At 43.4% G+C, this 123769-nt stretch overlaps 2 protein-coding genes across 5 annotated transcripts; both read right to left on the reverse strand.

The window, feature by feature from the left end:
* Positions 1–495: 495 nt before the first annotated feature.
* LOC145361316 (transmembrane emp24 domain-containing protein 4-like) lies at positions 496–17674 on the reverse strand. Its single transcript, XM_080216972.1, has 5 exons — positions 17484–17674; positions 11394–11494; positions 8690–8815; positions 3995–4141; positions 496–2503 (listed from the first exon to the last, which is right to left on the reverse strand). Exons 1-5 carry the CDS (start codon positions 17620–17622, stop codon positions 2354–2356), a joined length of 663 nt encoding a protein of 220 aa, XP_080073098.1. The 5' UTR covers positions 17623–17674; the 3' UTR covers positions 496–2353.
* A 3300-nt stretch (positions 17675–20974) lies between these two features.
* On the reverse strand, positions 20975–89284 carry LOC145361285 (cytosolic purine 5'-nucleotidase-like). 4 transcript variants are annotated; one of them, XM_080216927.1, is made up of 18 exons: positions 88958–89284; positions 82536–82609; positions 81833–81950; positions 62186–62281; positions 56982–57073; positions 52206–52263; positions 49453–49546; positions 47869–47922; positions 45625–45708; positions 41573–41614; positions 39703–39795; positions 38841–38907; positions 37103–37273; positions 35025–35076; positions 31212–31272; positions 28422–28598; positions 23843–23950; positions 20975–22444 (listed from the first exon to the last, which is right to left on the reverse strand). In XM_080216927.1, the coding sequence occupies exons 1-18, from the start codon at positions 89089–89091 to the stop codon at positions 22391–22393; spliced, it is 1629 nt and encodes a 542-aa protein (XP_080073053.1). In that variant the 5' UTR covers positions 89092–89284; the 3' UTR covers positions 20975–22390. The 4 variants fall into 4 exon arrangements, with proteins under 4 accessions (XP_080073053.1, XP_080073052.1, XP_080073054.1 ...); XM_080216926.1 differs by having other exon boundaries at positions 39703–39798; XM_080216928.1 differs by lacking the exon at positions 88958–89284 and adding an exon at positions 82778–82829 and having other exon boundaries at positions 39703–39798.
* Positions 89285–123769: the final 34485 nt, after the last annotated feature.

The following is a 123769-nucleotide window of genomic DNA, read 5'->3' on the forward strand; positions in this document are numbered from 1 at the left end:
TCACACAACCCCACGTATTTACCCCGCCAATCAACCTAACCTGCACATCTTTGGACTGTGGGAGGAAACCGGAGCAACTGGAGGAAACCCACACAGACACGGGGAGAACATGCAAACTCCACATAGACAATGACCCGAGGCTGGAATCGAACCCAAGTTCCTGACTGTGAAGCAGCAATGCTAACGACTGTGCCAGAGTAAAATCAAACTATAATTTTAAAATATTTCCTCAATCTAACTCAGCATGAAAAAATCAGATGGCTTTTTCTCAGTCCTGACTTCTCTGATGAACCTTGAACACACTTTGTTGGTTATATGAGCAGATGGCCACATAACGTGTTTGTAGATATTCCTGCAACAGATTAGTATCTTCAGTAAAATTGCAGATCAAAAAAATGCATGGCTGCATTACATTTCTGTTAATATCGACCACAGTAATTTTGAGGCTTGTAATTTTGTCTTTGGTATGATCAGTCAAGGAATGTCACACAGGCGTATGTTTGAAAACAATATTGTTGAAGAAATTTATTTAAAATTTGGATAACTTTCCCTGTTCCAACAATGTAACAAATTCTGCCAAAAGGGCCATATAGTGTGTGGGAACAATAGGATGGGACAAACCAAGGCTGACTAAAACTAGCAGCAAGTTCTCAGGGTACAAGACACCCAAATGCATCTCCAATGCAGCAGCTTCCTCTCTCCATTCATGAACAATCACATTTAACACCACTTGTTCTTAACATAGTGCATCACAGAACAGCAAAATCAGAGATCCATATAATACAATCTGCAACAAGACATGTGACTGTTGGGAAGGAGTTCTTGGCAAACTGCACTATTTACTGAATGGCTGATATATACTATTCACAAATTAAGTTAAATCACAGGGTTGAACTCATGATAGCAATAAGATAACAGCGAAGAGCTAATTTTAAATGCTGTCTGCCCGGTGGAAACCGAATCAGTGAGCAGATAAAATCGGAGAGTACGACTTATGTGCACAGGTCCCATGGCCTATCCTGTGGTCTGAACACTCAACAGAAAGTCATGGAACCACCTTCTTTGAATGGACAGATCTGGTATGCACCAGGGTCTGGTAGCTACTCCGACTCAAAGTCTGGGTGAAGGAAGCTGTGGGAAGGTCAAGTGAGAAAAGGAGTCAGGGCAGAAGAGGCGCACAAAAATTCCTGTTTCTTTCAGGAACAAGAAAAAGATGAGGTGTTCCCTCTGGGTACAAGAAGGAAACCTCCTGCCAGACAGCCACTTTGTGCTCCTACCTGGTGCAGGCATGAGACTTTTGGGACTCTCCTGGAATTCTGGCTATGAAGATCTGGGTGATTAATCATTTGCTACACATACATGCACATATGTTCGCGCACCACTTGCACAGAAGTTTAAAATCAAACTCTTTAAATTTTCCTTTTGAATCCTCAAATAAATTAAACAGGCCCTTCGGACAACAAAAGAAAGATCGCTCACAAGTGTCAGAAGATGCACCAGATTATGGATTATTTTCCATTTCCTTCACCATTCGGTACACACACAAAGTTAACAGTTTCCAAAGCCGATCACAAACATTCACCATGCAATTCTTCTCAGATATAGAAAGAAGGAATCATCAGCAGAGGAGGAGTACGGTTCTCCTGTTGAGTAAACAAATCCAGGTTCAAAGCTTTCCTTTTACTCAGTGGCATGTATGAAGTGCTTCCTTCAAAACCCTTTCATCAATTTGCTTAAAATAAGATGAAGACATGTTTGCGCTTCTCATTTTGTTTTCAATTATGAGAATTTAGCCAGAATCCGAAGAAATTAAATTTAAGGGCTGAAGGGAGTAATATTATCGGGGTTCAGACTGTTGGAGTGAAGGAAGAAAGGAGGATGGTCTGGTCAAAAATCTGACTAACTCAGGACTCTGAAACATGATGCCAGTGATGCTGCAATTTTGAGCCTTCCTAATTAGGCAGTTTTCCGAAAATAAAACACAAAGAACTCTGAGATCGTCACATCTGACAAGCAGACTTGCCGTCAATTTTCACAGACCTGAAATACATGATTATCAGGGAATAAAAATCTCTTTAGGAGTAACCTCCCACCTTCAACCAACAATCACAGGTTAATTATGAAGGAACTTCTTTTTTTGCAGATATACCAGGGATCCCTGCACTAACTGTTTCACGACAGTCTCACTCACCCGACCGTTATTATAAGATATGTAACCAAACATTGCTCCTTTCAATTTCTAGAAGAGCTTCAAGTATCACATGTACGAAGTCATATTAAATAGCGAGTCAGTGAGCATGGAGGGTTGACTTCTCATTGCCATGTGCTAGCAATGATGGCAGGTGACAGACCTCTATACCAGTTTCTTAGCCTCAAAGAAGCTTTTCAGATGCTTCATTTGCCAGATTCCGGTTAGGATCAGGATAATTGTCTGTGCGATCGACCACCACAGCACGCGTTGATTTGTGCTTTCGCTCGTCTGACGAAATCGCTCTTCCCTAAACTGTATGAAGCAATGAAAGCAAGACCAAAGAAATTAAAATCAGCCACAAACTTTCACTGCAGAAGTGCAAACAATTAGACAAGCAAAAGCAGGCACCCAGAAGGCTCAAGGTCGTTGAGTGCTTGTCCCACATACAACTGCTAGGCTGTGCTGAATTGGCTGATCTTAATGGGGGCAGCAGGGAATATAATAATAGCGGTGGAAGAAAAAATAACCCTGGCTGAGCCGAATAGCACAATTCCTTGTTATACTTTCACAGTAAATGTAAACCTACTCGTGACTACTAAATAAACTTTAAATTCTATGTATACGTTTCTAAATGTTGGGGACTACAATAGGCCTCTGCATTGCTGGGCCAGGAAGGAAGACAATCTGCCAGGGTTCCCATTCTTGAATGCAATCCAATTAGGCCACTGCGAGGGTCTGTCAGATTGAAAGATGATGATGATGATGATGACGAATGCTTGCTGACATATATGTTTGGGCTCACACTTGCAGGATGGCCAGCTGGGCAAGATACTGGAGGCTGCCATTGCTTACAGAACCCAGGTCTCAGCAACAGTCAGTGCAAATGCTGGGAAGCACAATGGCTGGCTATTCATACAAATGGCACGATGGCACAGTGGTTAGCACTGCTGCCTCACAGCACCAGAGACCCGGGTTTGATTCCCAGCTTGGGTCACTGTCTGTGTGGAGTCTGCATTTTTTCCCCATGTCTGCATGGGTTTCCTCCGGGTGCTCTGGTTTCCTCCCATAGTCTGAAAGGCGTGCTGGTTAGGTGCTTTGGCCACGCTAAATTTATCTTCAGTGTACCCGAACAGGGGCCAGAGTGTGGCCAGATTGTCACAGTAGCTTCATTGTGGTGTTAATGTAAGCCTACTTAAGACACTAATAAATAAACTTTAAACTATGAGTTTAAAAATCCTGAACATATTAGCAATCTAAAAAATAACTGGTAGCTGCAATAATTCAGACCTAGATGTTCACAACAATCGCAACAAAGTGGGATGCATATTGTTGCACTGAATGTGGAAACTCCGCATGCAAAGAGCTTTTAAGTTTGGTGGAATTACCAGACAAAAACAGGTGTTTAAATTCAGTTACACTACTACACATCAAATGTGTTGTGAAAGAACTCACCAAGGCATCCCGCAGCAGTTAGAAATAGTGTTGAACATGCTCAATTAATCTCAGCACGAGCGTTACATTTAAAAAAGGCTGAAAAGCTGCCTCAATACACGTTTCCATCTGCAGTCCGCTTCTGAACAAAATTCAATAATTCTCAGTCGTTGCGTGCCAAAGGCTGCTAAGCTCAAGTTCCCTGTCTCTCAGTCCTGCCGCAGCACATTACCAGATGCAACTGAAGTATTATCACACAGCATTGTTGGACATTCGATTTCACACTACTCTATTCCTGAAAATTAACCCTATGTATTCCCAAAGGGGCTGTTGCAGTTTGAGATTCTGGGGCACCACTTTCTGTTCACTCACCCTCTGGTAGTTCTGCTCTTTTTGAATTTGTTCAACTTGGTCCAGCAGTTGCCTCACTCGCAGCTGCAGTTCTGTCAGCTTATCCTTTGCAGCGATTTCTGGGTAGTTGTTGGCATGTTCCCCCACTTGAATGTCGAGGTGCACTCGCTAAACCAGAGAAAAGAGGGGGAAAGAGAGAAAGGAAATAGTTCACAGGAGATTTATAGTGAATGTTATACATGAATAATGTTGCACCTGAAGACACTCGCTCAGTAATGAGGTACATGTGTATTTTACCCGAAAGAACCCCCCCCCAAACACATGCGTATTGGCACATTCGCTGATGTCTCAAGTGTCAATCATCAAATTATGAGGCCAGCCAATGCACTGTTTGCATGGTATTCAACCATGGAAGTATCACAGCAGAGCCCATTCCTGTCTTCACAAATGCATGGTTTCCTTTTATTCATTAACGGAAGTGGATCCTGTCAGAAAGGCCTATACTCACCTCTCAGCTTCACCTGATGCCTAGCTTGCTTGGTTATTTCAGGGGCATGAAAGAGTCAACCACATTGCTATGGCTATGGAGTCAAAGCTAAACCAGACCAGGTAACGAGAGCAGATTTCATTCCTGTTTCGCGGCCACCATGACTGACACCAGTTTTTTATTCCAGACGTATTTAATTGACTGGAATTAACTCCTCCAGCTGCTGCGGTGGGATTTGGCTTCATGAGTCTTGGCCTCTGGATTACTTGTCCAGTGACATCTCGTGAGGGGGAGCAGAGAATTCCTCTCCCTAACCTGTGGCAATTGTGACATTTCAAAGAAGTCTTGCATTTACTCATTTTCACAATCACCAGACATTTTTAAGTGTTTTACAGCCACTAAAATACTTTTTGTGTAGGCACTATTGAAACGAAGGAAGCATGGCAGCCAATTTACGCTGAACAAATTGCCACAACGTGATAAGGACCAGTTCATGTTTTTTGATATTAATTGAGGGAGTCTCCAGGGAATTCCCTATTGGAGGTTCCTCTATGAAGGGATCTTTCCCATTACCTGGGACCTGTAGTGGAGGATAGTGCACGCAGAAGTGTCATACAATCCAAAAAAACCTGCCCTTTTTGTGATCTTGCGGAGTCCACGGACCATGTCTATGTTGGATAGCAGAGGGTAGCAGCAGAAGGGTGCATTTCTGAATGGAGGGCTGTGACTAGTAGCATTCCTCAGGGATCAGTGCTGGGACCATTGCTGTTTGTAATATGCATAGACAAGGGTCATGGGTGGAGGGGGGACTCAATGTTAAAATGGCGGCACGGGCTCGCCGGGCCAAAGGGCCTGTGTCCCGGACTGTTTTGTTCTTTGAATGTTATAGACTGCACTCCCTTCTTAATTAACTCAAAAACCTCTTATCGATGTTTTGTTTACACTTCAGTTCCACGCTCCTGCTCTATGGGCACCTGGTGCAGATGGGGGTAAGTGAAGGTGGAGGACCTTCTTGTGAACCTGCTCCAAGGCCTGGATAAATTGCCATAGTAAAAAGTCTGACAACACCAGGTTTAAGTCCAACCGATTTATTTGATAGTAAACTCACAAGCTTTCGGGGTTTGTCCCTTTGTCAGGTGAATGGAGAGTTCTGGCCTCAGACAGAGCATATAAAGCACAGACAGTTTACAGTTTACTGATTGGAATGCGAATCTTTACACCTAACCTGCTGTTCAAGCCCTAAAGTGACCGACAATGTGAGTGGAAAGAGCGCTGATCACAGGTTAAAGAGATGTGTATTGTCTCCAGACAGTACAGTAAGTGAGATTTTGCAAACCCAGGCAAGTCACAGGGGTTACAGATAGTGCAACATGAACCCAAGATCCCTGTTGAGACCGTCCTCATGTGTGCGGAACTTGGCTATCCTGGAGAGGGAACATGTGGTGTCCGAGGGCACTGTCGAGGCATCCCGTGCTGGTTGGGCACCGGAGGAACTGGGGTGTATTATCAACATCTTTAATCACATTTTAGTTTGACGTTTTAAGTTTTCTTTCTGCTTTGTGTTTTTCTGTTTCGGGCTGTTTCCTTTTTTTTGGAGGCTTTTCCTTTGAATTTGTCACTCAGTTAATTTGATTTAGTTTATATGTTTGGTCAAAAGGATTGAGTCCAGTGATAACTCCCCTGTTTTAAGAACATAAGAAATAGGAGCAGGAGTAGGCCATCTAGCCCTTCGAGCCTGCCCCGCCACTCAATAAGATCATGGCTGATCTGAAGTGGATCAGTTCTACTTTCCCGCCTTCTCCCCATAACCCTTAATCCCCTTGCCTACCAAAAACTTACCTATTCGCGTCTTAAATATATTTAGCGACGCAGCCTCCACCACTTCAACGGGCAGAGAATTCCAGAGATTCACCACCCTTTGAGTGAAGAAGTTACTCCTCAACTCCGTTCTAAACTGCCCCCCCCTCCCCCTTATCTTGAGGCTGTGCCCTCTAGTCCTGCTGTCCTTTCTGAGCAGGAAGAACCTCTCCACCTCTACCCTATCCATCCCCTTCATCATCTTATACGTCTCAATAAGATCCCCCCTCATCCTTCTAAACTCCAACGAGTACAAGCCCAGTCTATTCAGCCTATCTTCATAGTTCAACCCCCTCAACTCCGGTATCAGCCTAGCGAACCTCCTCTGCACTCCCTCCAAGGCCAAAATATCCTTGCGCAAGTGCAGCGACCAAAACTGCACACAGTACTCGAGCTGCAGCCTCACCAGTGCCCTGTACAGTTGCAGCAAGACCTCCCTACTTTTATATTCAATCCCCCTCGCTATGAAGGCCAGCATCCCATTTGCCTTCTTGATCACCTGCTGCACCTGTAGGCTGGGTTTTTGCAACTCATGCACAAGGACCCCCAGGTCCCTCTGCACCGTAGCATGCTGCAGCTTTTCGCTCTTTAAGCAGTAGTCCTTCCTACTATTATTCCTGCCAAAGTGGATAACTTCACACTTGCTAACATTGTATTCCATCTGCCAGGTCCTCGCCCACTCGCTCAGCCTACCTCGATTCCTCTGCAGACTTTCTACACCCTCCGCACAATTTGCTTTTCCACTTATCTTGGTGTCATCAGCAAATTTCGACACCTTACACTCAGCTCCCTACTCCAGATCATCTATATAAATGGTAAACAGCTGAGGCCCCAGCACTGATCCCTGGGGCACTCCACTAGTCACCAACCGCCAATCCGCATAGCACCCATTGACACCTACTCTCTGCCTCCTATTTGACAGCCAATCCTCTATCCACGTTAACACCTTACCCCCAACTCCATGCCCCCTAACCTTCTGTAACAACCTTTTGCTTCAAAATATTGCTCCGCATGGATCTGTTACATGCTTCCAAGCAGGCAGATGTGTCATCTGAAAGGCAGCACTTCCAACAGTACACTTGCCCTCAGCACTGTACTTAGGTGTAAGTCTTGACTTTTGTGCCCAAACTTTTGGTGAGACTCAAAACCTGAGCTTTGTTTGAGTCTGTTCCCCAGTCAGCGCCTGCTGACTGCAGTAGTTTAGTGCTCAGACAGACAGACCAGAGATCAGTTCATTCCTGTCTCTATGACTCAGTGCCACACCACCCAGTGCAGAGCAGAGAGACATGGGTTGCCAAAATCTTGAAGGATGTGATGTCTCCCTTGGAAAAATGTGAGCATCGACGAACAAACATCAAGTTTGAGAAAGAAAGAAAACTACAAGAATCAAAACAGAACATCAAAATATGTATTTATGCTGAAAATACTTTGTAAAAAGTTTGGAGCTTGCTGTTTATAAGAGTGTCAAGAGAGCATGTAAATCCTGATATCAGTTCTGTTCCCACATTCAGTGAGTTGAACAGTGCTCATAATGTCCCCAAATTTGGATGGCCTTTGTAGCAGTGTTTTTCAAACCATTTTTCCCGGCGACCTACTTTTACCAAATGTCCTTCCCTTGTGACCCAAGCCATGTTCACTTACTATTCATCTCTGGCCCACTCTTTCGTGTATGTCTACAATCAGCTTAGGAGAAAGGGGAAGAAAATTGCTGCCAGGTGTACAGGATACTTGGTGCCAAATGCACATACAGGGTGCACTGACCTGTTTATTCTTGCTTCATATGGTCATACACTGTACTGCTGAGAGAATGATAGGGAGTGGGATGGCTTGATCTTGGGTTTGGACATAGCTCAGCACAACACTGAGGACCGAAGGGCCTGGACTGTTCTATGTTATTTGAGAATTGGGCTAAAAAGGGTGAGAACATCTTTGGGGATCATTTTTTGACATTGAGCCTCCCGTGAATCACGACTCCCACTTGGAAAAACACTGCTTTAGTGTTGCTATCAGTGCACATACTGAACATATCACTACGTACATATGTATAGGGGCTCTTACAGACGTTATGTAAAGGACACGGTGGTGAATGTTTCAAGTGGGTCGAGGTGAAAAAACAAAATGCAAAACAGCAGAAAAACATGAACTCAAGAATCATTGCAGCCTCAAGGAGGAACACAGCATGAGAACAGGACGCAAATGTTAAATTGTTCTGTCGTTAAACATATGCCACACATTCCATTCAGTATAACACAACATTTTCAGTTTCACATTGAGATAAATGCAACACAGCACAAACACCAGCGGCTGAATTACTTTTAAATGGAGTGCCCTAAAGGTAAATTGCACCAATGTATCCAACGCCCAACCCTTACCAGCTTTCCAGCTGCAAACAGAACCATCTTTGTGGAGTTGGAGTGTAGGCAGATCTGATGCTCACCCGGAGTGTGTGACGTGAAGGTAAAGCGTCCCTCCGAGCCGTACTGTCTGGAGAGGATAACCTGGGGGAAAAAAAGGCAGCCAGTCTACAGTGGAGAAGTTAAAAACACGCTTAAAGTCCCAATTCCGTCTGACGCTAAACATAATCGAGTAAGCAACTGTCGATGAGAAGAGATATGAGCTCAGGTGCTCTTGTGTTTTTAAACCTGAGAAAAACTTTCCACACCTTGAGCACATCCAGGTCTCATTCTGCTTCTCTAAAGCGACTGACACTTTCTTGGGTGCGGCTGTAAACGTAGGAGGCTAATTTCTGTGACACTCTACCTTATCTGCTCACATTCACTTTTCACCACAGGTCCTTGGAGAGAGGTTAGATCCTTGACTGGCTTTCTTTACCTGAAAGCAAGTGCATTGAGGCCACTTGCAATCCTTCCACTGCTGTTTCATCAGAGATCAGTCAGCTCAAAGCACAATATCCTGATCTGCCTTTTTTTTTAAATCTTTCATTTAATACGGGCATCGATGACATGATCAACATTTGCAGCTCTTGGGGAGGTGATGGCAAGTTAGCTTCTTGAACTGCTACAGTTTAATTGCTGCAGTCACAATGCCATTAGTAGCTTGACCCAACAGGAAAGAAATGGTGAAAAACTTCCAAATCAGGATCATGTGTGGCTTGGAAAGGAACTTAGAGCTTGTGACGGTCCCATGGGTGGCACGGTGGCACTGTGCTTAGCACTGCTGCCTCACAGCGCCAGGGACTCGGGTTAAATTGCAGGCTTGGGTAACTGACATATTCTCTCCATGTCTGTGTGGGTTTCCTCCGTGTGCTCCAGTTTCTCCCACATTCCAAAAACGTGTAGGTTAGGTGGATTTGCCATGGTAGATTGCCCCTTAGTGTCAGGAGGATGAGCAAGATATAGAGGGGTATGGGCCAAGTGCGGGCAATTGGGACAAGCTTAGTGATTAAAAGAAAAGGTGGCATGGACAAGTTGGGCCGAAGGATCTATTTCCATACTGTAAACCTCTATTACTCTGGATAAATATGTGGGTTTACAGGCCAAGGCCTAGGAGGAATTGTTGTCTGTGCGGGCTTGATGGGCCAAATAGCCTCCTTCTGCATGGTAGAGATTCTTTGCGTCTGCTACCCTGTTTTTACGTGGTAGAGATTGTGGGTTTGGAAGCATCTGTCAAAGGAGGTTGCTGCAGTGCACCTGCTGCATCGTGGAGGAGGGCGTAAATGTGGTGGATGATGTGCCCGTCAATCAGGGTGCTTAGTCCTGGATGGTGTTAAGCTACTGAATGTTGTTGGGGCTGTAATCATCAAGACAAGTGGAGAGTATTCCATCACACTCCTGACTTGTAGCTGATGGACACGCTTTGGGGGAATCAGGAGCTGAGTTACTCGTTGCAGAATTCCCAGCCTCTGAATGGCTCTTGTTGCCACAGTATTTATATGGCTAGTCCAGTTACGTTTCTGGTCAATGATAAACCTCAGGATGCTGACAGCAGAGAATTCAATGACGGTAATTGTTGAGAGGCAACTGTCAGATTCTTTTCAGTTGGAAATAGTCATTGCTTGGAATTTGTGTGGCGTGAAAGTTACTTGTCACTTTTCAGCCCAAGCCTGTCAAGACACATGACAATGCAGAATCACCAAGCAGAAACTACTAGCCAAGTTCTGCACGCATGAGGATGGCCTCAACTGGGATCTTGGGTTCATGTCACACTATCTGTAACCGCCACGACTTACCTGGGCTTGCAAAATCTCACTAACTGTCTTGACTTGAGGCCTCTTTAACCTATGATTATCTCTCTCTCCACAAGAGCTATGTGTACCTGTATAGACTCGCATTCCAACTATTCTAATCTGCAGTTATCTTGCAATTGTGACTTTGCTGATATATGCCATGTTTGTGAACTAACCTCCATTCACCTGATAAAGGTGCAGTGCTCCGAAAGCTCGTGATTCCAAATAAACCTGCTGGACTTTAACCTGCTGTTGTGAAACTTCTTATTGTAAGGAAGTTGGCACTTACACTTCTAACACAGAAGTCTGTGCTCCTGCACTGGAGTCCATCGGAGAGGAGAAAGACAATTTCCTATTGAAGTTCCATGACCAGTAAATGACATCTTAACACTTCAACTTCCTGTCACATGACAATATGTAATTTTATGTCGTGAACAACTGGACAAAGTCGAGGTAAATACCATGCAACCTCTGACCAAAGTGGATGGCAAGGTGGCACAGCAGTTGGCATTGCTGCCTCATAGTGCCAGGGACCCGGGTTCGATTCCCAGCTTGGGTCACTGTCTGTGTGAAGTCTGCATGTTCTCCCCATGGGTGCTCCGGTTTCCTCCCACAGTACTAAAGACTTGCTGGTTAGGTGCACTGGCTATGCCAAATTCTCCCTCAGTGTACCCAAGCAGGTGCCAGAGTGTGGCAACTAGGGGATTTTCACAGTAACTTCATTGCAGTGTTAATGTAAGCCTACTTGAGACTAATAAATAAACTTTAAACCCTTAAACAAAGTACATTCTGCAAATCATTTGAACAGATTTCCTCCAACAAGGACAACAGTTCTACGGTATAACCAAATTCTCCTTGTATACGTACTCTAGTTGCAGCTTGCACCCTACCTTGGAGTCCGGATCCCGCACTTCCACGTGCATTCCCAATCCTGGAGTAGAGGGCAGAAAAGATTCTGACTGCTTATCCCACAGTTGAGTCCGGTAATTACCTGGATTAAACATTTGAAGAGGAATAACAAAGAACCTTCGGCACAGAAACAGGAATTTCAGCAAAACAGTTCATACCAGTGTTGATGTTACTTATACTGCTTCATTTTACCCCATCAGCATCACCTCCTATTCCTTTCTCGCCCACTTTAAGTTTCTTTATTATTGTCACAAGTAGGCTCACACCAATACTGCAATTAAGTTGTTGGCAAAATTCCCTCTGGATCCCATTTATGCTTTTTGCTTCTGCCATTCTTTTTGGTAGCACATTTGGTCCTAGCCATTTTCTAGGTAATAAAGTTTCTCCTGCATTCCTAATTGGATTTATTAGTAACTAAGTTTTAGTTATGGTGCCTAGTTGTCTGCTCCACAAATTACTTTCACTGGTTCCAGGAGACTGTTAAAGAGATACTTGCCCATGAAAGGCTGGGCACATGGGATGCACAGGAGCAGCGATTACAATTTAGGATTACAATTCTGTTTTTACACAATGGTCAATAATCCATAACTGCAAAAAAAATTCAGCCACTGGCGTGTGATACAGGATAGACTCGTTACTTGTCTGCATTAAAGATATAAATAGACTATTATTAATCAGCCATGAATTGGTTTCTGTTATACATCTCTGCAAATTGCTGATGTGGATAATAAGTTGGGTATTACTGTCATAAAGCTGATATTTATATTGGCTGGTATTTATATTGAAAAGAACCATTACGGTGCGATTGTAGACTAGAGCCCTTTCCTGCTAATATTTTCCTGTATTTGAATGATCACCCACTGTTTAAGTCAGTTGTCATATTCTTATAGGTCAGAAAAATACAGATTCAATACATAATTCATCTATTACCTTGAACATTAACCCTCTGCAGCAATAATGCAACTTGGTTACCATTTCTATCATCTTCAAGGTGCACTGTTGCAACTCACCTTCAACAGCATCTCTCAAACCCACAACCTTCATCACCTTGAGGGATGAAAGCAGGCACATGAGAACACCACCACCTCCAAGCTTCCTTCCGAGGGACACATCATTCTAAATTGGAAATGTATCACTATTCTCTCATCTTCACTGGGTTACAGTCCTGCAACCCCTGATGTCAGACACTTGTAGAGGTACCTCAACCAAAACAAATAAAAACCTCACCACCAGCACCCTCTCAAGCGCAGTTGAAGATGGAGCAGCACAAGTTGCTCTCACCATAGGAAAGCAGACATGTGAATGAAAAAAACTGCAGCACCTGAGTATGTAAATCCAGCAAACACTTTAGTGCTGTCTTAAAGATTTCTGTACAGTCTTACAAAGACTAGGCCCATTGCAGTGGCTGTAAAAGATATGAAGGGGAGCATGTGGCAAATTTTCATCCCTCAACAACATCACCAGAATTCAGTGGCCATGCAACTCAACTCAATACAACTCAAGAACAACTTCTTCCCTGCTGCCATCAGACTTTTGAATGGACCTACCATTTTAAAGCTGATCTTTCTCTGCATTCAAGCTTTGATTGTAACACTACATTCTGCACCCTCTCCTTCCCTAATGTACTCCATGAATGGAATGTTGACTGTATCGTGCACAAAAAAAAACTTTCACTGTGTTCCAATACATGTGACAATAATAAATCAAATCAATGCATCATGTGGTTCATTTTGGCGGGTCAAATAGGATGGCAGAATATAACATTAATGGTAGGACTCTTGGCAGTGTGGAAGTTCAGAAGGATCTTGGGGTCCGAGTTCATAGGACGCTCAAAGCAGCTGCGCAGGTTGAAGCTGTGGTTAAGAAGGCATATGGTGTACTGGCCTTCATCAATCAAGGAATCGAGTTCAGGTGTTGAGAGATAATGTTGCAGCTATATAGGACCCTGGTCAGAACCCACTTGCAGTACTGTGCTCAGTTCTGGTCGCCTAAATATGGGAAAGATGTGGAAGCCATAGAAAGGGGGCAGAGGAGATTTACAAGAATGTTGCTTGGATTGGGGAGCATGCCTTATGAGGATAGGTTGAGAGAGCTCAACCTTTTCTCCTTGGCCTCTTTTAAGGTCAAACCAAACAATCAAAACTCAAATTAAATCAGGACAAAGTAAAAGGGGCAGCTCCCCAAAAGGAAGGGGAGCAGCCTGAACAAAATCAAAGTAAAAGGAAACTTAAAAACATCAAATTAAAATGTGATTATTATGGTCAATAAGGCACCCCAAGAGACGAAGGATGAGGGGTGACCTGATAGAGGTGTATAAGATGTTGAGAGGTATTGGTCGAGTGGGTAGTCAGAGGCTTTTTCCCAGGGCTGAAATGGTTGCCACAAGAGGACACAGGTTTAAGGTGCTGGGGAGTATTTACCATTTATATAGATGATCCGGAGGAGGGAACCGAGTGTATGGTGTCAAAATTTGCTGATGACACCAAGATTGGTGGAACGGCAAATTGCGCGGAGGGTGTGGAGAGTCTGCAGAAGGATCTAGATAGGCTGGGCGAATGGGCCAGGAAATGGCAAATGGAATTTAATGTTGGCAAGTGCGAGGTGGTCCACTTTGGTAGGAATAATGGTAGGAAGGACTATTACTTACTTGGCGAAAAACTGCAGCAGGCGACGGTGCAGAGGGACCTCGGGGTCCTTGTGCATGAGTCGCAAAAACCCAGCCTGCAGGTGCAGCAGGTGGTCAGGAAGGCTAATGGAATGCTGGCCTTCATAGCGGGGGGGATTGAATATAAAAGTAGGGAGGTCTTGCTGCAGCTGTATAGGGCATTGGTGAGGCCGCAGCTGGAGTACCGTGTGCAGTTTTGGTCGCCACACTTACGCAAGGATATTTTGGCCCTGGAGGGAGTGCAGAGGAGGTTTACTCGGCTGATACCGGAGTTGAGGGGGTTCAGCTATGAGGAGAGGCTGAATAAACTAGGCTTGTACTCGTTAGAGTTTAGAAGAATGAGGGGAGACCTCATTGAGACTTATAAGATGATGAATGGGACGGATAGGATAGAGGTGGAGAAACTCTTCCTGCTCAGAAAGGACAGTAGGACTAGGGGGCACAGCCTCAAGATAAAGGGGGGTGCGGTTTAGAACGGAGTTGAGGAGGAACTTCTTCACTCAAAGGGTGGTGAATCTCTGGAATTCTCTGCTCATTGAAGTGGCGGAGGCTGCCTCGCTAAATATTTTTAAGACACGGGTTGATGGGTTTTTGATAAGCAAGGGGATTAAGGGTTATGGGGAGAGGGCGGGAATGTGGAACTGAACCACGACAGATCAGCCATGCTCTTATTGAATGGCGGGGCAGGCTCGAAGGGCTAGATGGCCTCCTGTTCCTATTTCTTATGTTCTTATGAGTAGGTACAGAGTTTTTCACTCAGAGTGATGGGTGCGTGAAATGGGCTGCTGGCAACAGTGGTGGAGGTGGACTCGATAGGGTCTTTTAAGAGACTTTCAGATAAGTACATGGAACTTAGTAAGATACAGGGTTATAGGTAAGCCTAGTAATCTCTAAGGTAGAGACACGTTCAGCACAACTTTGTGAGCTGAACGGCCTGTATTATGCTGTAGTTTTTTTTCTATGTTTCTTTGCGTAAGCAAAGATCAGTTTTTTTACAAATAGAAGTCTGTGTTCTTTCCATTTATTTATGGAATTTAGATAACTGGCAACCACTCTGAATTGGTTATTGTTTGAGTGCATTAATTGAGGACTGAATGGTGCTAGCTATTTGCTCAGTAAATGAACGGTGAAGTATGTTCACTTCACTCTGTATTGTGTATGCAAATACAAGGCATTTTCAAATAAAAACAAGAGTCTGTGGCTGAAACACTTGTAACAGCCACATTTGTGGCTGTAAAACATGGATATCAACGTTCAAACAGATTGGCACAAAATTATGCTCTTGTGCCAATGAGCTTGAAGAAGTTTCCTTGGGCTAAATTTGTTTACAATAACCCGTGGCAGAAAAGTATGTCATGTGCAAGACACAGGCTGCATATACTACATCAAAATTGACCAGAAATTGCAAAAGAAAATCAAGTGACTTGGCTAAACATTGAAACATCGTGAATTTGTACCAAGGGTATCAATAAAATGCCTGTGGAGAAGAAGGATGGGACATCCTGTGGTCCTCTTCCTTTTTTCCTAATTTACTGGAATATTGCTTGTTGCAACAAATAATGCCTTATGAATCTTTTAATAAACAAAATGATCAGATGGAAAAGGTCAATTACAGATGAGAAGTGAAGTCCATGTGCTTAATGACAAAATTAAAAATTCACACTGTTCAAACTGCACAAAAATATCTGCCATTTGCTGAAGTTACTGTCTTTAACTGACAGCCCAAGGCACTGGCTGCATATTCCTCACATTCACTGCATCAGACAGTAAAGTCTGAATTTGGTGATTTGTCACCCAGTGCCTCAATTGCAATTCCAATGTATATCAATTTAGGTGGGATTTATAAATCTGGATATTTGGTTTTGAACTGTGAAAAGCTTTCTCTTATCCAATTCACTCAGCTCACAGATCTAGTGCTTTCTGAAAATGTGTTAAAACTGCAAACCTCACCTCAATGGGTTTCTGTTTCAGAATCTAACACCGTAGCAATCTGATCACATGGGTATCTCTCCGATCTGAGGCATTTATCTGGGATTCTCCCTTTTATTTGAAATTAAAGGGACATTTCAAATCAAAATATGTGATAAACGTTAACATTTATGTCATAGGGCAGATACTGGGACCTTTTCTATTGGCTGGGGATGTTGGTAGGATAAGGGGATGTTGGTAGGATAAGGGGATGTTGGTAGGATAAGGGGATGTTGGTAGGATAAGGGGATGTTGGTAGGATAAGGGGATGTTGGTAGGATAAGGGGATGTTGGTAGGATAAGGGGATGTTGGTAGGATAAGGGGATGTTGGTAGGATAAGGGGATGTTGGTAGGATAAGGGGATGTTGGTAGGATAAGGGGATGTTGGTAGGATAAGGGGATGTTGGTAGGATAAGGGGATGTTGGTAGGATAAGGGGATGTTGGTAGGATAAGGGGATGTTGGTAGGATAAGGGGATGTTGGTAGGATAAGGGGATGTTGGTAGGATAAGGGGATGTTGGTAGGATAAGGGGATGTTGGTAGGATAAGGGGATGTTGGTAGGATAAGGGGATGTTGGTAGGATAAGGGGATGTTGGTAGGATAAGGGGATGTTGGTAGGATAAGGGGATGTTGGTAGGATAAGGGGATGTTGGTAGGATAAGGGGATGAGCATTTAGCACTGTGGTGAGGAGAAATTTCTTCAGTCTAAGGATTGTAAATCTTTAGAATCCTTTCAGCTTTCGGATTTCTCATTCTTGAACACATCTAAGGCTGGGATAGATTTCTGCACTCTCAGGGAATCAAAGGGTTTGGGGAACAAGTAGGAAAGTGGAGTTGAAGCCCAAGATCAGCCATGATCGTAATGAATGGCCGAGCAAGCTCAATGAACCACACAGTTTTCTCCTGCTCCCAGCTCGTGTACGAGAGTTTTCAATTTTCCCAAATGCCAAGATACTAAGCAGCAACTCTCCTCCCAGTGTTAGCCCACAGGGGATGTGCTGAGTAAGGGTTGTTTCGACCTTTAAATACACTGCCTCGGTACCAGACAGGTGTCAGATCATGAGACTATATACTCAACATTACCCACAGAAGAGTGTGCTGACCTCAAAGTCCAAGCAACGTGGGGCATTCAATCCAGGGTGTGGGCACCAGAATAATATGTTGACATGCCATGTGTGTGGTGCCAGTCACTCCAATGAATGAGGAAGCCAGCAGTAGGGGACAGATTTAAGGATGCTCACTGCCAGTCAGTTGGGAGTAACACAGCCCACTGACATCTGACGGGGGGGGGGGCGGGGGGGGGCACTGCGGCCTGGTCCACTGCCAGCCAGTGGGGGGTGCTGCCGCTCCCACAGGGATTCCAGCCTCTCCTGAAGGGATTCTTGCCCGGCTGATGACGTTGCGCACCGGGCGCCTCTCAAGCCGCGCGAGCTCACCGATCACCATGGTCTCGTCAGGGATCTCTTCGATGAAGCATTTCTTCTCCGTCTCCCCGATGTGGAAGTAGATTCCGCGCGACAGGCCAAGCTGGACACCCAGCCACACCACCCAGAAGGCAGCACCACACCAGCGCATCCCGACCGCCGCTTCCAGTGGCTGCCAGTGCGCCTGCGTCCCGGAACCAGGACACGAGCGCGCGTTTGCTTTGCGTCATCCAGCCACGGCAAGGAGCGCAGCGCGCATGCGGATTCGGTGGGCAGGATGCCGAGATTGCGCATGCTTATACTGCGAGTGCAGATAGAAAATAGCGGGAGGATATTTGGAGCTTTGAACTTGCTCTGTTATTCATTATAATCGTGACTAATCATTAAATTCAATATCCTGCTCCCACTTTCCCTCCCATATTCCTTGAGCCCCCAAGACCACGATCTAATTCTTGAAAGTAATAGAACACTGAAAGAAAAATATTGGGACATTGACGGAATGTTTTTCTTCAGTTTTCTCGAAGAGACTCTCCTTATCCGTTAGTCGCAACTCAAGGAATATTAACTCTGGAGCGTTCTTAAATTTCATTTCTTCTGGCTAAAATGCTTTGATTACTGTACACACACGTGTATTTCTACTGCTACCTTCACAATTTTCACAGTAACTTCATTGTAGTCTTAATGTAAGCCTACTTCTGACACGAATGAATAATCTCATAACTTTGTAAAATGCTTAGCCTTTAATGAAGTACTTATGAAGTGCAGGCACAGCATGTGGGAAACATGGCAGCCAAATTACGCATAGCAAACTCCCACAAACAGCTGTGCAATAGTGATCAAAGTTTTAGTGACACAGGCATAAATAATAACAGTGGGACTGGGCTGTTCTTCAAAATGTGCAGGGCAGACGTTGAATTCCTTAAAAGCATCCACCTGGCAGAGCAAACATTTGAGGATATTAAAAATGTTTATATCTCAGTTTTGCACTGCAGCATCAGTTTAGGTTTGTGTACTTACATCTGGAGTGGGATTTGAACTTGCAAAGTTCTGGTTCAGAGGGAACTGTGCTGCCTGCTGAACCACAGCTTTTGAATAGTTTAGTACATAAAATAGTATTAATGATGAGAAAAGTGACTGACAGAGTCAAGATTCATCCAATCAGGTAACACAGTGCATGTTTCCAAATTGGCATCAAAAGAATTTTCAACCTTTAGGGAAAGGTAACATTCAGGCAGAGTGACCTAATGTCATAGAATAATATAGGTTCATGGTGGGAGATAGGTTCTTTACTCAGAGAGTGGTTGGGATGTAGAATGCACTGCCTGCTGTGATAGTGGAGTCAGACACTTTAGGAACTTTCGAGCGGTTATTGGATAGGCACATGGAGCACACCAGAATGATAGGGAGTGGGATAGCTTGATCTTGGGTTCAGACACAGCTCGGCACAACATTGAGGGCCAAAGGGCCTGTACTGTGCTGTACTGTTCCATGTTAATTATAATTATATGTTAATTATAGACTGAGTTACATAAGTCCAAAATGAGGTATGCCTTGAATGAGATGTGATTGATGTAATATTAGTTTAAAATTTATTTACTTGTGTCACAAGTGGGCTGACATTAACACTGCAATGAAGTTTGTGAAAATCCCCTAATAAAAAGGAATAAACTATAGAAAAAAAGTAATATTTTCAGTTACCACCACAAAGCAGTAAGGGATTTTAGCATCTGCCTGTATGTAAACACACTGCAAGTTCTTTCTCTACCCACATACTTACACAAAGACTAGGAGACTGCAACTCAACTTTCTCTGTCAGTCCAAAGTATCTGCAGGAAATGGCAGCACTGAAGCTTCACACACTTCTCCGAAGTAGAACTGTGTTTTACTGACACTTTGAAAGTATAAATGTAGAGTTAATTATCATGTGACAAAGTTGTCTGGCTGGAGCATTATGCAGGTGTTACAGGGCAACTTCTGCAAATCCACCAGGGATTAATTTTGAGAGACACTAGTTACAGTGAACATTTTTATTTATTTGACTGGATCAGCATTTATTGCCCATCCTTGAAGGTAATTAAGAATCAACCACATTGCTGTGGATTTGGGGGTCACATATAGGCCAGACCTATAAGGATAACCGATTTTCTTCCCTAAAAGGCATTCGTGAACCTGATGGGATTTTATGACAATCAACATTGGTTCCATCTTCATCTTTTAATTCCAGATTTTTTTCTATTGAATTCAAAGTTCACCATCTGCCATGGTGGGATTCGAACCTGGGTCCCCAGAACAGTGGATTTATTAGTAAGTAATACCAAAAAATGAATGTCTCGCCCAGTGCACAAAAATAAGTCACACATGTTAACAGGTTTGATTGCAATTTAACCTTAACACTACAACAAAAGTTGCAGGTCAGCCAGGATCTAACAGACTGTGGTACAGGTGTGAGGCTCTAAAGGGCCTATTCCTGTTCCTGTGTAATCTGAATCTCTGTAATGGTCATCTGCCTTTTTAGGATTGATTTATACGATTTTGAATAAAGAGCAATGGATCATTTAGATCTTAATATAAGGTTACAAAATATAAAGTTTCCAAATTTGCCGATGATACGAAGGTAGCTAGAAGGCATGCTGTGACGAGGATATTGTGATTCTGCAGTGAGATATAGACAGATTGGTGACTGGGCAAAAACCTGGCAAATGGAGTTTAATGTGTGAGGTCATGCACTTTGGTAGGAGGAATTAAAAGGCAGATTATTATCCAAATGGAGAGAGGCTGCAGGTGAATGAACTAAAGAGGGACCAAAGTATTCTGCATGAATCACAAAAAGCTGGCAAGCAGGTCCAACAAGTTAAGAAATCAAATGGTATTTTTTCTTTTATTGCAAAGAGGTTGGAGTTTAAAAATAGGGACGTTTAATTGCAATTGTACGGGGTGTCCGTGAAGCCTCATTTGGAACTTGTGTAAGTTTGGTCCCCTGACTTTAAAAAGGATATAGTAATTTTTGAGGATGCTGAAGGAGATTCACCAGGCTAATTCCTGGGATAACAGAGTTGTCCTATCAAGAAAGACAAAATAGTCTGGATCTGTATTCCTTGGCATTTAGATAAGGGGTGACCTTATTCAGACATATAGGATCCTGTTTGACAGGGTAGATGGTGAGATGGTTTCACTGGTGGGAGAGTATCAAACTCAGGGACATTGCTACAAGATAAAGGGCCAGTCATTTAAAACTGAGGTGCATAGAAATTTCTTCTCTGAGAGTGTGGTGAATTTCCAAAATTCTCTGTCCCAAAGGGGGGTGCAGGCTGAATGATTAGAAGTATTGGAAGTGGATAAATATTTGAGAGATTCGATAAATATTTGATCGGTCAAAGAATAAAGGGCTATGACACAGGAAAGGAGCTGAGGCTAGCATAGATCAGCCATGATCATACTGAATGGCAGAGTAGGCTTGAAGGGCCTGCTTCTATTGTGTTAAAAATTCAAATTATTCTCCGGTTTTAAAATATTTTTAATTGAAAAAAATCTCTTGGTTGAATTTCAAACCATTTCTTGAAAACATAATGTCAGAAATTTCAGTAACAATCTGCCAAACATCAATACTTGTTACCTATTATCCAAGTTATTGTCTGACATACCTTAAACAGAAACTTAAAAAAGCTTTGGAACAACAATGCAGTCACACAAACATCAACACTTATGACACTCTGATTCTTCCAGGTAAAAAAGGCTCTTTGGAATTTGCTTCCTGAGAAAGTGAGATATCTCTTGCTGGATCTTATATGTAATGTACCGGCACTGAACTTGTAAGTTGTTTCAAGAAGAACTCTCACTGAAGCTATTTTTCACAGGAAGCCACTCAATTTACTCATTTTTAACAGCAAAGATTGTGTAGATTCATGTACAACCTTCTGGCTTAAATCAGTCTTCAGAGGACAAACTGGAAGTTGGAATCAATACCTGAAGATTTTGTTGTTTGGTTACCATAATCAAAAATCACAAATCTTAAGCCAAACCCTTACCCCAAATCCTCAGCTCAAACCTTGAGGCCAAACCTTTCCTAGGTGTCTTCGGATGTTGCAAGTTGAACCTACGTAGATCTGTTCAATGATATCCGAGTCACACCTGAACTGTTAGAAATATATAACTGCAGGTTTCTTGGGAATCAGAGAGGATGAATATACTCTCTTAACATCTATTACAATCCCAACCCATATAGATTCGAGAATGGGTTTTTACACTTGAAGGAATTCTCACACTGCATTTCTTTATCATTTCTCAAAAATTCACATTTCATCCTCCAACTTACTCGATTTCCCCCTCCTCTCCTAAAGGTATTGCTGAATGCAGCAGATTTCTAGACATGTGGTTGGGGGCAGGGGGCAGAGGTATTTGTCAGGATAGGTCTTCATTTTAATGTAACAGTTTCATTTACTGTCTCTCAGGAGAAGAGTCCAAATTACTGGAAGAGAAAAAGTTCTTCAAGTTTCGGGGTTTGAAATAGTGTAACAACTTGCAAATGACAGACAACTCCTGAGGAATACAGTCACATGGTAATGTCTGTTCAATATGATATTAATACAGACTAAGTTGTCCAATTATTAGGTCCCTATCTTGATTGCATTTTTTCAGTAAATCACTTTCTTGACATGTTTACTGTCATTATTATTATGGCTATTATTTCCAATGTTCAGCCTCCTGGAACAGCACTTTGGTCAGTCTGAATTACTCATTGTCAGGTGAATACACTTACAGACCATGAAAGATCACCCAGTCACAATGAGTTTATCAGCAGTAAACAAAGTTGAGGAACAATACTCTCACTGGATCAGAAACGTTTCCAAGCTTACTGCAGGGAATGTTTCCCAAAACCGAGCGGACTGATTAACTAGCACTGTCAGGAAATTGCAATTTGTTCATTTCTCTTCGTTCTCCATGCTTGTATTGATTTCGTGACTGTGACAAGAACCCTAAATATTAAGTAGAGAGAAATTTTTGTCTCAGCAATTTTGAATTTGACGTAAGAAAACAGTGAAAAACAATGATGTTATGAATATTAAACAAACAGTCATCTCATGGAATGAAAGGCGCAAGTGACACTGTTCTCCCTGAGAAAGGGTGGGGGGAAGCTAAGCCCTGGTGGAAAAGACATTTATGGTGAACTCCATGGAGGACAAACTTGGGGGCTGTGAAAACTAAATTGAATGTGGGACGTGAGACCAGAATTCACCATTGTGTGTGTGAAGGAGGAGTGGGACTGGGCTAACACTAAACCCCTGTGGGGAAAGGTTTGAAGCAGAGCAGATGCAACCACTGGGCAAACAAGGTGGTGGCTGGAATGCCGAAATTTGTTGCGGGTGAGGCCAAATACTAAATGAAGTATTCATGAAACCTCATAAGCAATGGGAATATGTGTATGTCAGTATATGTGGATTTATATGTATTGATATACATCCACATATACTGACATACATACAGATTTCCGTGTTTTTAAATTGTAGTTTTGCCAAAATTGGTATTATATTCCTCACTCTGTTCATACAATAGTTTTACAAGTTTGTACATCTACATGACCATTCCAAAACTGCAAACCAGTGAAGAATGTCACTGAAAAACATTTATTTTAGCCCGCCCTGTAATGATTGTAGCACAGTGATTAGCACTGCTGCCTCACTACACAGGGACTTAGGTTTGATTCCCAGCTTGGGTCACTTTCTGTGGGGAGTCTGCATGTTCTTCCCTGTCTGCACGGGTTTCCTCTGCGTGCTCCAGTTTCTTCCCACAGTCCGAAGGATATGCTGGTTAGGTGCACTGACCATGCTAAATTCTTCTTCAGTGTACCTGAACAGGTACCCAAGAATGATGTCTGGGGAATTTTCACAGCAACTTCATTGCAGTGTTAATGTAAGCCTACGTGTGACAATAATAAATAAATAAAATGACTGTGTAAATTGCACATTAAATCATCCAGTGATCATTGCAGGAACACACATGCCGGAGTTCTCCAACCTAGTCTGTGGCTGGGTCTCTGGTCCTGCTACTGTGAATGGAGATTTAGCTGGGCGCCAAATTCTCTGTTCTCTCTGGCAGCAGTGGCGGGGGGGATACTACATCGGAGAATTGGGCTGTAGTATTTCATTCTATGAACCATATTACACATTATAATGTGCATTTCTACTGAAACATATATCGTGAAGAATGTAGAACAATAATATTCTCTTTATTCCTGAAAAGTAAATATGCAATTAAGAATGCAAAATGCTTATTCACACCTTTGCAGAATTTTCAAAAAGTTCATTTTCGAAAGTTAATAGGGGTTTGGGGGAGGGCAAAATAGGAGTAGTAGGTAGGTCTGAGCATTTACAAACCTGATGATTCCCATTGTTTAGTTGGGTATGGTTCATTTCATTCTCCAGGAAAGATTCCATCAAACTGATGTCTTGTGGGGTTTGTTCAACAGTCGACTCATGGGGCATCTGGAAAATACATCAATGAAGCCATACCATGACCTGTCAAGATCTTGGAAAACTGGGATTACTGCATACGTACAGAAGATTCTTCATGTCCATTAAATATAATATTTCAAGCTTTGTTTAATAAACAATCATATAATCTTGGAGATATCAATTCCTCGTTTATGGCTAACATGCATGCAGCTGTGCCTTAAGGAAAATAGGAGGAATGAGAAAAGAATGGTGTTTTATCAATGATATTGAAAGGAGTTTACACATGGAAAGGGCAGTGGGAACATCATCACCTTGAGGTTCTCCTCCAAGCCACACAACATTCTGACCTGGAAATATTTTGCCATGTCTTCACTTGTCACTGAGTCAAAATCCTGGAACTCTCTCCTTAACAGACTGTGGGTGTACGAACACCGCATGGACTTCAGCAGTTCAGAAAGCTGCTAACCACCAGTTTCTCAAGGGCAATGAGGGATGGGCAATAAATACTGGCCAAGCCGGCAATGCCCACATCTTATGAATGAATTTTTAAAAATTACTAAGATCGTCAGCATGACATACAGGTCTGCAAAATCCCAAGAAATAGTTGGAAGAGGACATTTCATTCTTTTTAATGAATTCAAGATTTTTAATTCATAAAATGGACGAGGAATCCTGAATCCTGAATGATATCTGACTGTTGGACAGGAATAAGAAACAGAATAATTCTCAGAGTAACATGACAGTGGAGACTCTACTCTGACAACACAGTTAATGAATGATTCTCTGCTCAAGTTAAGAGCGAGAGAAGTAAGCACTATTTTTAACAGATCCATTCACCTAATAACTGAAAGCCTTACACCACTGATAGAAACCATTTGGAAGTAGGTGTACCTACTCTGAGCCCAGTGGCAGCAGCAATTACTGGTATTCTTCAGCCTGCTACCTCTAAAAAGAGTGAGATGTATTAGAGCAAAGAAAATTACAGCACAGATCAGGCCCTTCGGCCCTCCAAGTCTGCACCGACCATGCTGCCCGACTGAACTAAAACCCCCTACCCTTCTGGGGACCATATCCCTCTCTCCCTATCTTATTCATGTATTTGTCCAGACGCCCCTTAAAACTCACTATCGTATCTTCTTCCGCTCCTGGCAGCAACTTCCAGACGCCCACTACCCTCTGAGCAAAAAACTTGCCTCGTACATCTCCATTAAACCTTGCCCCTTGCACCTTAAACCTATGCCGCCTAGTAATTGACTCTTCCACCCTGGGAAAAAGCTTCCCACTATCCACTCTGTCCATGCCTCTCAGTCTTGTAGGTCTATTAGGTCATGTCTCAACCTCCATTGTTCCAGTCAGAACAAACTGAGTTTCTCCAACCTCATAGCTAATGCCTTCCATATCAACCAACATCCTGGTAAATCTTTTCTGTAACCCCACCAAAGCCTCCACATCCTTCTGTAGTGTGGCAACCAGAATTGGACACTATATTCCAAGTGCGGCCTAAGTAAGCTTCTATGAAGCTGCAACGTAACTTGCCAATTTTTAAACTCAATGCCCTGGCCAATGAAGGCAAGAATGCCATATGCTTCTTGACTATATTCTCCACCTGCATTGCCACTTTCAGTGACGTTTGTACCTGTACACCCAGATCCCTCTGCCTATCAATACTCTTAAGGGTTCTGCCATTTACTATATATTTCCTACCTTTATTAAACCTTCCAAAGTGCATTATCTCATGTTTGTCCAGATTAAACTCCATTTGCCATCTCTCCTGCCAAGCATCCAACCTATCTATATCCTGCTGTATAAAGTTTTTTTTTGTGTACACCTGAGCATTAACTGTAGCACTCAGATCCCTCTGCCTATCAAAACTCTTAAGGGTGCTGCTATTTACTATATATTTCCTATCTGTATCAGACCTTCCAAAATACATTACCTCACATTGGTCCGGATTAAACTCCATCTGCCATCTCCCCACCCAATCGATCTATATCCTGCTGTCCAATTCTTCTGATCCACCAATCTTTCTGTCATCCACAAATTTACTAATCAAGCCAGTTACATTTCCTCCAAATCATATATAGCAAAGGTCCCAGCACTGATCTCTGAGAAATGCACACTTCCTCTGTTACTTTGTCTTTTATCACTGAGCCAGTTCTGTATCTACCTTGCCAGCTCACCTCTGATCCCATGCGACTTCACCTTCTGCATCAGTCTGTCATGACAGACCTTGGCAAAGGGCTTACTGAAGTCCATGTGGACAACCTTCTACCCTCAATCATCATCATCATTTCCTTGAAACACTCAATCAAGTTAGTGAGATATGACTTCCCCCTCACAAAACCATGTTGCCTCTTGCTAATACGTCCACTTATTTCCAAGTGGGGGTAAATTCTGCCTCGAAGAATCTTCTCCAATAATTTTCCTACCACTGACATAAGGCTCACCTGGATTATTATTGCTATTCTTCTTTAACAAAGGAACAACATTGGCTATTCTCCAATCGTCTGGGACCTCCCCTGTAGCCAGTGAGGATACAAAGATTTCTCTCAAGGCTGCAGCAATTTCCTCCCTTGCCTCTCTCAGTATTCTGGGGTACATCCCATCAGGCCCTGGGGACTTGTCTATCTTAATGTTTCTGAAGAACCCCAATATCTCCTTTTTGATCTCAACATGATTCAAACTATCTACACACCCTTTTCCGGATTATGACACACCCTTTCCCAGATTATGTGCAATGAATGGAATTGTAACCCCACAGGACAGGCTGAGATTCTGGGCAGGGGTGGAGATGTAATTTAAATTTTGAAACCCAACTCTAACCTACCACAAACATACCACGTCACGCAGGGCAGGTTTGAGGATAGGCAAATATTCTGCTCCAGAAAGACATCTCAGTGTGTGAAACGATTTAATGAGACTACATGTCCCAGAATTTAACAGCCTTTTAGATGTAACAGCGGTATGCTGAGTTTCCCAAGTTTCAGGAACTGAAGTCCATGAGAGTGCCTGGATTCAGTTGTTCAGTGCTTCTTGCAGTAAAAAGGGACAGAAGAATTTGGAGTGGTTTCCCACCACAACCATGAGCCCTGGTCCTCCAACCTAACCCTCCTGCAACTGAACTCTCTCTTCCTATGATGCACCAAACCAGTCTCCCTCACAATACAACAATATCCCTCATGTGATCAAATACAGACATCAACTCCCAGATCTCCAGGCTTGCTTACAATCTGATGAAATTCCACCCCCTACCCACACCAATCTTAATCTCCTCCCTCTTCTCTCATCCCCTAGCTGCAGCCTTTCAGCACAGGCTTTCCCAATCACAATGTGGCTGGCTCCCATCAGTTTAAAGAAATTCAAACAAGATTATGCATCATCCCATACAATTCACATACTCAGCTTTCCTTTCATAGTCCAAAGATGTGCAGGTTAGGTGGATTGGTGATACTAAATTGCCAATTAAAGTCAGAGAATTAGCAGGGTAAATATGTGGGGTTACGGGAATAGAGTCCAGGTGGGATTGTCGCCAGTGCAGAATTGATAGGCCAAATGGCCACCTTCTGCACTGTAGGAATTCTATGATTCCATGTAATTCTACGCTTTGCAAATCCATCTCTGGCTACATATAAATATCAAGATCAATAAGACTGCAGCCTTTCAGTGGCCAAAGCACCATTCACAAAGGCAATCTCAGCATTCCAGACAAAGAGGCACTCTTTTTGAAAGACTACATAGGATTATGTAAAATATGTAGCACAGAATTAGGTCATTCCAGTGTTTATGCTCCACTCAAGCCTCCTCTCATCTTGCTTCAACTGCCTTTCTAGCTGCCTATTCCCTTCCACTTCATTTGCTTATCTAGTTTGCCCTTAAATGCATCTGTACTATTTGCTTCAACCACTCCCTGTGGTTGCGAGTTCCAAATTCTCACTACTATTTGGAGAAATAATTCCCCATTAGATTTCCTGGTGACTATCTTCTAATAGATAAGATGGAAGCAGGGAGGTTGTTTCCACTGGCAGATGAAACTAGAACTAGGGGGCATGGCCTCACAATAAGTGGGAGCAGATTTAGGGTGGAGTTGAGGAAGTACTTCTTCACCCAAAGGCTTGTGAATCTGTGAAATTTCCTGCCTCGTGAAGCAGTTGAAGTGACCTCACTGAATATTTAAGGCAAGGATAAATAAATTTCTGAATAGCAAAGGAATTAAGGGTTATGGTCAATGGGCTCAGTGAGCGGAGTTCAGTCCACAAAAAGATCAGTTGTAATCTTACTAAATGGCAGAGCAGGCTCGAGGGGCCACATGGTGTACTCCTGCTCCTAGTTCTTATGTTCTTATTTATAGCCTTAGTTCTTCATCACATGAGGAAACATTCATTATGTGTAGAGATGCTTACAACCACTGTCAGATATGGTTCTGCTCACTAATTGTTTCTATAACCTCAAGTACCAAAGAGTTCATTATTTAGCATATCTGGTGAGATGATAGCAGACTTACCAGTACTGGAGGTGCTCGGAATTGGTAGCTGAAAGGATAATACAGAAGATTTATACAAGAAGCAGCATACAGGTCAGCATAGCGCATCAGCTGACTGGCAAACAGCGTCTGCCTGGAACCACATCTTAATAAACTTCCCATCTTTCCGTAGCACATGTCCATCTCATGGGTCACTGCCTAGAAGCATGTGGAAAATGTAAAGACTGAATTTCAAGTATAAAAAGGCACCCCATCTCCCTTCAAAACATTGTCTCTAAAACACAACCCAGCCTCTCACAAGATAAGCTTGTGACAAAAAGTTTGTGTGAGAAGAATGTTGAGTTCCACTGATCTTCCTCTCCCAGAAGACCAGCTTTACCATTCTGATTACAAGATCATGTTGCTTCTTCAAATGGCTCCGTAGTCACCCATTTTTTTGTGACAACCCTTTCCAGATATTTCTCACCTTTAGTGTTAAACAAGGCTTCCAAACATCTAAGAACAAAGAACAATACAGCACAGGAATAGGCCCTTTGGCCCTCCAAGCCTGCACTGATCATGTGTTCCTAACTAGACTATCTGTTTGTATCCCTCTGTTCCCAGTCAGTTCATGTGGCTATCTAGACAAGTCTTAAATGATCCTAGCATGCCTGCCTCAACGATCTTGCTCGGTAGTGCATTCCAGGCCCCCACCACCCTCTACGTAAAAAAACTTGCCCCGCATATCCGTATTGAATCTTGCCCCCCACCCCCTGCCTTACCTTGAACTTGTGACCCCTTGTGTTTGTCATTTCTGACCTGGGAAAAAGCTTCCAAATGTTCAGCCTATCTATGCCCTTCATAATTTTATAAACTTCTGTTAGGTTGCCCCTCGACCTCTGTCTTTCCAGGGAGAACGACCCTACTTCACTCAATCTCACCTCATAGTTAATACCCTCCATACCAGGCAACAACCTGATAAACCTTTTCTGCACTCTCTCCAAAGCCTCCACGTCCTTTTGGCAGTGCGTTGACCAGAGCTGGACGCAGTATTCCAAATGTGGGCTAACAAATGTTCTACATAACTGCAACATCATACACCAACTTTTATACTCTATGCCCCGCCCAATAAAGGCAAACATGCCATATGCCTTCTTCACCACCTTTTCCACCTCTGCTGCCACTTTTAAGGATCTGTGGACTTGCACTCCCAGATCCCTCTGTATGCCTATACTCCTGATGGTCCTGCTATTTATTGTATAACTCCCTCCTGCATTAGAGCTACCAAAATGAATCACTTTACATTTATCTGGATTAAATTCCATCTGCCATTTCTCCATCCAATTTTCCAGCCTTTCTATATCCTGCTGTAATCTCTAATCACGTTCTTCACTATCCGCAGCTCCAGCAATCTTTGTGTTGCCCACAAACTTACTAATCAGACCAGCTGCATCATCTTCCAAATCACTTATACATATCACAAACAGCAGAGGTCCCAGTACAGAGCCCTGTGGAACACCACTAGTCACAGACCTCCAATCAGAAAAAGACCCCTCCACTGCTACCCTCTGTCTTCTATGGCCAAGCCAGTTCTGTACCCATCTAGCTAGTTCACCTTTGATCCCGTGAGATTTAACCTTTTGCAGCAGCCTGCCATGAGAAACCCTGTCAAATGCTTTACTAAAATCCATATAGAAAACATCCATGGCCCTTCCCTCGTCAATCATTTTTGTCACCTCCTCAAAAAACTCAACCAAATTTGTGAGGCATGACTTCCCTCGTACAAAACCATGCTGTCTATCACCAATGAGACTATTCAGTTCTAAATGTATATAGATCCTATCTCTAAGAATTTTGTCCAACAATTTCCCTACCACGGACATCAAGCTCAGTGGCCTATAATTACCCAAGTTATCCTTGCTACCCTTCTTAAATAACAGGACTACATTTGCTATCCTCCAATCCTCTGGGACCTCACCTGTGTCCAATGAAGAAACAAAGATTTCTATTAGAGGCTCAGCAATTTCATTATGTCTCTCTCAGTAATCTAGGACAGATGCCATCTGGCCCTGGGGGATTCGTCTACCTTAATCTGATCTAAACTTAATTTCAAAACCCTGAACCTACACCCTCCTTTGCACTAGCTTGGTGGTTTTGAAAATATTGTTCTGAGTTTACTTTCTTCAGCACATTCATTCCTGTATACATGTCTGTAAAATCTTCACCGAGATATCTAGTTTTGATTACAAAGGCCATAAATCATCAAGTTGCTCCTTATGGCTTTTCCCACAAACTCATAGGATTAGCACCTTATGCCTCACAGGCCTGGATAAGCCACATTAGATCACTGGTGATATTTGTGGTATTCATTAAGACTGGAACAAAGTATGACTTCTGGAAATCTTCACACAATTGACCGGTAACCTCCAGCTGATACTGTGTAGCCCTGGTGTCAGTTTACACAGCTGGCTGTTTTTCAATTAATACCACGCACTCCCAGGAATGGTAGTTAACATAAACAATACTAAAATTGAAACTGCAACCCAGTTCCAACATGCCTACGTTTCAGGTTTAACAGAATCATGTTTGGAAATCTGTGAGTAACCTCAATGAGTGCAGGCAGATAGGTATTCATTACAAAAATAAATTATGTTCAGATATGTTAATTGTATCTTTTTAGGTTGAATTTCATTAACTAAATGTCTCCAGCACAGGTCTCTAAAAGAGAATCACGCATTTCAGCCAATCCCTGATCTACAGCTTGAATACTTGAACAGCTGTTATGTTCCAGGTTTCTACAGTTCAATAACCAATGTGATCTGCACAGCTTACCTTTATTCGTTTCCGAATTGAAGAAATATCAGGGTATTCATTGCTGCTGCTGTCCAAATGCCTAGAACAGCAGAATAAGTTAGGACCATCTCAACAATAGCCTAATTTTATCCACATTACAGCTGCTCAGGATGTCAGACAAGGACTTTGTTCACAAGCTAATGCACATGGACACACTTCGATAACTGCATCTTCAGTATTACTGACACAAGTAAAAACCCTTTGGTTTTTAGATACTTTTCTCGATAGCATTTCTGATGAACATGTCAGCAGGTGAGAAGTCACCAGAATTTCAAAAGATGTTTCACAGGATATGAATCCCAATAACAAAATTAGCAGCTGTGGACAGACCAAAAAGAAGTACATCATCCTGCTCATAGGGGTAGATGTTGATACCATTTCAGCAAAGCATACATATGTTAATGTCAGAATGAACAGAAGGCCAGGTAACAGACAACGAAATCTACAAACAGTATTTTCAAAGGGACACAATGATATAGCTGGCAATTTTTCTGTGGAAGCAGGAGGCAGCATTCATCTACCAGCCTGAGGTGCAGAGTCCAGCTAGCTGCTATAAGCTGGTGCTGGTTAACAAACCAGAAGCAAGAGTGCAGAGGCAGTTAAAATCCATATCTTCGCTGAACCAAGGAGAGATATTCCCCAGAATAACTACTCATGTATACAGTGTGGTAACTATAAACTGGCCTTTACTTAAGAGAGCATCTTGGATATGGTGACCATAATTCTATCTCCTTCACAATTGCGTTGGAACGAGATAGGATCAGGCAGGCTAGGAAGGTGTTTGTCTGGGGTAAGGGGAGATACGAAGAAGTCAGGAAGTTACTTGGACAAATAAACTGGAAGGAGGCGTTCTTAGGGAAAGGTACCGAAGGAAGGTGGCAGATATTCAAGGAATGTGTGTCTGGAGCTCTGAATGACAACGTTCCGATGAGACGAGGGGGTTTTGGTGGGTCGAGGGAACCGTGGTGCACAAAGGATGTGTTGAACCTAGTCAGGAAGAAAAGGAAGGTGTACAAGAGGTTCAGGGAATTAGGAGATGTTAAAGATTTTGAGGAGTATAAGGACTGTAGGAGGGAACTTAAAAGGGAAATTAGGAGAGCCAGAAGGGGTCATGAGAAGACCTTGGCGGGTAAGATTAAGGAGAATCCCAAGGCCTTCTATAAATATGTGAAAGGTAAAAGGATAAGAAGAGAAGGGATAGGACCTATAAAAGGTGAGGGGGGAAAGGTTTGTGTGGAACCAGAAGAAATGGCGGAGGTGCTTAACGAGTACTTCGCCTCAGTATTCACGGTGGAAGCCGATCTGGGAGATTTTGTTATGGATTTGCAGCAGATGGAAAGGATTGAGTACGTGAATATTAAGGAGGAGGATGTGTTGGAACTTTTGAATTCTATCAAGGTAGATAAGTCGCCGGGACCAGATGGGATGTACCCCAGGATACTGTGGGAGGCGAGGGAAGAGATTGCAGAGCCCCTGGCGATGATCTTTGCATCGTCAATGGAGACGGGAGAGGTTCCAGAGGATTGGAGGATTGCGGATGTAGTTCCTATTTTTAAGAAAGGGAACAGAGATAGCCCGGGAAATTACCGACCGGTGAGTCTGACCTCAGTGGTTGGTAAGCTGATGGAGAGGCTTCTGAGGGACAAGATTTACGAACATTTGGAGAGGTTTGACATGATCAGGAATAGTCAGCATGGATTTGTCAAGGGCAGGTCGTGCCTTACAAGCCTAGTTGAGTTCTTCGATAATGTGACTGAACACATTGACGAAGGAAGTGCCGTGGACGTAGTGTACATGGACTTCAGCAAGGCGTTTGATAAGGTCCCCCATGCAAGACTTCTTGAGAAGGTGAGAGGGCATGGGATCCAAGGGCCTTTGGCCTTGTGGATCCAGAACTGGCTTGCCTGCAGAAGGCAGAGAGTGGTTGTGGATGGGGCTTTTTCTGAATGGAGGTCAGTCACCAGCGGAGTGCCTCAAGGATCTGTTCTGGGACCCTTGTTGTTTGTCATTTTCATAAATGACCTGGATGAGGAAGTGGAGGGATGGGTAAGTAAGTTCGCTGATGACACGAAGGTCGGTGGTGTTGTGGATGATCTGGAAGGATGGCAAAAGTTGCAGCAGGACATAGATAGGATGCAGGACTGGGCGGAGAAGTGGCAGATGGACTTCAACGCGGATAAATGTGTAGTCGTCCATTTTGGCAGAACCAACGGGATGAACGAGTACACTATCAAGGGCAGAAGTCTGAGTAGTGTTGAGGAGCAGAAGGATCTTGGGGTCCGGGTTCACAGGACTCTTAAATCGGCCTCGCAGGTGGAGGAGGTGGTCAAGAAGGCGTATGGTGTACTGGCCTTCATTAATCGAGGGATTGAGTTTAGGAGTCGGGAGGTAATGCTGGAACTTTATAAGACCCTTGTCAGGCCTCATTTGGAGTATTGTGTGCAGTTCTGGTCGCCTCACTATAGGAAAGATGTAGAAGCTATTGAGAGGGTGCAGAGGAGATTTACAAGGATGTTGCCTGGACTGGGAGGCATGCCTTATGAAGTTAGGTTGAGGGAGCTGGGACTCTTTTCCCTGGAGAGACGAAGGTTGAGAGGCGACCTGATAGAAGTTTACAAAATGTTGAGAGGAATAGATAGGGTGGACTCTCAGAGGCTATTTCCCCGGTTTGAAATGGTCGCTACGAGAGGACACAGATTTAAGGTGCGGGGAGGGAGGTTCAGAAGTGATGTTAGGGGTAAGTTTTTCACTCAGAGGGTGGTGAGTGAATGGAATCGGCTGCCGTCAGTGGTGGTGGAGGCGAACTCGCTGGGGTCTTTTAAAAGACTTCTGGATGAGTATATGGGGTTTAATGAGATTGAGGGTTATAGATAGGTCTGTAGGTTGGTAGGTGATGTGATCGGCGCAACTTGTGGGCCGAAGGGCCTGTTTGTGCTGTAGTGTTCTATGTTATCTGTTCGATTGGATGTTGTTTGGGTAGCAGGATGTCCTAGAGGAGTTCCAATCTTGTAAACATATTTTGGATCAGAAGGGCAATTCCTACTTCAACTGGGTGGATGTATTTCGTAGTCTTGTGCATAACTGTCTTAGATTATTGTAATCCTATTCATATATCAATGACTTTTCTTTATTGTAATAAATAGTTTTTAATCAGTGTTATGCTATGGCTGACACAAAAACAGAAAATGCTGGAAAATCTCAGCAGGTCTGACAGCATTTGTGGGGAGAGAATAGAGTCCATGTTTGGAGTCCAGATGACTCTTCGTCAGAGCTGCTCTGACAAAGGATCATATAGACTCGAAATGTTGGCTCTACTCTTTCCCCACAGATGCTGTCAGACCTGTTGAGATTTTCCAACATTTTCTGTTTGTTTCAGATTCCAACATCAGCTGTATTTTGCTTTTATTTCATTATAATATGGCTGGGCTAGTTACTGTTCTCACTGGGTATTACACATGGCCCCTTACACTGTTCCTATGGAGAAAACTATGCATCGCCATGAGCCAGTGCTTCCGTGTTGGGATACCTCGCAGTTAACATGAGTTGGGTTTGTGAAACATTCTTAAAGTTTCAAAGCTGGTAACCATTTTTTGACCTGAGTCGGGGCTGCTCCAAACCCGACTATTCCATGCCAGATTTCTGTGAGCTGATGTGCCTCTAATTTGATCAGTTCTTTTTAATTGCAAATACCTGGCCTGCCAATTGGGATTCAGTTTGCTGATCTGCAATCTTGGTGCTTCAAGAAAACAGTTCCGAGATCTCAAATTCAACAACAATTTGTTGCTCACTTACTTGTAAAGGTCAGCTACAAATATATCCAGGTTACGAAGTTCTTCAAAAAGAGCTGTGAGAAAGGATGGTAAAGGCTGAGATACTGCTTAATATCATACCTAGCTACGTTGTTCAAAACCACACAACAAATTACATTCATTTCTTGTCTCAACTCCAGAAAATCATCCATAGATGATTATAGAAATGGAATGAGACAAAAAAAAAGTGCCAAGCCAAAGAAGGAGATATTAAGATTGCTAACTAAGGAGTCATTGGAGTGATTTTAAGGTCTAAAAGGAAGAGAGAAAGGTGAAGATGTAGAAGTGTTCATCAAGGGCATTGGAGCCAAGGTGGTTGAAGGCACAGCTACCAATTGTGGGGCAAAAAAGAATTGGAAATGCATAAAAGGATCAAACGGTACTGAGATAGACAGGGGAGGGTTCAGGGCTGGAGGAAGCTCACAAGATAAGCATGGGACAAAGCCATGAAGAGATTTAAATGCACAGATAAAAATTTTCAGTTGGAGGCATTTGGGGACAGGAATCCAATATAAGATTCCAAGAATGGTCGGGAGGGAGATTTGGTATGAGAGGATAGGAGGAGCAGAAAGTAGGATGAACTAAAAGTTTTGGAAACTGGAGAATGGGAGGGCATGAAATTGTTGAGACTGGAGTTGACAAATGCATGAATATGTTTCATCAGGAATGATAGAGTTGGGAGTTGCTGATGTGCATGTGGATACTGACCTCATGTCTTCAGATGAGGTCAGGGGAGCATAACATGTCAATCAGGAAAAGAAGGGAACCAATGGCAGATTAAAGGACCCCAGAACACAAAATGCTCTCAGTACAGTCAGATAGGTAAGAGTGGAAACAAGTATGGGCAGTATCACTGAGCTGGACAACATAGTAAGAAGTCTCACAACACCAGGTTAAAGTCCAACCAGTTTATTTGATAGTAAATCCAGAAGCTTTTGGAAATGCTGTTCCTTCGTTAGGTGTGTGGAAACTTTCTGAAAACTTGTGGGTTTACTGTCAAATAATCTGGTTGGACTTTAACCTAGTGTTTTGAGACTTCTTACTGTGTTTACCCCAGTCCAACGCCAGCATCTCCACAAATGGACAACATAGGCAAGGCATTGGAGAAACATAAGGTGGTCAAATGTATAAAAGTTGCAGAGAGGTCATGGGAAATAAGGAAGGCAAATGCACCATTGGCACCCATAGAGAATAAGAACATAAGAAACAGGAGCAGGAGTAGGCCATCTAGCCCTTTGAGCCTGCCCCGCCATTCAATAAGATCATGGCTGATCTAAAGTGGATCAGTTCCACTTTCCCACTCTCTCCCCATAACCCTTAATTCCCTTGTCTATCAAAAACCTATCTACCCGTGACTTAAATATATTTAGCGAGGTAGCCTCCACCACTTCAACGGGCAGAGAATTCCAAAGATTCACCACCCTTTGAGTGAAGAAGTTCCTCCACAACTCCGATCTAAACTGCAACCCCCCCCTCCCGCCTTCTCTTGAGGCTGTGCCCTCTAGTTCTGCTATCCTTTCTAAGCGAGAAGAATCTCTCTACCTCTACCCTATCCATCCCCTTCATTATCTTAAACGTCTCTATAAGGTCCCCCCTCATCCTTCTAAACTCCAACGAGTACAGACCCAGTCTATTTAGTCTCTCTTCATAGTCCAACCCCATTTTATTCAAATTCAAATTTAGAAATTTGCTGAATTATTTAATGCGAGGGAAGAAAAATGTTATTGTGATGATTCAGTCACAGAGCAAAAGATGAGTATAGATTTGGGAAGTGATCACAACTTCGGAGGAGCCATATTTTGTGATGGAAAGCTAGACCACTTGTCTGTTGCAAGTACTCATGTACTCAATTCTGTACTTCTGATTTGAGGGTGTGAAGATAAAAAGGCCACATTATGGGTACATATCCACTGGAAATTGAATTTCAGCTGAAAATCACTCATATGACAGCAAATGGATTGCCTGCTCTGCACTAAATTCAGGAGAAGTCAGTATTTTTTTTACAAAATTAGAACAGTGGAAAGTTGGATGTAGCTCTGATCCCACTTTGATCGGACTTACCACTCTTCTCTGTCCAGACCCGTAGCTCATGCGCCAGTTCAGGTACAACCAGGAATGTCCTCCAGCCTTGTCGCTTCTTGGATTTAAGGATGTCTCCAAAGATATGATCTCCAATGTACAGAATCTCTTTACCCTTCACTCGCAGCAGATCACAGATCATATCTGAAGACCCTAAGCCAACATTAGCATTAATCATTAATTAACTCATTGTGTCCAAGACTCAGTGAATCATCAAGTCTATACGTTAAAAAACAGTCCAGAAATTGCACTATCATTACAACACATAATGTGGAGATGCCGGCATTGGACAGGGGTAAACACAGTAAGAAGTCTGACAACACCAGGTTTAAGTCCAACCGATTTATTTAATAGTAAACTCACAAGCTTTCGGGGTTTGCCCTTTCGTCAGGTGAATGGAGAGTTCTGGCCTCAGACAGAGCATATAACAGCCCAGACAGTTTACAGATTACTGATTAGAATCCTTCCACTCCTTCCACTCACATTGTCACTCACTTTAAGACTTGGATAGCAGGTTAGGTATAAAGATTTGCATTCTAATCGGTAATCTGGATGTGCCAGGATCCTGGGATAATTAGGTCCAGAGTCTTTCATGGACCAGGAAAAGAGAATCGGGGAAGATGGGGGAAACCAAAGGCAGAGGAGACACCTGGATGGAAACAGACTTTCGGGAAAGTGGGGGCGCCAATCAAGAGGGCCCAGAGGGATGTCCCCACCGCCCCTGGACCCCTTTCCTCCCAAGGTCTGAATAGGCTAAATGGTCAGGCTTTTACCACCCCACACATTCTTGACCTCCTCCCGAAAGTCTAAAGATTGCGGGCAGATGGGAAGCAGCCCTTAAAATGATTACCCTTTACTATTAACTCATATGCCTGTGGAGTGATTTGGATCCTGAAGATGTGGAAAGCATCATAAGCAAACAATACACTCCTGATACAATTTACAGTGACTCGTGCTGCCTGTAAGGAACACTGAATACCTGGCAGAAAACCTGATTGCCAATTGCTGAAAAGCAATTAATTACATCCTCTTTGAAGGAAGGATGTTGGGGGAAGGACAACAGATGAACTATCTTTGAATTCTAGTTGGTTCCATGGTGATGGCAGACTTGTATTCTGATCCCTGGACCAAGAAGATCTTCTGTAATCCAGGGCTGAAGATTGACCAGGCGGTGAAACAGTGAGGACCCTTCACCATGAATTGGCATTCTTCCCATCGGCTGCAGGTAACTTTCCCAGCCAACAGCTGGAAGCTTCCTGTGTTCTGTTCTTTAAATTTCAGCACACACTTGTCAGCTCTGCTGAGGTTTTTGTAACTTGGTAAATGGACTGCACCCAAATGAAGAATGGAATGCATCAAGCAAACAAAAATTATCCCGATGGATATTTCAGTAGCTTGTTTAAATACCTTAACAGGGTTATCAGGTGTGTCAGATGTTGTACAGGTTCAAGGTGTTTCCTTTTAGAGAGGAAATATATCTAAGCCAACGTTTGCACATGCATTGGGAGGGGCCTCAATGCGAAGTTAGTTCTTCAGTTCAGTGACATGACTGGAGGCCAGCAGGAGTTATTCAAATATTTGAAGTACATTTTTGTACTAATTCACTACAACATCCAGGAGAGTGTTGTCTTTTTTGCCCTCATTTGCAAGGCATTCATGATGCTGCTGAGAGAACATTTGCGACTGTTTAAGAGGCAACCCGACAGGCAAGGGGACTCACCTCCAGAATAAACAACACCATGTTGCAAAGGGCCTGTGTAGGTGCCAATCCGAAGTTTCCCAGATTCCTGCAATTTATTACGAATAAATAAATATTCTGCAATGCTCAGCTCAAAACACAAAGAAGATTTTGAAATATGACAGTTCATGTGTAAATGTACATAATTTATTCTGCCTTGTTTGTAATTTCTGGTGTCAGGACAGAATATTGCACTTAGCACAAGAACCTTCAGCAGAACATATTTATTGGCAAAACCCAACCCATATGGTACACATAATAGCCAGATTTCACCAAAAAAATACAAATGTCAAAGACAAACTACTGCTGCTGCTAGGGAAATGAACTATTTGGATTGCTTATAGATCATAGAACCCTATAGTGCAGAAAGAGGCCCTTCGGCCATCAAGTCTGCACTGAACACAATCCCACGCAGGCCCTACCCTTGTATCCCTACATATTATACCCACTAATCCCTCTAACCTACGCATCCCTGGACACTAAGGGGCAATTTCTTAGCATGGCCAATCAACCTAATGTGCACATCTTTGGATTGTGGGAGGAAACCCATGTAGACACGAGGAGAATGTGCAAACTCCATACAGACAGTGACCCGAGCCGGGAATTGAACCCAGGACCCTGGAGCTGTGAAGCAGCAGTGCGAACCACTGTGCTACCATGCCTCAACATGCATTCAATGGCCTTCTTTGTCATTTATGATTCCCAAACTTGACTTCTGAATTGAGCAGAGAGCTGTTCTGAAGTCTCAGACAATCAGAAAGAAGAAACTGTCCTGAGTCGGTGGGAAGAAACAGAGCTTTTCTAATGCTTACTGCTGCCACTGAGACACATCTCAATCACTCACAGTGTCAACTTGTCGGAGTACGGTTCCTTCTCCAAAGAAAAGTGGTTTTCTTGTGTCTACCACAATCAGGTCAAAATAGGAATGCCAGGAGCACTGCTGACAAAGAAAACAAGAGAGCATCAGATTTCAGAACCCACTGACCTTCATTGGCTGGCAGTGCTTCAATGCTACAATTCTCCATGTTGTTTTCAAATCTCCTCACAGCTTTGCTCTCCCTGTTTCTGTAACCTCCTCCAGCGCTACAACACTTTTTCAGATCTCAGCACTCCTCCAATTCTGGCCTCTTGAGCATCCCAGATTTTCAAAGGTTTTAACTGCCTCAAAGGTACAATGTACAAACTCAGATTTCATTATTAACACATCGAGGACCCGGGTAAATCAGGAACATATAAAAAGTTACTTTAAATGTATTCCAAAACCGAAGATTTCAAATCCTGAAGATAGCATCTTGTTTTTCTATTGACTTTGTTTGAATTGAAACTCAGAGGACATGATGCAAGGCAGATGTAGAGGAATGTAATGTTTTCACTGCTTTCCAATTCTCTGCTCAGCCGAAATGTTAATTTATAGAGAAATGAAAATTGAGACACAGTGGAATTATAAAGGGGTGCTGTGGGGGTGTAATTTCATTTGAGGAGTTCCCACAGATCAACATTACTCATTAAACCTGGGAAATTTCTGACAGGGAACATAAAGCCAAAGGACTAGAGGACACAACCCCAAAATAAGGGGTCAGTTTAGAACAGAGTTGAGGAGGAACTTCTTCTCTCAGAGGGTAGTGAATCTCTGGAATTCTCTGCCCATTGAAGTGGTGGAAGCTACCACGTTAAATATATTTAAGTCACAGGTAGATAGATTTCTGATCGATAAGGGAATTAAGGGTTATGGGGAGCAGGTGGGTAAGTGAAACTGAACCACTTTCAGATCAGCCATGATCTTATGGTGGGGCAGGCTCAAAGGGCTAGATGGCCCACTCCTGCTCCTATTTATTATGTTCTTATGTTCTTAAAGAGAGAGAGAGAGAGAGAGAGAGACTCGTAGCTCTTTGCATTGACATCAGCTCACATAGTCACATCAAGCCCACATATGTCCTCACACTTATAGTTAAAAGCATTAGCTGAAAATACTCAGGAGCTAATGAAGCAAAAAGGAAGAAGAACAAAGTGAACAGAAAGCAAAAAGAAAAAGTTAGATGAGCAACTGGTCAAAGTTAACCTTCTAAGGAATGGACTGGAGAACCAACACGGAGCATCAGGTTGAAGCAGAGCATTGGGAGCAGAGACTATAAAATTGCACTACCACTGTTCATAAATCCAGATTTAGCTTGCAAAAAAGCACTCAGCACTCAACCTTTTCAGCCAATTTGTCATCAATTCACATAAGTAAGTGTGTTAAAACACAAGGTGTTAAAAACTCAGGACCAAGATGACTGCATGTTGCTGATTTAATATTGCTCTAAATGGCTGTGTTCTCCAGGTGATCTGTCAAAGCCCTTTGGGTTTGTGCATAAGTCTGACCTGTGACTGCACTTGTGGATCAAATATACATGGGATTATTCAACCCTTAATTGCATTTCGGCTGGGAGTCAAACTCAGATGAGTAAATAGTAAGAGTTTATGGAAAGGCATGATTTGTCCGACATCATTTTTTTCCACCTCCATTTAACGCAGCCCCTACACCATTTTAGTTTTTGTTGAAAATAGATAGTTTCTTTGTCTGATTGTTAGAACTGGGAGGATCTTTTCCAGGTATCATTGTTAACCATCTCTATTAACCACCACTATATTCTGTGAGTAGGCTATAGTCTTGATCCTTGCATGCAGCTCAGTCTATGCAGCTTATGCTGCAAACTTATAGTTTGGAACCTTACCTTTGGCCCACATGGGAAGTCAAGCAGGTATTTCATTATTGCCTGTGAAAGAAAGGAAATGAAAGTGAGCAAAGGCACATCACATGTCTGAGCACGAGGCTATGCTGTTTCCTGTCAATCACAGAGAGACCATCATCAACCATTTAAATTCAAACTGTTTAATTTTCTTCCCTCTACTCTCAAGGCTTCCCACAAGTACCAGTGCCCAGTTCCCAGTTGGCTCCTGATGGAGTTGTCACAAATTGGAAAGCTTATAAAATCACTTTCGCTTGCAAGAAGTTTAAACCATTTTCTGTCAGCATAACTTGTCTGCCAGAATCAATAGTCTGCACTGTTAAAATACTTTACCCCTCAGAGATAATTGATGCAAAAATGAAGACCCACGTGTGGTCAGGAAGGATGAAAGAAAGGGCTTGCTGCAGGTTCTGCTGAATTTAAGGCAAGACTAGATCACAATATTTTGTCTCCATTTCCTAGCTGCACGCTAGATTCGATAATCAGGCGGATTGGGCCTTGGGCACCAGAACAGGAAGGAGAAGATCACGGCTCAGGGAGGCACGATTCAAGTTGTCTGATCACAGTGGGAGGACACAGAAGCAGGTAAGCTGGATCCAGTCCAAAACAGGAAAGACACTTAGCTGCTGCATCTTACAATTCTTGTTCTTCAGCTGTTGGCTTTCCCAAGGCCTGGGAAGCTTGGCTGGCCAGAGTTAAATTTAAAATGCAGACTAAATGTTAGACATGCACCCTCATTATAATATGTAAATGACAGAGTAACAGCTGGAAATTTGTGAGGGCAGAGACAGCTCGCTTGATGTAAGGCAAAGAGGTGTAAGGAAGGTATTTCAGAGCTTAGGATATTGACAGCTCAAAGTATTGTTGGCAATGTGAGATGATCAAATCTGGAATGCTCAAATGGGCTAAAACTTGGATTGGGGTGTGGAGTTCAAGGAGATTTCACATATGGAAAGGGGCAAGGCTAAGGAGGGATTTAAAGTAAGGATGACAATTTCAAAATAAAGGCATTGTTTTTCTAGAAGATAGAGGAAGGATATGGTGGCATTGGAGGCAGTTGAGAGGAGGTTCACCGGATTGATTCCAGTGATGAAAGGGTTGACGTACAAGGACGGATTAAACAGTTTAGACTTATACTCACTGGACTTTGGAACGATGAGAGGGGATTTGATTGAGGTATATAAAATTCTAACAGGGATTGATAAAATAAACGTTGAGCAAATATTCCTCTTATGGGCAATCTAGAACAAAAGGTCATGGGTATAGGTAGATTTTTGATTTGATTTATTATTGTCATGTTTATTAGTGTACAGTGAAAAACATTGTTTCTTACAAGCTATACAGACAAAGCATACTGTTCATAGATAAGGAAAGGAGAGAGCGCAGAATGTAGTGATAGCTCGAGAAAGATCAGCTTAACGTGAGATAGGTTCATTCAAAGTCTGATGGCAGCAGGGAAGAAGCTGTTCTAGAGTCAGTTGGTATGTGTCCTCAGACTTCTGTATCTTTTTCCCGACAGAAGAAGGTGGAATTGGGTGCGTAGGGTCTTTAATTATGTTGGCTGTTTTTCCGAGGCAGCAAGAAGTGTAGACAGCTTAAAACTGAGATGAGGAGGAACTACTTCTTGCAGAGGGTGGTGAATTTGTGGAACTCGCTGCCCCATAGTGCAGTGGACTCTAAATCATTAAATGATTTCAAGAAGGAGACAGGTATATTTCTAATAAAAAAAGGGTTAAAGGGATATGGAAGACAGGAAGGGAGGTGGATTAAGACCAGGATTAACATTCATGCGGAAACTATTGCAATTTGTTCAATGATCTTGATGATCAATAGCACATAGATGAGAAACATGAAGGAGTCATGGATAGATCTTTGGGACACACTGGACGGTCACAGGTGGGTGAGAGATATCAAATGTGATAAAAGCAAAATACTGTAGATACTGGAAAATCTGAAACAATAACAGAAAATGCTGGAATATCTCAGCAGGTCTGACAGCATCTGTGTGAGACAGAAAATACAGCCAACATTTTGAGGATGGGTCGTTCGTCGTTAGAGCTGATGTAGGGTCAACGTTTGCTCTATTCTCTCTCTCTAGGAATGCTATTAGACCTGCTGAGATTTTACAGCATTTTCTGTTTTTGATATCAAATGTGAGTTTTTTTCCCAAAGGTGTGAACTCACACAGTGTGGCTGTACGAAGGACGAGGAGTAAGGAAATTGGGTTCCTGCCATAATGAAGTCCACAGGGTCCATATCTCATGATCAGGCTATTTCACAGCTGCTGTCTAGCTTGATCTTTCTAGTGCCAGAGCCTACACAGCATGCATATCGCTCCAAACTAAAAGAATAAAGCAGGTGCTGTGTGAAATCAACAAAAGAATCCAACGCCTGCTTTTTATTTTTCTCTTTTCTTAAGGGGTGGTTATCTTCATAGTGGAGAAGGCTTGTGTCTGTATTTGCAGAATGAAAATTTTGGGGTGCAAAATGGATTAGAGTCATAGAGGTTTGCAGCATGGAAACAGGCCCTTTGGCCCAACTTATCCATGCCACCCTCTTTTTTTAAACCCCTAAACTAATCCCAATTGCCCACATTTGGCCCATATCCCTCTATACCCATTGTACCTATGTAACTATCTAAATGCTTCTTAAAAGATAAAATTGTACCGTCTCTACTACTATCTCTGGCAGCTTGTTCCAGACACTCACCACCCTCTGTGTGAAAAAATTGCCCCTCTGGACACTTTTGTATCTCTCCCCCTCACCTTAAACTTATGCCCTCTAGATTTAGACTCCCCTATCTTTAGGAAAAGGCACTGACTATCTACCTTGTCTATGTCCCTCATTATTTTACAGACTTCTATAAGCCTTCTTGTCATCAATTTTTGGCATGTTATTTGTGTCTTCCACTGTGAAGACCGACACAAAATACTTGTTCAATGCCACAGCCATTTTCTCATTTCCCCCTTCTCATCCTCTAAAGGACCAATGTTTACTTTAGCCACTCTTTATCGTTCTATATATCTGTAGAAACTTTTGCTATCCGTTTTTATATTCTGAGACAGTTTACTCTCGTAATCCTAGTTACTTTTCTTTATAGCTTTTCTCGTGGCTTTCTGCTGACCTTTAAAGATTTCCCAATCCTCTAGATTCCCACTAATCTTTGCCACTTTAAATGCATTTTCTTTCAACTTGATATCCTCCTTTATTGCCTTAGATATCCATGGCTGATTATCTCTTTTTCTACAGTCCTTTCTTATCATTGGTATGTACTTTTGCTGAGCACTGTGAAAGATCGCTTTGAAAGTTCTCCACTGCTCCTCAATCGTCCCACCATAAAATGTTTTTTGCTCCCAGTCTACCTAAGCCAACTCCTCACTCATCCCTTTGTAGTCTCCTTCGTTTAAGCATAAGATACTGGTATTGGATTTTACCCTCACGCTCCATCTGTATTTTAAAATCAATCATACTGTGATTGCTTCTTCCAAGAGGCTCACTAACTGCAAGATCATTAATTATTCCCGTCTCGTTATACATGACCAGATCTAGGGTAGCTTGCCCCTTTGTCGGTTCCATTACATACTGCTCAAGGAAGCTATTGCAGATACATTCTAGAAACTCCTCCTCAAGGCTGCCTTGACCGACCTGGTTTGACCATTTTATACGTAGATTAAAATCCCCATGATAATTACTGTACCATTTTTACATGCATCAGTTATTTCTTTTCCAATAATCATTTCAATCTTTTCCTTTCAAGTACTTATCCAGTTCTCTTCTTAAAGTTATTATTAAATCTGTGTCCACTCCCTTTTCAGGACGCACAGTCCCAATCACAACAATTTTCTATTTTTGAAATAAAAACAAAAAATACAGTCTATGAAGAAAATGACAGTGCTGTTACTGCAACCTCAAAAGCATTGTCTTTTTTAAGTGTTGACTGACTTGGTCTGTACTCCAGCCTCTCCTGTATTCATTTCCAACTTCCTTGACCCAGGCTGTTGCTGGAAGCACAGAATGAAATGAGATTGAACACTTACATCTGTGTAGGAGTAATCACTGTTGGTAGCAAGGAAAACCTTTCCCACTTCTTTCATTCGACTGAGCAGCAAAGGCAATCGAGGCTGGAGAGAAAAGAAAAGTCAGTTTCAACTCATTTGTCAATAGTTGCTTTTATTGGGGCAGTGGAGGTTATGGCATGATTCATTAAAGGGCTTTTGATTAGCAAAGTGATAGGGCTGAGCAGAGACCAATGTATTGTTACTGGTAGTTGACAAGTCTTAAACAATGGGATACCGACACAAGATGAAATAAATATTTAGGAAACATTGTCTCTTTTATACAGAGTGTAATGCAACATAATTACAGATTTACTGTTAGAGCTCATGATCAAAGCAGAAGCAATGTCAACTATTATGATTAGGTTAGATAAACTGTTGAAGGAAAAAGGAATGAATGGATCTGGAGACAGATTGAGCATATGGGATCAGCAAAGCTGTGTATGGCATGGAGATTAAACACAAAGACAATGAGTTGGATTGAACAGCCCAATTCTGTGTTGAAATTTATATTTCATTCATGCACATTTCTTTTTTAGCACTTCATTCCCTCAGCACCATGTACAACTTCAGCATGATTTTCCAATCAGCAGACCCATGGAGCCAGCTTGGAATTTTAAGTAGCTGCTAAGTGATGTGCTTAATCTAATTTATGTGTGCTTGTAAATTTGCAGGCCTCCTTTTTACAGTTGTTAGGTTACAATCTACACAGTCAGTGTTCAAGGCCATAAGTTGCAGTCTGCACACGTATTGTGGGTGAATCACTGAAAATAGCATTAGTTGCCTGGTGGAGTTTCAATTTCTAGAATGGAAATCATATTTATATTTTATATAGAATGAGAACCACAAATTACAAAAAGAACGGAGCAAATGACAACCATTGTGACACCAGGGCACAATTCCAATGATTTTTCCCTGTTCTGCTGTTTAAAAGATACAGCAATCTGCAACTTGGTAGCAGTATCTATGCAGCCTAGAACTCACTGGCTGAACCACTGATGAGTAATACATATCATGATTGTTTTATCAGAACATCCTCTAAATTTACTGCTGCATGGACAAGAGTAAACAGATCTAAAAACAGAACTTGTCAGAACAAGTGACATGATGAAATCATTCTGAACCAAGAATGTGAATAGATCTCACTCAGACCCAAAAGGATAAGAGAGGGCTTGGAAGACTGGGTGCGCAGGTGTGGAAAGTGCATTCCTTGCAGTGAATGCAGACAGCACTTGGTAGTTGGTCTCATTTTTGACATTCATACAGTCCGCATGATTGCAGCTATTTCCCATCTCCCACTGAACAAAGTAAACCCTCTTTTTCCTCCAGAGGCAGGTCTGCAACAGGGAGTTGATCTGACAAGCTGCGGCTGCAGTGACACAGTCTGGGTAGGCATTAGAGAGGAAATTGACAACAATGGAGCTGGGTATGCCTCTAATGTTGTTCAGGCTGAGTCACAGGATTGAGACAGTTGCTCAGTCACATGTTCAAAACTCAAAGTATCATCAATGGTCTTTCCTTCAAAATCTGGTCTTATGATCCTGGAGAAATATGCATTTGGTGCAACAGAGACTTTACTTATCGGATCCTGCAAATTTAGGCTTGTTAAGAAAGGAGGGAAGGTGGAACAGTGCGATGGGGCTGCAAGATATGCTTTTCTTTGTCAGTATCGTGAGTTAAGCAGCAGTGATGGAGAGCAGGCTGATGAAAATTGGGAATACTGAGAATCAACATGCCTGTCCCATGCCAGTGCATCATGAGTAAGGAAGGAACAGTCGTTTGTTTGAGGTGAAGCCAATTGGTCAATGCTCTGTTTACCCACATAAAATCTCATCGTCACTTGCCTACAAACTTTGCCTTCCATTTGCAAATGACAGCAAGATGCTAAATAGTTGCAAAATACATCTTGTGCTGCTTATGATTGATGCACACATTCCTGAAGGATCACCACATGCAATTGCTTCTCCAACATCCCACCCAGACAAGAGTTCATTCCCCCACAACTCCTACTCCATCTCCAATATTTTGCTAAGAAATGAATGAAAATATTCACAAAAAATGAAAATGAAACATACAACTTATTTTGATGTCCCCAAGATTTTCCTCCAAGTTTCTCACAGGAAATTAATATTTAATTCATGGAGATGCCAGCTATAACTGGAGGCTTGACACACCTATCCACAATACAGAATGACTCTATTCTCAAACAGCAAGGATTTCACTCACATCCTTTATCACATATCTTTCCAGGTTTCCCAGCGTTTTCTTCTTTAAAATCCCCTGCAAAGATCGAAAAAATATGAAACAACTCCAATATATTTTAACAAAACATTGTTCAAAGCTGCCTCAACTCTGTGAATTAATGTCTGAATGAATCTGACCTGACACAAATCCACATCGATTTATGGGTTTACGTCATTTGCATTTCTCTGCTGTGCACCACTTTCCCCCTCCCTACTTGCCCAAGGTCAGGCTTGTGCCAATGAAGGGTTGGACACACCTGCAAGGCAAGTCTGCAACAACAGCTCATGCAACAAAGATGTTGCATCCATGGTTTTTGCCTCCAGCCCTTCAGTAATCATCTGATCATAGAGGGTTTAAGTACGAAAGCTAAAGCCTGTTTCTCTGGGCTCCCTTCAAAATAGCTGTGTAACTGACAAACAAACAGGGAAATAAGGTAGAGGAGATCCAGGAATGTCCCTTCTGTTGAATTTGTGCCAAAAGTTGCCATTGTTCCTCTACTCCCTATTCCCCTCCACAGGGCAAAAACAGGTTTTGTTCAGAGGATAGCATCTCAGCATCAAGCATTTCCACGTCTACTTCTGCTTTGTGTTTGTAATAATCTCACCAGGTCCAGTCTTCCAGTATGACTGTTGTATTTAATATAAAGAAAAGGTCACGTATGTGGCTTACAGCAACACAAGTCCTAAGTTCTGGATCTACAACATCTGGTAGAAGGTGTGAGCACAGCTTTTAAACTCTTGCTGCAAGTTTCTCATTGAGCAAGTTCCTGCTCGCTTGATAGGGAAATTGGTATTCCATGGAGCTCACTATAACAGTGTTTGAGCAGTAAATGTTTCACAGGTCCAAAGCACAGCAAAATGAGTCCTACAATAGGAAAGAAATGTGTATGCTTCAAATTGTGGCATCTGCCTGTACGTACTTGCCAACAGAGGGCACTATGTACTTGACTGATGTAATAATGTAGGATTGGTAACAGTGGTTCAATATTCGTACAGGGAATTGAAGGGATTTGAGAGATATGACACAATGAAATACACAGGGACACAGACAGAAAAATACAAGGAGAGTGCAACACAGAATGATAGACTGAGTGAGACAACAGCGGAGAGTGATGGACAGAGGGAAAAGATTGACAGGTAGAGTGTGGGAGTGACCAGACAGGGCTGGAGATAGAGACGGACCAAGGGAGAGGATCTGACAGATACATTTGTAGTGAAAAATATATGGCAGAACATAAAATAAAAGTGTGTATAGAGACACAGATACAGGCAGGTGAATAAAGACAAAACGTATCAGCAACAGAGAAAGGCAGAAAGAAAAGGAGATAGAGAAATACTGAGAAAATATAGCCACAGAGAAAATGAGAAACCCCGGGCTTAGAAAGCTCTGGACTCAGTTCAGCAATCCCAACTGTAGCTGCAGATCATTATCCATCACTATGGATGCCTCACTATAGGAACCAATTCTTGGTTATGAGGAAGATATTCCTACTAACAGCACTGTGAATAGTCTCAATTTCTCAGCAACAGCTCAAACAAACAAAAATATAAACTTGAGAAGCCCTACAGAATCGTGCACGAAATCCATTGTATCTCGGACATCTTGGAACATGTTCCGATAAGACATGAAGAGGTCACCGTGTTTAAAGCCTGTCTCATAGCTAGGAGAGAAACAAAGCAAAATATTAGCGTTCACGTCATACTTGTATACTGTTTGTCACTAGTTGTCCTTTTCAACTTTCACAAAAAAACATAACTAACTCCTCATTTCCTGAGCATTAAACAATCTCAAATGGAGCAATTTACTTTAGTTCCCATAACATAGCTAATTGTTTCAGGACTGTTCAGAGCTTGGAGAAGGGCCTGAAATAGAGTGGAAGAGGGATTAAAGAAAGTGATTTAGGTATTGTAGAGAGAAATCAAGGAGAACGAAGGATCTAGAGAGAGAGTTCCAGAGTGTCAGAACCCAGTGGATGAAAGTTCTGCACCAGGGTAACAAGTGTAGGGAACGCACGCAGGCTGGATTTGGAGACGGAGCAGGTGCAAATAGAGATGAGCTCTGGAAAGTTTCAAATCCAGGAAACAATCGGGTTTGAAGAGAATTGTGGATGAAGTGGGGGATTTTAAAATCATATTAAGGAATAAGAAGTCAGTAAAGGTCATTTGATTTGATTTGATCAGGGTCAGAGGAGGTAAGGAGGATTGAATATTTTTGAACAGCTCCTAGTGCTCTGGTTAAGCTGTGCCTTCTGTTGAGTGGTGCAGAAGGTGAAGTCTGGTGCAGAAGGTGAAGTCGCATGTGATCAGAAGTAAACTGGCAAGGTGGATACAAAACTGGCTCGGTCAAAGACAGAGGGTAGCAGTGGAAGGGTGAGTTTCTTAATGGAGGGCTGTGACAAGTGGCGTTCTTCAGGGATCATTGCTGGGACCTTTGCTGTTTGTAATATAGATAAATGATTTGGAGGAAAATGTAACTGGTTTGATTAGCAAGTTTGCGGACGACACAAAGGTTGGTGGATTTGTAGATAGCGATGAGGGCCATCAGACTACACATCAGGATACAGATTAGTTGGAGACTTGGGTGGAGAGATGGCAAATGGAGTTTAATCTAGACAAATGTGAGATAATGCATTTTGGAAGGTCGAATACAGATAGGAAATATACAGTAAATAGCAGAACCCTTAAGAGTATTGATAGGCAAAGGGATCTGGGTGTACAGGTACACAGGTCACAGAAAGTGGCAATGCAGGTGGAGAAGGTAGTCAAGAATGCATATGGCAGGCTTGCCTTCATTGGCCGGGGCATTGAGTTTAAAAATTGGCAAGTCATGTTGCAGCTTTATAGAACCTTAGTTAGGCCGCACTTGGAATATAGTGTTCAATTCTGGTCGCCACACTACCAGAAGAATGTGGAGGCTTTGGAAAGGGGACAGAAAAGATTAACCAGGATGTTGCCTGGTATGGAGGGCATTAGCTGTGAGGAGAGGTTGGAGAAACTTGGTTTGTTCTCACTGGAACGATAGAGGTTGAGGGGCAACCTGATAGAAGTCTACAAGATTATGAGAGGCATGGACAGAGTGGATAGTCAGAAGTTTTTCTCAAGGTGGAAGAATCAATTACTCGGGGGCACAGGTTTAAAGGAGATGTACAAGGCAGATTTTTTACACAGAGAGTACTGGGTGCCTGGAACTCGTTGCTGGAGCAAGTAGTGGAAGCGGATACAGTAATGACTTTTAAGGGGTGTCTTGACAAATACATGAATAGGGTGGGAATAGAGGGATATGGTCCCCAGAAGGGTAGGGGGTTTTAGTTCAGTCAGGCAGCATGGTCAGTGCAGGCTCTAAGGACTGAAGGACCTGTTCCTATTCTGTAATTTTCTTTGTTCTCTTTGTTCTTTGGTGCTACAAAGTTTTGTCGTACAAATAATGTTGAAAAACAGTAATCTGGGGAAGCAAATTTTCTGAAACTCCTTCAGAGGCTATGGGCCCAATTTCATCATCAATTTGCACACGTTTTCAGGCACGAAAACTTGGTAAAGTCGGTTGCACATCTAGCCTTACCAGTACTTCCCCCTTCACCACCACATTTGCCCATCCAGAACTGTCGCAATCCACATATGCTCCACAAATGTCCGATTCGGGTGCTCCAGTTAATGAGGAGGTAAGTGCTAAGCGTACAACAGCTCTCCGCTTGAGATCAGTGGTTCGGGGGTAGGTGGGGGGGTGCGCTGCCCCTCTGCCCAAGATCAGTGAGGAGGAAGGGGGAGGGGGGTCCGCTGCCACTCTGCTCATGATCAGTGAGGGGGACGGGGGGATCTGCTGCCACTCTGCCTGTGATCAGTGAAGGGGAAGGGGGAGGTCTGCTGCTATTCTGCCTGAGATCAGTGGGGGGTAAGGAGGGAGGGGCCTGCGATAGGTCTAGTTGTGGAGGAGGGGTAGGGGGATAAGGGAGTCAGTAATATTGGAGGCAATGTCTGAGGGGCCAGGTGGAGGCATTATCTGGTACACCGGGAGGAATGTGGCAGAGGAGCCACATTATTTCATTTTTTTCCTGTGGTTGGAGGCGCCGATCAGAGCTGCAGGGTTTCGGGCACGTTAAGCCCCGCCCAGATTCTGCAGCGCAATTCGGAATTGCTGATATTTTTTCAGGCAGAGTGTGTATGTTGGCACCTGAGAACAGGTCTAAATGTCGGATCTGAAACACTCCAAGTTTCAAGTCCGCATTGCACTTAGAATCAAAATGGTAAAATAGGGCCCTATGTTTAAATTGTCAAAAGCAAAAAAATGACTGATATTGCATGCATGATTGCCTGCACTGTTACCTGATATATTTGGAACACTTGATGAAGAAGTCCACAAGGCAGGCATACAGATAGGTTTCTGAAACAGGACAAATCTATGCATGAAACAGTACAACAATTCCACAGGCCGAACAAACAATAATCCTAGAAGTCATTTCCTCCTGCAGACACAAGCAGCATAGGAATGCCTTTTGCCAAGGAGTTACTTCAATGACATATCAGCAGGCTCTCCATATTGATGCAGACAATTTAAAATTTATTTATTAGTCACAAGTAAGGCTTACATTAACACTGCAATGAAGTTACTGTGAAAATCTCCTAGTCGCCACACTCCAGCATGTGTTTGGATCAATGCACCGAACCAGCACATCTTTCAAATTGTGAGAGGAAACAGGATTACCTGGAAGAAACACACACAGACACAGGAAGAACATGCAAACTGCACACAGTGACCCAAGCCAGGAATCAAACCTGGGTCCCTCGTGCTGTGAGGCAGCAGTGCTAACTACTGTGCCACCATACCACACAGATTTAGATTGTCACAAGCATCATCCATACTGGAACTATGGAAACTCACTCAGTTTATGCCTTAATTTCTAGTCACATTGGATTGTAATTTCATTTGACTTGATTTAATTTATTATTGTCACATGCATTGTGATACAGTGAAAAAGCCTGTGATACAGGCTTGTGTGCTATATAGATAAAACATACTGTATTTAGAGTACATAGTGGAGAAGGAAAGGAGAGTATACAGAATATAGTGTTACAGTCATAGCTCAGGTGTACACAAAAAAAATCTTAATATATGGTAGGTCATAATTGTGACTAAAGACATTGTACAAGCTATTCCGCTTCTGCATTTGTCAGCCTTTGCAAAGTTGGAAAGGCAAAAATATTTATCCATGAATGAGATGTTGCACAATCAATTGCAGTGGAACAGCTACACATTTCTCTGGTCTACATCACGCCTGGTTGTTTGTGAGTGTTTGTCTCCATCTCTTCTGAAGGATCAGACTGTTACTGGGATATAGTCTACAGATTTCAGCACATGTCTGATAGTTTACCTTCTTCATGCGTGATGCTCGACAGTGAGTGTCAGCAGGTTATTGAACTATGAAGATTAACATCAACAAGTACACAGAATAAATTAGAATTCTTTTCACTGGAAGGATGGAGACTGAGGGAAGACTTGATAGAGGTCTACAAAATTATGAGAGGCATAGACAGGGTAGATAGTCAGAGGCTTTTTCCCAGGGTGCAAGTGTCAATTACAAGGGGCCACAGGTTCAAGCTAAAAGGAGAAAAGTTTAAGGGAAATGTGTGGGGAAAGTTTTCCTCAGAGCATGGTGGGTGCCTGGAACACGCCACAAGAGGAGGTGGTGGAAGCAGGCACATTAGCAACATTTAAGAGGCATCTGGATGGGTACATAAATAGGGGAAATGGACCGAGTAAGGGCAGGAGGTTCTTTCTTCAGTTTGGTTAGGGCATCATGATCGGCACAGGCTTGGAGAGCCAAAGGGCTTGATATTGTGCTGTACTTTTTTTTGTTCTTTCAAAAATGTATTCTAAGACTTTCTATCTGTTGTGCAGTTGGTCTTTTTCTTCTTGGGGTAAACAAATCTTACCCCTTATTTAATAAATGTAAATTTCTGTATCCATTTAAGAACATCCGTAAGAACATAAGAAATAAGAGCAGGAGTAGGCCATCTAGCCCTTCGAGCCTGCCCCGCCATTCAATAAGATCATGGCTGATCTGAAGTGGCTCAGTTCTACTTTCCCGCTCTCTCCCCATAACCTTTAATTCCCTTGTCTATCAAAAACCTATCTACCCGTGACTTAAATATATTTAGCGAGGTAGCCTCCACCACTTCAACGGGCAGAGAATTCCAGAGATTCACCACCCTTTGAGTGAAGAAGTTCCTCCTCAACTCTGATCTAAACTGCACCCCCCCGCCCCCAATCTTGAGGCTGTGCCCTCTAGTCCTGCTATCCTTTCTAAGCAGGAAGAGTCTCTCCACCTCTACCCTATCCATCCCCTTCATTATCTTATATGTCTCTATAAGATCCCCCCTCATCCTTCTAAACTCCGAGTACAGAGTACTCCAGCGAGTACATTGCAGAAGGTCAGGAGACATGGAGTTGGGGGTAGGGTGTTAGCATGGATAGAGGATTGGTTGTCAAATAGGAGGCAGTCGGATTGGCGGATGGTGACTAGTGGAGTGCCCCAGGGGTCGGTGCTGGGGCCTCAGCTATTTACCATTTATATAGATGATCTGGAGGAGGGAACCGAGTGTGTGGTGTCGAAATTTGCTGATGACACCAAGATTGGCGGAACGGCAAATTGTGCGGAGGGTGTGGAGAGTCTACAGAAGGATCTAGATCGGCTGGGCGAATGGGCCAGGAACTGGCAAATGGAATTTAATGTTGGCAAATGTGAGGTGGTCCACTTTGGTAGGAATAATGGTAGGAAGGATTATTACTTACGTGGCAAAAAACTGCAGCAGGCGACGGTGTAGAGGGACCTCGGGGTCCTTGTGCATGAGTCGCAAAAACCCAGCTTGCAGGTGCAGCAGCTGGTCAGGAAGGCAAATGGGATGCTGGCCTTCATAGCGAGGGGGATTGAATATAAAAGTAGGGAGGTCTTGCTGCGGCTGTATGGGGCATTGGTGAGGCCGCAGCTGGAGTACTGTGTGCAGTTTTGGGCGCCATACTTATGCAAGGATATTTTGGCCTTGGAGGGAGTGCAGAGGAGGTTTACTAGGCTGATGCCGGAGTTGAGGGGGTTGAGCTATGAGGAGAGGCTGAATAAACTAGGCTTGTACTCGTTAGGAGGAGGGGAGATCTCATTGAGACGTACAAGATGATGAATGGGATGGATAGGATAGAGGTGGAGAGACTCTTCCCGCTCAGGAAGGATAGTAGGACTAGGGGGCACAGCCTCAAGATAAAGGGGGGGCGGTTTAGAACAGAGTTGAGGAGGAACTTCTTCACTCAAAGGGTGGTGAATCTCTGGAATTCTCTGCCCGTTGAAGTGGTGGAGGCTGCCTCGCTAAATATTTTTAAGACGTGGGTTGATGGGTTTTTGATAGGCAAGGGGATTAAGGGTTATGGGGAGAGGGCGGGAATGTGGAACTGAGCCACAACAGATCAGCCATGATCTTACTGAACGGCGGGGCAGGCTCGAAGGGCTGGATGGCCTACTCCTGCTCCTACTTCTTATGTTCTTATGTTCATAGTCCAACCCCCTCATCTTCGGTATCAGCCGAGTGAACCTCCTCTGCACTCCCTCCAAGGCCAATATATCCTTCCACAAGTACGGCGACCAAAACTGCACACAGTTCTCCAACTGTGGCTTCACCAGCACCCTGTACAGTTGCAGCAAAACTTCTCTACTTTTATATTCTATCCCCCTCTCTCTTAAGGCCAACATTCCATTCGCCTTCTTGATCACCTGCTGCACCTGCAGACTGGGTTTTTGCGACTCATGCACAAGGACCCCCAGGTCCCTCTGCACCGTAGCATGCTGCAGCTTTTCGCCTTTTAAATAATAATCCCTCCTACTATTATTTCTGCCAAAGTGGATAACCTCACACTTGCCAACATTATACTCCATCTGCCAGGTCCTTGCCCACTCACTTAGCCTATCCAGATCCCTCTGCAGACTTTCCACACCCTCCACGCAATTTGCTTTTCCACTCATCTTCGTGTCATCAGCAAATTTCGTCACCCTACACTCAGCCCCCTCCTCCAGATCGTCTGTGTAAATGGTAAATAGCTGAGGCCCCAGCACCGATCCCTGCGGCACTCCACTAGTCACCAAAACACATTCCCCAAATCTGATTACATTTCATAACAGTGTTAAGTTATTTCTGACAATTTTGGCTTTTGCATCTTAGTTTTGTGTAATAGACAGGAAATAAGTGATCTTTAGAAAATATGAAAGGTCTGCATTGACGTAGCATATCTGATGGCCTCAGAAGATCCCAAAGTGCTTCACAGCCAATAAATTATTTTTGGAGAGTAGTCACTGTTTTAATGTAGACAGATGTGGCAATAAAATTGTGCTAAGCCAGATTCCACAAACTGCAATGAGAAAAATTATCAATAAATTATTCTGGTAACATTGATTGAGGGATCTTCTCTAGCCAAGGTGCATGTGGAACTCCTGTGCCACTTCAAATAGCCTTCAGGTCTTCGGGTGTCAGGAATTTTCCTGATTGTGGGCCCGATTCGGCAGTGAAAGTTCAGCCCTAGTTGCTCAGTCTTTGAGCCAGAGGCGACAGCGCTGTCACCAAGCCACAGGCGACACTGATGTTCAATGACACTGCAAAGAAAACATTTACTGATGCACTAGACTGAATATAACTGACCTCCTTTAGTATGAAAAGTTAAATGCCTGCACCAAGTTTTATAATTTGTTCGAGACAAGTCTGAAATGGTACAACCGAACATAAAAAAGACAAAGTAAACAGGGACAAGTGGAAGGAATAGCACACAGAACCAGGAAAAAAAATGACTGTGCTCAAAACTTCAATTTAACTCAGCACTGTGGACCTGAAACTCCAAAATACACAAGAGAGGAAACCTTCCAAGTCCACTCTAATAATGAGCAGCCTTAACTGCTGTCACCATGGATCAAATAAATTGTCAGACTTGTTGCCAACAGTTGTTTGCCCTGAATGTGGAAGAGATACCTGCTAATGGGCTCAGATTCACAGGTTAAATCATGCTAGGTAGCAAACAGAATGTTGTACACTGAAGTAAGAGACAATCATGGAAATGGTCCAACCTACCGGCAAGGTTAAAGAGGGTGTTGAGGATGTAAAAGCGTTCCATGTCATCTCTTTGGATAAACTTGTTGGAGTACTGCTCAAGAATCTCTGCTCTGAGGGAAAACAATGACAAGGATTGGGGGTGTTACAGGTAAGTTTGGAATGAGATAGTTCAACAGTACCGTTCAACTCAACACAATTGATTCATCCTGCAATGGATTCAACACGCTGCTCATCTGATTCTTCCACTCGCCCCTCCACTTGCGTCTTTATTTCCCCCTGCTGCTCCTCTCCTCATCACATCTCAGCTCCCACTCACCAAGCACACATGCCACACACACTAGCCATCTGACCCAGATTGAGAGAGCACAGAGAGTAATGGCAAAAGATATAAGTGTGATTAAGAGGTGGGCTGAGCAGATAGACTTAGGATAATTATATCTTTTGACAATGAGGTTAACCTAGCAAAACAGGTTGCCCATCCATTATACATTCCATCTTGACGTTCCTTTTCCTCCACTTGAGTGGAAATTGATATGATGCTGCAATTCATTTAAATTCATTCTCAACCAAATGCTAGTTGGCTCGTGAATAAAGAACAGAATCTTTACCTCACTTTCTGATAGCTTGGCTACAGAAAAATATTGGCTAACATGATACTATAGTCTGGGCCAAATGCTCATCTGAGGCAAGCAGAAACACCAGAGGGAGGGGGAGGAAAACTGCAGTAACTGAACTCTTATATAGTTCTCAGAAAATTACGTTTCAGTCTCATTTTAGATTGAGATTAAACACATTTTGTGCATTTCCTTTGAAGTGCCTTTCTCAGCATTCTGCTATGTGAACAACTGGTTGGATGCTCTGCATTAACCAGTTGGTTATTCTGTCAGTCACTGCATTTCAACAATAGCTGCTGCCCTGTCATCAAGGATTTGGGATGAAGAGTAAGCAGATATAAATATACAAGTGCGATAAACACTCCAACAATAAGATCATAAGAAATAGGAGCAGGAGGAGGCCATTTAGCCCCTTGAGCCTGCTCAACCATTCAGTCAGATCATGGCTGACCTTACTTTCCAATCTGCCCCCCATCTCCTCGAGTCCCTTGTACTATGTCAAAATTCAGCACTGGCACAAGATCCTTAGTTTGACATCAAAATTTTCCTTTCATTTTGTTTTGCAATTTTTTTGTTCCCCTATGAACTTCAGGTTTTATTATATTGCAGATGATACGAAGCATACAAACTGCTCTGAGGCTGCCAACCTTGCTAGTGTTGAACTAGAAATACACACAAGAAGTCTCACAACACCAGGTTAAAGTCCAACAGGTTTATTTGGTAGCAAAAGCCACTAGCTTTCGGAGCGCTGCTCTTTCATCAGGTGAATGGTAGTTCTGTTCACAAACAGGGCATATAAAAACACAAACTCAATTTACAAGATAATGGTTGGAATGCAAGTCTTTACAGGTAATCAAGTCTTAAAGGTACAGACAGTATGAGTGGAGAGAGCATTAAGCATAGGTTAAAGAGATGTGTATTGTCTCTAGACAGGACAGTTAGTGAGATGCAAGTCCAGGCAAGTCATGGGGCTTACAGATAGTGTGACATGAACCCAAGATCCCGGTGAGGCTGTTCCTCGTGCGTGGAACTTGGCTATCAGTCTCTGCTCAGCAATTCTGTCGTGTGTCATGAAGGCCACCTTGGAGAACGCTTACCTGAAGATCAGAGGCCGAATGCCCAGGACCGCTGGCTTTCACTCTAAAGTAGCAATTTTAACCCAGGTTGAAGTCCAACAGGTTTATTTGGCAGCAAAAGCCACCAGCTTTCGGAACACTGCTCCTTCATCAGGTAAGAACTTGCCATGAACAGCAATTTGGTGCTTCAGTCCAGTATATGCTGATGACAAGCAATTGCAGTCCTCTGAAGCATTCAGTCCACTTACTGCTCTATAATTTTACCAAATGAATACAAGGTATTCAGTGACAATATGCACTGCAGTATGAACTGGGAGCTCATGGGCTGAGTTACATCCTGTGCTCGCACCTTGCACTTGTTCTCACACTGCGTCTATGTCCACATCCTGCACCTTCATCCATAAACTTGTCTCGATTTTGCAAATAAGAACATTACAAATCACACCAGATTCTTTGATCGTTCTCAGCTTAACCTTCTACTCATCTCCACTTTCCTGCCCTGTTTCTGTATCCCTTGATGCCTCTTAGGGTCCAAAAGTCCATGGCTAGGGTTGTCCAGTCCCAGACGCTCTCCAGTGGGACCTCAGTGTCCACCCTATCCTGTTCCTCTCCAGAAAGCTCTATTCTCAAATGGATTGAGAATTTTTAATTTGGCTATGCGTACGCCTGTCCAAGCTCCCTCAGTCCGGGTCAATGGCTGGTATGCGTGGCAAGTGTGCTTGGTGAGTAGGAGCTGCGATGTGATGAGGAGAGAAGCAGCAGGGGATGTAAGGACACATCTGGAAGGGCAGATGATGGGGCCCCATGAGGTGGCAGTGAGTGAGTTCCCAGTGGGTGTGATGGATGTGCGAGTCAGGGACAGATGAAGTGGTGTTACTTACCCTGGCTCGTTGAGGAGGTCGTTCATCTTCTTTCTGCATTGTACTCCTGTCCTCCTGGGCAGGGAGCTGGTGCAGACCAGTGCAACCATCACCTCCCATGCGTGTTGGTGACCTTGCTCAAGGATCTTTGCCCCGATTGAGTGAACAGCACAGCATGCCTCTCCTCCACTACATCCAACAAGCTGGTCAGTGCTGCCTCTGCAAAGCGCAGGGCAATCTTCCTTGCCTCCATCCTCTTGACGAGAGGGGACACATTTAATTGCAGCACCCCAGATTGAAATGCTCAGCTGATTCTCGGGTGGGCAAATCAAGGCAATCTTTCCACGAATACGGAATGAATCTCTCATGAATTTTGTTTTTAAGTGTCAAAAATATTCCATGAAATCACACTATTCTCTGCAGTTTGCTCCCCAAAACGCAGCCAAAATTCCATGCAATGATACCCCTGGACCCAGAAAATCCAGCCCTCTGAATCTCAGTCTTGAATGTACTCATTGACTGAAACACAGGGGAGACAATGAAAATGGAAAGTGGTTTCAAGTTGAATAAAATTCTGATGTTCATTATTATCTGAAGTGTTGGAGATGGTCAACGACAGTTCACGGAGGCCAAGTGACAGCCAATGATCAAATGATTTATGTAATGAGTGAAGTAATGGCCTATCAAATAAATACAGAGACATCGTACCTGGCCATTTTAAGTGGTAACACAAACCTCTTCTCATTCCAAAGCCTCTTCAAAGTTTAATGGTGAAAACATTCTTCAAGGCACCATCTGAACCATTCTTTTTGAGGAACCTGCTTCAGTGACATTTCTGTCTCCTCAGAGCAACTCAAGCATACTATTGAAATCTCCAAGCCGCATATATCTTCTGTTAATTATGAACATTCTGAGCTGTGTTTTCACATAAATGAAGCTGACTATCTGCATCACCTAACCAATTTTACAAGGAGCTCAAAGTGATGAGATGTACTGGCTGAAAATGGCCCAAAAGCAGCAGGGCCCTGCAGGGCTTTTACTCTGCATATTATTTTTCTGCTTTCCTTCCTGTTTATCTTCATCAATTCTTTTGATCTCTGTGGATGTTTTGAAGCTTTATAAGGCACAAAAGAGGCCCGTGACCACTGAGTGAAACAGTAATGGACATGGCTAATCTAGTACGCAATATAGTTCACTTAAACCACAGCTATGCAAGGAATCTCAGGCCTAGAGCTTAAGAACCAACTATTTATACTGAAAGATTAAAGTCTAAGTGTCACCAGAAGCTTCTGTTTAATAAAGAGGATCTCTGATCTGAAAAATCAACCAACTGATTGGGAAAAGAATACATAGTGTAGGAGGAAGGTATTCCACCTGTCAGAAATTGGGTAAGCGCACAGTTAAAACTGCCCCAGTTTCAGCATGTGGCATCCAATCATGCAATTTTACACGAGGTCCTCCAGAATTGCGACCGGAAGGAATTAAACTACCAAAGCCAATTTCAACCGGCCCAACTGCAAAGGAAAAGCCTAAAGATCGTGGAGTTCTGTTGAACATGTTTATAGTTCAGTGGTCTAAACAGAGAGCCATGGTTTATCAATAAGCTACGCCAAAGGGGAATGAATCAGTGATTCAAATAGTTGTCCTTCTTCCACACTACATCTCTTCCTGCTTCAAATTCCATTGCAGAGATCTTACTTCCTCCTCCCCAGAACTTACTCTCCACCTGAACCAAAGGGCTGCCAATCATGAAACCTGCCTGGACTTTGCGTATGGCCTCCAAATCCTAACAGTCCAAAGATGTGCTAGATAGGTTGATTGGCCATGCTAAATTGCCCCTTAGTGTCCTGAGAAGAGAAAGTTAGAGAGATTAGTGGGTAAATATGTAGGGATATGGGGGTAGGGCCTGTGTGGGATTGCAGTTGGTGCAGACTTGACGGGCCGAATGGCCTCTTTTTGTGCTGTAGGGTTTCTATGTTTCTATCTTTTTCCAAAGATAGGGATATCTAAAACTAGAGGGCATAGGTATAAGGTGAGAGGGGAGAGGTACAAAATGATACAGAGAGTCAATTTTTTCATGCAGAGGGTGGTGAGTGTCTGGAACAAGCTGCCAGAGGTAGTAGTAGAGGCGGATACAATTTTGCCTTTTAAAAAGCATTTAAACAGTTACATGGATAAGATTGGCACAGAGGGATATGGGCCAAGCAGGGGCAATTTGGACTTGCATAATGGTAAAAATGATGCAGCATGGACAAGTTGGGCCAAAGGGCCTGTTTCCATGCTGTAAAATTCTATGACTCTATGACTATGACACTACCCTTCAAACCCTCTCTTCCTACATGCTGCTGCACTTATGTTTGAGTTCTTTGTTAACGGATCTCCTTCATGTTTGTACAAATACAAAACTGAACACTGAGGGCAAAGGGTTCTTACGGACTTCTGCAGTCAGTGAATGTTCTGTGTTGACCCCAACTGCTGCTGCTGTGGCTGCAGTTAGTGTCCAAAGGAAAAACTGTGCACTCTATGTGGAATGATAAAACCATGCTTCACCCTCTGGCATATCATGGATAACTGACAGTGCAACTGTTGTCACAGAATCAGGTCAGATTGGCAATTGAAAGTCCTGTCACACTTGTGGCACTGCAAAAGGAAACTGAAATTGTCTGACGTACCCTTTGAGGAATCTGAAGCCATGAGCACACACCAAGATGTTGCCATGTGAGTCCACTTTCAGAAGGTTTCCATACAGAGTATCAAACACAAGCCCTCTGTAAAATAAAAGCATCAAGAGTAAAATGAAGGTTTGCAATAAGATTGAGGATTTGTACAGACAAAAGATAATTAATTTACTCCACAAGCAGTAATTAGTTGAAGGTCAGATCACTTTTTACAATAAATGCACTTTAGTTAACACATCCCACTATCATTTTACAAATTGTCCTGTTCCAAATGCAGACTCTAAAGTTGCAAAGATTTAGCACCCTATTTTTAGAAGGCTCCTTGGACAAACACTCAAACAATTTCCCTGAAATGGAACAAATGATTTCTGATTCTCTCGTAAATTTAACAACAGTACTTCACCATAGCGGTTAGTTGAACTTATTTAGATTTAATACATGAAGAACTGGACCTTTTAAAAAGGGCACCAGCTGTAAAGCTCTGGTTGTACAGGCAGCAATGACAGGTGGGGCAAATATAAAGCCAAACATGGAAAGTTCATTTGTTATCACGCTATCAAAGTTATCCAAGTTAGAAAGCTGCTGAAAGGCTGAAGCTACTGAATTCTACAAAGCTGACAAAAGTTGTTTGTTGTACAGAGGTGTGCCCTGAATATATTGGTCAGATAAAAATTGCCCAAAATGGAAACGTGTCACCCATTATTTATCTCATGGCAGGAATAAAATGGACAAAGAAGACAATATCTCCTGGACTTTTATAAATGAATAAAATATTTCTGTCATCTCATGCCAAAAAATTTCAGACTGATTAAGAATGCAATAGGCTCGGGTGCTTGCTTCAGGTGCAGCCATTTTGAGTGTGAAGCGAGAATACAAAATGGCTAGGTCCTCTGTCACGGCTGAGTTGGGTTGAAGCATGAAATTTGCTGAAGGCATTGCCGGCATAGCAAGAGTGTTGGGAAGGCGCTGATCTGGACCTGAAGCTGAGGCCGAGTCCAGCTTCAGATCAGAGTCAGTCCTTCAATGACCATCACTCATTTTGGATCAAACATGAGAAAAGTCCAATGGTATGAGCATCCATCAGTGGCTGTTGAACTCAATTATATAACTGAATTTCTTTTGACATGCAGCAACATTGTAAATGGCTTTCAAACATTTTAACAAAATATGTAAATATTTAAATGTTTTTACTAGAGGATTGAAATTCACAATATCAAGTCACATGACATAGGAACATGTCATACATCCACTGGGTGTATAGCATATCCAGTGTCAAGTTGATCTTGTGTGTTCTGCGTCTGGTATTTGCAATACAAGATGTGAATTATCACGTTGTGAATTTGGTCCTTTAGTAAAGGTATACCAAGGATTTTCATCTCAAATTTATTTGGAATTGACTTCTATAATTCATATTTTTAATACTTGTTCGAATACATAATTGGGTTTGGCATATCAATTATTTATCTGGGATTAGGAACTATCTATGAGAAGGTGACTCACAAAGTTGAACTCAACTAGCTTCTCTTGTAATCATTGTTAATTGGACCACTGATTATTTGGTTAAAAAATTCCAACACCCGAGTCAAAAAAATTATTTTGTAAGCTTGGCATTTGTATACTGTCTGCTCAGATCTTTGTTTGCACTGTTACAGACTAAAAGATAAGAGGAGGGTTCATGAGGGACATGAATATGATAGTCAGGTCACCCATGGATAGCTAAACAAACAAAGCTGCACCCAGCAATCGTGATTTGACCTCCACTCTGAATGAAGGGTATCCTCTGAACATGGGCTCATCATGCACCTATTCTCGGAGCCAGTGTCACGTTAATGAATAATAATATACAAATGTATCAACCATGGAGCTCTGCTCACTCCCTGTCCACAATATTCACTTACATAAGGGTAAGAAATGCACCACAGTTAAATTCATGCAAAGCACTTACAAAGCAAACATTACAGCAAATACCTGACAAACACTATGAGTAACATCCAGATTAGCAGAATGCCAGCCGAAGAACTGGACTGATGTGGTGAAATATTAATTTCCATTCAAGGGCTGACACAGCCTCAACCTGCCTCCACCTTTGTGCAGGGTCTGCTGCAATATAGACATTCAAAAGAATGGTGCTGTGAACTGTCTTCATGCAATTGCCTCATGCAACTCTACCATGTGGGAATCAATTAAGTGCTGTGTTGAACATGGAACATTACAGCGCAGTACATGCCCTTCGGCCCTCGATGTTGCGCCGACCAGTGGAACCAATCTAATGACCCTCTGACCTAAACTATTCCAATATTATCCATATGCCTATCCAATGACCATTTGAATGCCCTTAAAGTTGGCGAGTCCACTACTGCTGCAGGCAGGGCATTCCACGGCCTTACTACCCCCTGAGTAAAGAACCTATCTCTGACATCCATCCTATATTTATCACCTCTCAATTTAAAGCTATGTCCCCTCGTGTTAGCCATCACCATCCGAGGAAAAAGGCTCTCACTGTCCACCTTATCTAATCCTCTGATCATCTTGTATGCCTCAATTAGGTCACCTCTCAACCTTCTTCTCTCTAACGAAAATAACCTCAAGTCCCTCAGCCTTTCCTCATAAGACCTTCCCACCATGCCAGGCAACATCCAGGTAAATCTCCTTTGCACCCTTCCAATGCTTCCACATCTTTCTTATAATGCAGCGACCAGAACTGTACGCAATACTCCAAGTGCGGCTGCACCAGAGTTTTGTACAGCTGCAACATGTTCTCACAGCTCCGAAACGCAATCCCTCTACCAATAAGGGCTAACACACCGTATGCTTTCTTAACAACCCTATCAACCTGGGTGCCAACTTTCAGGGATCTATGCACATGTACACCGAGATCTCTCTGCTTATCCACACTACCAAGAGTCTTTCCATTAGCCCAATATTCTGCAATCCTGCTACTCCTTCCAAAGTGAACGACCTCACACTTTTCCATATTAAACTCCATTTGCCAGCTCTGCAGCTTACCTATGTCCCTCTGCAAACCGTAACATCCATCCGCACTGTCTACAACTCCTCCGACTTTAGTGTCATCCGCAAATTTACCAACCCATCCTTCTACACCCTGGTCTAGGTCATTTATAAAAATGACAACAGCAGTGGCCCCAAAACAGATTCCTGCGGTATACCACTAGTAACCGAACTCCAGGTTGAATATTTCCCATCAACCACCACCCTCTGTCTTCTATCAGCTAGCCAATTCCTGATCCAAACCTCTAAATCACCCTCAATCCCATGCATCCGTATTTTCTGCAGTAACTTACCATGGCGAACCTTATCAAGCGCTTAACTGAAATCCATATACACCACATCAACTGTTTTACCCTTATCCACCTCTTTGGTCACCTTCTCGAAGAACTCAATGAGGTTTGTGAGGCATGACCTACTCTTGACAAAACCATGTTGACTATCCCTAATCAAATTATTTCTCTCTGGATATTTATAAATCCTATCTCTTACAATCCTTTCCAAAACTTTGCCCACAACAGAAGTAAGGCTCACCGGTCTGTAATTTCCAGGATGATCTGTACTCCCCTTCTTGAACAAAGGGACAACATTTGCTATCCTCCAGTCTTCCGGCACTATCCCTGTAGCCAATGGTGACATAAAGATCAAAGCCAAAGGCTCTGAAATCTCCTCTTTAGCCTCCCAGAGAATCCTCAGACAAATCCTATCTGGCCCAGGGGACTTATCTATTTTTATACTTTCAAAAATGGCTAACACCTCCTCCTTATGTACCTCAATCCCTTCTAGTCTAAAAGCCTGTATCTCAGTATTCTCCTCGACTACATTGCCTTTTTCCTGCCTGAATACTGACGAAAAATATTCATTTAGTGCCTCTCCTATCTCTTCAGGCTCCACGCACAACTTCCACATTTCAATTGTTCCTATCCCTTGCAGTTTCCTTCTCCAACCTACGTATCCTAAATCTCGCCTAATCGCCTCATAATTTCCTTTCCCACAGCTATAACTTCTCCCCTTTGGTATGTACCTATCCCTTTCCATCACTAAGGTAAACGTAACCGAATTGTGGTCATTATCACCAAAGTGCTCACCTATCTCCAAGTCTAACACCTGGTCTGGTTCATTACCTAGTACCAAATCCATTGTAGCCTCATCTCTTGTTGGACTACCTACATACGGTGTCAGGAAATGTTCCTGCACACGTTGGACAAAAACTGACCCCTCTAACATATTCATCTCAATGTTGCTCCATCACTTTTGGTGTTAAGGAACTGACTACCCATTATTCACTTTAATCTCCCAGTAACTCTATACTCAATTTGCTGCTCTTGGACGACTGCTTTTCCATCATGCTAGGCTGTTGCTCCTAGTTGCCCAACCCAATCGCTTGTAATGAGATGGTGAGCACTAAAATACACAGAAACGTATATAGCACGTAAAACAGTACCGGACTTTCGGCCCTCGATGTTGTGCCAAGCTATGTCCAAAACCAAGATCAAGCTATCCCACTCCCTTTCATTCTGGTGTGCTCCATGTGCCTATCCAATAACCGCTTGAAGGTTCCTAAAGTATCCGACTCCACTATCACAGCGGGCAATCCATTCCACACCCCAACCACTCTCTGAGTAAAGAATCTACCTCGGACATCCCTCCTATATCTCCCACCATGAACCTTATAGTTATGCCCCCTAGTAACATAGAGAATAGAAGCAGAAGCCTACTGTGCCATTTCATTAATTCATTATGATCATGGCTGATTATCAAATCCCGTCTTCCCCCCATATCTCTTAATCCCTTTCGCCACAAGAGCTACATCGAATTCCTTTGTGAAATCACACAACATTTTGGCCTCAACTGGTAGTGAATTCCACAGATACACCACTTTCTGAATGAAGAACTTCTCATCATCCTGCAGGATGTTTGAGGTGAGGGATGCCATTAGTGTCCCTACTGATTTCACCAGGAGGAAGTGCACCCATCTCCAGCTCCTCAAAAACCATGTTAGGGAACTGGAGCTGGAGCTGGATGAACTTTGGATTATTCGGGAAACAGAGGTGATCATAGATAAAAGCTTCAGGGATTTGGAGATTCCAAAAAATGAAAATAGATGGGTGACAGTGAGAGGGGCTGGGAGGAAGCAGCCAGTGCAGGGATCCCATGTGGTTGTTCCCCTCAGCCACAAGTATTCTGCATTGGATACAGTTGAAGAGAATGACTTACCAGTGGTAAGCCAGAATGACTTACCAGTGGTAAGCCCGGTTTTTTTTAAAATTAGTTAGAAACCGGAAGTCGTCACTAGGACGCTTACCGGTAGTTGTAGTTTTTTTTTCGGGTTTATAAGCGCTTACCTCCGTGAACCGGCCTCATTGTTCCTGAGGAGCAGTATCCAGAGGCAGCGATTTTTGGGCGTGTGAAGAGGCAGCATAAAAGGTACATTTTTCTGTTTATTTTGTTAAACTGTTTATTTCTAATTTAAGTCGCGAGTTTTTCGGTGGTTTTTTTAAAAATTAGTTAGAAACCGGAAGTCGTCACTAGGACCCTTACCGGTAGTTGTAGTTTTTTTTTCGGGTTTATAAGCGCTTACCTCCGTGAACCGGCCTCATTGTTCCTGAGGAGCAGTATCCAGAGGCAGCGATTTTTGGGCGTGTGAAGAGGCAGCATAAAAGGTACATTTTTCTGTTTATTTTGTTAAACTGTTTATTTCTAATTTAAGTCGCGAGTTTTTCGGCGGTTTTTTTTAAATTAATTAGAAACCGGAAGTCGTCACTAGGACACTTACCGGTAGTTGTAGTTTTTTTTTCTTGAGCCCCTAATCCTATAAATTAGCGTAGAGAGGATACCCGATCCTCTACACTGGTAGAGAATCCCACCCTCCCACCTCCTCTAACCTAAATTATAAGTGTGGGAAAGTTTTTTTTTGTTTTTTTTTCTGCTGGTAATTGTTTCAGGGATGGCAGTTCAGGCAGTGTGCCGCATCTCCTGTGGGATGTATGTGGTGAGGGACTCCAGTAGTGTTTCAGGGGATTTTACTTGTAAGAAGTGTGTTAGATTGAAGCTTCTGGAGGAGCGTGTAAAGGAGCTGGAGGGGGAATTAGAGGAACTCCGCATAATTCGGGAGGCAGAGGTGGACATTGATAGGAGTTATAAGGAGATAGTAACTCCTAGAAATCAGTCTTGGGTCACTGCCAAGAGGAGGGGAAAGAAGCAAGTGGGGGGAAAATCCCCTGGGGCTGTTCCCCTCCAAAATAGGTTTTCGGTCCTGGAGGCTACAGTTGAGGAGGAATCAACTGGGGATAGCCAAAGGGAGCAGGTCTCTGGGGGTGAGCCTATTGTAAAAGCTCAGGTGGTTAGGGGATGCAAAAGATTGGGCCTCGTGATTGGGGACTCCACAGTCAAGGGGACGGATAGGAGAGTTGGTAGTAATGGTAGGGACTCAGGGCTGGTGTGTTGCCTACCAGGGGCTGGGGTCCGGAATGTATCTGAGAGGATATTCAAGACTCTTAGGGGAGAGGGAGATCAACCCCAAGTTATAATTCATGTGGGGACACATGACATAGGGAGGCTAAGGGAAGGGGATATTAAGCAGAGATTCATGGAGTTGGGGTGGAAACTAAAGGCCAAGTCAGACAGAGTGGTTATCTCTGGACTCTTGCCTGTGCCAAGGGATAGTTTAGAGAGGAATAGAGAGAGGGAAAGTTTGAACTTGTGGCTGAGGGGATGGTGCAGGAGGGAGGGGTTCAAGTACTTGAGCAATTGGGGCTCATTCTGGGGAAGGTGGGACCTCTGTAAGAGTGATGGTTTACACCTGAACCAGAGGGGAACAAATATCCTGGGGGGTAAATTTGTGAAGGCTATGCGGGGTGGTTTAAACTGATTCAGAGGGGGGGTGGGATCCTGAGTAGAGGGGGTGAAAGTGAGGGGGGCATAGATGGGGCCTGCAATGCATGGCATTGTGGGGGTGGGGCGGAGCAGGGTTTGAAATGCGTATACTTTAATGCGAGGAGTATTCGCAATAAAGTGGATGAACTTGCAGCGTGGATCAGTACCTGGGACTTTGATGTTGTGGCCATTTCAGAGACATGGATAGAGCAGGGTCAGGAATGGATGTTGCAGGTCCCGGGGTACAAGTGCTTTAGTCGGAGTAGAGAAGGAGGTAGAAGGGGGGGTGGGGTAGCATTATTGGTCAAGGACTGTATCACAGTGTCAGAGAGGAAGTTTGATGAGGACTTGTCTGTTGAGGTAGTATGGGCGGAGATTAGAAATAGGAGAGGAGAGGTCACCCTGCTGGGAGTCTTTTATAGACCTCCAAAAAGTTCTAGAGAGGTTGAGGAAAGGATTGCGGAGACGATCCTGGTTAGGAGTGAAAGTAATAGGGTAATTGTTATGGGGGACTTTAACTTTACTAATATTGATTGGAATTGCTATAGCTCTAGCTCGTTAGAGGGGTCAGTTTTTGTTCAAAGTGTGCAGGAAGGTTTGTTGACTCAGTATGTTGATAGGCCAACTAGAGGTGAGGCTATATTGGATTTGGTGCTGGGTAATGAGCCAGACCAGGTGCTAGACTTGGAAGTTGGTGTGCATTTTGGTGATAGTGACCACAATTCGGTTACGTTCACCTTAGTGATGGAAAGGGATAGGCATGAACCTCGGGTCAGTAGTTTTAGCTGGGGGAAGGGTAATTATGAGGCTATTAGGAGAGAATTAGGAAGCATAGGTTGGACTAGGAGATTACAGGGACTGGGAACGTCCGAAATGTGGAATTTTTTCAAGGGACAGCTACTGCGGGTCTGCAATAGGTATGTCCCTGTCAGGCAAGGAGGATTTGGTAGGGCTAGGGAACCGTGGTGTACTAAAAAAGTTGATTCGTTGGTTAGGAAGAAAAAGGAGGCTTATGTTCGGATGAGGCTTGAGGGCTCAGGTAGTGCATTAGAAAGCTTTAGATTGGCTAGGAGGGAGTTGAAGATGGAGTTAAGAAGGGCTAAAAGAGGACATGAGATGACTTTGGCTGATAGGATTAAGGTGAATCCTAAGGCGTTCTATAGGTATGTCAAGAACAGAAGGTTGGTTAGGGCAAGATTAGGGCCAGTTATAGACAGTAGAGGGAAGTTGTGTGTGGAACCGGAAGAGATTGGAGAGGCATTGAACCAATATTTCTCTTCGGTGTTCACGCAGGGGGACATGAATGTAGCTGTGGAGGACACTGGGGTGCAGGGGTGTAAAATAGAAAGTATTGCAGTTGAAACCAGGGATGTGCTGGATATTCTAGAGGGCTTGAAAATAGATAAGTCCCCTGGTCCGGATGGGATTTACCCTAGGATTCTCTGGGAGGCCAGAGAGGTGATTGCAGAGCCTCTGGCTCTGATCTTCAGGTCATCGTTGGTCTCTGGTATAGTACCGGAAGATTGGAGGACAGCGAATGTTGTCCCATTGTTTAAGAAGGGGAACAGAGACTTCCCCGGGAATTATAGACCGGTGAGTCTTACTTCTGTTGTGGGCAAGGTTTTAGAAAGAATTATTAGGGATAGGATTTATAGTTATTTGGAGAGTAATGAATTGATTAGAGACAGTCAGCATGGTTTTGTAGCAGGTAGGTCGTGCCTTACTAACCTTATTGAGTTCTTTGAGAAAGTGACCAAAGAGGTAGATAGGGGTAAGGCAGTTGACGTGGTATATATGGATTTTAGTAAGGCGTTTGATAAGGTTCACCATGGTGGGCTTCTGCAGAAAATGCAGATGTATGGGATTGGGGGTAATCTAGGTACTTGGATCAGGAATTGGCTGGCAGATAGGAGACAGAGGGTGGTGGTTGATGGTGAATATTCGTCATGGAGTTCGGTTACGAGCGGTGTGCCTCAGGGATCTGTTTTGGGGCCACTGCTGTTTGTAATTTTTATTAATGATCTGGATGAGGGTATAGTTGGGTGGATTAGTAAGTTTGCTGATGACACCAAAGTCGGTGGTGTGGTAGATTGTGAGGAAGGGTGTCATAGTTTGCAGGGTGACTTAGACAGGTTGCAGAGCTGGGCCGCGAGGTGGCGGATGGAGTTTAATGCGGAGAAGTGTGAGGTAATTCATTTCAGTAGGAGTAACAGATGTGTTCAGTATAGGGCTAATGGGAGGACTTTGAATAGTGTGGAGGAGCAGAGGGATCTAGGTGTATGTGTACATAGATCCCTGAAAGTTGGGAATCAAGTAGATAAGGTAGTTAAGAAGGCATACGGTGTCTTGGCGTTTATTGGTAGGGGGATTGAATTTAGGAGTCGCAGCGTCATGTTGCAACTGTACACAACTCTGGTGCGGCCGCACTTGGAGTACTGTGTGCAGTTCTGGTCCCCACATTACAGGAAGGACGTGGAGGCTTTGGAGAGGGTGCAGAGGAGGTTTACCAGGATGTTGCCTGGTATGGAGGGGAGGTCATATGAGGAGAGACTGAGGGATTTGGGGTTGTTTTCGCTGGAAAGAAGGAGGCTAAGAGGGGATCTTATTGAAACATATAAGATGATTAGAGGTTTAGATAGGGTGGATAGTGATAGCCTTTTTCCTCGGATGGAGAATGCTAGCACGAGGGGGCATGGCTTTAAATTAAGGGGTGGTAGTTATAGGACGGATGTCGGGGGTAGGTTCTTTATCCAGAGGGTGGTGAGAGATTGGAATGCCCTGCCTGCTGCGGTTGTAAATGCGCCTAGTTTGGGGGCGTTTAAGAGATCTGTGGATAGGTTTATGGACAAAAAGGGATTGGTTTAGATTAGTGGGTCAGTGTTTTTTTAAAAAAAAACTGGTTGGCGCAACATCGTGGGCCGAAGGGCCTGTTCTGCGCTGTAATGTTCTATGTTCTATGTTCTATGATCAGACCTCCAGCACTGAGTCTGTCCCTGTGCCTCAGAAGGGAAGGGAGGAGAGCAGGAGAGCAATAGTAATTGGAGATGTGATGGTTAGAGGAACAGATAGGAGGTTCTGCGGCTGCAAAAGAGACTCACGGATGGTACGTTGCCTCCTGGGTGCAAGAGTCCGTGATGTCTCAGACCATGTTTTCAAGATCCTTAAGGCAGGGGAGGATCATCACAGGTCATGGTGCACATTGGTACCAACGATGTAGGTAGAAGAAGGGATAGGGATTTAAAACAGGAATTTAGGGAGCTAGGATGGAAGCTGAGAGCCAGGACAAAGCATGTTGTCATCTCTGGTTTGTTGCCGGTGCCACATGCTAGTGAGTTGAGGAACAGCAAGAGAGTGCAGATTAATATGTGGCTGCAGGGATGGTGTTGGAGAGAGGGTTTCATTTACTTGGATAATTGGAGCACATTCTGGGGAAGGTGGGACTTGTACAAACAGGATGGTTTGCACCTGAACCTGAGGGGCAGTAATATCCTGGGAGGGAAATTTGTTATGGCTCTTCAGGGAGGGGGTTTAAACTAAGTTGTCAGGGGGGTGGGAAAATGAGATGTAGTCCAAAAGCCAGTGTTGAGGGTCTGAGGTACTGAGGAAGGTATCAAGGTCGCAGGAGTGTATAGGCAAACAGAATGGTAGGTTGAAGTGTATCTACTTCAATGCAAGGAGCATCAGGAATAAGGTAGGTGAACTTGGAGCGTTGGTTGGTACTTGAGACTATGATGTTGTGGCCATTACGGAGACATAGTTAGAACAGGGACAGGAACGGTTGTTGGCACTTCCGGGGTAAGGATGTTTCAGTAAGAGTAGGGAAGGCAGTAAAAGAGGTGGAGGAGTAGCATTGTTAATCAAGGATAGTTTAACGGCTGCTGAAAGGCATTTTGAGGGCGATCTGCCTACTGAGGTAATATGGGCTGAAGATAGAAATAGGAAAGGAACGGTCACGTTGTCAGGAGTTTTACATAAGGACATAAGAACATAAGAAACAGGAGCAGGAGTAGGCCATCTAGCCCTTCGAGCCTGCCCCGCCATTCAATAAGATCATGGCTGATCTGTCGTGGCTCAGTTCCACTTTCCCGCCCTCTCTCCATAACCCTTAATCCCCTCTCTTATCAAAAACCCATCAACCTGCGTCTTAAAAATATTTAGCGAGGCAGCCTCCACCACTTCAACGGGCAGAGAATTCCAGAGATTCACCACCCTTTAAGTGAAGAAGTTCCTCCTCAACTCCGTTCTAAACCGCCCCCCCTTTATCTTGAGGCTGTGCCCCCTAGTCCTACTGTCTTTTTTGAGCGGGAAGAGTCTCTCCACCTCTATCCTATCCATCCCATTCATCATCTTATACGTCTCAATGAGATCTCCCCTCATTCTTCTAAACGCTAACGAGTACAAGCCTAGTTTATTCAGCCTCTCCTCATAGCTCAACCCCCTCAACTCTGGTATCAGCCTAGTAAACCTCCTCTGCACTCCCTCCAAGGCCAAAATATCTTTGCGCAGGTGCGGCGCCCAAAACTGCACACAGTACTCCAGCTGCGGCCTCACCAATGTATATAGGCCCCCAAATAGTGATAGAGATGTGGAGGAGGAAATGGCAAAGCAGATTATGGATAGGTGTGGAGGTCACAGGGTAGTTATCATGGGTGACTTCAAATTTCCAAATATTGATTGGAACCTTTATAGGTCAAGTAGTTTGGATGGGACACTTTTGGTAAAGTGTGCGCAGGAGAGTTTCCTGACACAATATGTGGAATGGCTGACAAGAGGTGGGGCCACATTGGAGTTGGTACTGGGTAATGAACCGGGCCAAGTGTTAGATTTGTTTGTGGGAGAGCACTTTGGAGATAGTGACCACCATTCAGTGTCTTTCATTATTGCAATGGAGAAGGATAGGGTCACAGGGCAGGGCAAGGTTTATAATTGGGGCGGGGTAATTATGATGCGATTAGGCAAGAATTAGGGAGCATAAAATGGGAACAGAAACTGTCAGGTATGGGCATAAACGAAAAGTGGAGCTTTTTCAAGGAACAAATACTGTGCATACTTGATAGGTATGTCCCTGGCAGGCAGGGAGGGAATGGCCAAGTGAGGGAACCATGGTTCACAAAGAAGGTTGAATGTCTTGTTAAGAGGAAAAAGGAAGTGTATGTAAGGATGAGAAAACAAGGTTCAGTTGGGTCGTTTGAGGGTTACAAGGTAGCTAGGAATGAGTTAAAGAAGGGCTTAGGAGAGCTAGGAGGGGGCATGAGAAGTCCTTCACGAGTCGGATAAAAGAAAACCCCAAGGCTTTTTACCCTTATGTGAGAAATAAAAGTGAGAAATAAAAGACCAGGGTGAGGTTAGGGCCAGTAAAGGACAGTAGTGGGAACTTGTAGATGGAGTCAGAAGAGATAGGTGAGGCGTTGAATGAATACTTTTCTTCAGTCTTCATTAAGGAGAGGGGCCATGTTTTTGAGGATGAGAATGTGATACAGGCTGATAGGATGGAGGAGGTAGATGTTCTGAGAGAAGATGTATTAGCAATTCTGAAAAACCTGAGGGTCAATAAGTCCCCTGGGCCAAATGGGATATATCCTAGAATACTTTGGGAGGCAAGGGATGAGATTGCGGAGACTTTAGCTTTGATCTTTGGGTCCTCACTGTCCACAGGGATTGTGCCAGAGTACTGCAGAGTGGCGAATAAAACATAGAACATAGAAAAACTACAGCACAAACAGGCCTTCCAGCTCACAAGTTGCGCCAAACATGTCCCTACCTACTAGGCTTACCTATAACCTTCTATCTTACTAAGTCCCACGTACTTATCTCTTAAAAGACCCTATCAAATCCACCTCCACCACCACTGCTGGCAGCCAATTCCACGCACCCACCACCCTCTGAGTGAAAAACTTACCCTTGACATCTCCTCTGTACCTACTTCCCAGCACCCTAAACCTGTGTCCTCTTGTGACAGCCATTTCAGCCCTGGGAAAAAGCCTCTGAGAATCCACTTGATCAATACCTCTCAACATCTTATACACCTTTACCAGGTCACCTCTCATCCTTCGTCTCTAAGGAGAAATGACCGAGCTCTCTCAACCTATCCTCATAAGGCATGCCACCTAATCCAGGCAACATCCTTGTAAATCTCCTCTGCACTCTTTCCATGGCTTACACATCCTTCCTATAATGAGGTGACCGGAACTGAGCACAGTACTTCAAGTGGGGTCTGACCAGGGTCTTATACAGCTGCAGCATTGTCTCCCGACTCCTAAACTCAATTCCTCGATTGATGAAGGCCAGTACACCATACGCCTTCTTAACCACATCCTCTACCTGCAAAGCTGATTTGAGCGTCCTATGAACCTGGACCCCAAGATCCGTCTGATCTTCCACACTGCTAAGAGTCTTACCCTTAATATTATATTCTGTCATCCCATTTGACCTACCAAAATGAATCACCACACACCTGTCTGGGTTGAAGTCCATCTGCCACTTCTCCGCCCAGTTTTGCATCCTCTCTGTGTCTCGTTGCAACTTCTGACATCCCTCCAAACTATGCACAACACCTGCAACCTTCGTGACGGCAGCAAACTTACCAACACATCTCTCCACGTCCTCATCCAGGTCATTTATAAAAATCACAAAGAGCAAGGGTTCCAAACAGATCCCTGGGGCACTCCACTGGTGACCGACCTCCATGCAGAAAAAGACCCATCTACAACCACACTTTGCCTTCTGTGGGCAAGCCAGTTCTGGATCCACAAAGCAACGTCCCCTTGGATCCCATGCCCCCTCACTTTCTCAAGAAGTCTTGCATGGGGGACCTTATCGAATGCCTTGCTGAAGTCCATATAAACCACATCTACTGCTCTTCCTTTGTCAATGTGTTTAGTCACATCTTCAAAAAACTCAACCATCTCGTAAGGCACGGTCTGCCTTTGACAAAGCCATGCTGACTATTTTTGATCATACTTTCCCTCTCCAAATGTTCATAAATCATGCCTCTCAGGATCTTCTCCAACAACTTACTAACCACTGAGGTTAGACTCACTGGTCGATAATTTCCTGGGCTATCTCTTCTCCCTTTCTTGAATAGAGGAACACATCTGCAATCCTCCAATCCTCTGGAACCTCTCCCATCTCCATTGATGATGCAAAGATCATCGCCAGAGGCTCAGCAATCTCTTCCCTCGCCTCCCACAGTAACCTGCGGTACCATCCATCCGGTCCCGGCGACTTATCTAACTTGATGCTTTTCAAAAGCTCCAACACATCCTCTTTCTTAATGTCAACATACTCAAGCTTTTCAGTCCACTGCAAGTCTCATGACCCCTTCTGGCTCTCCTAATTTCCTTCTTAAATTCCTTCCTACAAGTCACATATGCCTCCAGATCCCTAACATTACCTAGCTCCTTGAACCTTTTGTACGCTTTTCTTTTCTTCTTGACTAAATTCATTACAACTTTCACGCACCACAGTTCCTGTAACCTACCAAAACTTCCCTGTCTCATCAGAACATTGTCGTGCAGAATTCCAGATCAATATTCCTTGAAAATCTGCCACATTACTTCTGTACATTTCCCTGAGAAAACCTCTGTCCAATTTTTGCCTCTAATTTCCTGCCTGATGGCTTCATAATTCGCCTTACTCCAGATAAACACTTTCCTAGCTTGTCTGATCCTATCTCTCTCCAATGCTAGTGTAAAGGAGATAGAGTTATAAGAACATAAGAACATAAGAGATAGGAGCAGGAGTAGGCCATCTAGCCCTTCGAGCCTGACCCGCCATTCAATAAGATCATGGCTGATCTGAAAGTAGTTCAGTTCCACTTACCTGCCTGCTCCCATAACCCTTAATTCCTTTATCAATCAGAAATCTATCGACCTGTGACTTAAACATATTTAACGACGTAGCTTCCACTGCTTCAATGGGCAGAGAATTCCAGAGATTCGTTACCCTCTGAGAGAAGAAGTTCCTCCTCAACTCTGTTCTAAACTGACCCCCCCCTTATTTTGAGGCTGTGTCCTCTAGTTCTTGTTTCCTTTCTAAGTGGAAAGAATCTCTCTGCCTCTACCCTACCTAGCCCCTTCATTATCTTGTATGTCTCCGTAAGATCACCCCTCAGCCTTCTAAACTCCAACAAGTACAGGCCCAATCTACTCAATCTCTCGTCATAAGCTAACCCCCTCATCTCTGGTATCAACCTGGTGAACCTTCTCTGTACTCCCTCCAAGGCCAATATATCCCTTTGCAAATAAGGAGACCAAAATAGCACACAGTACTCTAGTTGCGGCCTCACCAGTACCTTGTACAAATGCAGCAAGATCTCCCTGCTTTTATATTCCATCCCCTCGCAATAAAGGCCAACATTCTATTTGCCTTCTTGATCACCTGCTGCACCTGCAGACTGAGTTTTTGCGATTCATGCACAAGGACCCCCCAGGTCCCTCTGCACAGTAGTATGTTGTAATTTTTCACCGTTTTCCAACCATTCTCTTCACTATTGCTGGCCTCCATAACCCATTCCCCCCAACCACAATCGGCGACCTCCCCAACTCCCACACTTCTTGGCCAGTCCCGACCCCCCATATTCAGCTAGATCCCACCTCTCCATGGCGAGCTCCAATTGCCCTCCTCCTTCCCAGCCCCACCAATCCCGAATGCAGAGAGCACAGGGGGTCCACTTCCTACAACTACCCAGCAGGCTCCAACCCTTTGGCACTGCCCAGTGTCTAGTGAACAGTGGACAGTGCCAGGTGTGACATAATGTGCCTTTAAGAAAGGTTCTTTTTAAATCAAGATTTCTGCAGCTCACAGCTTCGGTGGTTTCTTAGCTCACAGTTCCAGTGATGTTATTGTTGCTGATTTGAGTGAAATTGTCCTTTTATTGCTTCTAAAGTGTTTTAAATGGGGTTGTTTGTGTTTACCCTGCAATTAGTTTTACGATCCTGATCACTATCCCCAAAATGCTCTCCCTCTGAGAGATCTGACTTATCCTACCCCTCACAAAACAGTGCTAACTATCCTGAGAGATAGGATTTATGACCATCGGGGATAGTCAGCATGGTTTCGTGAGGGGTAGGCGCTGCCTCACAAATTTGATTGAATTCTTTAAGGAGGTAACTAAGTGTGTAGACAAAGGTAGAGCAGTTGATGTTGTATACATAGAGTTTAGTAAGGCGCTTGATAAGATTTCCCATGGTAGGCTCATGAAGAAGATAAGGAGGTGTGGGATAGAAGGAAATTTGGCTGATTGGATAAGTAACTGGCTGTCTCATAGAAGACAGAGGGTGATGGTAGATGGAAAGTTTTCAGACTGGAGGCCAGTTACCAGCAGTGTACCACAGGGATCAATGCTGGGTCCTCTGCTACTTGTGATTTTTATCAATGACTTGGAAGAGGGGGCTGAAAGGTGGGTTAGTAAATTTGCTGATGACACCAAGATTGGTGGAGTAGTGGATGAGGTGGAGGGCTCTTGTAGGCTGCAAAGAGACATTGATAGGATGCAGAGCTGGGCCGAAAAATGGCAGATGGAGTTTAACGCTGATAAGTGCGAGGTGATTCATTTTGGTAGGACAAACTTGAATGTGGATAATAGGGTCAACGGCAGGGTTCTGAGGAATGTGGAGGAACACAGAGATCTTGGGGTTCATATCCACAGATCTCTGAAGGTTGCCACTCAAGTGAATAGAGCCGTGAAGAAGGCTTACAGTGTATTAGGGTTTATTGACAGGGGTTTGAGTTTAAGAGCCGTGGGGTTATGCTGCTACAATACCGGACCTTCCTGAGACCACATTTGGAATATTGTGTTCAGTTCTGGTCCCCTCACTATAAGAAGGATGTGGAAGCATTGGAGAGAGTGCAAAGGAGATTTACCAGGATGCTGCCTGTTGTGGAGGGTAGTTCTTATGAGGAAAGGTTGAGGGAGCTGGGGCTTTTCTCTTTGGAGTGGAGGAGGATGAGAGGTGTCTTAATAGAGGTTTATAAGATGATGAGGGGGACAGATAGAGTAGATGTGCAGAGACTATTTCCTTGGGTGGATGTGGCTGGTACTAGGGGACATAGCTATAGGGTTCATGGTAGGAGATATAGGAGGGATGTCCGAGGTAGATTCTTCACTCAGAGAGTGGTTGGGATATGGAATGGATTGTCTGCTGTGATAGTAGAGGTGGACACTTTAGGAACTTTAAAGTGGTTATTGGATAGGCACATAGAGCACACCAGAATTATAGCGAGTGGGATAGCTTGATCTTGGGTTTGGACATAACTTGGCACAACATTGAGGGCCGAAGGGCCTGTACTGTGCTGTACTGTTTATGTTCTATGTTATCAACGTTTACCCTTTATCCACAAACTATAATGACTTCAACAAAGCTCATGAGGTTGGCCTCTTGGAGTACGAACTCCCTCAGGAAAAGAGTTCCCAAAAAAAAAACAGGAAAAGAGTTCCCTGATTGAAATCATAATTGACTGTCCAATCAAGTAGCTTCATCTACCTAAAAATGGCAGTGTCAAGTGCTCTGGCACTCACTCAGCCTGTCCAAATCATGCTGAAACATTGCTGCATGCTACTCACTCTCCAACCCAATTTTTTATCAACTGCAAATTTGGAGATCATACGTTTAGTTCCGTCATCCAAATCATTAATCTGTGAAGTGAACAGTTCGGGTCCTAACACAGATCCTTGTGGTACCCTACGAGTCACTGACTGCAATTCAGAAAAAGATCCATTTATTCACACAAATGTTATTTGTGAAGACAATATATCCTTCCTTCCTACTTCTCCTTCTACTTTAATGAGTGGGCATCTAATTCCAATCCTCATCCTCAATCAGTCTTTCTTCTCATGAGGTGACCACTGTTTTAAAACACGTTTTAGAAACCTCCTTTGGAATGTCTCTGACTTGCTGGATTCCAATTGACAATTCTTCCACTTTCTGTTTACAGATCTTACTTTTTGGATCCCTATTAAAACTTTTGACCCATGATTCCTCTTTTTTACATCTCTTCCTCTGTCTTTTCCTTTTCACGTCACAGGTTTCTACATGTCTCTCTGTTAGAACAGTCCATCAAGCTGCATCTTGCAAAAGCTGCAAAGCATTTTCACGGCCACCCATGAATACAGTCCAAGAAAACCTAGAAAGTATACAGATTCAATATTGAATCTACTCCTGCAACCTTCAGTCAATTTCTCATCAAATAGGCCTCAAAGTTTTATTTCAAAGGCGCCAAATGGCTTACCATTCCTGGAAAACATTTCACTCATAGAGAAAAAGAACCTCTGTGATTCTTTAGGCTGGAATAAAACTTCACTAACCTCAATATATCATTAACAGCCTTTTGATTATAAATGAGGTTGAACCTTCATTCTTCCAGTGTCAGTTGTGACTCAGTGGGTTATAATCTTGCCTCTGAATCAAACGGTTCAAGTTCCATGTCAGCTGCTTAAGCACAAAAGTATCGGCTGACACTTTGGTGCAGTACTGAGATCACTCTGCACTTGCAGAGGTGGCACCTTTCAGGTGACACATTCAATCAAGGCTCCTAGTTTCTAAGACTGATGTGAAAGATCCTATAACACTGTTCTAAAGAATAGCCAGAATTTATCTCTCAATCAGCATTACTAAAAAGAGTGTGGAATTTTCTGAAAAAATGGCTAAGTATTAGGGTCTCACTGAAAACTTGGGTGTGTTTCTCTCAAAACACAGCCAAGTTTTCAGACCAGATTTTCTGGCACTTCTGGCACACAGAAAATCTAAGGGTGTGGCTGATGTCATCAATCTGGCAGAATGGAGCCTGATAGAGCCAGCATGGATGGCTCCACAGAGATCGGGATGCACCTTTAAAGGATGCCTTGATCTACAGTTGAAATAAACGCCCCCAATCACCACATGTACACAGAGGAACAGCCCCACAAGCATCAGGGAGAATGCCCCATCACAGAACTATCGGGGGGTTGGAGGGATGGGGGGCAGCCCCTGTTCATTTGTTCCCTCTCTCGTGCTGTCATCTGGGCTCCCCACATTCCTCTTTTCCAGCACTTGTAAGAAGAACTCCCCGCCTACCCCATGGAGGAGGGCTATTCCCACTACTACCAGAGCCAAGTGTTAACAAATAAATAGTAGCTGGAGACTTTTAAAAAATGGTAAATACCTAAATATACCTCATCTTCCAGCTCTATCAATAGAGAGTCAGCTGCTGTATTCATATCACCCTTGTTCCCTGGACCAATATCATTAATTTACGCTTCTGCACAACGAACTCTGTTTGCCACCCCTTGTTCTTTGGACATTTCTCAATGCTAATTTCAATCATTTCTGCCTCCTGAGGATTAAACTACTGACCACATAACTTATGGTCTTCGTAAATTTCAAAGCACTGCTAATAGTGCCCCACCTCATATCAATTACCGAGGCTATTGTGCTTCTCTCTTATTTAGAAGCTTCACATATTTAAGCTTTTTAAATGACAGATCTCTCCATTTCTGACACTGCAGGTTAACCTGATAGTGAATAATTAATTCATCATTAATTCTGCTTCTACTTCTTCTATACCGAGAAGTAGAATAACCCTTGCCACTGCACACTGCCTGAGCCCCACCCCAGCCCCACAGCCCTCAACGCAAACAAAATACATTGCAGACAAAACCCTAATAAGTGACAGACAGCAGTGTAACACAATCCCATTTTGATACAGTGAAGTAATCCAAGCCCAGGAATAACCACAGGCAAGACAATCTCCACAGCGAGTAAATTGGAAAGCTGGTTTTACCTGGTTGGGAAAGTGGGATCATATGTGTAGAGGTGCAATTCCTGTGGATATCCAATGGAAACCAAGTGATTTATCATCAGCTGGAAGCCTAGCTCTTCATACTCAGGAGATCTGTATACTGTACAATAGAAACATATTTTAGTACATCTCCAGCATTATCCTTCATCGATCATTAGTCAAGGTCAGCCTGATCACAATGCAATGAAGAAGACTGTCAAGATGATTCAGTGACATGTTCCTTTTCTGTTTTTAGTGACCTACTGTAAATCATTTATTTTGAAAAATAAAAAATGAATTTTTGCCCAAGCCGAATCATATGTAATTATTTCAAAGCACTGTAACCATAAATAGTTCTGATTTTTCTGTCAGGCAATAAATTATTCTGCAGATACGATTATGCTTTTTCTTCTTAAACATTCACATTTTTTCTCATTCTCCTTGCCTCAAAATTGTTGGGGTACAGATCACTTCTCCTTCAATACCTTAACAAAGTGACCAGTATTCACATGGGAGTGATGACAGATTTTATTAGCGGTTTTCTTTGTCCTTATCTGTAGATTCACCATACACCAAACAGGAGCAGGAAAGCAGATTGATTTTTGTTCTCCAGTGAATGAGGTTAATTACAGTGCCCTGTGCTAGTTGAAATTACTGGCTCAGTGCAAATTCACCAAATATGATGTTAACAACAAATGTTCCCTACCTGCGAGAGTGTAGTCCATGTCAAATCCAAAACATTTAATCTTCTCAAGTGCTAGGCTCCTGTTCACGAAAACTCTGCACATCAAACACAAAAACATCCTATTCAGAACTCTCAGAAATAACACTGCAAAGGAAAATCAAGTCAGTTCTGCAGCCCAGTTAAGACAGGGCTCTATCTACAACAGTCTTCCTCAGAAGCAGGATATGCTTCCATCCAGGGCATGCTGATCTCAGATAAAATACCTGAGGCAGTTATCCAGTACTGTTCTTGTGAATTATCTTGTTATTGACTTGAGAGAAACCTCTGTCTGCCTTTCATGTTGCATTTGGGAGATAATGGAGCTCTAAAGAGGGAAAGCTGGAAAGACAACACGTGGAAATTTTCGATTAAAACAGCAATGAATTTATATATTCCACTGAGTACCGTGTGCATTAATCTGGGTCTTGCAACACTATGGACACCATATTATCATTCCGGTGACTATGTGGGTATTGTATACAGCAGTCTCAGTCTTGTTCCATTTAGGTAGTAAGGTACAGTTTTTGTCCTGTCCTGTTGTGGGCACTGTATCAGTCTCAGACACGTCTGACTGTGAGTTCTACGTGTATCAGCACTACTTGTCCCAGTTTTGCCAAATCCAGGTTAATTGCTCATACCTTTCAAAGTACTTAGTCACATTGTCCCTTAATATAGGCTCGATCAGTCGTTTTACTATTCATAAGACGCTAACTGATCAAAAGTTATCTGGTTTATTCTTTCCTTCCTTTTCGGTCACAGAATTAAAAAAAGGTATATGAAAGATGTCAGCTTGGCAACACAGGGAGATTAGGCTAAATAAAAAAGTACAGAAAAATCAAAGTGAAATAAGCAGGGACAAAGAGTCAGTATAGGAATAGATTTGTAGCTCAAGGAATCTTCTTTTTAGACATTTTAATAGTAAAATAGAGAAGTGGTGGGGTCAATTAGGAAACAAGATGGCAATTCACAAAGGAGGCAGAAGGCACAGCTGAGGTATTAAATGAATACTTTGCATCACTGTACTGAGGGGAGGGCTTTGCCAAAGCTCCAATAAACAGGAGGTTATCAAGGTACCAGATGAGATAAAAATAGAGGAACAGAAGTTCCTAAAAAGGCTTGCAGCGATTAAATTGGACAAATGACCCAGGATACATTCAAAGTTACTGAGAGAACTTTGTGAAATTGTGAAGGCACTGGCTTCAACTTTCCAATTCTCCTTTGATACAATGAAGCTTGGAATAATGCAAATATTACACTCTTGTTCAATAAAGGTGAGAAGGATGAATCTGGTAATTACAGGCCAGTAAGTTAAACACTGGTAATGGAGAATGTGTGTGACAAATTTGCTTTGAGATTTTGGATGAAGTAACAGAGAGAATGGCTGAAGACAGTGCAGTTGATATTGTGCAACTGAACTTTTGAAAGGCATTTGATAGTTTGTTGAAAAATTGAAAACCATGACATAATAGTGACAGTAAGTTGCAAGGATAAAAAATAAAAATAACAGGAAACAGAATTGTAGTATATGGCAATACTTTTGGACTTCAGGGCAGTGTGCACAAGTGTTCCCACGGGTTCACTTCTAGGACCACTGGTGTTAGTGACTTGAACCTGGGGATACTGGACACAAATTGAAAACAGCAGATTCATTTTTACCAGATTGTAATTCTCAGTTCATGTCTCTGATGTAACGTGAGGATAAAGCTCTGAGCAGTTACTAATGGCTTTTGAATGCTAATCCGTGAATCTGAATAATGAGAACAATCAGTTTGAATGTTATCTCTGTAAAATGGACATTAACCTCAGATCCTAAATACAGGGCTGGTTTACTCAGATTTAGCGAGTTTTGAAATTCGGGGAATAAACCCTGCTGATCCAAGGTCTCAGCAGTTAAAAAATCTCAGCAGTTAAAAAATCTCAGCTTTAGCAACACTATTTAATTACTTACAGTGCAATCAATACCCACTGAAAATAAACCAATTTCCAATTATCACCTGGAAATAAGACTTTTTAAGGTGTCAGATGCTGGTGTGTTCCTTTTCTATTGTTCCTATTTAATTTCCTGTTGAAAACTAGATCCACTGCCAATACCATCTTGATTGAAACCCAGTAGACACTGCAATTTAGGTTACAAGTGTAGTAATTGACTCACCAAGTAACTCAATGACTAGCAAATCCTTGACCCATACATAATTGAAAAGTCGTATGTTCTATCTTTGGTCTGTGTGGTGAAGTTACATCTTTGATCTGTTTCAGAGTTATATAAATACACGAAGGAGGGGTCCTCTGCTTCCATCACAAGGCCCTGACAAAGTCAATTTGTGGGGTCACAGGCAACGGGACTTCTCTTCAACTGCGCAAGGCCGTGCCAAAAACCAAATTGGAACCCCAGTGTTGTCAGGAACTCTGGATTCTATTGGTAGTCTCATATGGAGCATTTAAAGTACACCAATCAAATTACAGAAAACATTTCAGAGGTTGTGCTTTTAGGTTTGTAGAAGCTTGCTTACACAAGCCAGTGACTTTTTGGATACTGAAGCAGTCCATGTCCGTATGCAGCAAAAACTGGACAATATTTTGGCGTGGGCTGATAACTGGCAAATGACATTCACATCACACAAGTGCAAGGCAATGACTATCTCCAACAGAAGAGAATCTATCCATCTCCCATTCAGTGCTATTATGATTGTTGAATCCCCCACTATCAACATCCTGGGGGCTATCATTTACCAGAAACTGAACTGGACCAACCATATAAATACTGCAGCAACAAAAACAGGTCAGAGAATGGGAATTTTGCTCAGATTACCTCAGCTCTTGATGACTCCCCAAAGCCTGTCCAGCATCTTCAAGTCCCAAATCAGGATTGTGACTGAATACTCTAAACTTGCCTGGATGCGTGCAGCTCCAGCAATACTCAAGAAGCTCGACACCATCCAGGACAAAGCTACCTGCATGATTGGCACCCCATCAACATGCATTCCTTCCATGATCGATGCACAGTGGCAGCTGTGTGCACCATCAACAAAGTTCACTGCAACACATCGCCAAGGCTCCTTCCACAGCATCTTCTAAACCCCAAAAATCTACCACCTAGAAGGACAAGAGTAGAAAATGCATGGGAACATCACAACCTCCAAGTTCCCTTCCAAATCACAAACTATCCTTCACTCTTGCGAGGTCTAAATCCTGAAACTCCCTTCCTAACTGTATTGCTGTTGGACTGCAGTGATTTAAGAAGGCAAAGGCAATTAGGGATTGGCAATAAGTGCTGGCTGAGCTAGTGACAGCCAAATTCTATGAACGAATAATGAAAATGATAGCACATACTGTTTGTCTGTGAGGTTTGTACTCAATAGAGTTTAGAAGGATGAGGGTGATCTCATTGAAACTTACAGAATACTAAAAGGCCTGGATAGAGTGGACATAGGGAAGCTGTTTCCATTAGTAGGAAAGACTAGGATCCAAGGGCACAGCGTTAGCGTAAAGGGGCGATCCTTTAGAACTGAGATGAAGAGTAACATCTTCAGCCAGAGGATGGTGAATCTATGGAATTCATTGCCACAGAAGGCTGTGGATGCCAGGTTATTGAGTGTATTTAAGACAGAGGTAGATTAATTCTTAATTGGTAAGGAGATCAAAGGTTATGGGGAAAAGGCAGGAGAATGGGATTAAGAAACCTATCAGCCATGATTGAATGGTGGAGCAGATTCGATGGGTCAAATGGCCTAATTCTGCTCCTGTATTTTATGGTCTGTCAATGACAAATCAAGAAGATACAGCCTAGCACATTGCATGGCTCATCTGAAACTGGAAATGGTAGAGTTGGTGCAAAACAGTGGGCAGACTGAAGGCTAAATCCCCAAACATCTTTCCTCTCCTGGATGCACTGATCAGAGGGGAATGAAAGAAAGAAATCTCTGTCTTGGGTCAGTTCTAAAGAATGGGCTTTTAGATGAAGCACTGGTGGAAATACAGCACCCAAAACCCAGAGGGCTATTCAACAAGTGTCAACACTTTCAGGGGAAAATATTTCATTAAAAATGGGGAAGAAAAAGCCACAGTGAATCCGACTGTTCCTAACTTATTTGTTATTCAGGAGTACTTGCTGATTCTATACGTAGAATAACAGCAGCAAAATATGCTCATTGCAGGTTCAGTGGTGATGAAAACTCAACTCCAACTTGGATTTATATAACACCTTATTGTAGAAAATGTCCAAAGGGCTTCAATGGTACAGGAAGTCAAATACTCTTCAGAAATAAGGTCTTAAAGATCACAGCATTTATCCCTCAAGCAAACATGGAAACTAAGCTGTTTCTGAAATCTATTTGACATGCGTGAAATATTCTGTGTGCTCTGAGCTGTTTAGTGGTACATTTAATCACAGTATAACACCAGTGTATAATCACAGGACAACCTCTGATCACAGACCCACAACAGCATCTTGTCAGAGTAATGGGAGCCGATTCCCATGAATTAAATCTGCTGTGGTTAGGCCATGAGGGGAAGGACTGTTCACAAAGTATAAGTGTGTGGTTAGACCCCTGAGGAGTGACTTTGATAACAAAAAAATCAGTGGGATGGTCAACCCTAATGGTAATGGGCCTGACAACATAGTGTAAAGGAGTGATTCTGTGACTCTGAATGTCAGTCCCCTCAATGTTGCACACAGACCACCAGCTGAAATAGTGGCTGAAGGATGCTACTTGGGAGTGTCAGCTCAGTTGCTAGAACTCACAACTCTGAGTCAGAAGAGTGTGGGCCCCAAATCAATACTGGAAGCTGAGCACAAAGCAAAGGTTAACACTCCAGTACAGTGCTGAAGGAGAGGCTCATTGTCAGAGGTGCCATCTTTCATGTCAGAAATTAAATGGTACGTTAAAAGATGCTATGGTTCTATTTCAAAAAATCTCAAAGGAGCCCAAACTCAATGACCCAGCCAATATTCACCTCTCAATCAGTGCTGCTAAAATAGGTTACCCAGTCATTTACATATTGCTGATTGTGGGATTGTGTTGTGTGTTAGTTGGCTGAGGTGTTTCTGACATTACAGTAGTGATTGAGCCCCAAAAGTGGCATCAAAGCTCTTTGGGATGTCCTGAGGTTGTGAAAGATGTCAGCTCACCCACTGAAACCAGTTCATCCATGTTGAAACTTAAAAGTACTTGCCAGTCCTTTTGTGTAACTTCAAAATTGATACTGAGTCTGAGGCAACATGACAGACAAAAATAGAAAATGACAAGCAAACCTTCCTGAAGTGTTTCCACTGGGAATCACGTTCAGGTTAATTCTCTGAGCAAACTTTCAGCAGGCCATTCCTTACCATTCGCAGCTGATGAAAAGAATAACCTGAACAGATATGAGTGTGTGCAGAACAGAGGTCAACTTTTCTTGCTCAAACCGTCCTGGTGTGGAATTCTCTTTCTCAAACCAATGCATATTCATTTCCGAGGATTTTTCTCGGAGATTTGAAAGGTGCTATATATAGTTGTTTCGTGAACAATTGAACACTCACTGCAGTATTTTCCAATGTTCTTTTCACTATCACTGCCAGATTAACATTCAAATATTTCTACTTTGCATTATTTAGTATTATTTCATTTTCTATGATTTAACTGAGAAGATGTAGTATCACTCAGTCTGCATCTTAAGATGATCCATGCTAGTCCATTTAAGTTCTGTTTTACTAACTTCTTTCCACATATGTGTCAGAGAATACAAAATGGTCGCAGCTGTTCATGCTATTCAGTGTTAAAACGTACACAATAAATGAAAAAACTGTGGCAGTAAACATCTGAACTCAGCAAAATAATGCTTTAGCTGAAAGCAACTCTGCTGCATTGTAAACTAAATTCAATATGAGCTTTGTACCATGTTGCAATCATCAGTCACTTTGAATATGTTTCTTTATATCATGATTTTCACAAATTGAACAAACAGAAATGCAATGCAGGAAAGTTAGTAGTTAGTGAATTGACATATCCCCTACCTGTGCTGTTGAAGAGTTGAGAGCATTACAATGTTACACATATTAAAGCTCAATAGGTAGTTTCGGGATTTTCTAATTTGGAGGATCCAGAATACTGAAGCAAAATAAAATTGTTGATGGTATAAGGTTCCCACAGAACCCTACGTTATTTTTTAAAATGTTCAGTAATATATAGTTGTCCTTGGTCATTTGTTTCCACTCTAAGGAGCAAGTCAAGGAGGCAGGACCCAAGTCTACTTCAATCCCATATTGTTGGCATTATTTTGATGTACAACTAGCCATCTAGCCAAATGAACTCAGCAGCAGCCACACAGACATGCAAAATGTTTGAAGCTACATGACTTGTCTAATGTCATTCTACACTTTGGATTCTTAGCAACTATTAACATAACAGATCTGTGAACATTATTACCTGTGTTGATAATCTCGTTTCAGAAGTCGACAATTAACCTGATGACAATCCCCTGTACTTTGGAAGTTGGTGTGATTCTCATGAGTTGAGTGTTGATTGTTCTGTTCTGAGCAGTTGCCTGTTATACTCCCCATACTTAACAACTTCCTTCTAACTTTGCACTCTCCAAGCTTTCAGTGAAGTAAGCTGGAGAATCAAGCCAGCGTCTTCATCCTGTGACCATTCCAGCAGAAATTAGCCAATACTGTTGCAGCTTTTCATTTCTGATACACTATCAGTTGAATCCAGCTGAGAGGCTCCAGTTTATCACTGGAGCTGTGTGCTCACTCTGACAGGGAGCTCAGCACGTTTCAGCAGCTGCTGCAGTACATCTAACAAACTCTTGACGACCCTCTGACGATTGTGTGACAAATAAATGGCCCAACACTATCTCCACTGTGCAAACCGAGCCCAAGTCTGGGAGAAAGAAACCTCGCACAACTTCACAAAATCCTCTCATGAACTGGCACTCAAATAAAACCCAAATCCAATTATGTGCAGATGTTTTCATACCTCCTTACTTCAGCAAACGTCAGGTACCTTGGTGTAAGAAAATCCAGTTATCATGTCACAACATGTTATCATAAATACTTTATTCAGCTCTTAATTAGTGCAGTGCAGTACCTGATTCTTTGAAACAATGAGTTGGCGGTTGCTCTCTAAATAACAAGTGTGGCTAATTTTAAAGAATATAAAATGTTAATTTTCATATTTTTCCTTTCTGCCTCTACATTCCTCTCTGTTATTCCAATTTTACTTCCCCTATTTCTATTTCTGTAACTGAATTGAAATTCAATTTACTCCTGTAAATTCAGTCCATTTATTTCCCAATTTTCTTCTCATTGCTTGCCCTGTTCACTCAGGTCCCAGATGCCCTAGTTCCTTTGCTGTTCAGTTACCAGCTCACACTTGCACTAACTTTGTGGGCAAAAGTGTTTGAGCAGTAGGATGCAGAAGGAGCAAGCCTAAGCAAGACGGTATTACTATGTTACTATTTTGACCCAATATATCTGGATTGCTTCTTTTCACTAAGAAGTTATTTTTTAAAATGCTGCTTTATGAAGTAATGGAAGATTTTCACCAGCAGAAACAGTGCACCACTTTGGAACTGAATTCCTCTGAAAGAGCTTTAGTCTATTAAATTTACTTGACATCCTTTTGACCTGATCAGCCGCTTGTGTGGATCAGAGGATTAACAGATTAGATCTGACTCAAGAGTTTGTGCTGATTTTTAAAAATTAAAAAAAAATCAGAGCTGGACAAGGACTAAGCCTTTACTGAAACAGCATTTACCGAAAATGTCGTTCTTTCACATTCACACTCACGTTTTAGAAAGACTTCCTCTTTGTTCATTCTCTTGACACTCAATTCTAGGCCAAATATGTAGAACAGGAAGACCCAGCCCATTCCGGATGGATCCAAGATCCAAGTTCATTTAAAGGAAATGGCGAGACAAAGTCCATCAAATGACTTGCCCGAGTAGGGTCAGGTTAGCAACTACCTCCAGCCACAGGAGCAGGCCAGTTCAACTGGGATAAAACCAGTCAGGAGATGGTCAACAGGCAATGGTCTGATCGAATCACGTCACAACAGGGAACCTTCCTTCATTTTATTCACAGATAAAAGAGACCCGTTGAACAATGTGTTGTACAGCACAAACCTTTGCACCACAACATTCCAATGATGAACCCTATTGCCACTGAGTATTTTTAAACACGGCCTGTGGTTCACATGTCAGGATCAGATTATGTGAAAAAATTTAATTTAGCACTAGTGACATCTTTGTTTTTTAACTCTAAAATAGCCAAATCAGTTTATTTAAAGTTTTAGCTGGTTTATAGGACATGGTCAATATTTAACACAGAGCTATAGATTTTCCACAGAGATCACTTACATCTCATGAAGTTGTTCAACTTGTTTTCAATTCCTCTACTGCAAGCTTTTGCAATTCACAAACCATTCAAATGATTAGGACTCCAACAATGAGGAAACAATAAATATGTGTCCAATACGCAGCCAGATCTTTAAATGTGCTCACCTGATTACTGCAGAGATTCTCTGTTCGGGTTTTCAGATGAAAGGGCCAGCCCTGTCTTAAATCTTCAGGGACTTGTGTACATTTGAGTCGTGGCTGATTTTAGTTAGGACTCTCTGCCCAAGCCGAACTCTCTTGCAGAGATTATCACAAAATGAGACAGTCGAACTGTCAAAAATAAACTTAAATGGTTGTGCGCAAATATTCACCGTAAACACAGATTTTATTTATAAGATAGCCTTATGAGACTGAACTAAAGTCCACAAGGACTATGCTTACATTTCCTAACTGGATGCAGAAATCTGATGGCTCTGACAGAAAAGTTCACTTCATCATGTGTTTGAACAGAGGAACTGTGTCCAGCTCCAACATTCATCCTCATAAACAGCACTAGTGGGAGGGCTGACAGCTAAATTGAGACAAATGGTTTATAATTCCTGCTAGTTGGTATGCAGCATTATCCTAAGGTTTGTGTGCCTGGTTTATATTTCTTAACTGACTGCAATCTGGAAGATGGACCTATCACAGGCAGGTGCTTTGCACACTTACTGTCCATCTTTTTGTGCATTTAACTGACCTCAGTTAGCACATCTAGTTGAAAGAGTATCTGGCACAGCTTTAAATCTAACTTGCAAACAGAATGCTCAAATTTATTTTCTTAAGTACAACTGGCTACAGGTGAACTGTGAGCATAGCAAAACTCAGCAACAGCTGCTTTGCAAAGCCAAGATTTTTCTATGGGAAGTGGAGTTTAAGCAGTTGTTCTCAGACAGCCTGAATGGAGAGAAGGGATTCTGGATGCATTTTCCCTGCCTGCCTCCTCTTTGCCGCTCAGGTTTCCTTTGGATGCCTGTGCGCAAAGGCTTTGCTTTCATGATGGCGACGTTGTGGAGGATACAGACAATCAAACATGGAGACACTCTATTATCAAATAAATAGGTTGGACTAAAACCTGGTGTTGTCAGACTTTTTACTGTGTTTACACCAGTCCAACGCCGGCATACCCACATCATGTACTGGGGGACCATGTGTATGCTGTTGATGCCTCCCTGCATATTAAGAATCCCACTCATGAGCTGCATGCTCATCCTACTTCTCACTGTTTCAAACTAATATAATGCAATTGCCTCTCTTTGCATCTTGGGCCTCTGTCACCTCCCAGATGCATTAAAGGTCAATAAACTAGGGGTGCCGAATGTCACTTGCTCCCTCCTTGAATAATCCAGTTGTCTAAGTTTAATGCCAATTTTATGGCCACTAGCAGTGCTATAAAAGCCCAGGTGTGAGGCTTCAGGTCCTGTTGAGAGATGTCAAGTTGAGACAGAGTTGCCTCCGACATTGCTCCTGAAGGCTGAGGTATGAGGAGAACTTTCTGAAAACACAGGAGCGTACTCCACCTCCTCCCCTTTCTTGTGGAGCTTCCATCTCCTTTCCTCTATTTCTTGGTCCTGTTGCAGGCTCAGTGAAACTGCAGTTGTAGCACCCCCATATCTCCAGCAGACTTGTGGAAGGTGGGGGCAAATTCTCTGACCTCCCTGAGCACCAGTTCATCAACAAACTTCAGAAACAAGCCTCTGTACTTGCACAAATTTCTTCATAGCTGATGAAAGTCACAAGCACCTCAACATGCAATTGAATGATCAGGTGGCACAGTGGTTAGCATTGCTGCCTCACAGTGCCAGGGACCTGGGTTTGATTCCTGGCTTGGGTCACTGTTTTTGCGGATTCTGCACGTTCACCTTGTGTCTGCGTGTGTTTCCTCCGGGTGCTCTGGTTCCTAGCCACAGTCAAAAAGACATGCTGGTTAGGTGCATTGGCCATGCTAAATTGTCACTCAGTGTATCCGAAGGCGCTGGAATGTGGCGACCAGGGGATTTTCACAACAACTTCACTGCAGTGTCAACATAAGCCGACTTGTGACTAATGAATAAACTTGAGCTTTTAGATGGCTAGCCCTTTAAATAATGCTAACATGCTTGGGGTGGGGGTACTGGTGGAAGGGACCCTTATGCAGCTGAGTACATGTATGAATAATAAGTGCAGCCATTTGATGAATAACTATGGTCCAGGTTTGGAAGATGTCCGTCAAATCAGCGGAAGACTGACATTACGCTCTAGATGAGACTGACGCACATGGGCAATGCGTTAGCCACACTGCAGGTGGCAAGCAGCATGACCTATGCCATTTCATGCCTTTAGCTGTAGTGATCTTCTAATTTCTACAGATTATTCTTCAGTGCAGTCACTACCAGTGGAGTGAAAATATAACAATCTGCAGTAACAAGCAATTGGTTGATTATTTCTCTTTTAAATACATTTTACTGCATTGAATAATTGTTTTTACTCATATATATTTCTTCAAAAACAAAAACCCTGCTCTCCCATAGCCACTACTCTGTTTGCTGTTTTCTCCCTCTACTTCTACAGACAGCATTGAATCATTTTGAGTAGACAGACACACCCTTGTTCATCATCCTCTGGCGTCTCATCCAAATACCATGATTCATGTCCAAGTTAGATCAATGAAATTTTAGCAAGCTGCGTGAACACATTTACAATAGGTCATTGGATGACAACCAGGAACAAGTTACCTTCACCAGTTTTTATCCTTCCTAATGCAACAACACTGAAGTCAATTGTCATATCATTGCTTAAGATCAGCTAAATTGACACTGCTAGAGGATCTAACTGAAGACACATGGTTCAGTACTCATTGCTTTGAACAGCAGAGTGATGGATGGGGCTCCATTCTTATTAACGATCTCTTCAAAAAGCCTTGGTCTAATAATAGTGAAGTCCTACAGCAAAGAGACCCAGCAGGAAGTGTCACACAACACCCCCTTATTTTGCAATTCACAATTAAACAATTCCAGTGAGTGGGCATTCCTTTCATTAGGACGTTCACAAGGCCTCATTGACATCATCTGCTACAAAGTTGCTTCTTGAACTAAAATGAGAATAAATAGCTCAGGCAGAAGAAAAGGCTTTATCACACATGGCTCCAGATTCAGATGTGGAGATGCCGGCGTTGGACTGGGGTAAACACAGTAAAAAAAATCTCACAACACCAGGTTAAAGTTCAACAGGTTTATTTGATAGTAAAAGCCACTAGCTTTCGGATCGCTGCCCCTTCATCAGGCATGTGGGAGTTCTATTCACAAAAAGAGCATATAAAGACACAAACACAATTTACAAAATAATGATTGGAATGCGAGTCTTTACAGGTAATGAAGTCTTAAAGGTACAGACAATGTGAGCGGACAGAGCATTAAGCACAGGTTAAAGAGATGTGTATTGTCTCCAGACAGGACGGATAGTGAGATTTTGCAAGCAAAGGCAAGTTGTGGGGATTACAGATAGTATGGTATGAACCCAAGAACCCAGATGAGGCCGTCCTCATGTGTGTGGAACTTGGCTATGAGTCTCTTCTCAGCAGCTCTGTGTTGTTGTGTGTCGTGAAGGCTGCCTTGGAGAATGCTTACCCCAAGATCAGAGGCCGAATGCCTGTGACCGCTGACCAATAGGAAGAGAATACTTTTGCCTGGTAATTGTCAAGCAGTGTTCATTCAACCGTTGTCGTAGTATCTGCATCATCTCCCAGTGTACCATGCCTTGGGACATCCTTTCCTGCAGCGTATCAGGTAGACAACATCAGCCAAGTTGCAAGAGTATGTAACGTGTACCTCACGAATAGCTGATTCTCCGGAACCTTCAACATGAGATTGATGAAGACGAACATCTTGCCAAGGCCATCCCCACACTCACTTCTTACCTTCAAACAACCGCACAACCTCAAACAGACCATTGTCCGCAGCAGCCTACCCAGCCTTCAGGCAAACAGTGCCCACAACACCACACAACCCTGCCACAGCAACCTCTGCAAGATGTGCTGGATCATCGGCATGGATGCCATCATCTCACATGAGAACACCATCCACCAGGTACGTGGTACGTACTCCTGCAGCTCGGCCAATGTTGTCTACCTGATACGCTGCTCCTGCCTTCCCACCAGAGAATGATCTGCCCCCTCCAACACACACACACACTGTGTGGATTCGATAGGGTTGTTTAAGAGACTTTTGGATAGTACATGGCAATTAGTAAGATGGAGGGTTCTTGGTATGCCTAGTAGGTAGGGACATGTTCGGTGCAACTTGTGGTCAAACGGCCTGTTTGGCCCTTCGGGGGCAGGAGGTTGCAATTGGTCTGCATAGCGGGGAAATGGGTGGATAAGGGGGACAGCTATGTTGTGGAGGTGGGGCAATATCTGTGGGGGCCATCAGTCCTGGGCTGCTTTATCCACTTTTTGTGGTCCGGGAGCGATGTGACAGGCGAGCAATTTTCAAATTTTTGTTTTAACCGCGTATGCACAGTTGAAGTTTCCGATCAGAGCATGTTTTGGGTGCGATAAGCCCCGCCCACAGCATGATTTAGACTCATGATTTTTTTTCAGGCGAAGTGTGTATGGGAGCGTATGCGAACAGGTTTCCAAGTCAGATCTGAATTACACCCTGATTCAGCACTTAGAATCAAAATGGTAAAATCACTCCCTTAATGTCCAAAGATATAGGTAACAGTAGGATAGGTGAATTAGCCATGGTAAATGCAAGGGGATACAGGTATGGGGTGGAGGTGAGGGGGTTGGCAGCGGCCTCGGTAAGATGCTCTTTTGGAGATTTGTGCAGATTCGATGGCCTCCTCCTGCACTGTAAGGATTCTATGATTCCGAATGTATAGTGCCAGAACTGGACATAATGGCCAGGATTTTATAGCCACGCTCGACCCGCCCAAGGTCAATGGGACCTTCTCATTGTCCACCCCTTGCCGCTCCAATCCCTGTGGTGGGCGGGGCAGCAGAATTCCATGAATGATTCAGTTGAAGCTAAACCAGAGATTTGTAAAATTAATCACAAATTCCGTGTTCCTGTGCCTCCCCTTTTGAAGGTCTTTTAACCACTTTCCTGACCTGCCCTGCTACCTTTGATATATTTGTGCACATGTACCTCCAGGTCTCTCTGCTTCTGCACCCGCTTTAAAATTGTACTCTGTTGTGCAACTGTTGTGAAGCCCTCCACAATTTGACCAAGTATTTGTTACATATTTACCTAATCAGAGGAACATTTCAGCAGAGCCTGAAAGTAATCTCTTCCAGGGAATGTTTGATAGTGTTCTTAATTTACAAATTAGAACAAGTAAAGGTAGGGTACCTGGATGAGCACTCAGATCCGGTGTGGGTCATCTGGCAGGTTATGTGCAGGCATCTTCAACCTCTCTTTACAACAATCTGAAGTTGTTGAAATACTATCTGCTTCAAGAAAACGACCATCATCCCAGTACCAAAGAAAAGCAAAACAGCATGCCTCAATGATTATCGTTTGGTGGCACAAATATTAGCTTTGGAGGAGTTCAGAGAAGGTTCACCAGGTTGATTCTGGAGATGAGGGACTTAGCTTATGAGGAGAGATTGAGTAGATTGGCCCTGTATTCATTAGAGTTTAGAAGGTTGAGGGGAGATCTTATAGAGACACATAAGATAATGAAGGGGCTTGACAGGGGAGAAGCAGCGAGGTTATTTCCATTTACAATGGAATCAAGAAGCAGGGGGCATAGCCTCAAAATACGGGGGAGTCAATTTAGAACAGAGTTGAGGAGCAACTCCTTCTCCCAGAGGGTAGTGAATCTTTGGAATTCTCTGCTCAATGAAGCAGTAGATGGTGCCTCGTTAAATGCGTTTATGTCACAGATAAATAGATTTTTAACCAATAAGGGAGTTAAAGGTTATGGGGAGCGGGCAGGTCAGTGGAACTGAACCCACTATCAGATCAGCCATGATCTTATTGAATGGTGGAGCAGGCTCAAGGGGCTAGACGGCCTACTCCTGCTCCTATTTCTTATGTTCTTAAATCAAAATAGTTTATTTTCGTTTCTGATTATATTGAACAAGTTGACACAGAAGAGAGATAAATAAAGCTTTGTTCATAAGTCTTCTTCAGTGAATAATGTTAAAGGTGTTTACTTCATGCCATTCATGAAGAAGAAAACAAATATTTGTGCATGAAACACTGACACCTTTAAGCATATTAAATTTCTACATATACTGCTGCATTTGTCATTGTTTTGAGATAAGCATCAATAAATCCAGTAAGATAAGTTACGTCATCTCGGGAGTGGTTAGAATGTGGAATTCACTATTACAGGGAGAAGTTGAGGCAAAGTGCATGTCGATGTATTTAAGTGGGAATGAGGTAAGCACATCAGAAAAAAACATAGACATATGTTAACTGGGTTAATGAACAGAGGTGGGAGCAGGCTTGCTGAGAGCACTGACCTGTTGGGCTGAATGAACTGTTTCTGTGCTGCTATGTACAGAAAAATAGCAAGTGTCATCAGTCTACAGTCATATTTGGCTTCAAAACCTCAAGGCAAATCGCTTTCACATGTTACCAAACCAAGGGAAGGCAGCTCAGATTCTGCCACTCAAGTTGGACAAAATATCTGTGTGGGCAGAACAATAACTAATGGAATTTGTATGTTCAGTATTACATGTAGAATAGAAAATGTATGCCACATGGGTGCTATTCGGATTGGCGGTTGGTGACTAGTGGAGTGCCTCAGGGGTCGGTGCTGGGGCCTCAGCTATTTACCATTTATATAGATGATCTGGAGGAGGGAACTGAGTGTATGGTGTCAAAATTTGCTGATGACACCAAGATTGGTGGAAAGGCAAATTGTGCGGAGGGTGTGGAGAGTCTGCAGAAGGATCTAGATAGGCTGGGCGAATGGGCCAGGAACTGGCAAATGGAATTTAATGTTGGCAAGTGTGAGGTGGTCCACTTTGGTAGGAATAATGGTAGGAAGGATTATTACTTACGTGGAGAAAAACTGCAGCAGGCGACGGTGCAGAGGGACCTCGGGGTCCTTGTGCATGAGTCGCAAAAACCCAGCTTGCAGGTGCAGCAGGTGGTCAGGAAGGCGAATGGGATGCTGGCCTTCATAGCGAGGGGGATTGAATATAAAAGTAGGGAGGTCTTGCTGCGGCTATATAGGGCATTGGTAAGGCCGCAGCTGGAGTACTGTGTGCAGTTTTGGGCACCGTACTTACGCAAGGATATTTTGGCCTTGGAGGGAGTGCAGAGGAGGTTTACTAGGCTGATGCCGGAGTTGAGGGGGTTGAGCTATGAGGAGAGGCTGAATAAACTAGGCTTGTACTCGTTAGAGTTTAGAAGAATGAGGGGATATCTCATTGAGACGTATAAGATGATGAATGGGATGGATAGGATAGAGGTGGAGAGACTCTTCCCGCTCAGAAAGGACAGTAGGACTAGGGGGCACAGCCTCAAAATAAAGGGGGGGCGGTTTAGAACGGAGTTGAGGAGGAACTTCTTCACTCAAAGGGTGGTGAATCTCTGGAATTTTCTGCCCGTTGAAGTGGTGGAGGCTACCTCGCTAAATATTTTTAAGACGCGGGTTGATGGGTTTTTGATAAGAGAGGGGATTAAGGGTTATGGGGAGAGGGCGGGAATGTGGAACTGAGCCACAACAGATCAGCCATGATCTTATTGAATGGCGGGGCAGGCTCGAGGGGCCAGATGGCCTACTCCTGCTCCTATTTCTTATGTTCTTATGTGAAGTTGAAGTTGGCAAGAATAAAGCTGAAGGTTCAAGTGGGATGCCCTTATAATGTCATTCTGAAACAGGAAGGATCAAAACCAATGGGATACTAAACCATGCAGCTAAAGCAAAAGCTCTCAGCAGACCCAATTCACATATGAATAGAGGGTTCCACTGGTTTTGCAGATCAGTATCCTTGCCATCTTCTCAGTAGAGCAGATTACAATCAGATATGTTCAGCTCCCCTAACTTCAGGGTGAGGAAGAAGTCTGAGTGATATTATCTGCCCATCCATCAGTTTTCTGGATTAACAGAATTAAGATAATCACTATTGTTCCAACTTCTTGCAGTCATTTCTGAGATTGTGATATCTCAAAAACACCCGTTGCTTTTGCTATTGCAACCTCACTTTACCCAACACAACTTTAAACAGATAAGAAAAAACTCCAAGATGGTAATTAACTCTTAAATTTCACATTCTTCACTTGGTAGAATTAACTGATGCTCTTGTGGGTACAGTAATGCACAATCTGACTGGGTGCCTGAAAATGGGCTATTTTATACATCAATACAGATCCCCACTGTGCCTTGAAGACAAAATAAAGGGAAGAGGGACAGGAGGAAGATTTCTGTATTCATTCAATATATGAGATGAGGGGAAGAAAGAGATAGAGGGCAAAGATCACAGGCAAATAAGAATTATTGTTTCATGTGAGTGCAGCGTCCAGAATCAAAAGCCCAATGGAATATTCCCTCAGTGAGGTTAGCAGGCTAAAGCTGATGCGGGGTAATAAACTTTTCCAGTCACGCAGACTTCCCTGTTCGGAGAGGCACATAGAATTGAATCAGGAATGTAGTGTAGGTAAGGACCAAGCAATTTAAACCTGGCTAGAGTTCTGGTGCTGTTGCTGTTTTGATGATGGAATAGCAGACCTGACCCTTTAGCCTCAAAAGGCAATAATGCAGGTTCTCTCAGCCCGGTGGGGTCATTTGACATAACTCCCACTTTGTCAACTTGGTTTGGACAAAAGATGTATATTCTTGGTCTAGATTCTTGAAGTGGTTAATCTTTCATCCATTATGACATTTAAATTTCAGTGTCCTCTGTTCTCACAGACAGATCATCACAGTTGTCCAGGGTTGTGCCTCAGAAATGGTAAGGGGCTTTTGTGCATTACCTTGAAATTTGACTTCGATAAGTCACTGGTGGCATTAGTACCCCTTCAGAGAGAAGTCAGAATTCTCCCACAAAAATTCTCATGGGAAAATTGGAGTAATTCATGCTGGTTTCTTCAGTGGGAGTTCAGACTAGAATCTCTCACACTCTGCACTGCAGAGGCCACCAGCATAAATATCATTTGATTTCAGGGGTTAAGGCCTATCCCTGCCTGGAAAGCTGAAAGCAGTGGGCCTCTGCACACGCGCAGTGGGCCCCGCATTGTTAGGGTCCCATCTGCTGGCCTGCTCAATCACTGGCCTCCTTTCTGACCCCATCGATCCCAATGCAGAGTGGCGGCAGGACCCTCCAACCCAACTTCATTGCAGTGTTAATGTAAGCCTACTTGTGACACTAATAAATAAACATATAAACTTAAAACAGGTTGCTGTGGTTTTCTGAAAGCTCAAAATTCATTTTGTGTGAACTGTAGCCAGTCATGGCTTCAGTCAGAATTTGTCCATTATGGGAGGTATTTCCTGACACCACCCCACCCATGCCCCTGCCCTCCCCAATACCATCACAACATGGGGACAGCCCTCCCTGGACCTAAAATGGGATTTTCTGGTCCTGCTGCTACTAATGGTATTTCCCACCGTTTCCATCCTCCACCACCTGGGCACCCTTGGAGGGGATCCATCATCAGGACGGGAGGATCTTGCCAGCAGCGACAGCAAGGGTACCCACCCTATTTGTAAACGCAAGTGTACACACACACACACACACACACACACACACACACACACACACACACACACACACACACACACACACACACACACACACACACACACACCTGGGAAAAACAATCATCATAGATCCCTATTATAAATTTTCATGCATGCCCTTGTCTCAATAACATTATTTGCTCCAAACTCTCTGTAACGTCAGAGAGACTGAGATAATGATGGGGGAGGAAAGTTGCTGCACCATATAGACTTGAGTGATTTAAGAAGGCAATTCAGCACTACCTTTTTCAAGGGCATTTAGGGTTGGGTAATCAATGTTGGCTTTGCGAACAATGCCCATATCCCAAGAATTTTTTTTTACAATCACCTTCCTATTAGTAACTTCCTTGAGTTTATTATCAACTTAGTTTAATTATGCTGCTGTGAAAAGCCTGGGATACTTTCTTAAGTCAAAGTCACGATTATTGTATTACAGGTGTAATGACTCATGCATGAAACTAATTTTTCTATTTTAGATAAAATGGCATCTCAAATCAAAAGAATGACAAATGCAGAACAGCAGGTCAGACAAAATACAGCTGAGATTTCAAACTGCCTTTAATCCATGTTCTTGCTTTAAAGAACTGAAATCATGTTAATTCAGTTCTTATTTATTTCCCATTGGCCTTATTCTGCGTCCATCTTTCACTGTACAGGAGTACTACTACACTGATGCAGTGACCTTGCTCAATGACGTGGCTTTCTGACTGTGATCAACGAGTTGGAGTCTGACCTAAAAATGCAGACTGCAGTTTAAATGCACAGAGAGGCAGATTGAGGGAGATGGAGACACAGAGAAGGGAAATACCAAACAACAAAGTGATTATACAGAAGGACAGAAACTGGCTAAAATAAAGAATAAGACTGAGGGACAAAGGGCAAAGAAAATTATTACGGATGAGGATCTGGAATACAAACGAGATAATAGCCTTCAAAAGGGAATGGAATAAATAGAGGAGGGGAATAATGGCAGGGATTTGGGGAAATTAGAGTGGGGAGTATTGCTAACTCAACTGATCTTTGAAAGAGATGGCGCCACCTCAATGTGCCAATTCGTCTCCTTTGACTCTTCTAATCATAAAATAGTACGAGGAATTCTTCATTATATCACTGTGTGAATGCTAAGGAAATCACAGAGTCGTGGGGCTTGCACATTTATACAAATATTTACAAGTAGGAGGAGCTGATACACCCGGGTTCATGAAGCACAATTGTTTCTTGGATAACAGCAAAGATGAACATTGATCATAACTTGCAAATGTGAATTAAATCAATTATAAAATTTAGGCAGTTTGTCCATTTCAGTAAGACCAAGAGCTTGCCCCCAGAACACACTGAGGAGCTGGAAGCTGTGGGAAACCCCTTGAGCTGTCTGCACCACAGAAATGTTTGACGGAAAATGTCAACAAATACTTCAAATATATACTGTAACTGGAAAAAGTTGAACAGTGCTGAACTTCAGAGAATGCATGGATAAATATATTTTTGAGCTAAACAAAACAGACAGCTGAACCCCTGTGCATACACAGTGACATAAGTAAGCTTTCATAGGACTTTGCAGTCTGGACGTTCCAAATTCTGCACCTCGGCTAGCATTTGTGGCCAGAACTGTCCACTGACTTTCGGTGGTACTTGATGATCCCAGTGGCAGGTGTGGTCAGAAAAATCTATTGTTTTTCTGCCTTCTCAGATGTCTGTGTGATCTGCTGCCACCAAGTGGATAGATCCTGTCATAAATTCACACAATGTGGAGATGCCAGTGTTGGACTGGGATAAACACATTAAGTCTCACAATACCAGGTTAAAGTCCAACAGGTTTATTTGAAAGCAAACGCCACTATCTTTGGGTGCACGAGCAATGATCCTGAGAGATTGGTATATCCACTCTGGACTTCATAAGAATGAGAGGTGATTTCACTGAAACAAATCCAATTCTGAGAGGGCCTGTCAGGGCAGATATTCCCCTAACTGAAGAGTCTCGAACTAGAGGTCAGAGTTTCAGGATAAGGCTTTTTTGGGACTAATCTGATGAGAAATTTCTTCATTCAGTGGGTTGTAAATCTTCACAATTATCTGCTCCAGCAGACTGAGGTTGCTCAGTTGTCAAGACTGAGATTGATGGGATTTAAGAGGATAAAGTGATTTGCGATAGGGCAGGAGGGAAGAGTTGAGGCCGGAGATCAGCAATGATCTGACCAAATGGAACAGCAGGCTGCAACAGCGGTGTGCCTTACTCTGACTTCTGTTCTCGAATGAATGAGCGTTCTGATTAGCAGCCCAGGCTGTGAAGAACTATGAACAGATTCTAAACGATTAGATGAGAATATTTTCTTTCCACCATTTAACAATTACAAATTTGTTTGCTTCTGCACAAGCATTTACTTCAAATACCAAACCACACACAGTACCGTAACTTACTCACCAGACATTTATTTAGTATGTCAATGTATGGGCAATATATTTAGATATTTTTAGATTTCCAGAAGGCGTTTGATAAGGTTCCTCTAAAAAGGATGCTACAGAAGGTTAGGGTGCATGGAGTTGGGGGTAAGGTGTTAACCCTATCCATCCCTTTCATTATCTTATACGTCTCTATAAGATCCCCCCTCATCCTTCTAAATTCCAACGAGTACAGACCCAGTCTATTTAGTCTCTCTTCATAGTCCAACCCCCTCATCTCCGGTATCAGCCTAGTGAACCTCCTCTGCAGTCCCTCCAAGGCCAATATATCCTTGCGCAAGTGCGGCGACCAGTACTCCAGTTGCAGCCTCACCAGTACCCTGTACCGATGCAGCAAGACCTCCCTGCTTTTATATTCTATCCCCCTCGCTGTAAAGGCCAGCATACCATTCGCCTTCTTGATCACCTGCTGCACCTGCAGACTGGGTTTTTGCGATTCGTGCACAAGGACCCCCAGGTCCCTCTGCACCATAGCATGCTGCAGCTTTTCGCCCTTTAAATAATAATCCCTCCTACTATTATTTCTGCCAAAGTGGATAACCTCACACTTGCTAACATTACACACCATTGGCCAGAGACAAGGTACTAACATGAATAGAAGATTGGCTGACTGGGAGAAGGCAGAGAGTAGGGGTAAAAGGTTCCTTTTCAGAATGACAGCCGCTGACTAATGGAGTTCTGCAGGCATTAAAGTTTATTTATTAGTCACAAGTAAAGCTTAATTAACACTGCAATGGAATTACTGTGAAATTCCCCGAGCCACCACAGTCTGGCACCTGTTCATGTCAATGCACCTAACCAGCATGTCTTTCAGAATGTGGGAGGAAACTGGAGCACCCAGAGGAAACCCATGCAGACGCAGGGAGAACATGCAAACTCCACATAGACAGTGACCCAAGCTGGGAATCGAGCCCAGGTCCCTGCCACTGTGCTACCATGCTGCCCCGCGGGTTAGTGTTGGGAACCACAACATTTGACTTTATCTATCAATAATCTAGATGAAGGAACTGAGGGCATTGTGTCTAAGTTTGCAGATGATACAAAGATAGATAGAGGGACAGGGAGTACTGAGGAGGTGGGAAGCTGCAGAAGGACTTGGACAGATTAGGGGAGCGGGCAAAGAAGTGGCAGATGGAATACAACATGACAAAATGTGAGGTTATGCACTCTGGTTGGAAGAATAGAGGCAAAGACTATTTTCTAATGGGGAAAGAATTCAGAAAGCAGAAGTGCAATAGGACTTGGGAGTCCGAGTTCAGAATTCCCTTAAAGTTAACTTGCAGGTTGAGTTGCTAGTTAGGAAGGCAAATACAATGTTCGCACCAGAATATAAAAGCAGGGATGCACTGCTGAGGCTTTATAAGGCTCTGGCCAGACCACATTTGGAATATTGTGAGCAATTTTTGACTCCTTACGTAAGGAAGGATGCGCTGGCCCTGAAGAGGGTCCGCAGGAGGTTCATGAGAATGATCCCAAGAATGAAAAGCATGACATATGAGGAGCTTTTGAGGACTCTGTGTCTCTACTCAATGAAGTTTAGAAGGATGAGGGGGCATCTCATTGAAACTTACAGAATACAGAGAAGCCTGGACAGAGTGGACGTGGGGAAGATGTGTCCATTAGTAGGAGAGACTATGATCTGAGGGCATAGCCTCAGAATAAAGGGACAAACCTTTGGGACCAAAATTAGGAGGAATATCTTCAGCCAGAGGGTGATGAATCAATGAAATTCATTGCCACAGAAGGCTGTGGAGACCAGGTCATTGAGTGTATTTAAGACAGAGATAGATTAGTTCTTGATTGGTAAGGGGATCAAAGGTTATGAGGAAAGGGTAGAAGAATGGGATTGAGAAACCTATCAGCCATGATTGAATGGTGAAGAAGATTTGATGGGTCAAATGGCCTAATTCTGCTCATATATCTTGTGGTTTATCTGTGTATTCACTTAATCTGCTCTATTCTAATAATTTCAGAATTGTATCTCAGTAATTTAATACAACAGGATGGAATTTACTACTCCCATCAATGGCGGTCATCGTGGTGGGAGGAGGCACAAAATTTGCTTTGATAGCAGAAGTCAATTTTGCCTGACAGGAAATGAGCTTGGAATTTTGTTCGCCCAAATTTGATGGGTAAATGGTTTCCTGCTGATCTAAGTCAGGAACCATATTTGCATACATTTGCATCTCATTAACACTCATTTAAAAGGCCAACTCATCAGAATCATGTTCCCCCTTAAAATTAAGTGCCTCACTAGTGGAAAATTAAACCGTTTGTTTCCTGACAGTATATGAATGGCATACACTTAGTGAGTTTCGGTTCATCAACAACTTCGAACTATGTACATGCTGTTTTCTCCTACTTTAAGAAAGTTGATGCAAGATTTTGGGTGCTTCAATCAGAAGCTGCGCTGAGGCTGGGCACACAGGCAAAATTAGCAGGAAGGGGGAAGATGGGCCAGACTGGGATGGGCGCTGGTGGAACACAGGAGGAAAGGAAGAAGATGGAGGCAGACCCGATGATAGGAACAAAGTGGAACAGTGAAAGACTGCCCTGGTACTGAAATCATGCTGTCAGGTACATACTGAACAGATTGGACTCTACAAGCCATGTTAGATGCCTCCCCGACTCTTGGGTGGGTATAGGTCTCTCTGGACAATATACAATATGGTGTTCAGTGTGTGTACAGGAGAAATTTGGTCCTGTGGGGGTTAAAGACATTGTACATCAGGCAGATGGCACAGTCAAGGGAAGCATCTGCATCAAGTAAGATGAAAAATCATGGTGACGGACAGTGGTATGTCCCAGAGGGTCAGGTCGGTAACCAGCACTGGGATATGACCAAAGAGGTGGATGGGGGCAAGGCAGTTGACGTGGTATACATGGATTTTAGTAAGGCGTTCGATAAGGTTCACCATGGTAGGCTTCTGCAGAAAATGCAGATGTATGGGATTGTGGGTAATCTAGGAAGTTGGATCAGGAATTGGCTATCAGATAGGAGACAGAGGGTGGTGGTGGATGGTAAATATTCATCATGGAGTACAGTTACGAGTGGTGTGCCTCAGGGATCTGTTTTGGGGCCACTGTTGTTTGTAATTTTTATTAATGATCTGGATGAGGGTATAGTTGGGTGGATTAGTAAATTTGCTGATGACACCAAAGTTGGAGGTGTGGTAGATTGTGAGGAAGGGTGTCATAGTCTGCAGGGAGACTTAGATAGGTTGCAGAGCTGGGCCGAGAGGTGGCGGATGGAATTTAATGCGGAGAAGTGTGAGGTAATTCACTTTGGTAGGAGCAACAGATGTGTCGAGTATAGGGCTAACGGGAGGACTTTGAATAGTGTGGATGAACAGAGGGATCTAGGTGTGTGTGTACATAGATCCCTGAAAGTTGGGAATCAAGTAGATAAGGTTGTTAAGAAGGCGTACGGTGTCTTGGCGTTTATTGGTAGGGGTATTGAATTTAGGAGTCGCAGTGTAATGTTGCAACTGTACACTACTCTAGTGCAGCCGCACTTGGAGTACTGTGTGCAGTTCTGGTCCCCGCATTACAAGAAGGATGTGGAGGCGTTGGAGAGGGTGCAGAGGAGGTTTACTAGGATGTTGCCTGGTATGGTGGGGAGGTCATATAAGGAGAGACTGAGGGATTTGGGGTTGTTTTCGTTGGAAAGAAGGCGGCTAAGAGGGGATCTTATTGAAACATATAAGATGATTAGAGGTTTAGATAGGGTGGATAGTGATAGCCTTTTTCCTCGGATGGAGAAAGCTAGCACGAGGGGGCATGGCTTTAAATTAAGGGGGGGTAGCTACAGGACGGATGTCAGGGGTAGGTTCTTTACCCAGCGGGTGGTGAGGGATTGGAATGCCCTGCCTGCTGCAGTTGTAAATGCGTCTAGTTTGGGGGCGTTTAAGAGATCTCTGGATAGGTTTATGGACGAAAAGGGATTGGTATAGGCTAGTGGGTCATTGTTTTTGTAACTGGTCGGCGCAACATCGTGGGCCGAAGGGCCTGTTCTGCGCTGTAATGTTCTATGTTCTATATCATGAAAGGGTTTGGAGGAGGACAGGAATATCAGCATGGATAATGATGTGTTCAAGGGGGAGCTGGATTATGATAGCAGGAAGAGGAATTAGGGAGTGGTGAGGATGGAGGAGGATGGGAGAGACTTAGTGCATGACAGGGTGAGGTTGGACGTTACTATCCACATGAATGCTAGTAGTACTATTTTTGACATCAACTTCCAATAACACAGTTTGAAAATCAAGCAAGGAGAAAACTGGTTGGGAGGAGGCTCAGGGAGGATTTCAGTACAGCAAAGCTTGGCCAATTGGAGGGAAACCTGATAACTGACTTGCTCAAACCACGGTGAGTATGACTCGACTCAAGGACCTTATGCACAACAAATGAGCTTGGATCCTTTTCCATTGATGTGCACTCAGGCAACAAAAATTAGGTGCTGCTCTGCAATTATTCTTAATTGGCAATTGATCTTCACAGAGGCACGTCAGAATAGATGCAGGCTCCAAGAATCAATAGTCATTACTGCTGTGCAGAGGCAGCATGGACACATGCTTCCATCTTCCCAATGCACTGGTCATGGCATTCAAGGCAGCATGCTTTCATTCAGGACTTAAGTGCAAGGATTTTGTACCTATAGTTGTTGTAAAGGCCACTGGAGGACAACCATAGAATCCCTATCGTACAGAAGGAAGCCTATCAAACCTGCACTGCCAACAATGCCTGCAACCTCTATTTACCTGGTTAATCCCACTGACAATAAGGACAATTTAGCACGGCCTAGTCAGCACACCTTTTGTCTGTGGGACAAAACTGGAGTACCCGGAGGAAACCCACGCAGACACGGGAAGAATGTGCAAACTCCCCACAACAGTTACCAGAGACTGGAATTGAAACCAGGGTCCCGAGCACTGAGACGCAGCAGTGCTAAGCATTGTGCTACCAATACAAGGTTGACTGTTGCTCCTAGAATTTGTATCTTTTGGATGAACAGCTTCATTGTAAATGCATTCATGTCTGAGGGGAAAGATTATCCATATGCTGTTTTGGAGGATATCAACATCCTGCAAGGGGTTGCTATGATATGCAATGTGCAGAATAAGAGGTAAAGTGCTGAAGAATGCATAGCTGCCTTGTACATGGAGGAAGACAAATTCAAGTGAAATAATATGGATTGTTCAATTGTAAAAGTTCACAGAAATAAGGAACTGAGAATGCCAGCGACAGACAATGCAAATACTTGTTGCAATTCAGCGAACTCAGGGAAGGCAATTGCCTTCAGGAATAAGAGCTAGCAGGGCCCCAGGAAAATCCAGATGCTGACAAGGAGGGACCAAATCCACAAAGACATTTGGCACGATCATGGGTCAACAGAAGACTCATCTTATCCATGGAGATGTGGTAGCTCATACTTGCCACATTCTCCTTCAGGAACTTGAATTGCATGGATTTGAAGGGCAGTAAATGTTGTTTACTCTTCAGGCTACTTTCCTTTGTACTGCCTGTGGAGACTTCCAGGGCTGTGCTGGAGACTTCCGTTCAGCACGGGTGAAATAAACCAGGGTCTTAGAGCTGTGGGATCTGCTGCAATCTCAATCTTTCTGCAAGTGCAGGGCACCATTGAATCTTACACACGGCTGCCTTGAGAGCTCCCTGGTATGAATAGATTTATTCATAGAAAAGCATTTAATTTCTTCACGTCTAGTTAATCCGTGTTCACAGAAATCAGGTCATGCATATTTGTGCTCGGGACTCAGAGAACTCTTATAGAACATTACAGCGCGGAACAGGCCCTTCGGCCCACAATGTTGCGCCGACCAGTCTTATTTTTTTAAAAAAAAACATTGACCCACTAATCTAAACCAATCCCTTTTCGTCCATAAACCTATCCACCAATCTCTTAAACGCCCCCAAACTAGGCGCATTTACAACTGCAGCAGGCAGGGCATTCCAGTCCCTCACCACCCTCTGGGTAAAGAACCTGCCCCTGACATCCGTCCTATAACTACCCCCCCTTAATTTAAAGCCATGCCCCCTCGTGCTAGATTTCTCCATCCGAGGAAACAGGCTATCACCATCCACCCTATCTAAACCTCTAATCATCTTATATGTTTCTATAAGATCCCCTCTTAGCCGCCTTCTTTCCAGTGAAAACAACCCCAAATCCCTCAGTCTCTCCTCATAGGACCTCCCCTGCATACCGTATGGCTCTTACATCTTGAGTCATTCACAAGAGCCACATATTTTTGAGGGCCCTTGGTGCTTCACAGGTTAGCTGCTCTTGGGATCATATGGCCGCTGTGTCATGGGATAAGCACTCAAGACAAGGTCGATGATGCCTGTTCCTTGTCCATGCAATGTGTCCAAGGAAAGATACAATGCTGCACATTCAGGTCCTCAATACAGACTATTGGCCTGTTAAAGATGCTTTGCAGATGTTTGACTGATCAGGTAGGGCTCTCTCATAATCACCACAAAAGGTATCCCCTGCACAACCTCGTATTACACACAGGGATACATGGAGGAGAAACATGTATCTTCAGACGAAGGGGGCATTGAAGGGATGAATTTGAAGAGAGTAAGGATTTAGATGAGCCACATAATGATGTCAGTGCACAAAATCTCAAAGTTACAAGATTCCAGGAGAAGTAACGCTAAGTTGTTCCAAATGCAGTTCTCTTTACACTTGGATGCAGTGGAGACAACAAGACCTTCATTGTCATCTTCAACATCTCGTGAAAGGTCGTCAATCCCAAAATAATAATAAAGGAAGCAGAAGTCAACTACGATGGGGTCATCCATGGAAGGTGCAGTATTCTAGAGTGCATGTGGCCACTGTGTCATAGGAGAAGCACTCCACTAGCACACATCCTTACACAACTACACAAAGTGCACAAAAAAGTCAGTGGCTCTGGCTGTCTTCAAGAGGCTGAAACTTTTAGACATGCTAATGTCAATGAGACAACATCTTAGCAAGGTGGCTCCAAAAGGAAAACATCTGTCAATGGTTATTGCTTTATTGTCTGAAGACAGAGCTATGTCTGGTCAGCAATGTCACTCCAAACATCAGCTTTCATACATGCTTAATGGGAGAATGCATCTTGTACTGAACTCAAGATGCCACTGCACATTAGGATGCAGTGACCTGATACACAACAGCTTAAATTCAAACTTGTGAGTTATATTAGCAGCATACACAAAGTGTTTCTGCAAAACCATGGTGTGATTATTGACAATCACAGATGACTTTGCATTTTCAGAAGCCTGCCAAGTACCTGTCCTGCATTGCCTTGGCGTCTGGAAGAGATGTGGCCCAGTCAGTTTTGATACAGAAGTCAATGATAACTTAGGCCCTTTGTAGCTGTCTATGACTGCTTGAGTAATATAGAATCATTGAAAGGAAACCAATTGCTGACAAAAATCAGGCCAGAACTACAAGCATAGTATAATGACATAAAAACTGACATAGAAATTTGCCTAAAAGCCAATTTCTGGGATACCTCAGTCCAAAAATTCTGCCTGGAGACAGGCCCTTTGCAAGCTTCAAGCTTAGACAACTGAAAACCAAAGATTCACCAGAGTACAATAGTATGTGTAAAAGGACAGTTGTACATTTCTTGGGAAACAAATCACTACTATATACATGGAACAGACATGCATCAGATTTGATGTATATTCGAAGCTGAAATTAGGCATCTAGGTATGTAGCACACATGCACAAAGGGTCCACCTTTGAAACTCACGAATACCCATCAGCAATGATGTGAAACTAACCAGACCTAAGCACTGATAGGCCAAATCCTCAAAGTTTCCAGAAGATAGGCAGAGAGGTATAAGAAACCAGTGCTATCAGCGTTCGAAAGGAACCACCTCCCCAGCTTCCCCAGAAGTATGTCAGGACATGGCAGCAACAATAACAGCTCACCTCCAGACTAAAGAGAGAAAGAGACTTGAGAGTTCAACGTACCGATGGAATCACAAGGACCTGAAATAGTATATGAATTTCTAAATGACCACTTAGCTGGAGAGAGAGAGAGAGAGATTTGTTAAAGTTGTAAAACTGAAGTCTTTTACTATTTGGAATAAAATTACGAATTGGTTATTTACTGTAGGTTCGGATATGTAGTTATTTTGTCTGATATATGCAGATGTGGCTGAGTAAATGCTGGGTGAATGATTCCATAAGATTTTAAAAATACCCTGGACAACACATTCATAGATACAGGTGAGCACTCAGGAGATGTGCACGAGTGTTGGTTTCATACATTACAGCCCTGGACATTGTCCATCTCACAAAGGTGAATCCTTGACCTAAGTCACAGAGTTGACAGACAAGCCTTGAAGTCACAGAGCTGACAGTCATATAATGAAGTACATATTGATTGGCGTCTTGTGATCTCACAGGGGGATTCAGTCAAGCTACGCTAGACAGCCATTCAAGAGCAAAGATCGTCACAGGTAACTGGCTAACTTCATCAGGATGAGCAGACATCACTGACACCACACACTCATACCCATCTCGCAGACATTTCAGATGTCACCAAGTGCAGCCAACTTCAATTGCACGATCAGAGTGATGACGAATCAAGTAATCGTGTTCAGATGAATTAACGTTTCAGGAAGGCAAAATAAAAACTATGGTGAATAATACTTTTAGCAAAACCTCACAGTCATAAAATAAAGGCCATTGCGAAGTTCACTTGGGTGAGAAGGCTCCAACATCAATCTCGATAGATGCTTAGAAGATCCATAAAGGCTGAGGGGTGATCTTATGGAGGTCTATAAAATAATGAGGGGTAGACAAGGTAGATAATCATGGTCTATCTAAAGGTAGGGGAGTCTAAAACTAGAGGGCATAGGTTTAAGGTGAGAGGGGAGAGATACAAAAGTGTCCAGAGGGGCAATTTTTTCACACAGAGGGTAGTGAATGTCTGCCAGAGGTAGTCGTAGAGGCGGATACAGTTTTATCTTTTAAAAAGCATTTAGATAGTTACATGGGTGTGATTGGTATAGAGGAACATGGGCCAAATGTGTGCAATTGGGATTAGCTTAGGGCTTTTTAAATAAAAAAGGGCAGCATGGACAAGTTGGGCCGAAGGGCCTGTTCCATGCTGTAAACCACTAAGCCTCTGCAGACATCAGTGCAGTAACATCGGGATAATGACCAGTCCTGCGTGAACAATTCTCATGAGGTTGCACAATGTGTGCCTCAATGTGCATCCTGCTGTCAGAATTTTCATTGCCACATGACCTGCAGTGAGTGAATGTCTATCTGGGCGCTGTTTAAATATGACTCCAGAACCTTCAATACCATGAGGTAATGCTGGAGTGGGGAGGGGCAGGCATATCACTGGGTGCCCTGCTTGGAGAAATTTGGAGAAATCCTCACATAATTAATGAATTGAAGAGCAGAGAACTCGCATGTAAATCCACCCAATCGCCCAGCAGGAATCAGGTCGACTTTCCCACCTGCCATTGCACTTCGTCTCCAGAATGAAAAATTCTGCCCTATAATACCACTCAAATCTCTCAATCAAATGTCCAAGACCAACTCCTAGATATATACTTTCCATTTTTACTTCTCAAGGTTTTTCTGTCAGCATAGAGATTGGCTCAGCACGAACAGTGTGTTAAAGGCAGCTCTGCGAATGTCGTCCTAATTCTCTGTTACATGTTCACACCGACACCCCACACCCCAAACAGCATTCAAGCCACCTTACTACCTTTTAATTTATAATCCTTTGACAACAATTTAGTTCCTGCTCACACCTTTTCTATATATTATTCTTGATGTGTGTGTGTGTGTGTGTGTATGCAAGAAACTGTGCAATGTATCTACCTATCTCCAATATGGACACTTAGATATGCCACTTAGAAAAAACGGCATTAGATCTCTATTACAGATTAACAAAATCATATCCCCCTATTATAAATGTTCATGCATCTCCTTCTCTTAATGATGATATTGTTCTGAAGTCACAGTAAGGTCAGTGAGACAAACAATCTGATTTAAAGCAATGGGGCAATATGGTAGTTTACAGAGACAATGATGGGGGAAGGAAAGTCACACAAGCTTGTGTTTTTAATAGCTAACTAGACACATTCACACCTTACCTTGATTTCTTTCTCATGTTTCAGACCAAGCTGTTCAAAAGCCTATGCATTCTTGTGTGCTTTCTGGATTGGTAATATTAAGCGCCTTTAGGTAAACCTTAAGGAGAGAATAATTTTAAGCCCATTTCTGAGCAACTCTGGTACAGAGTGTAAATATAAACTGACAAACAAACATTAATCAGACCATCGCTGTAAGACAGCAGACTGAAGAAATGTAGCGCAGATCCTCAAAGTTGAAATTCTCCATGAGGTGTAAGTTCTGCCACATAACTAATGCAAGCTCTTCACAGAGCTATGAACATTGTAAATACTCACAACAACCCTTGATTCACACAATCAAAAAGTTGACACATATCTGATTTCTATTTCAATGTAAGTCTTTGCTGATCACATTAATAAGGAAAGCATGGGCTTAAAATGTACAAGTCAACATACAATCTTTTGAGTTTTTCACATGATCAGTATGTTTTTTCCCCCTACTTCCAATTCATATGCTGCAGGAGTAGAGCAACAAGGCAAGGGAATGGCAATAAGTCATGGCACTCATTTGGAGAACCAGTGCAAACATAAAGAGCCAAATGGCCTCCTTCTGCGCCATAACAATTTTGTGATTCCGAGCAGTTTAGGCTTCTTGCTTTGATCCCCACAAACTGTGTGGTGTATAATTGAAAACCTGCTCATCATCCTTCCCTTCTTCTGCTAAAAGTTAGTATCATTATGCATCAGTACAGTACAATTATTGAGTTTTCCAAAATTCACAAAACAATGAGAATTCAACATGTGGGGCAAATCTATTGAGTAAATTATGTAAATTGGGTAAAAATTTAATCAAAACCTATATCTACGGTCAATATAGCATCTCGAACCCAGAGTTCCAGCCAAAGTATTATCAGGAATGCCACATGCCAGCACGTGTGAGGATGACATCAATGCTGCACACATGGAATTCAGAGATAAGCCACTAATTCAAACTTGTCACTGAACGCTTGAATCATATGACCCATTGGACTGGACCCCACACAGCAAACTTCACTGACAAAAAGGTGCTGCAATTGGGTGCCATTTTGGCTCCTTTTCAGTGCAGACTTTATTCACTGAGTTTGACCATTGCTCAGTGCACAATGATGGAGGGTGATTACGGCAAGTTTGAAGTACGTGGCTCTTGCAGCAGAGCGATGCTGTCCAAATGAGCAGGCAAAAGTCTCCTGGAGATTGCCAGGATTAGGCGGAGAATTTAGAACATAGAATATAGAACATAGAAAAACTACAGCACATACAGGCCCTTTGGCCCACAAGTTGCGCCAATCATATCTCTACCTACTAGGCTTACCTATAACCCTCAATCCTATTAAGTCCCATGTACTCATCCATTTATGGACGAAAAGGGATTGGTTTAGGTTAGTGGGTCATTGTTTTTTTAACTGGTCGGCGCAACATCGTGGGCCGAAGGGCCTGTTCTGCGCTGTAATGTTCTATGTTCTAAGTCTCTTAAAAGACCCTAACGAATTTGCCTCCACCACCACCGATGGTAGCCGATTCCACGCACCCACCACTCTCTGAGTGAAAAACTTACCCCTGACATCTCCTCTGTACCTACTCCCCAGCACACCTAACAAACTCCTCCCCATCCAAACCCCTTACCCTCGGGATATTCCAATTGATATTTGGGAAATTAAAGTCTTCCATCATGACAACTTTGTTATTATTACATCTCTCCAGGATCTGTCTCCCTATCTGCTCCTCCACGTCCCTGTTACTATTGGGCGGCCTATAGAAAACACCCAGTAATGTTATTGACCCCTTCCTGTTCCAAGCTTCCACCCAGAGACTCCGTAGACAATCCCTCCACGGCGTCCACCTTCTCTACAGCTGTGACACTATCCCTGATCAACAGTGCCACTCCCCCACCTCTTTTGATTCCCTTCCTGTCCCTCCTGAAGCATCTGAAACCTGGTACTTGAAGTATCCAGTCCTGTTCCTGAGTCATCCAAGTCTCTGTAATGGCCACCACATCGCATTTCCAAGCAGCAATCCATGCTCTAAGCTCATCCACTTTGTTCACAACACTCCTAGCGTTAAAATAGACAGATGTCAAACCTTTGGTCTGAGTGCTCCCCTTCTCCATCACCTGTCTATCCTCCCTCTCACACTGTCGACAATCCCTCTCTATTTGCGAGCTAAACTCCTTGCTCCCAGTCACTTCATTTCGATTCCCTCCCCCCAATTCCGTCCCTTCTCTAATCCTGAAGATACAACTTCACAAGTGCATTTTGGAGCCGCTTCTGATCAAGTGGCAATTATTTATGGGTCCGTGTAGTCCACAGCATTCTCAAATTTAAAAAATATTTCAACTGCCAGTTGAAGGTTGAATTGCATAAAATAATGCATTTGGGGATGTGTAACAAGTAGGGCCATGTGGATGCGTCTAAAATTAGTTTGCTCCCTTTAGATCCCAATGTCCAAGAGGATCTGAAGCTGTCCCATGCAGAAAGGGACATAAAGAAATTAGTTGGTTCATTTCCCCAGGCCATCAATGATCACCTCTTTCTAGCTGGCTAAACAGCAGTGTTTGCAGGAATCTGAGAGCCAAGGACGGACTGAAGTAGAGAAGGGCAAAGAAGACAAAATTACATGTGTTCTTTAGCATTTCAAGGTGGGCAAAAAAAATAAGTTGCAGACAATGTATTTATATTCAATTCCACATGATGTTTCAGTTCTTCAGGGGTTAACATCACTATCTTTACTGAACATAAGCTGATCAACACCAGGCAAATTAAATAACTGTAATGTGGAAAGCTAGTTCAGGTCGGAAGAGCTTTACCCTCCTGTGCTGTTTTTTTGTTCCCTGTGAATATTACAGGATTAGTTCTTCAGGGCTGTTAAAAACAGATCTGTTCAATTCCATCTGCTTTGATATGGTAGATTTTAGACTTTTACACCTCCAGAGGGCATTCAGCCCATCATTCAGCCAGTTCCACTTGACAACTTCCGGCATGAAAGAGTGACAACACTCCTGAAGTAATCTATTGGGTGTAAAGCGCTGGCTATGAAAAGCACGATATAAATGCAATTCATTGTCTTTTTCTCAGTCTGTTGAAGAGCTTTATGCTTAGGTCCACTCCCCTGCTATCTTATCCCTTTGGTGATAATCTTCAACTTATATCGTTTGTGACCAGTTTTCTGTCTTCACTTTAAGTGTGTCAGGCACAACTCCTGTTGGTACCACTCTCACACCTGAATTGGACAGCAGACCTCAAGTTTACCAAGGTAGAATGTGGGAGACCATCCGAGAGTATCATCCAAATTTCAAAGTAACAAAAGCATGGGTCAGGGTTTTAGCAGCAGAAGAGTTAAGGTAGGAATGGTGAAATTAAGCAGATATGTACGGAAGTTAATTTCAAAGTCAAATGTGACATCAAGTTTGTGAACAGTCTGGTTTAGACTCACACTGTTGCCAAGGAGAAAGATGGAGCCAAAGGCTGGGGAATGGAGTTTATACCGGAGCCAAAGACAATTCTTCAATCCTTTCAATATTTAATTTTAAAAAAAATTCTCATTATCCAAAACTGAATGTCAGAAAAACAACCTGATAGTTTAAAGAGTGACAAAGTTCAGACCAGTGGTGAGGTGGAGCCGCTTCTGATCAAGTGGCAATTATTTACGGGTGTGTGTGAGGTGAAGTTGGATGTTGTGAGCATCTAAGTCAAAACTGACACTGCATCTTGATGACGATGCTGAGAGGCAGTATTTAATAATTTAGATATTTAATAGGAAAAAAGTGAAGGATAACTCCTTGAAGTAATGGTAAAAGAGTGGAAAGAGAAACCAATGCAGGTGATTCTCTGGCTATGGTGAGAGTTAAGAATGGAACCAGATGAATGCAGTCCTACCTAGCTGGATGACAGTGGAGCGAGAACCTTTGAATGAAGATGGTGTGGTCAAGAATGAAAGTTGAGAAGGAAGAGGAAGGATAGCTTACCTTTGTCACAGTCACATGGGATGTCATTTATGAATCTGAGAAGTCTCATTTTGGTCCTGTGGCAGAGATGGACAAGAGTAGAGAAAGCCTGTTCTGCAACCAACTGCACTTTCTTGCTTACCAAATTGCTTTAGATTTTGTCAAAGTATCATAGACTCAGGACAAAATTTATAGTACCAACTGGGAACTAAATGATATTTACATAGCAGTTTAATTACCCCTGTCCTCTAATCCTCTTAAGATTATCCTTGATCTTCACTTCCAATATGTATAGCTCACAGAGATTAACTCATACTCCAAAAAAAATTTGCTATTCTCATGATCCAGATAACGCCAGATCCAAGTTCCAGCTCAGCTTCACTGTGTGGCAACTGCAGGACTCTGCTGTGCAGGACTTGACATCTCAAACTTCTGCTGAATCTATATTTTCAATGCACCTTCCTGTCAACCTATGCTATTCCTACTCACTTGCTCATCACAAAGCAGTCAGCACGCAACTCACTGCCATATTATGGAACTACATACACATTTCAAAGCTGTAAACATCAGAATTTAATTTGTAAAAAATGAAATTGCATCATATTTCCTTTCAGTAAAACTCTGCAAATCTGTAATGACCAGTTCTGAAATAGAATGTGCAAGGGCCAGATGATTATTGGAACACAGGAAGGTCATTCAGTCCATCAAGCCTGCTCCAGAATTCGATTAGATCATCTTCCTCAATGCCATTTTCACACACAATCTCCATATCCCTTGACGCGATGAGTCTCCAGAAATCTATCAATTTCTATATTGTTTTATGTTTATGTTTTATGTATCCTCAGTAATTGAGCTTTCACACCCTTTGGGGGAGAATTCCAAAGATTTGCCATTCTCAGAATGAAGAAATGCCTGTTCATCTCAGTATTAAGTAGCCTACCCCATATCCTGGGATCATTTCCCCTAGTTTTGGGCTCAACTTGCACCCTGTAAGAATTTTGTAAGAATGAGGTCACCTTTCTCGGAAATACAGACCCAGTCTCCTCAATTTCTCCTGACACAACAATCTTGCTATCTTAGGGGTTAATCTGGTGAACCTCTCCCTCTGTGGCAAGTAAGTCCTTCCTTGAATAAAGAGATCAAAACTCTGCACAATACTTCAGGTGAGGTTTCACCAACTGCTCTGCACAATTGCAGCATGCTATCCTTCCTCCTGTGCCCAAATCCCTTAAATGCTCATACAATTCCCTCCAAATTGTTGGCTGCATCTACATGCCAACTTTTCATGATTCATAAACACGGACACCAGGCTCGTTTGGTAACCCACACTTGCCAACCTTACAACACTTTGGAAATGTTATGCCTTTCTGGTTTTTCTACCAAAGGGAATAACATCAGACTTGTCTGCATTATATTCAATCTGCCGTGTTCAAGCCCATTCACATCATACGTCCAAATTCTGTTATCCACCAAACTTCTTCCCAAATTTTTCAGAACTATAGAACAGGGGAGAGAAATTGATTTGTTCTGCATTTTTGAACTGAAAGCAATTTAAACATAGCATTTAGGAAAGCAAAAAACATGTTTGTGGCTTGAAGCCAAACTGAAGTACAATTAGTTTATTGTGACAGTACAGTTATCATCTCAATAAGAAATTGCAAAACAGGATGCAGACAGGATTCTTAGCTGGAGTCATTCAAGGACAAAGGCAGGAATATGCACGTGTGCATATGCTGGACTCCAGTCCTACACTAATGACATGGGTTACTAGTTTTCAGGGTGGCTCGAGATGGGAACCAAATGCTGGCTTGCAAGCACCATCGACACCCTGAGATTAAAACAAAAAAACAAGCCAAGCAAAGAAGTAGAAAAAATGTATATGTTGCTAATGCAAACAAACCAGCTAGCACCTTTAAAGAGGAAGGACAGGTTCTTGAAATGGTAAACAAACAGGTCAGTAATATATTTGGTTACACACCCCCAACATCAATGGACTATCTTTTTGCTTCATAATTGCTGATTGATCTGCTGTATATTTACAGCAGTTTTTGTTGTGAGAAGAACAAGTTACCTGGCAAAAACCCAGAAGCGAGTTGCCAAAACACTGGTGTTGAATAATCATTCTCCATGAGTTCACAATAGCAACTGTATAACCAGATAGTTCAGCTCTCCACTGAGATGCTGAAACTGAACACTGCATAAACATGGTATGTTACGACGAAGCAAAGCATATTTTGTCTTCTTTCGTCCTCAACGTTTGAATAATCTGGAATTGTTCTCCCTGGAAAGATGGAGGCCGAAGGGTGACCTGATAAAAGTTTATAAAATTATAAGGGCATAAATAAGGTGAACAATTGGAAGTTTTTCCTAAGGTAGAAATGACAATCACAAGAGGACACATGTTCAAGGTAATCATAGAATCCCTCCAGTGCAGAAGGAGGCCATTCGGCCCATCAAGTCTGCAATGACCATTTATCTACCTGGCCCTATTCCTGTAACCCCACACATTTTACTTTACTAATCCTAACACTAGGGTTAATTTAGCGTGACCAATCTACCTAACCCGCACATCTTTCGGCTGTGGGAGGAAACCGGAGCACCCGGAGGAAACCACGCAGAAACAGAGATAATATACAAACTCTACACAGACAGTGACCCGAGGCCAGAGTTGAACCCGAGTCCCTGGTTCTGTGAGGCAACAGTGCTGACCACTGTGCCACCGTGCCGACCCATGCTGTGCCAATGTAAGGGGGCAAGAAAGGTTCAGTAGAGATGTGCAGAGGAAGTTTTTATAGAAGGTGGTTGGGGCTGGAATGCGCTGCCAAGTGAGTTGAGGCAGATACGTTTGTGACATTTAAGACATCTGGATAGGTACATGAACAGGTGGTAGCACAACATGATCGGTGCAGGCTTGGTGAGCCAAAGGGCCTATTTCTGTGCTGTACTGTTCTTTGTTCAATGGCCTCCAGTGTTCCACCTTTGTTAAATGTTCCCGTTGCAGATGGTAGGGTCTTTCCAGCACTGTCTGAAAGCCGTCTCCCATTGCCACCACGGCGCTGTCCATCCCAAAACAATATCTATTTATTTGGTGACATATTTAATGTATAAATGTCCTAAGGTGTTTCAATGAAGTCCTATCAAATTTAACACCAAGCCAGATTAAGCAAATATCAAAGCTTTTGTCCTGATATAATTTAACAGGTGTGTTACAGGAAGAATAAGAAATGGGGAAGGAGAAAGATGGGAGGGAATTCCTGAGCTCAGGGCTTTGGCTACTCAAGAAACAGTCACCATAGTGGTATAATTAAAATTAGGGACTTCCTACACCGCACTGCTGTCCTACAAGTGCTGCTGCTGTTACATTCCAGCACTTTTCCAATACTGCATTCTTTTCTTCCCTCTTCGATGCTGCTTCTACATGACATGGTTTCCACTGCTGCCTTCTGACTACTGCTGCAAACTGCCAGCTCCTATGACTTCCTGACACTGCTCCTGTACTGCATGCTGCCATTGCCTCTCTGGGGCGACTTCAATATTTTAACAACAGGAACAAAGAATTTATCTTGCATCTTTTATATAAGGAAAAATCATAAGGGATATCATGGGAGCATTGTAAAACAAAACAGAACACCGAGCCATATAACAAGGTAATTGGAACTATGATCCTGGCTTGGTCAAAGAGGTGGGCTCACACAATCTTAGAATGGTTACAGCACAAGATCACAATCAGCTCATCAAGCCCAAGCCAGCTCTATGCAAGGGCAACTCAGCTAATCCAACTTTCCTGCCCTCTGGCTACAGCCCTGCAAATTTTCTCTCTTTTGGTGCTTATGTAACTCCCTTTGAAAAGCCACACCGCCTCCACCACAGTCTCAAGCACTGCATTCCAAATCTGAACCACCCACTGGGTAAAAATGTACACCATTGCTTTTGCACTCAATGCCTCTATAAAGCCCAGGATCCTTTTTGTATCCAACTTTTGTGTCATCTGTAAATTTGGAAAATACGCTCTCTTGTAATCAAAGGAATCAAGGTTACAAGCAGTCTGGTTAAGCTTCAAACCTGGAAGAGGAAAGCATTAGTGGTTCAGGAATATAGTTGGTGAGAACTTTGAAGAGTGACCTCAGTCTTCCCAACATTTGCAGAATTGATGCTATATTTGATTCTGAGATGAGCTTCTGACTATTCATCCCTACCAACATCAAGGTGGTTCATTTGCTCATCCACAACATTGTCCAGTTTGACTCCTGCCTCAGCTCATTCCAACAGGTCACTAAAGAAAACTTCTGCTTATGTTGGGGCAGGCAGTGCGACAGTGGGAGGAAGAACTGGAGAGAGGTGGTGGCATTAGCAGGTGTCACTGGGGTTACGTGTGCAGAATCTGACAGGCTTCCTTCCTCCCGTGAGCAGCAAAACATTTACAGAATTGTTTCAGTGCAACGGAGACAGTTTGGACCACTGTGTCTACACTGGCTGTCCAAATGACTCACAGTACCATCCCTCCATGGAAGTACACTTGGGACCCCTTCTCCCTTACCCACTTTTCCTCCACCCTCCCTTTCCCTATTCCCTCTTCCCCTCAGCCCTGCCCATTTCCCCCCACTGCTCCCCCTCCCTCTGCTCCCCCCTTCACTTCTCCCCTCTTACCCCCCGCATCCTCAGTGCTCCACCTCCTGACCCCCTCCTCTCCTCCCCACCTCTCTTTCCTCCCCACCTTCGCCTCTTCCCTGTCCTCCCCTCTCCTGACCCCATCCCCTCATCTGCTTCCCCTTTCCTCTCCCTTCCCTCCACCCCCTATCCTTATCTCCTCCCCTCCTCAACACCTCCCTCTCCCTGCCCCTCTCCTACCCCCTTTCCTACTACTCCTCCTCCCTTTCTCCTCTCCGCTTTCTCCTCCTCCCCATTTCCCCTTCCCCTCCTCCTATCGCACCCCCCCAACCTTCCCTTCTTTTCCTCCCCCCTCTCCTTCCTCCCATTTCCTCTCCTCTCTTCTTTCCCTCTCCTTCCCCCTTCTTCTCTCATCCCTGCACTTGCCTCTTCCCCTTTCCTCCTCTTCCCCTCCCCTCTTCTCACTCTTTCATTAATCCCCCCCCGTACTTTCCTCTCCCCTTTCCCTCCCTCCTCCCTCTTTCCCCTCCCTCTATCCTCCCCCTCCCTCTCTCACACCCACTCCTTCCGTCACCCACCCCCTCCCTCCCTCTCCTCCCCCAACCTTTCCCCTTCTTCACTGCTCCTCCCCTTCCCTTCTCCCTCAGTCACCTCTCCTCCCCCCTCCCCTCCCCTCTTCCCCCTCACCTCCCCTCTTCCTCGTCACCTCCCATTCGCTCCTCCCCTTCCCTCTCTCCTTCCTCCCCCTTACTCACCCCTCGCCTTCCCCCCTCTCTTCCCCGCTTGCCCCCCTCTCCTCCCCCTTGCCTTTGCCCCCCTCCTCCATCGTCCCACCACGTGCCCCCTCTCAACCTCTCCTTCCCCTCTCTCCTCCCCCTTGCCTCTGCACCCCCCCATCGTCCATGTGCCCCCCTCTCCTCCACCTTCCCCCGCTTCTCCTTCCCCTTCCCCCCACCGACTCTTCCCCCTTTTCCCCATTCCCCCAATCCTCTCCTCTCCTTCCTTTGCACCCCCCACCCTCCTTTCCCCGCTTCCCCTCTCCCCACCTACCTTTACTCCCCGCATCCCCCTCTTCTCCTCCTCCTCCCCTTTCACCCCATCCTTTCTCGTCCCTCCCCACTTATCCCTCTCCTCCCCTTCTCCACACTCCTCCACTTTCCTTCCTCCTCCCCTTCTCCCCACTCTTCCCCTTTCTCCTCCCTCCCCCTCACCCCCTTACATCCCTCTCCATTTCTCCTCCCACCCCTCTCATCCTATGCCGTTCTCCTTTCACTTCACTCACCTCCTCCCTCCCCCTTACCCTCTCCGTTCTCCTCCCTTCCATTAATCCCTCCTTTTGCATCCCTCTCCTCTCTTCCCTCCCCTTCAAACCACCATCGTTACGACACCCTCTCAGCCCTGCCCACTCCCCTCTCCCTTCTCCTCTTCCCCATTCTCCCTCCTTCCCCACCACCTCCTCCCCACTTCTTCTCTTCCCTCCCCTCTCCCCTTGATCCCCCCTTCTCCCTCTCCTCCCCGCCCCTTCTCCTCCCTCCCCCCTCACCCCTTCTCCTCCCTCCCCCCACCCCTTCTCCTCATTCCCCCTCTACTACACCCCCCACCCCTACTCCTCCCTCACACCACCACCCCTTCTCCTCCCTCCCCCCCACCCCTTCTCCTCCCTCCCCCCACCCCTACTCCTCCCTCCACCCCACCCACTCCCCCCTCCCCCCTCCCCCTCTCCACTCCCACTCCTTCCTCCCCCTCTCCACTCCCACTGCCTCCTCCCCCCTCTCCACTCCCACTGCCTCCTCCCCCTCTCCACTCCCCCCTCCCCACTCCCCCATCCTCCTCCTCTCCCTCCCCACTCCCCTCCTCTCCCTCCCCACTCCCCCATCCTCCTCCTCTCCCTCCCACTCCCCCATCCTCCTCCTCTTCCTCCCCACTCCCCCATCCTCCTCCTCCTCCTCCCCACTCCCCCATCCTCCTCCTCCTCCTCCCCACTCCCCCATCCTCCTCCTCCTCCTCCTCTCCCTCCCCACACCCC

The sequence above is a fragment of the Carcharhinus amblyrhynchos genome, chromosome 34 (genome assembly GCF_965287045.1).
Source record: "Carcharhinus amblyrhynchos chromosome 34, sCarAmb.v2.hapA, whole genome shotgun sequence".
Lineage (NCBI taxonomy): Eukaryota > Metazoa > Chordata > Chondrichthyes > Carcharhiniformes > Carcharhinidae > Carcharhinus > Carcharhinus amblyrhynchos.

Excerpts from the sequence above, each read along its gene's own strand:
- LOC145361285 (XM_080216926.1), bottom strand. The coding sequence starts at position 89,091 with ATGGGGAGTATAACAGGCAACTGCTCAGAACAGAACAATCAACACTCA. Across the intron at positions 28,599-31,211 it reads CAATTCGGAAACGAATAAAG|GCAGTGACCCATGAGATGGA; the intron begins GTAAGCTGTGCA and ends ACATGCTTCTAG. Across the intron at positions 23,951-28,421 it reads TCCGAGCACCTCCAGTACTG|ATGCCCCATGAGTCGACTGT; the intron begins GTAAGTCTGCTA and ends TGTATTTTCCAG.
- LOC145361316 (XM_080216972.1), bottom strand. The coding sequence starts at position 17,622 with ATGCGCTGGTGTGGTGCTGCCTTCTGGGTGGTGTGGCTGGGTGTCCAG. Across the intron at positions 8,816-11,393 it reads TGCGGGATCCGGACTCCAAG|GTTATCCTCTCCAGACAGTA; the intron begins GTAGGGTGCAAG and ends TTTTTCCCCCAG. Across the intron at positions 4,142-8,689 it reads TGTTTGCAGCTGGAAAGCTG|CGAGTGCACCTCGACATTCA; the intron begins GTAAGGGTTGGG and ends TCTCTGGTTTAG.